General features: G+C 37.5%; 1 protein-coding gene across 1 annotated transcript; it reads right to left on the reverse strand.

Moving 5' to 3' along the window:
* Positions 1–20,105: 20,105 nt before the first annotated feature.
* LOC118803900 (post-GPI attachment to proteins factor 6-like) lies at positions 20,106–56,506 on the reverse strand (the record flags this gene model as incomplete). Its single annotated transcript, XM_036564434.1, has 4 exons — positions 56,406–56,506; positions 47,445–47,652; positions 31,659–31,792; positions 20,106–20,374 (listed from the first exon to the last, which is right to left on the reverse strand). Coding segments are annotated over exons 1-4 (712 nt in total), but the record flags the coding sequence as incomplete, so codon positions are not given.
* Between the last annotated feature and the right edge of the window lie 87,673 nt (positions 56,507–144,179).

Below are 144,179 nucleotides of genomic sequence, written 5' to 3' on the forward strand. Positions count from 1 at the left end.
TTGGTTTTTAAAATAAAGCCAATCTTGATTACTTGAAAATTACCTTTACTTTATCTTTTGTGTGTTTTAACATGCTCTTAACTGTTATTTGTGTTTTTTTAATGGCTGGTGTGGAACGGAACTGACATTGACATTTACATTATTTTGTGTTCTTTCATTGTGTTAACATGTTTTCCTTGAAAAGTAATATGAAATAGTTTGTTTGTGTAGTAAAAGATATTTCAATTTCATTCCAAATATTTAAATGAAGAAAACCTGTTTCTTAATGAATGCTATCTAATTCATTTTTTGCATTGTTGAACAATGTTGCCTCAAGGTAACATACCTCAAAAGGATCCCCCATATATATATATATATATATATATATATATATATTATATATATATATATATATATATATATATGTTTTATGCAAGAATGGTGAATAAATATTGATGTGATAATGCATGCAGTACAGGATGGTTTTGAGTTCTTTTGGTTCTTTTTCAACCTGTTGGTTGAAAAAAGTGATTCTCTATGTGTATTCAACCTCTCCAAACATGTTCTGTTACACAAAGAGCCTGGGGAAAGGCTCCCTAAAGCATTATAGTACAAAGGTGGAGCATCACTTTGAACAGTGACTAGTACCTCTAATCTCAGTATTAAAATGCTCTTTAGAGACTGGGCCCTATATAGTATGTTACAGATCTTTGCTGATGTTCAAGAGTTGCATTAGTCTTAATGAAGCTCCTCTTCCACATCTTTTCACAGAAATGTGAAGAGGCTACCATCTTTCATAGGTCTAATTAGAGTAATTTATATATATATATATAGCAAAAGAAAGATAATAATTGCAGTGGAACTCATTCTTGCACTCATGCTCTTTGAAACTAAAGCAAGTCCAACAAACAGGCAAAATAATGCCAGCATATGCAAGGTATAGCGAAATCCTTCTTCTCAGGGCTGATGTTTCAATTACAGGCATGTGACAAAGTGCGCTCGTTATGTGGCTGAAAGCCGCGGCTCATTGTCTTGGAAACGGCTTTTGATATCCCAGGACTGCCAGCTTCAATTTGCTGTTCTGAATGTCATTCACACAAAGAGGAGAAACGAGAGTTCCCTCTCGAGCTAATGAGCGATGATCACAATTAAAGATACCATCAAGAGGGCCACTGCGAGGTTACTAATGGCAACCAGGAGAGGAAGAAGAAAACTGGGCCTGCACCTTAGAAGGTGTTTTGGTTTTAATGACATATTTCCTAAAACAAATAAGACTGTAGAATGTTACCTGAGATACAGTCCTGTTCAAAAGTCAGAGACCACTCTTCATTTTTTTTAAACACCAGTCAACAATAATTTATTTTCAGGACATATTTCAGAGAAGATTGGATATACGTTATTCCAATTGTATAAAGAAGAGAAAGTCAAGGGGTAAAATAAAAGCAGTTTCCAAAATTATAGTGCAAAATATAAAGATCTAGAGAAAATGGGACTCATAACAACCATGCAAGACCTGGTAGACCACCAAAAGTGTCACCATCAGACAAACAGTAAAGCTTTCATCTCTGAAAGAGAGGAGAAAATCAAGCTCCACTCTTGCTTTAGATCTGGAAAAAATCCACAGCTGTTTCTGTTCATGCTTCCACTGTGCGAAGATAAAGATCACCACTCAGCACTATGGCTCTGAAAGGACGTGTAGCTGTCAAGAAGCTGTTACTAAAAAAAGCTGACAACAAACAAAAAGAAAATTTGCAAATGAAACAAAGAAGCTGCAACAATGGGTTCTTGGAACAATGGACCGTCCACCCCAGAGCCCAGAACTCAACATCACTGAATGTGTTTGGGATTACTTGAATCATGAGAAGCAGAAAATGCAACTAACTTCTAAGACTGAACTTTAGAAGTGTTGAAAAATAGATTTCTTTGAAAAACTAAAAGCAACAGGAATTATGAAAGTAAATACTAAAGCTGTTGATATTTTATTTATAGTTGAGGCTTCTGTGTCATTTTCTGTTAAATATATGTTTTCTTCTTTTTTCCTGACCAAGAAAAAATGAATAATTTTTATATTTTGCCTTTTTTAGCTGGAAAATACTTTTTGCAGAGTACTGCATGTAATCCTGTTAAAGGAGTACTCCAGTTGTATCAGCATAAACTTTATCTAACACTTTCATTTTGCATGGTTAGTTACCACAGACAATATTTCCTTGTGTATAGTAAAGGAACAGATAATCTGACAACTGGAGACACATTAATAGAAGCCAGGTTGTGGGAAGGTTATGAAGCAGCTGCCCGCTGGCTTCTATTATAAGTGTGCTTTGAGTCAATATGTATTCTGTTCTTTTATTGGATAGAGTGAACTATGTTGAAATTATCCATGGTAACTGGCAGTACAATACAGATACAGCAGACAGCAATTAGGTGGAATATTCCTTTACAATGCTTTTCTATACTGTGTTATATAGCTGTGTTATATGTTACAGGTTAAAACACTGTGAAACACCGACATAACAGGACTAAATTAGTCTTAATGAAGTAATTAATAAGTGCATTTATTCAGCCAACAAGTTTTCTGTTCCTTTCTGTTCTTTTCAAAATTATTGTCTGTGCTAAAGTGACAGATGCAGCAGACAAAATGCTGGCATATTTCTTTAATCATATATCTGCAGTAATTGTTTTATTTTCATGGTTTTAATGGTTATTAATGATAATAGCTGTTATTGTAGATGGGTGACAAAGTTTGTTTTTCTCTCTGGGGATAAGAAAGCGAGACAGAAAATAAGTAGCACTGCAGTGAGCAGTAGCAGTTGGAGCCATTTCTATGATTCATTGAAAGAACCAAGTTGTAAAACTTTTACCTGCAAATACAGGGAGCTTCGTTTTATCATTATATACAGTGATGTAAGTGGAGATAAAAAACCACATGGCAGATCTGAGTGTGCTGTAGAGAATGAGACATACACTGATGTTGGCAATTCCAAAAGGAGTTGTTTGTTAACCCCACTGACCATAAAGTAACATCAGCTTTTTATGCTTTTTCAGCTTCTAAGACTGAGAATGCTGATCTGAGACCAGTTTCCTCCCTTTCACATTTCAGTGAATACAAAGATGAGGGCAGCAACACTGCAAAAAGATTTTGGCACATAAAAGCATCTTAAATATGATCAATATATCTAAAAATAAATCTTCTTATGAGCAGTTGTAAGAGTACTGTAAGATTATCCAATTTACACATTCTTACTTGTTTTAAGTAATCTTAAGTAATCTTATTCTATTGGCAAATCATGTTTCAAGAAAAAATGCTTGAAAGGAGTAAAATTACCTTTCAGTGCAGAGAGACAATTTTGCTTCATAATATCACCTTATGAAACTAAAAATGTCTAGAAACATTAGAACAATCTTAAAGTTTTCCACCAAAATAAAACTGACAAATATTTGATGTTTAGAACAGATAAATCACTTCAGTTCAGTACTTTTTCTTGAAACACGTGAAAACCCTGTGGCTATGAATGTTCTTTTCATCCACAAGGACAAATCCAGGGCAGAAGGTTGAACTACAGATGTGCAGAAAAAGTCAGAATTATCCATCAGATGAACAGTTCACCTCTGTGACATCTTTGAAGCATGAGGATATGCATATTGTATAATATTTTGCATTTGAGACCTAAACATTGAGCCAGGCCTTCTTTTTGAGCCTGTACATGTGACGTTAATACATAAAGATGTATGATGTGGCCTAAAAAAATCCTCCTGAAAACTAGCCCGACGCCTCTGACGAGACTTTACAGAGTGACTCAGTAGCACACAGGAACCATATTTTTGCTTTTTTTTTGTCCTGACTACTTCTTTCAATTTTACCCAACAAAGTCTTACACTTCAAACAAAATGAAGTGCTCTTGTAAATGTTGCCTTACTTTCCCATGAAAACGAAAAACCAGACCACTTTGCTTAAGGTTTTGTAAATCATACACATCTCTGTCAAAATATATTCCATCAATGTTATTCAGAGTTCGACTGAGGGGCCTCCTCGAAAACAGGCAGAAATTATATTTAATGGCTACTGTAAAAAGGGGTCCACTGAAAAGTTCTTTAGGGAACCCAAAGTGGTAATTCTTCAGCATAGCATTTTGGCACCTTCATTTTTAAGACTGTACTGTAAGCATTCCGAACATTGCCATTGAGCGCAATCTAACAAAGGATCGAATTCGATAATAAGCCAGCGGTTCAGTTCATCGGAGCAACACATTGAATTTTAATTAAATGTCGTCTTATTTTTCTGCCAGGCTGGCATTTGTTTTAATACAGATAAAACATCATTTAAAATGCACACTAAAAAAAAAGCGAGTCAGGAAATAGCAACTTGCACACAAACTCATATTCACACACACACACAGGCACAGACACTCACAAAAAGTCCAAGAAGCTTTTGCTTGAACTCGCTGACGATCTTTCCTCTCCACTGACCCTGAGTATATTACTAATTAAGGAGTGTGAGCGGTGTGGGAAGGAGGGCAGGAACATGAAGAGTCGGCCTGGTGGGTGGCCAGCTTTAGGAGAGCCGAGAAACCTGGCAGAGTGCCAGCGTCTGCTGTTAGCTGAAATTGGTCTGTGAAGGGGGAGCAGGATGGTGCGTAATAGAATTAAGTTTGACAAAAGCGCTGACCAAAAAGTTCAATCCGAGGAACAGTGGTGCTACAAGGTCATGTGATATGGAGGACAGATTCGAAGAGCGGGTGAGAATGAAGTGGCACGCAAAACTTTTGGGACAATAAAGGCCTTCAGTATATGGCATTGATGATCAAGTGTTTTATTGGCTATTGAAGCAGTTATATATAATCATGTATCAGAATAAAACCAATTTGGACCAAGTAAAAATAATTAAACATGGTTCTTAATTGAACCAAATAATTTTTTAATAATGTTTTACACCAAAAACTAAATTTCCTGCCATTATTATAAGTCATAGAAACTTTTTTTTACATAGACCTGTTTTTGCTACAAGTGTACTGCAGAACTGAGGAGAGATGACAAAAAAAGAACATACATCCATAATTAATTCTAAGTGGTTTAATTTGCTTTGTAAAGTCAGTTCCTGCTGCTTTTGGTGAATATAATGTTGCTGTCATAACAAAACCTCATCCAATTATATACGACCAGCTCTAACCTTTTGGGGTCCTAAGCAGGTTTTTGAGGGCCTCCCTGTCTTGCTAGCTGATGTACTGTAAAGCTAGAGCCTAATTAATAACAATCACTATAACAAGCTGTCTAACTTATATAGATTTATAACTGGCTAATTGTGTATTGCTGATGATTGGATGCTCGTTTGTGGTTGTAATAGGTCACAATTTAAATTACAGATATTCTCAGCATTCTGGATCTAGGGGTCTGTCTCACAATGCAGTCTTTCTTGCTTACCCAGATAACTTTAAGCTTCGTTGGATTTAACACCAGTGACAGAGGTGATAGCATTACTTGTTTGCGTTATAAATGCTTTTTAATCACAGCCCGAGTATCTAAATCCAGATTAATCTCAGTCTGTGTATCTAAACCTGGATTATTCACAGCCTGAGTATCTAAACCTATATTAGTCACATCCTGGGTATCTAAGACTGAATTAATCACAGCCTAGGTATCTAAGACTGGATTAATCAGATTTAGTATCTAAAACGGGATTAACAGATAAAGTTATTAACCATTTATAAAATGAGTTAACTACAAACCAAAACAAATGGCATTACATTAACACTACAAAAAAACATAGCTTTAAGCTTTTTCTCCTCTTTTTTCTCTATTTCTTTTCCTTTTTTCCATCTCCAGATGCGTGTTCCTTTTTGAGACGTGATTAACCAGTTGCTTTTTCCTGTTCACCCCAGCATCTCAGACAACATAATGGTACAGTAAAAAAAGTTTTGAAGGTGGCCCTGGTGGCTGCAGGGCCCTAAGCAGCTGCTTATGTTGCTTATTATGTACAGCCGGCACTGTAATTATAGAGAAGGAAATTTTCTTAAGGTAACACCTGATAATATAGCCAAAGGGCTTATGACATTTAATTCTAGACTACTTCTATTGGTCCATTTTATGTTCACAAAATGCAAAGGGCAACTGGTGTTTTCAAAAAAAAAGTTTTTTTTTATTAAATAATATTAACTACTGGGAGAAACCGAATTTAAAATAACTGATATGATTCTAATTTTAGGCCACTTTTCAGCAAATCTACTGCATGCTTTACTGAAGACATACATACGAGACTAAATTACTGAGTGAAATACTTTCCATTTTAAAGTTGTGTTGGACGTGTATTCTGTGTCTGGCTTGCAGCATAGTAAAGATTAGTTCATTGAGAAATGTATTATCAAAAAATAGAAAATACGTCTAAAGTCTTTGTACTGTGACAAATTTTAGAACTAACTTTATAAGATCAATTATTGCAAAAATGAGAATGCCTGCTAAACCATGGCACTACCTCCACCATGTCTCACTGATCAGAGGGTAAGTTTGGAATCTGTCTAAAGTTCTGTTTGTTTTCTGAACTTTGTAGAATTATATTTGATGGTAATTATCATATTGATGACTGTCACAGGATCCCTTCCTGGGGATCACTCTTTAAAACATTCCTGGCCCTGCCCTCTCATAATCCCCAACACCTGTGACTTGTTATTTGCTTGTTTTGTGCTTTTCTCTTTGCAAAGTATTATATATACAAGTCTTGATATTGCAGATATCATGGATACTGTGGATTGTGGAATTTTCTATGATACATTCCTTTTTTCCTCAGAACCCAGGTTGCTTGCTTTTCTTTTACAACTAGCATGCCTTCACATTGGTTTCAATATTACAACTTCAGATGTAAATGCCAATGCACAAGCTAGAGGACTCTGTGGGTTTCAGGGTCAGTGTTATTTTTTATTGTGAGTAAAGGACATAAAACCAATACTAACTATAGCCAGGCACAGAAATGTGGATTGAATAAGTGCCAAACTTACTACGCTTGAGAAATAATTGCTACCTTCAAAAATGACTACACTGTCCAGGTTAAAAGCCCTTTTTGTAAAGAGACAAATCAATAAGTTTGAAGCCTCATTTGTCCCCTAATGTTCACCTGTTTAAATACTTATAATCAACCCTTTCAAATGATGGTTCTTTAAAGAATTTAGTTGAAACCACTCAGTAACCAATAGTGGTAAACATTAGTGGTATTGCTCCAAAGAACCCTTCCTGGCACCTCTATTTTTAGGAGTGTAAATGCACAATAATAATTAAAAATAAAATGAAACATTCCTGCCTCATATTTGTTTAGAATCAAATATGTTTTAGTTCACTGCAAAGAATTTTGCCTTTGCTGTCTTTATACTTTTAAATGGAACTTTAGGTTCATTTTCAAGCGCATTAAGTTTCAAGCACACAATGTAACTCTCGAAGTTACCATGACTACACTTCCTATCATGGCTGCTATCTGATTATTTGCATCATAAACTCAACAGCACTTGTTGAGAAAGATGAGAATCAGTTTCTTTAAAGATTGAACTACTCTTACATCTCCATGTCTCCCTCTTCCGCACTCAAACAGAACCAGACACAGCTAATGAGGCCTTATGAAATAATAAATTAGTCAGCCTCCTTTTTGCTAATAAAGTCCATCTTTATGTGTATGCTATAAAAGGCAGCTGCAATCCCACCGTCATATGAAATATAATCTCACTGCCTTAAATCTACATACAAACCTCAACTCCAAAAAAGTCCGTTCTCCAGAAAAATTGACATTTTGGAGATACAAGGTGTTGCAGAAATATGCTCATGCTAACCAGATGGATCTCTCCATAAATGTGCAGTACCATCACCTAGTATAATTTGGATGCCATGCTGGCAATAAAACACCCAGCCACCAATTTAGATGTGCCAAATGATCTATTAATGTACTAAAAAAAAATCATATCATAGCTCACATTTTGGAACTGCACTAGATGAAGCAGAATGGACACTCGGCCTGGAGAGCAATAAACCGCACCGCAGTAACTCCATGCTCGATTTATTAATGGCTCGATACACAATGCAATTTGAGAGGTAGACAGTTTTTCGGCGCCGCTTTCTCCTCGCTCAGAGCAATAATACGCTCCATAGGTAGACCAGCCTATCATAGCCAATTGTTTCCCTTGTGTGTGCTTTGTCTAAGCTCGTCTAAGACCTTTTCAGCCTCACTGAACATCAATGGTTCTCCCCTGATCCCCACTTACCTTCCATCAGCAGTGATGGCACTGAGCATGGCAAGAACAAAGGCAAGGATTCTGCAGCACCTTGGAAAATACACCCTGAGTGGCCAGTTTATTAGAAACACCTACACTGTACACTTACTGACCATTTTATCGAGTATACTTACCACAAAAGTGCACTCTGCAGGAGTGCAATGACTGACTACAGACCATCTGTTGCTGCAGTTTTTTCCCTCCCCTTCTATCTTGTGCATCAATGGGAAGGTCACCAGCACCAACACTGAGCAGGTATTCTTTGGGTGCTGGACCATTCACAACATAACAGCGAATGTTGCTGGAATTTTTACAGTCCACCAACCAAAACCTTCTAGCCAAACATGGTCCTGTGGTCTGAAGCTGACCATCGATGAAGAACAATCAACAAGGTCAGTACCATTAAGTACCAACAAGGTCACTGTTTCTAAAATAGTGGCCAGGGGGCCTGATGTATTGTCTTTTGTGGTTCGAATCAGCCACATTCTGCCCATGTTTTTTGCCCAAATTTCATGTACAAGCCTAAATGTGTGGTTTATCGGCCAAATGCATGATAAAATGCTAATTGTTCCTCTTTCACTTATGCATATGCATTTGAAGGAAAATTGCCCAAAACATGGAAGGATCTAGAAGTGTGTGGAGATTTTACACATGCAGGTGATTGCATATTCCACTCAACTAAAGTTTTGTTACTCCACCTTTTAAAACTGCTGTAAATTTGCATTAAGGTCTCAAAAGATGTGCTGTTAAGAGACTTCCTTTAGTCTGTGTTATTGTTTCACAAACTCTATCTTTTTAGATAAAATATCACCCTTGTGTTATCACCAAGTAAGTTTGAGGTAGGATCTACTAAGTACTATATAATTATTTTGGGTAAAATAATGATAAGTACCAAGACATTCTAACTAAATTGTATTGAAATGATTAACGAGTTCTAGCTATTATGCTAATAAAGGACATACTACAATAATTTTAGAATGTCCTTCTCATAATTATTTGGTGGTACTAACATACACTAAAGTTAATGTAATGTTACAGGTTTAAGCAGAAAAATGTTATTGGAAACACCTCCAAACACCTGGTAGTTAAATGGCATAAATGATGACACATAATACAAAGATTTTGTGAAGTAAATGCTAAAGACACAGAAAGAATGATTGCTTTCTTTTCAAGCCCAGATTTGGTTTCGTTTATTGGTAATAAACAGGTACATGCTACGTAACGCACTTGGTACTTTGTTCGTAAAATATTGTTATGCATAATAACTATATTGGGTACTTTTAACCCATCATAAAATTTGTCCTACAAAAGTCTAAATTAAGCATATTGCGGTTGTACATACATCTGGCCAAGTGTGTAAAAGCCCAGCAATGCAGCTGTGCCTAATTTACTCACTGTGCCACTACCATGTCAGTATCACAGCTGTGCCAAAAAGTAGTGGTCCTGTAGTGGCCCCTTTAAAAGGGAAGTGTACAGTGTAGATGTTTCTAATAACCTAGCAACTAACATCAAGCACAGAACTTGATGAGCTCTAATGAGTAGCTGTGCTTTGTGTGCTCTGATCACTTTGTTGCACTTGCTGATGAGTAATACAGAACTACAGATAATTTTGCAGCTGTATCCTGTGATATCCAATTATATAGATGAAAGATTATGAGTTTTACTTCTTAGTTGGTGCAAAGCCCAATGGTGTACAATCTGGACCGGGAGAAATTTAGCACTGCATTCCAGCATTTGCACTTCTAATTAAACCAGCAAGGTAAATTGCACTTCTCATGTATTGTGTTCTCTAGGAAAATATTTAATTAGCTCGCTTTTTGCAGCTACTTTCATGGTCAGCACAGCTGTTCCCGATGTGGATTTTCTTCTACCTTAGAATGATTCCCAGACAGATTATGCACATGTTGCTGCTACAAGATACATGTTGACCTAACTTACTTCCACAGTATTATTAGAGTCTATTTACACTGTCATTTCATGCATTTCATATCTGGGGGCTGCCCAGAAAACATTAATCCACCTTTCATTTACTCCAGCCCTTATTAGATATGATTCTGTTGGAGAGATAGAAATCTGATTTGCAGCGGTGCTGCTTTTCTCGCATTACACGCAAATTCTCTTGTGAGATGATGCCAGTAATGCATTTTATAAGAACTACAGTTGTATGAGTATGTATTACATGCAGTTGTAAATATGGTTGGGCGCTCTTGGTCAAATAATAATTTTGCAGAGTACACATTCTTTACAGAGAACATACTTCTGCACATTTTAATACACAATTACTGTTTAAATATAAGAAAGAAAATACAACCCCAATTCCAAAAAATTGGGATGCTGTGTAAAATGTAAATAAATGTAAATGAAAACATAATGCAATGATTTGCAAATCTCATAGACCCATACTTTATTCACAATAGAACATAGAACACATATCAGATGTTGAAAGTGAGACATTTTACCATTCTTGTCTGACGTAGGATTCTAGCTGCTCAACAGTCCTGGGTCTTCTTCGCCGGATTTTTCGTTTCATGATGCGCCAAATGTTTTTTATTGGTGAAAGGTCTGGACTGCAGGCAGGCCAGCTTAGCACCCAGACTCTTCTTCTGCGAAGTCATGCTGTTGTGATGGACGCAGTATGTGGTTTAGCATTGTCTTGCTGAAATATGCAAGGCCTTCCCTGAAAGAGATGGTGTCTGGATGGGAGCATATGTTGTTCTAAAACCTCTATATACTGTTCAGCATTGACAGTGCCTTACCAGATGTGTAAGCTGCCCACTCCATAGGCACTAATGCAACCCCCTACCGTCAGAGATGCTGGCTTTTGAACTGTGCACTGATAACAAGATGGATGGTCCCTCTCCTCTTGAGTCCACAGGACTTGGCATGTGTGGTTTCCAAAAAGAATTTCACATTTTGATTCATCTGACCACAGAACAGTTTTCCATTTCGGCATATTCCATTTTAAATGAGCTTTGGCCCAGAGAAGATGGGAGCGTTTCTGCATCGTGTTGACATATGGCTTTTTCTTTGCATGATACTGCTTTAACTTGCATTTGTGGATTATACAGCGAATTGTGTACACAGACAATGATTTCTGGAAGTGTTCCTGAGCCCATGCAATGATTTCCAGCACAGAATCATTCCTTTTTTCAATGCAGTGCTGCCTGAGGGCCTGAAGATCACGAGCATCCAATACTGACTGTCTGCCTTGTCCCTTGCGTACTGGGATTTCTCCAGATTCTGAGAAGCTTTGCTGCCATCAAGTTCTAAATGAAATAATATTTTTCATTAAATGGTAAAATGTCTCACTTTCAACATCTAATATATGTTCTATTGTGAATAAAATATGGGTCTATGAGATTTGCATTGCATTCTCTTTTTATTTACATTTATTTACATTTTACACAGCGTCCCAACTTTTTTGGAATTGAGGTAGTAAATCATACAATGCTTTCTGGGCTAAATTTATGGCATATAACTAATTATACTTTATGTTTTTCCAATATATTAATCTCAGCAAATAAATAGAGATTGTGCACTAAGATTTGCAGAAAAATGTCCTATTTAAGTGTGTTCCCTGTAGAGGATGTGTTAAATTATTTTCACTTAGAAAATCACCAAAATGTGTAATTTGACCTGTGGTATTCTAACCTTGGCATATGTGGTTTGAAGGAGCAAATAAGTTTACACTCCACTTAGCTGCGTCTCCAGTGCATGGTTCTTGGCTTGGATGTATGGTTCTTTGAAAAAACATGAATTATTATAGAACCTTTACAGCATATTAAGGTTCTTTACACTCCCTGCTGTAATAATGTTCTTTATACTTGCACAGCTTCTTAACAAGCCATCCCATAGAAGGGTCTTAAGGTTTTTCTAAGGTACAACTCCAAAAAAACTCATTTGTCTCCCTGGTTTTGTCTGTTAGCTACATTTTGCCCAGTCATATAATGCTACCAAGGTGGGAGGCTAAAGGCTAGCATGAACTTCTTCCAAGTCATGTGAAACCATCACATTTTTCAAACTGCTACTACCGCAATGTTATTGGGCTGCACAACATGCTAACTTCCAGTTCTGTTACATTAGCTAACAGACAGAGCCAGACCAATTATGCTGTCTTGGTTTCCCACCATAAATGGCTGTGGACTTGCCAGGAATGAGTGTAAAACACACCCATGTATAAGTTTAAAAGTGTAGAGAGTTTTGGTGTGTACTTAGACCATCTGATTTTCATTTTCTTCTTCTTCCTTCCTTTTTTCTATTACTTTTCATGGACTCTGGGGGCATCGGGTCCTATTTTTTCTCTATGGATGCTCTTAGTGTTCTCACCAGCCAGTAGGTTTCATTTTGAGCCCATCCAACACCAGCCTTTGTTTATTAGTTTCAATATTCTGTATGTAACTGTTGACTCACTGGGATGTTTTTGTATTATTCACTCTGACTCTGGGCTATACAGATACAGTACTGCTCATGCAGGGTACGTGCTGTGATTGGAAACTCTGTACTGTTTATTAACTGTAAGTAAAAAAGTGTGCCTTGTAAAAAAGAAAATGTAACCTGGGGGTTTTCTCTGGGAATGTGCATGACCTTATGTAGCTTTAAAACATGCTCCACTCACATGTGTTGTTTTTTTTAGCAACTGTTATGAGGATGGAGTAGCTTTACTGTATGCTGGCCCAAATCTTATACAAGTTAGTGAGACACTGTAGCACAATTTATGTCAAAATACCTAAATTTAGAGTATGTTACCATTTTCAAATGATATTTATTTTGTATGCGAAGTCAAAGTAACATTGGCAAGGTGGCAAATTAATTGTTCTTGTTTCCAACCCGCATAGTTTTGATGAGCCACAACAACAGTCTAGCTTAGGAGTATAACATTTTAAGCTGGAAACTCAGCAAGTTTCTGCTTTCAGAACAAAACTTCATATCTTCAAAATGATAACTTTACAGGAGAAGAAAAAAATCATATTTTTAAAGTATTAAAGCATTTTAATGTAAGTCAACATAACCAGCCTTTTTCCAAGTAATTTTATGCCATTTCTTTTAGTCCATTCATCATGAAATTTAAACACCATGTAAAGGGCAACAGGCACTTTCAAAATATGTCAAAAACTGAAAAAAGACAAAAATGAAGATATAACAGCAAAGTCTACAACAACTATGGTTCAATTACTCATTAGATTGAATGGGATTTTTGCTCAAACTGGCAACAGTTGCTTCAAAATGATGTATTTGACAAAGCATAGGTAAGTAAATTCTGCTTACACCACAGCAAAAGCTATCTAGCATACAAGTTACCTGATCTGGATGGTATTTGAAAGGGTAAGGATGCTGTGGATGGCACTAAGAATGTTTGAACTGTGCACTTTATTTGGTTTTCTACAAGCCTAATTATTAACCAAAAAAGGGGTTACAATAATGCATGCAGGCTTAAAGGAAATACAGCAGCAATTTTCAACCTAACCTCGATTTGCTGCATCTGGATCATATTATTGATTACCATGTACAGTAATTTAAACACCTTTCCCCTGACCCTTTGACTCAAAACACACAGTAAAAGCCACTGGGCCGTTGCTGAAATCCACAAATAGGTATTTGAAATATGTCATTATAACTTGAATTTATTACAGTCTAACACTACAGGTTTTATGATGAGACAGATATGGGAGAATGTCTTATCTTACAAAGCTTTATTATTTAGGTAAGGGCCATGGATGTAAATTTATAGATTTAAAGATGTATATGCACTGTGTGTGTGTGTGTGTGTGTGTGTGTGTGTGTGTGTGTCTGTGTGTGTGATACTCACACTGTACTTGATTTTCTCTCCTAACTGTTGAATCAGGGCTAAAATCAGGGCAAAAGTTGTGTAGTGTAACCCCAGCTTAACACTTCTGAACCAAGCATTTCCCTGGCGATACATGGCCCCTTTAACTCATTTTAATCTTTTAAAACTGATTAAAGCCAGAGAAGTTAGCATATGTGTTCACACTGATCAGAGCAAAAGGAATCAGCATGTACAATTGGAGCTTTCTGTGTGCACAAGACTTCCTTTACTGTTGGTTGCACTGAGATTCTTCATGAACAAGTGTCCAAACTCAGAGCACAGTTTGGGTTGGTAAGAGCTTATTACTGTTTGGCTTAATCACAGTAACAAATAAATGTGACTTATGTGTAACTTGTATTTCTATTCATGTGATTTCTTGTTCCAAAATGTAGTTTTTAAATGAAATGTAAGTCTAGTTTATGCCTTTCATTCTTTTATACATCAAATAAACATAACAGCAAAACACAGCATTATTAGCAGAGGAGAGCAGATTAAACAGCAGAAACTGGCTTTTTTTGAAGACTTAAATAGATTTTAAATATATTTCACTACCAATTTCATTCTACAATGTAAATGTTTTCTCACAGAAAACAGATTCTGGACAGATTTTCTGTCCTTTTCTAAAGTACATGGAGACATAATGTCTGTGATAATCATAACCCACCACGCGCTACAGATGTGGCAGAAAGAAATTAGGTTGGAAAACACTGGTGTATTCCTTGAAGCATACTCTTGTCAAGATAAACAATATAACAAAAAAAATCTTGGCTTTTTTTCCTGAGGATGTCCTCATTTTTTCCTCTCGTACCTCTATTTCTAATGCGTTATTCTCATGAAACTGAACACAGACACTTCAGTACCTCTGGGTATTCTTTTACCTCCACCTGGGAAGGTTTCACATATATGGCATTAAAATTGGGTCACCAGTTAATAAGATGAGGAATGGCAATAGTTTTGACACCCAGTGAAGTCTTGAGAAATGACTCATTACTATTCTTTCCATATTCACAACCAATATTGGTAAATATTGAATTCACTGTGTAATTAAAATATAAATTATAAATTTAATATTACAATGAATACATGATTATTCAGCCATGTTTTTATGTTGATGCTATTTATAGTAGCTTTCTTTGGACAGCTTTAAAAGTTTTCATTCCTTATTGACTAATGTAGAATCGTGAGCATGTTCATATCCATCGCTCTAAATCACACACAGCTAAGGAACTAGGCACTTCGTCGTTGCCAATTTTTGAATCATATTAATGGGCTTTCGAGATGCAATCCGGATAAGTCTGCATGAATGATGGATCTCTGGAGAAAAACTGAGGCAGCATTAGTTAAGCGGCAACAGCATCAGGATATCCCTTTTCTTTCCTATAAATCTAAGCCCTCTTCTATTAAAACTGACACCACTGTAAATCACTACCTTAACACTGTGGTAGGTCCTCCAAAACAAGCATAACTCTACATACACTTCATCATCTCCCATATGGCACAACCCCTTAAATATCCAGGCTTATTACCTCTTACAACTTATTTTTCTGTAACAACATCGAAAACAATACAAACTGGCTGAGCATTTCTTAAGTTATTGGAGAGAAGAATGGAAGTTTGAACCAGATGGTGGCTCCAGACCATTTAAAGGGTTAATAATGTTTGGGCCAAACAATGGTGAATCTAGCACTGTCAGTCAACTGGTCAACAGGCAACATTTAGTTATTGGTTGGCACTCATTTTAACACTATTAATCTTTCCTTTAACTTTGAATAATGAGCAATTACAACAGTCCTCAGATGTACAGCACAAAATGATTCTTTCTGCACTTCTTCCTGAAGAACACTGGCTGTGTTTACATGCAAAGATTTTTGCCAATCCGATTAAATACATTCCGATTACAGATTAAGACTGAGGTGTTTATGCTCACTCTATTCAACAATCAGTTGGAAAATCTTCGTTTACATGCTCACTACAAGCAATCAGATCCAAAATGACACGCATGCGTGGAGTACCACTTAGAGTAAACGTTACCACAAATTGTATTCCAAATGGCCTCAATCAGACTAGTCTTTTCCGATTGAAGTGTATACACGGACGCATTCTATTCCGATTGAGCTATTAGTCAGATTATTAATGGATTATTAGGCTGCATGTAAACGTGGCTACTGTAAATAGTAGCTATAGTACTTCACTGTTGATAATTTTATATACAATACCTTATACAGTGTAGAAGTGAATATAATAAAGTAGGCATTAAAAAAATATCACATTCTACTTAAAACGTATGTGTTGACAATACATTTTGTTGTTTTCTAGCAACAAAAATGTATTGTCAACACATACATTTATATGAATAGCAATATACTGTAATTGTCTATTTCTAAATCAATTCATAAATGCTATCTGTCTTGGGAACACTATTTTTTTAAATAAGAGGTATTAGGGTTGCTAATTTTGTAACTGATATTAATTAATTGATCTTATTGATTAAGTTAACCATGCACAATTACCTTTCAGAGTAAAAAAAAAATACATTTACGTCACATTTACACTTTTTTCCAGAGTCAAGGCATGTGTGCTGTCCAAATTTTGCTTCTTTATTTTAGCACTGGAGCTACAAGGTTAACATTTTTACAAACACTAAAAGTCAATAGTCATGCAAATCTTTTCCGAGCAGCCTCTTTAGACAACAGGTGTTGTGCCAAATTTTGTTTGACTACTGACTTCTTGTGTTTGTTAGTAATGTTAGCCTTGCAACTTCAGCACTAAATTGAAGGAACAGTATATGAACACCAAATATTACTTGACTGGTCAACTATATCTGAGGTAAGTGGAAAATTATGTAGATTTGATTTTTTGCCCTAACCATTAATTTAATGCTTAGTTTATAATTTTAGCTTTCTCAGTCATTTTAGAATAATCTACACTTCTGTCCATTGTTCTGGGCATGTCTAAATTTTCTACATTTTCTTTTCTTTTTTCTTTCAGCTTTCTAGTATCCTACTAATTTCTTAAATCTTTGAGAGCGCACATGAAACATTCAAAAACAAGAACTGCTCAAACAAAGGTTTTATGCACCCAGTACCCTCATTTTATTTTTCTACATGCATTCAAAATTGCTCTGCTCTGTTTGGGACTAGAAAAACAAGTTTAAAATTGAAGCGTTTTGCTCTTAAATTCCATGAGGTACTGTGAGGGTCCGTGCTCTGTTGCAACTGTACATCACAGGTGATTGAATTGATTCTCCCATCTATTTCACAGTCTCCACACAAACCAATTGCTGTATTTATCATGTTCACTAAAGTCACCAAGAACTGAGGAATTCATCAACACTTCATTGTAACATCAGCGGAATAATAACGGCAACTCCATTCCATGACAGTGGCCTCATCTGAGCCAAGCGAAGCTCCAATTTGTCACCAAGATTCATGACAAAGCCTCTGTCTCTGAATATGCTTTCATTTCCCGCTCCACCTGGTCCAAGTGAGGAACAAAATGAAAAAAAGAAAAAAAATTGCTTATGGTGGCAAAATCCCAATGCATAGTATGTCCAAATGCTGTCATCGAAAAGCAGCCAGGCAATCAGGTGCTGACACCCAGCAACAAGTGGGAGCCATATGCCTTAATTCTTTGTAAATCCCAATAAAGAATGAATGGATCCATCATCAAGCTGTTTCCCATTAAAGGGCCCATATGACAGAAAACAAGGATGGAATTTTTTTTTTTTAGAGTCCAAAGACATGCAGTCAGGCTAACCTGAGATGCTAAATTGCCCCTAGGTGTGAATGCATATGTCTGTGTGTCTGCCCTGCGATGGACTAGCAACCTGTCCAGGGTGTTTCCTGCCTTCTGCCCAGTGAGTGCTGAGATACAGCACCCCAGCGACCCAGGTGGATAAGTGGCTTAGAAAATGTGTGTGTGTGCGTATAGTTGGTGTAGTATGCAAACATTGTTAACGTTTCAAATCTTACCCCTGAGTCCATACAGTGAAATGAAAACTAGGATGCTGTTTTGAAATCATTGTTTTTGTGATGTCACCAAAAACCAACAAACTTAAGCTTGCCTATTTGGCCTAGAGCAGTACAACTCTGCCCATTCATGCTGAACTTATAAGGACTGCTTTTTGAATGAGGCACAAATCAGAGCACAGATCTACATATATGCCTTTAAGGCATAGTAATAAAAACAGCTCATTTAACTGTAAGCGATAAAGAGAGGTTGGAAAATGGTCAGGTAAAAATGAAATATGACTGTTTTTGGTCCATAAACCCTCACAAATGTCATAAGCTGACTATGCACAAAGAATAATAAAGAAGAAGAAAAATGTGGGTCATGAGTCCTTTAATTTCAGCGGTGCCAGGCTCAAATGTAGCCACCGGCGCTAGCATGACAGGGCATCCAAAAGTTCCACTGGTAAGGGCCTGTCTACCATCGCATTAGAAGAGGTGCTGGTGTGAGAAGAAGTGCTCTCCAGCACTCAGTTCAGGCGAAATGGCAATGGGCAGACTCATTCACACGTAGCTATTTTCTGCCACGGTCTTCGGGCATCTGAAGGATTTCTTGCTGTAATAAGCCGCTCTCTCCACAACATGACAGCATGTCTACATCAAAGTGCTCCGCAGAGGCTGCTGTGCCACTACACTGAGTATCAAAAGGGCATTAAGAGGCCACTTGAAGAGGGATTGATGTTTCTGAGCCTTCACCACTGCAGACACTGCTAATTCATGCTAATATTCATGCTAATAAGTTAAGGACCACACCAGTTTTCACATAAGGGGCAAATATGCACTGTGAACCCTTTAGAATGTAATTTACTGCCAAAAAGCTAATGGACAGTAAGAAAGTAGTTGAAGACATGCTATTATGTAGGAAAATATGCTACCACGTACCCTTCATTGAATTTACTTGATTCAAACGTGCACCATTGTATAATTTCCTCAAGAAAAAAGTATATTAAATGTTATGAACTGTTAGAGGCTGTGCTGAACTGTTGATTGTCTGGATTACACAGGGACATAATTACACAACAATGTTTTCATTCATCAGTGTTCCCTCACTACAGTACCCAGCATATATTACACAAAAACATCATACATACAACCACTGAAAATCCCTGAGGTCCCAACCAATCATGACCACTAGCCTAGCCACTGATTTAGAGGCAAATAAATACAAGCTAGCACCAGTTAAGAGTTAAGCTAATGCTAGCTTGTATTTATTAGTCTCTAGATCAATGACGAGAGACTAATACATTCAAGCTAGTGTTTGTTCAATTCTTAACTCCTACAAAATCAAATAGATAATATAGATTTTCTCTTAATGCAGCACAAATTCGACATCAAAGACAAGTTATTTTACCCGTTCAGCCAAAGAAAAGAAGCCAAGCTAAGGTACAATATGTCTAACTTGGCTAAATTTAAGCTTTAGCTTGTTGTCCTTTCCATGTGACAAGTTATTTCTGTATTTTAGTAATCCATTCTCTCCACTTTAATGATGATCTGAAGACAGTTAATAAAGTTATAGTGCTGCAAGTAGATATTCAGCTTCCTAGCAGCAATGTTAGCTGCTTCCTTTCAAAAGTAAAACAGCCCAAACCCAAAAATCCAATTTACTCATCTTCAAATTGCAAAATCTTGCTCTAGAGACTTCTGTGGCACTGCTAAAGGTAGTGCTGGTCAAATTTCTCATTTTGCCTGGAGTGTCTTTTTACCTCAGATACAGTTTTGCATTAGACCTATATATATATATATATATATATATATATATATAGTGTAGCCTCAAACAGCACCATGTGGTTATTCATACAAATGGATAAAAGAGAGGCCAAAAACTAGGCTTTAAAATGGCTTTTAAGTGTTTTGTCCATTTTGTCCAACAAAAAATTAACTTTGATGATTAAGGCATGCAGTTTGTACAATACTAATTTGTGGCTATATGCTTCCATTACTCATTAGCAACATTAGCCTTGTAGCTCTAGAGCAAAACTAAAAAAAGGCTGTCTTGGCTGATGAGCTACATTCAGGGTGAATGAAAAATGCTTGACTTGTATTTCAAACACGTACCTTTCACCTGTACGCCAATGCGGAAGTACACGTCTGCAGTACTGAGGTAGCGCTCCACAAGGATGTAGTACCATTGCTCCCAGGACAGCAGTGGTAGCTCCAGCTCGCAAGGCATGTTCTCTCTGCAGTCCACTGCGCTGGAGTTGTGGACCGGTGGAGCCCTGGCCCGCATCTTCAGCAGCACCGGACAACTCTCACCACTCTTGTTCCTGGTGCCGCAGTCCACCAGCTGGACTTTCACCAGAGATATGTAGCTGGGAATGAACACTCTGTAGAGCAAAGAGGAAAGACATTTGAGTGAGGTCAGTTGTTGCACCCTAATCAAGATAAGTCATACGTTATTAACTCTATCAAACCAAACGTCTTGCTGGCGATGCATCCAGAGACTTTGTTGATGTCCTTTTCAACTCTGCTACCAGAGGTGTTATGGCATGTGCATATTCATATTTGCCATAGTAGACTAGATCAACATGTGAGGGTTTCTTTTTCTGTTCTGTGTTCTACTGTGATTTCCATGCATGAGGCTTCCTTTATTGTTGGATGCACTGCGATGTTTTTCCTGGGTGACAATGCAACCTAATTCCAAGTGCAGCTCAAATCAGCACTTATTATCGCTTTGTTTAACCAGAGTAACAATAAAACACAACTTTTGTGTAATTTTCCTGTTCTAGGAAGTGGTTTGTGACACAGTGGTCTGCCTTGTTAGAACAAGTTCTTTACATATTAACCTCTTTTTACAGTAGTCATATAATGTAATTTCCACCTGTTATGAAGGTCCATCAGTTGATGCTTTTTGTTCTTCAAACACATTAATGGACTATATTTGTATGATGGAAATGTGTATGATTCACAAAAACTGGAAGCAAACTGGATTTTTGTCTTTTTAGTAATGTTGACTGCTTGCTCAACTACGAAGTTTTTTATTGTATAAATGCTACTTTTTAGTTTAGCAGTGCACATTGTGTTTTTTATGTTAACAGAGCAGCAGTTGTGCTGTCTGTTCTACCTCGGTGTGGCTGTTTTTGTGGAGAGGTGTAAATTATTTTCACATTCCTTCCTCTCTCACCCCACATTGCTCACTAGCAGCTCAACATAATGTCATAACATTTAACACAAAGAGAACCAACAGTGTCCAAGTTAATCTACAACAGAATTACAGAGTTAATAACGAATTTAAGTGATCAAAATATCTTAGTCCAGTAGGGGGCCTGCAGAATAAGGCCACAGGTGAAAAAGAGTCAGCAATGTGCATGAAATTAATGTTTTGTTCTCTCAACTATTACAAAGCTAGAGTTGGGACAACTTAGGAATACATATTGTGCATTTACTTTTGACAATGTTGCTAAATGATCCGTCTTCTTACATTATGTGGTTTAAAGATGATATTTGAAGGCCCTCAGACATTTTGTCTCCAGACTCAAACCAACAATGTCTTCTTTATGTCTTTGAGTGCATTTCTCTTGTGTTTTATATTTTTCCCTGAGGGCCAGTTATGATATTTGTGTTTGTCACACTTCATCTTTACATGACCATTTTCAATCTCTCTTTGTCCCTTAGAATCAAATAAGCTGATTTTGCTACTGTGCCTTTAAGAGCGATGTATGTAAATGAGCTTTGCTCTGATTGACTGCCCTGTATTTAAAAAGCAGTCTGAGCTGAAACACTTCATATAACTTCATTGTGAAATTATATGGAGTTATATATTGGGTGGAGCTAAACTGCTTTTGATATCACAATAATAATGAATTCAAAACAAGCTGTCATTTCTTTTTATAGACTGTATGGATTTAAAAACTTTAACAATGTTTACATTCTACAGCAAACTATTCTATCTTTAAAAGGCAAGGAAATTAAGTTTCCTATGATATGGGCCCTTTAACCAGTGTGCCCCTGTGACACCCTTCCCAGCATTTCAGGGTTCTTTGATAGGACTTTTAACACAGCAATTGATTTGTGATATGGAGGAGGCTGTTTGGACACTGTCCAATGCAGTCCATTCTATCATATTCACTCTTATGTATGGAAGTACAGGCAAAAAACAGTGCGAATGAACTGTGTTTGGCACAGCAGAGTAAACCACTATCCTCAGGCATTCTAACATACTCATTTTACACATTCAGCACTATTATTATCCAAAACCAGCAATCTCTTATCTTAAAAATCTCACTAACCACACCGTACTGCATGCTGTGATCATTACAAATCAAACTGATATTCATGTTTTTCAAATGCAGACCAGGCCCTCTTTTGGATGTAGTACTGTTTTTATTTCAAAATAAATAGCAGTCTTTGTTCTTGTAAATGTGTCTTTATATCTGCAATCTTGTGGATTACACTTCACCTGTAGGTATAGGCTGGTCCACTGGGGACATAAGATGCCTTGTGTGAGGCTTTTAACGGATCACTCCAGAGCTTTTGTACCTAATCTCTGTCTGTCAGATCCGTAGCTTATCAAAACAGCCATTAAGTGCAAGTAATTCAATTCAGGGAAAAACAAAAACACAATTAACAGAAAATCACATAGCAGCTTCAATAACTATACATAAGATCATTTTTCTCAGTATTTAGTGTGTCCACTTTTTTACTTTATAACAGCTTCCATTCATTTCAGGAGATTTACTTCACGTTAAAGACATCTGAAGGGATATTTTTCCACACCTCCAAAGTTTTAGTCTTAGAAGTTGGTTGCATTTTCTGCTTTTTGTTTTACAAGTAATCCCAAACAAATTTAATGATGTTGAGGTGTGGACTCTGGGGTGGTCAGTCCATTGTTCCGAAACACCAGCAGCTTCTTTGTTTGATAAACACATTTTCTTTCCTTGTTTCCTTTTCTAAGTACCAGCTTCTTGACAGCGACGCATCCTTTCAGACTCATAGTATTGCGTTGTCATCTCACAGTGGAAGGACAGACAGAAACACTTGTGGATTTTGATGAAAAATGGAGCTTCATTTTCTACCATCTCTCAAAGATGAAAGCTTTAAGTAGTGCATTTACATTACATTTATTACATGTAATTTCCTCAGAAATGTTTACATTCCCTTTGCACAAGCCCTCAATCTATTTTTACAGAATTTGAAAATGTAAGCTTCCTTTACAATATGCTACTGTTATTTATTTAATGAATGCAGTAATGGAAATTATCCAATATTACTTGCTACATTGACTTTAATTTGAGGTTAAGGGGGATTTTTATGGCTTTACAGTTACCCATTTGGAGATACAAGGTTTTGTATACTTGTGTGTATACCAGCTATACATGGCAGATAGAGTGATAAATGCTGAAACATTAACTTAAGATCAGGTTTATATGAACGAAAGCCTAACCCTGTGAGCTCAAATCATCTCGCTCTTGTTTACACACTGTTGTTTATGTATCCTGGCTTTTTACAGTTTGTTTGTTTATGAGTGAAGTATCATAAGGACAATGGCCAGTAAACAAAGCACAGTATTGTAACACTAAAAACTGGCTTGGTCGATGTATTAGTCCATTGTAATAAAAATACCAAAGAGGGCATATAAACTGACTAACCAGTTAATTACAACCCCAGATCTTGTAATTACACTCCCTGTCCACTTTATGAGATCTGCCTTAGAGCTTTAACAGGGCCTGAAATTTGGTCCGAAACAGAATACAACTGAAGAGATTGTCTACATCCAACCTGACCTAACATAATTCTGTCTGAACTCAGAGCACATTATCATGTTTTAAGTCCAAAACTAACCCGAGTTCAACAATATTTTGTCTGAAAACGGACTCAATATTACTAGAAGTAGAATAGAGTGCTGAACAAAGCCTGACAGGACAGCACTGGTTACCATGCAGTGCCAATAATAGCATTATCATTAGAGCATGGATTAATAAATATACAACATTGGAAAATAATATACTATAATAAAATAATTAGCCATCCAAAGTGAGTTTAAATTCTGCTTTAGAAAATCATTTACAAAATGATGCTCTTGAATAGCATTTCAAAGATTTCAGTTTGGATGAATGTTCCATACTGCACTGCTCTCTCACTGTGCAATGCTGATATTGCGAGATGTTCACTTCCTGTTTAATCCTAAAACTCTAAATGAATTAAACATTCCTTTAACCGCACTAAAGTGTATTTTTCTGAATCGATTCACTGTTTATGTTATGTTTTCTTGCAAACGTGGGCGTCATGAACCTCAGAGCTCAGTGGGTGCCTCCAGCATGCCTGTTTCAAAGATTTCAGGTAGTGAAAGTAGAGAAGAATAAAGGAGAAAAACTAAAGCAGAGAGAAAAGGAGGCTAAAAGTGGGAGGTGGACTGTAGGAGCCCAACGGTGAAATTTTAACCCAAGCCAGACATGAATTTGAGAAATGTTGTCTGAACCCAACATAAGTAGTCAGACAAATAGTTTCCGTTTCAGGTGCAGTATACTGGTGTAAAATTACACTATTTGTCAGCCACTCTCTACTTTATCAATCATAGATCAGTTTTAGACCACAGGGCTGCTATTGACTAGATATCATTTGGCTGGTGGACCACCCGAAATATCCACTCAAGAAGGGCTCTGTGGTAAGAAACTGACCGCTGATGAAGAGCTAGAGGATGGCCAACACAAACTGTGCATCAAAAGATGGACTACAGTCTCAAAATGTACACAAGCAAAGTGGAGCTACAAGGTAAATGTTTCTAAGAAAGTGGCCAGTGAGCAAAGCCAGAGTGGGTAACCAGGAGAGTCAGGAGAGTTCCCAGTGGGCTGGTGGAGTTTTGGGTTGGTTACTGAGAGCTAATGTATGAACTAATGCATATATGCACAAGAACTCTGAGACAAACTATAAATGTGACGTCCAACGTTATAAATAAAGTAAGTATATATACAGCCCACCATCTCAAGTGAGAAGGCCCTGCTTGGCTGACTGTTACTGAATCTCATGCAATGGACAGAGATTAGATGAAGCTAAAGTTAGCATCTCATTCTCATTTCCCATTCCACCTTAAATGACTTAGCGGTTTCGTTCACAAGCACTAGTGTGTATCTGCTGCAATATTTAAGGTGGAACATAAATTTGAATAAGAAGCTAACATGAGCCTCATGTGATTAGTGAATCAAATTCAGTGTGACTGTGTGAATCTGGCCACAATATCATTCAATTTGATACTGGCTGATACAACAGGCAGAGCTCTACAGAGTTTAGCACATTTGTTTCAAACTTTCAGTTCATTATCATGCACCGGTTATTCAATTTGAAGCTTCAATTGCAGTTAAAAGATGTAACTGGGGATGTTTAAAAGTATTTCTGTCCATTAAAGCCAAAAAGGAATGTAAAAAAAAACTGTTGATTTTACTTTTTCTTAAGTTTTATCATTTTCTTTGCATATAATCTGTGCCTGTGGTGAGCAGACACATTATTTATAATGAAGGTGCTGCAATGTTGGAGTCCAGCTTTCTGGTTGATTGCTGTTGTTTTGTATCACCATAGAAGTGTTGGAATGTGTAGGACGATAACGTTAGCATGTTTTGAAATTGCATCTACGCAGTTTGCCTACCCACTTGGTGTGTATGTGTGTAGAGTTTGGGTGGGCTGGTCTGCATTATGTAACTACCAGTCTGAAAACAAATCCCACTCTGGCCGTGCCAGTGAACATATACTCATGCATTCTAATTTCTACTCATGATGTTAAAAATAATGATGTGAGATTGCACATATTTTTAAGCCCTATAAAGAAATGCAGTATGAGTGGCCAGGGATTTAATGCTATCCATAAACATGAACTAATTATAAAGCCTAATGTGAGTTTCCTCTCCACTGCTTCATCCATGACACAGTTTCGTTCTGTCTCCTCTTTTGTAGTTTGATAATTAAATAATGCGAAATACACATCAGGCACCTAATCAAACAGCACACAATTTGTTTACACGATCCAAGAAGAAGCTTCATAAACAGGTTATTTTGAATTTAAATGGTCTCTCTGGAATCCGCCCCAAAATAAGAAACTGTTCAGGCTTAATGATGTATTCTTATTTTCCAGTTTTCTGCACCATTATGTTTATTTCACAAGTGATTAAATAAGCTTAATTTCTGAGTAATGCTTATTCCAATAAAAATTTCATTTAATTGTCCGCTGAGCCTTGGCGCATATGAAAAGCCTGTAACGATAAGTAAGTGTAGGCAGGCTGCATGTGTGCAGTACTGTTATTACAGTTTTTTATGGAGCTTCCAGGAACATAAACGGGCAAATTCACAAAGCAAGAAGACAATAATACTGGTGAATTCACAAATAATCAACATTCAAGATCAGGAGTTAATAACTGTAGCAAAAATATAAGTTATTTGAAGCAAAGAAGAGTTACAAAAACTGGCTTGACTAGGGAAAGTCTACAAGCCAAAAGAATTAAACATAAGCATGTATTACTAAAATTCAAAAGTTGGTCAAGTTAGACGCGATTAGACAAGTTAAAGAAGAAAACATGCTTGACATAGTTAAAGATGAATTCCACTGATGTTTCGAAGTTGCAGCTTCAATTTAATTGTCAGAATGTAAACATATCCATATCCACACCACCTCGTGACACACATGGAAAAAATAGTATAATCATACTTAAAAGACATTTTCACAATATACAATGTGTATTAAAATATTCTGACACACAGACAAAATGCCCTTGTAGTGTCACATTTAAAAACTATGATTATAGTTATTATTGTTCCAGTAGTTCACATAATACACTGCACTATATCCAATTAAACAGGACTAGTTATGCTCTCTTTTTTACAAAACCTGTGGTTACTCAATGTTCTTTAATTACCGATGATATCCACAATATGCTCAGAAAAGTGTTATCATTATGATCCCAATAACGATAAAATATTTTCATATTGCCCACCCCTATATCAAAGTTAACATATGACTGTCGACCTCTGATAGTTCCACTGATAGTCATCTTGATAAGACCAAAGTTATTTCCAGCTACTGCAAGGGATTTGTTTGTCAGTAAACAACATAATTTACAAGCAAAACACAATGCTGATGCAGCAATATCAGTTATATCAGTAACATTAGAATCGGAGGAAGAACACAGTGAACACAGCCTTCACATGAAATTAATGTTTTTTTTGTCCACTCATATAGCTATAACAAAATGTACTGCTTAAAATACTTTTTCTATTTCTATTTTGGGGATTTGGAGCCCTCTCTTGCGGAAATTATAATTACACTCAATGCAGAACAACGTTGTGTAACATGAGCTGTGCTTCAGAGCCCTTCCCCGAGCAGAAGAATCATGAATGTAAGTGTACTGAAAGATCTACTATTGTCATCATATCTTCATCAGTATAATGTTGTTTTTGCATTTGAGACTTGAACATCAAGCTGGGCCTCCTTTTTTGAGCCTGTGCATGTGACATGTAAAAACATATGATGTGGTCCAAAGAACCCTCACCAAACCTGATGCCTCTGACTTATACGTTATTTCAGTATTTACAGAGAGACTCACAGCAGTGCGCACACACCTATTTTAGTGTGTTTTTTTCTGACTTAGTAATGCTGCTCTTGCAATTAAAAAAAATCGTACACAGTGAAGCTTTAACTATACAAAATAATATGACGAGTTGATTAGTTATGCTTAATTATTTTAATCGTTTGACAGACCTAAAAGAACTTAATTGTACTAAATGGCCATTTTAACTGGATGTTTTTATAAATGAAAGGTGGTCTCTGACTTTTGCCCAGCACCGTATTAACATGAAAATGCTACATTTGTAAGAAATAACACACTGTAATGAAATTATTTGACTCGTCAATGTTATCTGTTATCCACATAAAGTGTGAAGGCTTTTCTGATATAAAACACTACAGTGTAAACGTCTTTAGTTAAACTAGATACTGATAAACATGTTGGTTGTTGGCAAACTGGCTGTTGGTAAACTCAAACGTCAGAGCTTACTTGTATACATTTAGGCCTATAGTCTAGACAGAAATAGCATAAAGCACTATGGTAATTGTAGCACAACAATTCAGCATTTATTCAATTGAAGGTGCCAAAAAAGAGAATTTCACACCCGATTCCATTTCCAAGAATACTTGGAGTACTGTGCTCATTTCATGCCTATGCTGTTTCCAAGCCGTTTTTCTTTTTAGGATGCTTTGCTTGCTAGTTAACTGAGAAGTGAATTAATATTTCAACATCATAACAGTAGAGGCCCACGACAGAGCACAAAGAAAAAGGATGAGGTAAAGTGCCTCTGCGTCTGTCTGACAGTCTGAGGGCAAGAGACAGACTGCTGTTAGTATGCTGAGCAGTGCTGCAAATGGCACAAGCATCCTAATCAGCCTCATTGAAGTTGCTGCTCTTAAAATAGACATCAGAACGATGTTTGTAGAGCCTACCTGAGTTAAAAAAAAGAGCCTCTACACATCTTCAAGTCGGGGAGAAATCAATCCTTCCCAGCTGGGCTTCTGTCTGAGTATATTTGTGTACTTGTGTGTGCTTGTCTATGTGGATTTTTGTATAACTTGTCACTGTAGTAACAAAAAATTGCTATTTAATTTTTTTTTTTTGTGGTTGATATTTTTAGACCATTTGAAAACATCAGTGTGTGAACATTTAATCAAAAATGGACGAACAGGAAAGGTCTAACACTGCTTAGCATAAAATATTTTTACCTTAATTGACTATACTGTGCAAAGGTCAGAAACTGCTTGACATTTATTTAAGGTCCAGTCAAAACATTTTTCAGACACTCTTATCCAGAGAGCCTTATGCTATCCTGAGTAAGATCATGTCTAAGAGGTAGACTAACACTGTGTTGGGAGTCTTGCCCAAGGACTCTTATTAGTATAGTGTGCTTGGCCAGGCAGGGAATTGAACCCTAGTCTGCTACATGGAGAGCAGCAGTATTAGTTCTCTACACCAACATATTTCTGTAAATATTAGATATATGATAACCCACGTGCATAAGAATCAGAATCACTTTATTTCATCAAGTGTGTAACACATACAAAGAATTAGTCTGGGTGAGTGCACAGATGTATGACATAAAATACTGAACAGACCAGATATGGACACAGACTATACCAAATATTTAACTAAGGGACAAATAAAAGAAGAATATAATAAATAGAATAGAAAATAATAAAGAATAATGTAGAACCAATGTGAGAGGAGCATAAAGGGATGTGTGAATATCTGGACATATGTGGATGTAAATGTCTATTCAAATGCTGGTCTGAGGAGATGTATAAAACTGTCGCTGTCCAAAGACAAAACATGTATCTTTTCTGCATCATTTGAATACATCAGCTGTCTTTCACATTGTGTGAATATTATATGATAAATGGACCAATAGGAATGCTCCAAAAGTGCTTGGAATAAAATCTCTTTACATTAACTTACATTGGAAGTAAAGAGTGTTTTTTCCCGTCCTGCAAATTTTGGAACCATTTTAGAGATTCTTGTTTTCTTTGGACAGTGACAACATAATATAACTATTATATACAGAATATTACAGAATGAAAACTTGTAAAGAAAATAAAATACAACCTGCACAGCTGTGCAAATTAGCATTATGTTACAGAGGAGCTACTGTAATGCATTAAGGGAAGTTTGTTAGTTCCAGTTTAAAATTAAAGTGCGAGGTGTCCACTGTGGTTGATGAGCACTACAGCTCTGGGGGAAAAAGCTGTTAACATGTCTAGCTGTGCTGGCTTTGATGGCCCTTGATCTTCTACCAGAGAGAAGTGTCTAAAAGAGGTGATGTCCAGGATGAGAGGGATCAGCTGTAATTTTGCCAGCAACCTTCATCATCCTGCTGTTGTAGATGTCCTGAAGCGTTGGCAGACTACATTTCTCTGCTGTTCTGATTATGTGCTGGAGTGTGTCTTATTCTTATAAGGTGGAGGAACCAAACTAGGTGGTTATGGATAGTGTGAGGACGGACTGAGTGATTGCTGTGTAGAACTGGATCATCAGACTTTGTGGTAGGTTCAGTTTCTTCAGCTGTCTGAGGAAGAACATTCTCTGCTGTGCTTTCTTGGCTTTAGAGAGCATGTTCCTTTCTCACTTCAGGTGCTTGGATATGGTGGTGCCCAGGAACTTGAGCGACTCCACAGTGGAAACCACAGAGCCACTGATGTTCAAGGGGAGGTAGGGAGCGCCAGTTGCGCCTGAAGTCCACCACCATCTCTACACTCTTTTGTGTGTTAAGCAGCAGGTGGTTGCTGCTGCACGAGGACACCAGCTGCTTGACTTCCTTTCTGTGGGTGGACTCATCACCATTCGCTATGAGGCACACCACAGTAGTGTGGTCGGCAAACTACAGGATCTTCCCAGCTTTTTCCTTAGAGGTCTTTGGTGTAGAGACTAAAGAGAAGGGATGTGAGCATGCAACCCTGTGGTACTCTGGTACTAAGAGGCTAGGAGTGAAAGGGGAATGGAAGGGAAGGGGAAAGTAAAAGGAAAAGAAGCAAAAAAAAAAACCAACACTGGAGCTAAAAAAACAACCTAGTGGTTGGAGAGATGAGGCAGCAACAAGAAGGTTGTGGGTTCAAATGCCAGGACTGACTATGTACACCTGCTTGTGCCCATGGGCAAGACACTTAACCAACTGCCCCAGGTGGCACTGCTCTGCTGGCAACCCTGTGCTGCTCCCACACTGGGCATAGTTTTACAATTTGCTCTTGTAGAATCTATAAAAGTACATAAACGTTATAGAGAAAATGGGACTCCTAAAGCTGTGTAAGACCTGGTAGATCACCAAAATCAGGTAAACTGTACTTAAACTCTTAAAATCCCAGGCTTGTTACATACTAAGGCTTACTATTCAGTAACTACAGGGACTTCAGTGCATGCTGTCTAAGCTATTGTTAGAGTTTAGAAGTGTATAATGAAAACTGGCCATTTAAGAGGTTAAACCTTTCATGTTTGAGAGACAGGAGAAAATCAGGCTCAACTCTTGCTTCAGATCTGAACAAAATCCACAGGTGATCCTTCCACTGTGAGAAGAAAACTCACCATTCTGGGTGTAAAGGATGTGTAGCTGTCAAAAAGATGATACTGAGAAAAAAAAAAACATTTCATGGGTAAGAAGAAAATCTGCAAATTATACAAAGAGGCTGCTGGCATTGTCAGAACAATGGACTGGCCACTCCAAGGTACAGATTTCAACATCACTGAATGTGTTCAGGATCAGTTGGATTGTGAGAACCAGAAAATGCATCCAGCTTCTAAAACTGAACTATCCTTGCAGATTTCTTTGCAAAACTGAAAGCAAGTCTCTCAAAAGTAATGGACGCTGTAATAAATGTAACAGGTGGGCACACTAAATATTGAAAATTTGTTGTTAAGGCACTTTCTGTTAAATATTTGTTTGCTGTTTTTTTCTTGATGCTAAAAAATGAATAACTTGTACTTGTATGAAATAAATAAAGGCTGGTCTCTGATTTTTGCCTAGTGCTCTAAACTGAAGAGCTTTTTCTCTTTTTCTCTTTCCTTTACTAAAGAGCATTTTTCTCTTTCCTGTCTGAAAGTAAGTGTATGTGTATCTGCCTGTGGCTGTGTGCAATAGAAAAAGTCCACTCACTTGTAGAGAACAGATCTGTTGTGAACTGGAATCATCTGGTCTATGAAGTAGCCAGGATACAGCACTGAAATCCCAATGAGCCTCTGGACTATCAGCTGAGGTTGGAAGAGGTACTGACATTCTTCATGAAGACCCTAAAGAACAAGACAAAGAACAGAATCAAGCAGTCAGTCAATTTTAAGCACACCAAACAGAATCTGATCGGCAGTGTCGGGGCATACTTGGCTGCAAAATGAAATAAAATTGCAAAGAAAAGAACAGTGAGACCCAGAACCTGCCAAGAACCAGTTACTATGTTACTGTCTTAACTATAAAGAGTTATCACGAAAGCATTGCTTCCCATAACTGCCATCCATCACTCTGTTGTGTGACAGCACCTTTGCCTGACGCTGCTTGGCAGCTCACACCTCACACTGCAGAAAGAGATCAAACACAAGACTCGCAGCAAGTGACACGTATGATATTTATTGCACAATGACATGATCTTCAAAGGATATAGACCTGTGATGTTACACAACTGTATAATGAGAACAAAAAAATGGTAATAATTTGTTATTTTTAACTTGTTAACTCATTCTTTAAATAGAACCAGGTTGCAGGTTCTGTGTGCTCTCATTAAAAGGTTCACAGTTTTAAGTTTTTCATGTGATTACTGTAGAAAATAATGTGAATTTGTACTGCTTCTTCACTATCTTAGACATAGCCAGTACCCCTGCAATCATGCTTTTGAAGATGTCCTAGCATGGTGCCCTGTTGAACACCACTTTTTTCTCTTGGATTTAATCAAGCTTAGAGCACTCGGCTGTCTAGGCTTTTATTCATCTCTTAAAACGATCTCAAAAAGCCTTAAAGCCAGCTAGATGTACCATCCTTAAGTAATACTGTGATTTTGTAAAGTTTTCTTGTGAAAAATTTGCTTTAACCCAAGCATTCCCACTCTCAATCAATAACTACCCTAGATACTGTATGTCCACAGTTGTATAACTCTGTTCAGTACTTGTAAAACCAAACCACCAGTTTCCTTTCATGTTTCAAACATATACAGAAAAGGAAACAAGTGATCACACTGCCAAGAAACACTTTCAGTTCTTGCTCCAGGACTGCCTGTACCAGACCTGCGACTACAAGAAACAAGATCCACAGCTGATGCTAGCCTTTTGTGGGAGCCCATGGTGGAGGATCACAGTGGGCCCATGATGCCGGGAGATCTATATTAGTTTCGCAAGTGGTAAAAGGCACGTTCATTTCAGCAGGAGCCAGAGGTGTTGAGGGCCCCAATTAAAGAGCAGATGAGCTGTATAGATTTGCAAGGACATATTTTCACGGGGAGATTGCACAGCGGGATGAGGTGAGGGAGGAAGGGAAGGAGAAGAGGGAAGGAGGTTGGAGGCGAAGGGAAGGCGGGGGGTGCCTAGGAGCTTGTGTTATTTATTACGGTACACCCTGCCAAATTACAATGCAGCATTTCATCATTCACCCCCTGGCCTCTCTCTCGCAGGTACCCCTGCCCTCAAAGACATTCATCACTGTCGAGCAGCTAGCAACCACCTCCCCCCTTCCTCCTCGTTCCCCTCCTCCTCCTCTTCCTCCTCCCTCCATCCCGTTAGAGCTTCCTACAGTACCCAGTTTTGTTCCGAGAACGGAAATTCTCCCCACACATCTCCTGTACACAATTACCCAGAACCCACAGGTGCAAGCAATCCAGTGCCCTGGCAGAAAAAAGGAACACCTATCTATTTTTCCATTGACTTCCACTGTCACGGTTCAGAGGATGGTTCGATGTAGCAGAGGTTTTTTGTTGCAATGTGGCATACTGTACTTTTCACCTGCAATGATGGAAGAAAGTTGTTGACCAATTCTCATATGCTCTGTACCTTGCGGCGCTCCTGTCAAAGACCCTGCTGCAAATCACCCGCGGTTTCCCGTCTAGGTCACTCAGCCATGTTATTACTACATAAGGTAGCGAACGAGCGGCTGATTTATCGCCGGACCTGTCAACTCAGTACGCTAAAACAATAACGCAGAGAGTGGCAGTCCCTGGCAACTACTGCCAACTACTTTCACTGCTGAAACGCCAATCGACAAAGAAAGGAGAAGAAAGAACTAATTGGCTTGCGGTGGTGTGCAGTTAATTATACAACGCTTTTCACTGCCTCGGTGGTTATCTCATAATTAGATCTTCATTAATTCTTCAACACAAAAGCATGTCGAATGTATTTTTTTTAGGAAAAAAAAAAGCAAGAGATCAACAAAGACGATTGTGTTTGTACAGGAAGCTGGAACATGTCCCATTGTTGCCTGGTGTTGTGGAGAACATGCTTAACAATGGCCAAGTACCTGGTTCACAGTGATTAAACCCTGCTATTGGCATTGCATATTCATTAGGTTCTTCGTTAACTTCATGGTAACTTCAAGTGCCCTGAATGATTTATGTTTTAGATGATTTCAAAGACGTTCACCAATAACAGAAATGTAATTGCGGTAAACCACATCAAAAGGGAATATTACATCCAAAAAATGGTCTGAATAGTACAGATGCATTTATATCTGTATCTAGATGCTGTTAATCTACAGTAAATATTATTACCTCAGGTAATGATAGGAAACACTTCATTATTTCACTTTCAGGCGAAATGTGCTAAAACAGTCGGGCAACTGAAAAAAAAACGGCATCATCATGGCTTCATCCATATATTCCATTAAACTGTCCTATAGTTGCTCATCTTCCATTATATCGGAATCCAGCTTGCATAGGCTTTATGGACACTTCAACTAAGAATATTATAATGTCATGTTCATACACATAGGCCTATTGTAAGAACACCTTAGCATATAAGCTCCTTTAACTCTTAGCTCCTTCAGTTGCCTTGGCATGCTGGAGGGCATCCACGCTAATGGTGATGAAACACATTCTCATTTCATTACGACCTATTTCGAGGATCCGCTTCGCTGGGCAGGTGTCATTGCCCGGGCCGTTTGTGGAGTCATGCATTGCTCATTATCTCTCATGTATTATCAAGGTCTAATTCACTATCGGCTTGATTAGCGGGCTCATTCATTTTGCTACTGGCCGTCCAGCAATCACTTATCCTGCCAGCCACCAGCGCTAAAATAGTCTCACCATGTGGTATCTGTCTATTGTGTAATGACTGAGACCTTGTGTCTGGACATGCAGAGGACAATTTATTGTCAGCATGACGGGGAGCTTCCCGTTGGCACTTTTTTCATTTCCGTATTGTTGCGATGCTAATTGGCATGGCATTGCCAGTAACAAAGGCATGGTGTAATTCAATATTGAAACAAGTGGAGAAATTTTGTCAAAAGTGAAGATCTTTCAGTTGTTTAAGATATTTCAGTTAATACCACATTTGTGTTTGCAATTACAAGATCCGCTATATGCCGAAAGGTTTCTGGACACCCCTTCTAATTATTGAGTTCAGATGTTTCAGCCACACCCATTGCTAACAGATGTATAAAATCAAGCACATAGCCATGCAATCTCCATTGACAAACTCTGGCAGTAGAATAGGTTGTACTAAAGAGCTCAGTAACTTTAAGCATGGCTCTGTCAAAGGATGCCACCTTATAAGTCAGTTCATTAAATATCTACCCTGCCAGGTCAACCCTAGTTAACTGTAAGTGCTATTATATTGAAACAGGAGCATCTAAGAATGACAACAGCTCAGCTAAGAAGTGGAAGACCACAAAAACTCCCAAAGTGGGGCCAAGCACTGAAGTGCATAGCACATGCAAATCATCTATCCTCTGTTGTACCACCCACTACAGAGTTCCAATCTGCCTCTGGAAGCAACATCAGCACAAGAACTGTGTATCAGGAGCTTCATGAAGTGGCTTTCCATAGACAAGTAGCATACAAACCTAAGATTACTATGCAATGCCAAGCATCAGCTGGAGTCTAAAGACTCTAGAGCAGTGAAAAACGTTCTCTGAAGTGATGAATCATGATCTGGCAGCCTGATGGTCGAATCTGGGTGTGGTGGATGCCAAGAGAACGCTACCAACTGGAATGCATCATGCCAAACACTAATGTTTGGTGGAGAAGGGATAATGGTCTGGGGCTGTTTTTCAGTGTTATGACCCCTTAGTTCCAGTAAAGGATGAAGTTAATGCTACATATCAGGCAATTTTATGATTCTAACTTTTGGGGAAAGCAAAAATGGCAATAGTGAGCTGTTGCTTGCCAAATAGTGAGCCCACATTTATCTGTGTTAAATCTTGCTGGTTACTTATCTTACTTTGTCCTCTTCACCAGTCAGCTTCGTCAGATACTCATATTCATCAGATAAAAAAAATAATTAATAAACCAACTTGAAAACCATTCATGAACCCTAGAAGTGCTAACTTGAACCTGACAATACAGTATGTGAAACAAGGCACTGTGTAACAATGTATTCAAATATGTACTCCTGCACTTAAACTAGATTCTCTAAGGGTTAAACATAGTAGGTTTGGGTGCTACAAAGCATATGTTAGATGATACAGTTCCCCGTCTGCCAATGCCCTCCTGGGTCTTTTTTCTCTATTACAGAGGTGGCTGATTCTTGATTTGCTCCCCGCTAAGCAAACAGAAAAAGGCATCCGTCCTAGAATCAAAATGGCGGAACAGCGCTGACGGCAGGATAATAAGGATGGAAAGGGAAGCTAAAACCACTGCCACCATTAAATAACAAACTGGAGAAGAAGCCCCATCTGTTGTTTGTGCATGGCTGCATGCATAAAGTACAGCCACAGCTGGTGCTGAAGGAGGCAGACGTAGCCTTGCCTTCAAACCTCCGTGCTCCCCTCCCCCAGCGGCCACTGTCCTCTCCCCGCCTCATGCTGGTATTGTCTCCAAGTTGTGAAATATGTCAGCTCGACCAGCACGGCGTTCTCCGAAAACCTCATTTGGATGCTCTGATTGGGCGGCTCAACTATGTCAGGAGGAAGATAAAGCTGACACAAGAGAGAGAGAGACAGAGTGAGGGATATAGAAGAAACTAATAACTGCCAGAATGAGAAGGAGCCCATATGCTGCCGCTTATGCCTCAGCGCTGCTTGTTTGCTCTTTTGCTGATGCTGCTTTTTGGAAAACAAAGTGGTACAAATGTCCACAACTATATGAGGAACCAAACTGTGGGCCTGAAAAAGCCATAGACAGTGCATGAACAGCAGCCATATGCAAGCGAGTACTGTTTCTTGTGAATCTTCAGTGGATTGCAAAAGTGCTTGCAATTTGGACTAAGTGCAGTTAAATTTATTGTGATTACAGTCTTAAAAGTAAAGGTTTTTATATGATCCTTGGCTCGCATATACGATTCTAAGAAAAACCCTAAAAGAAAAACCTTAAAAACATTGTTCACACTTGCATATCTTGCTTCTATAAAGAACCTTTCATGGAAATGTTCTTTGTGGAAGCAAATGTGGCTCTTCTATGGCATCCAAACAATGCTTTTTGCCACCTTCATTTTCAAGAGTGGGTTCAGGATGTATCTGAGCATAGCTCTGCAAGAAACCCATTATTACCTGGTCAAGCAAAGATTGTTCAGAAATTGAAATCAGAGCTGAAATGTTGGTCCAAACCTGAATACAGCCCAAAAACTCTTTCCAGTCCAATCCAAGTTATGAGTCCAAACCTATCCTAACCACATTTTGTCCAAATCTGACCAGACACAAATCACATTGTCAGGTTTTTAGCCCAAAACTGACCTGAGCCAGCTCATTATCACCTATGATGAGTGGTTTCAGCTCATCATTACCTCAAGCAGTTCTTTGAGCAATGCCATAGAGAAGTCACATTTGCGAATGAATTGTGTGAGTGTAAAGAACCCATAGGTATAAAGAAGCTACACAGTTCTTTACCAATTTATGATGTTCTTCCTAGAATCTATACATATTATGTGTATATTTTTGGACAAACACATATTAATGTCCAATTGGCTGCACTAAACTGTTCTCTCCTAAATCAATTCGCTCTTTATTTCCCACATATTTAGCCTCATGGACCTTCGTGCTAAATTTGATCTTAACATGAGTTCTTGATTCCAACATGCTAGATTAAAAACATATTTAAGGCAATGATAGTAGAGAAGAACAAATAAGGAGAAAAAGTAAAGCAGAGGAAATGCAGTATAAAATTTGTGAGAACCCTGGCCATGAGAACCCAAATGTTCAATCTGAAACCGATGCAGGGTCAAAATGTATTAGGCAAATGACATCTGAACCCGACAGAACCCACCATGAACAGATGGACAGATATTTCAAGATCTAATCCACATTGTAATTACCACAGCAACCAGCTCTATCCTGCCATGTATTGCATTTTCCCATCTCCGTCAGCATCACATCAATCCAGTAATGATATGGCTGATGACTCCAAGGTCTGCTGCATTTCCTTCTGCCAGATAGGGAAATCTGGGGATTCCCACTTTGCATGAGCTTGTTGGGGTGGAAAAAATGCACTGCCTAAAGAGCAGCTCCAGCTCAGATCATCCCCCCCTTTTTTTTTGAAGATCAGACTAAATTAGCCTAAGTGCCACCTTATTAAAGTTTATTGCCATGCAACCTGGGTCCCGTAACAGCAAAGCCTTGCCTGCTACCTCCTCTTGCAAACACTATTAGAGTATGCCATGAACCAGGCATGCCTCTTGGGACTTAGGGGCATAAGGAAGACCTCACACCCTGATCAAACTTTATCTCTGCTTCAACAAACCTCATCATAACCCATTCTAACTTATTATCAGTGATACATTCACAGACTTTGGTTTTGTCCCCTTTAACCCATTAACATGCTCACACTGGGTAGTCAAATAATAATAATCATATCACTGTTTCTGAGCCATTCAATGTAATTCACATCACTAATAATTCCTTTTCATCTGTTTGCTTGCTAAAAAGGGACACAAAAGAAATTTATAAATGTTTCGCAACTTTTTTAATTATATGTCAAAATAAAGCAAAAAAGCATTCCATCCAAATGATTTTGGTAAAACAAATTTACACATTTTCCCTCACGTGCCTGTTATAACAAATACAAACAAATACAAACAGCATGGCAGAGAGGTTTAGCTGGACTAAGGTGGAGAAAGAGTTTTTATAAGGAATGCTGACACTTTTCAGCACATACTAAGTAAGATTTCCAGATAAGCCTTCCTGAATAGAAAGTGCTCAAACAGTTCTACATGGTAGAGAAACACAATCTTTCGCTTAACAGTTCCGCTGTAAAAATAATAATAAAAACAAAAATAAAATAATTTCCTTATCAGTAAGTAATAGGGTCGTTTGAGAGGCCAAAGCTATGACAGATGAAATTAGAGATGGAATCATGTCTAACACAACTTTCTTTTATCCATAAACTAAAACAAACAGTTTTTGTAGGAAATGATGTCATTGTTTTAAAGTATGTTTATCAGCAAAAGTCAGTTTGGTGAAAACAAGCAGCAACAAATCACATTTTTTTACACATATTCATTTTATCATTTACAATTTGTGCAGAAAGCCAGTGGAAATTAAGCTACTTAGAAATTGTTTTTTAAAGGAGAAAAGTAGATGCATAGTCCCAAAACTATGAAGCAATGTATTAGTTAATGTTCAAAATTCAGATACTGCAATGAAAATAAATAAATAATAATAATAATAATAAAAAACTTTTAGGCTGGCATTTAATTAAGACAAAGTGTTATAAATTCCTGCATTTTATTCTATAATGGATTGTATTTTTATTTTATAATTATTGATTATTAAAATATTGTGTTAAATTATTATCTCAATTTCATATACATTATCTTCTGGGGGTTTTATTGTTGTTTATTTGCTTTTTTGTTATGTAAAGCTGCCTTGTGATTGTCACATTTTGCCTGTCCTGGCTCCACCCTCTCTGTGCTGCCTTCTTAGCATCACCTGTGTCTTTTGTTGCCCCTTCCTTCCAAGTGTTTCTAGTCTTGTTTTTAGCATATGTAGCCCTCATGTTTCGGTGTCTTTGTCTGCTTTGTTTTCCATATATTTTCTTTGTTTGTGTGTGGTTTTGTTTTATGAAAACAAATAAACTTACATCCTTCCTCAGTGTCTTCTGTTGCAGATGCTTTTGGCTTGTTGCCAGCAGCTAATTAAAAATGCAGTGGAGAAACAAATTGGTACTAAACTGACAGTTTTCTTTCTTTTGTGTGGCATCTGCCCAAAACGAACATTGGGTACTCGGGTAAATCACATCTCTAAACTGCTGACAGCTCCCAATTAGCCCACTGATTCAGACACTGAGTCTAGTTAGCAGGAGACAAACTGTCAGTCCACAGAGCTTCTGGTCACTGCTAAATTCCCATGGCAGCTCCAACCAGAAGAGACGGCTAGCTTATCCATGGTGCTATGATTTCCTCCATTTCAACCCCCACCATTCTCGCTCTCCCGCCTCCCCGTCCGCACCACAGCCATCTGCTTATGTGACTGCATGCCCGCCGAGCTGCCCCCTGATTAGCCACAGAGAGACTAGCATGGAGCTCATCAGCAGAAACTAGCATTCTCTAGCACTGCTGTAATGATTCACCTCTGTGCACTATTGTACCATGCATCAGTGGAGCTGCCACAGTGCAAGCTGTTGTTTGTCATGGAGTTACTCGAGCCATTCTGACTGTGGTTGAAAAAATGTATAATAATGCCAGATCCTTCCTTAAATATACACAATTATTCTATTAAACTGAAAGGGCCCATACATAGACCCACAATTTAATTACATAATGTATATGGATCATTCTACTGCATTAAAAAAAATTAAACATTATTTTGTTATTTTTTTTCTATGAAATATTCAGACCTTAGATATTTACAAGCATTATGTTGTGATTTATATTAAGCCCAAGGCATTAATTAAGATAGATGAGATGCTGTCCCATGTCTTCATGTCACTACCGAAACACACAGAGATTTAGTCCATGGGCAGAGCCTCATTTTAGCCACACCCCTGTAGTTTAGAACAGGAAGTGAGACTGCATCCCTGTGCCTATGGCCATATGGTGAGCAGTTAGATCCCATTGTTTTAAAGTAAATTTGCCTCAAAGTCTGAAAATCAGTCTGTAACATTAAGAATTATCACTACTGGAACACCTAATTTCTGCAGTTAAGTAAACTTTCTTGAGTTTTAATGAAAAATATTATGATTTTCTGCATGTACAACTGTTCAAAGCTGTGTTTGCTAATCATGTACTGGCTAGCCGTTTTCATTTATGCTCAAAATTAGCTAAAATTGTCATTACTGTAGCAGTGACTATTGAAACACTGTAAAATTTTGGTAGCGTTATGATGATGGACAAAATATACTGTTTCATCATTTATTTTAATAAAATGAACATAATTAAAGTATACTCAAAGAAAAAGGTCTAAAGTTCAATTCAGTTAAAAATATACTTTATTTAGACGGTCCACTGTGGATGCTTTGTAGATGCTCAGTATACCTTTACGTAACATTCAACTAAATATCTTTTAAATGCTATCTATCAAATCTATCAAATCTCTCGCTAACACTAAATCTAACCTTAACCCTAACCTGAAGGCCTGCACCTACTCCTACACCTAAGCCTAACCATAATGTTGTTGATAGTTGACTGAGTATCATCAGAAGTGTTGTCAAGGATTAAAGTATCTGTAGATCATCTATGGGGGACTATCCAAATAAAGTGTGACCAAAATATGAAATATGTTTTGAACTCTGAACCAACTGATCCATACATTATATGATTTCTGAATGTTGTTGCTGCATTTATTAGATATGTGAAAAATTAGATTTAACAAAATGAAAATTCACAGTTTTTAATTTAGTTTGTGTCACAAGCTGCAATCTTGAACAAGAAAAAGCATGAACATAAGTCACATCTCAGTCATGATTTTAATGTTACTTTTATTAAGCAAATCAATAACAAGTGTTTACCAATACTGAGCATGTGAGCTGTGATCTCATGCTTATGCTTAGAAACTATCCCTGTACATCCAACAGTAACAACAGCACTGTCCTTCTTTTATATAGTAATAGAAACACAGTATCACACAGAAAGCTCCATTTCCACAAGCTGATCTACTGTACATGTTTTTCTTAATAGGGTGAATCATACTTTTACATTATGTGGAGGTTCTTTAAACTTCTAAAAGTTCTTTGCTCACTCACATCTCATTTACAAACACAACTCTTCAAAGAACCATCTGTTGAAAGGATCTTTAGGGAACAAAAAGTAAAGTCTTCTAAGGCTTTGCTCCAATATTTTAAAGAGTATAATGCCTAAAAGACAGTTAAGAGTTTTGTAATATCGAACTTGTTTGGTCACATAGCTAACATGCTGACTCTCAAGCTGTCCATAACATTTCTGAGACATCTGTTGTGGTGCTTTTTAAGCTTAACAGCCTCGCCCAAGTACAGCCAAAGGATGGTTTGTCCTTACAGGAGAGGTTTGTGTTACTATTAAAACTCTAATGACTTGGCCCTCCATGGAAAATAGCTCTGGACCCTCCAAGTTTAAGTTGTTGCAGTGCAGTGCTTTATAAATAAAAGATTTGTTCTTCCAGCGAGGCTCCTCCTTGTATCCACACTTGCACTAATTATCCATTCCAGCTAGGGTCTGCTATGAGGCCATTGTCTGGTATGGTCTCTTCTCAGGTCTGGAGGAAATACCAGGGTGCCCTGCAGTCCCATCTAATTGGTCGCCGTAGGATGAACTCAGAGAAAAATAGCGTCCTTAAACGTAGAGCACACAGAGAATATTGTTCATAGTCCAGCAGTGTAGATGTCCCTGTGATTGCAACTCCTACAGTTAATTAAATGGAAAGTCTGAAGTGCAGGCTATGTGGTGAATGAGTCATGTAGAAGGACAATACTTGATAGTGTGACTTTGTAGAGCTGTGGCAGCATAATGGGCTGCCTCAAGGCCATACACTCAGAATCAAAGGTTCTTATTAGCATGTGAGACACTTCAGATATACAAAAAATGACACTAGTAGATACACAACTCACTCAGATCTTACTGAGATAAACTTACCTTAGTTATAATGCTGCCTACACAAAATGAAGTGCATTGAAAATGTAGAAAATATGTGACAGTAGAGAAGGCACCAACCAAGTGGCATAGTGCAAAATTCTGGGTCCCCCAGCAAAAGTAGGGGTCGAGCCCAGGAGGTTTGGAAGGGTGGGTGTTTGTCTACAGGTGTGATGGGGATAAACTAAACTGACACTGACTTGGCTGTAGTAACAAGGGAAAATCTCAAAGGAGTCTCTGCACTCTAACTTCATGGCTGCTAGTTCCTCTTCTAAAAAGCTAATTAATTCAGCCATAATGTTTTGGTTGATGTTTAGGTCTCAAAATCAAAGTAATACTGATGAATATATGACGACATTAGAAGGTAATTCACTTACATCCTCTGGGGACATGTCCTTCACTGAGCTCTAATTGAAAACACTTTTAATATGCTCACAATCATCAGTTTCATCTGCTTGGGGAAGGGGTCACACAACCAACCAACATTACAAAATGTAGTTCCACATGTCAAGTGCAGTTACACGTTTCCACCAGAGAGGTTTACATCTCCCAAAAACATATACGGGCTGCATTCAAAACCTTCTATGACCTAAGAATATCTCAGCCTGTTTGCATTGAAGTCCCTGTAGTTACTAAGCAATAAGCCTTAGTGTGTACTAAGCCTGGGATTTTAAGGGGGTTGGGTATTATAGCCCTCTACTGGGATGGCATGGTCATGTGAGTGTTTTTAAGGTTGTTGTTGGATTGTTTTAGCAGGCCAACAGGGCCAAAAAAAAAATTGCCAAAATGAATTAAACTCATGCCAAAATGATACCAGTTATATTAAGTATTTGATTATTAAAGTGGGCTAATTAAAGCACCCAAAAACTAAGACATTAATTGTAATGCAAGAGATACTGGGTTCAATTCCCGGCCGGGTGACCAGGGTCATTTCTGTGTGGAGTTTTCCTGTTCTCCCCGTGTCTGCGTGGGTTTCCTCCGGGTACTCCGGTTTCCTCCCACAGTCCAAAAACATGCAGTCAGGCCGATTGGACATGCTAGATTGCCCCTAGGTGTGTGTGTGTGTGAATGTGTATGTCTGTCTGTGTGCCCTGTGATGGACTGGCGACCTGTCCAGGGTGTATCCTGCCTTCCGCCCAATGACAGCTGGGATAGGCTCCAGCACCCCACCGCGACCCAGAAGGATAAGCGGTTTAGATGATGGATGGTTTCTCTTGTTTGCTCGTCACCAAAAAATAAAGACATCATTGTCTATTACTAGGCTAATTAGTACCATAAAGTTGATTCAAACAGGACTACTATTACCAAAGAAGCTCTGAGTTTGGTTAATTAAAGAAAGTAATTTGCTCTTGAATTATTAGTTAGCAGACTTATGAAAACAGTATAGATTCATACTGGATTGAAATCACAAATTTTGCCAAATTACAGCATTTTCGCTGGTAAAACTAATCCAGATCAAATAGTGCTTAAGCTAAAGGTTTTAGCATCAGTATCAGTACCAAAAAAGAAAATGTAGCCTCTAACACTGTACTGCAATATACTCCAGTTTCATATGGAAGCTCAGAAATCTGAGTTATATGCACAATGAGTGTGTTCCTTTAAATTTCCAGGCTAAACACTCATCATTCAAACACAGCTGCACAATCAATCCAGATGTGACTGTGAACAGCTGAGAGAAAACATGCCATATGTAGAGTACATGCAGAGGCATGCCAACTATAAGTAGCCAATTATAAATGTATAAAGGTTAGGAGAAGGAGCCGAGTCTTTGCATATTAATATAGACATAAAGCATGTTCCTTTGAGGAAATGAGATTGATGTAGGCACGTACAATATGCACATATAAGAACTATTGTTTCACCGAGAAAAGAGCTCACACTTCATTCGTTTGATCACAAGCCATTTAGCACAAACCATCCATCCATTATGTCTGGGTAATTGCCTATACTGTGTGCATAGCCAAAAGTAGGATTTTGGATGAAAGTGAAAGGTTGGAAGACTCTTAGGAAAGTCTTAAAGGGATACTCCAGCATTTTGTCAACCTAATCTCTATTTGCTGTATCTGTAGCATATGGTCAACTAAATTTTCCCATACTTAGGCCCTGTCCACACATATCCAGATATTTTTAATAATGTAGTTTTCAAAGGCCTTCGTCCATACCAAAACAGTGTTTTTGGTCACTGAAAAATGAGGTTTTTTAAAACACTCTTCATTAACCAAAGTTATATTTGAAAAAAGTCATAATTTCATTAACCAAACAGAATGAAAAGCTAGAAAACTGGACATTGGGTGTTTCAAAAGCAGTGGCGTAGTAACGTAAATAACCCCATGATAGCAAGCAGTAGGCTTTCTTTCACTTTTTCAGCTTTTATTTTCTGGCAGAAATCAAATGTAGGATCTATGTGTCGATTACAGAGCCTGCAATTCAAAGGTTATTGTGTTTGTAACATGCCGCCATCACTGTATTACAAAATGTCTGCTTCAGTGTCACAGTGCACTCCATATTTTGTGCAATGCTCACAGTGTTCATATGGCATTGAATATTATGAGGTTTTATCACCCTCTACTGAGATCATTTCTGAGTTGTAATTGTGCATTCTTAGAAATTTTTGAAAATGCGGTTGGTGTGGACAAGGCCTTAGAAAAGATCGGACATTTGGCTAATCAAAGCTTCAGTAAGTCAAATCATGTTAATGTTTATCATCTGTTCTAATGACATATAGCATGTTTAATAGCAAGCACGCAACTATTCCCAAGATAAATGTTTTAAACAATATAGGTGCCCAAGACTTTTGCACAATACTGTACATTGTACTTACAGTGCATGCTATCAGCAGATTGCTGTCAGTCCATTATGCCTGTGTCTAGTCATTTAACTCACATATCTCACACCCTTTTGCGGCACAGCAAGGAAATCTGTTGACTCAACAAACAATGAAAAGTGCATTTGGTTTAAATTGTTTATGTGCAGCAGCAAAATTAGTTCTATACCTATTAGAGGGGGATAATGGTGGTCCTAAGTGCAAATCACTTGCTAATTTACGCACGATTATACAGAATATTAGCGTATGAATCCTGGTCTGAGTCTCAAGAACACGACTCTTTTAAACGCTTTCCATTTGCTGCTTCTCTTTTTTTTTCATTTCAATTCCCCCCGAGGGGAACAATATGAACAGTACAGGCTGCTGTACATTTGTGTTGACTCGCAGAAAGCCATTATGAGTCCCTAATTTAGCAACTGCTGACACGTTATAATTTAAGCATATCCCATGATGCATGATTGACCCTGACTATAACCCCAATAATTGTGTTCTTTCAAGAAGTAAATGCATTTTATTGGCTGTTGTTCTCCAGAGGAAAAAAGGGGGACTGCTATAATTCTGGTACATGGACGAATTAATCTGAAGTTTGTTGGCAATAAAAGGCTGGTGGGTGTTTTAAATGACTTTTTTCACATTATCAGATGCTTCAGTTTTGCCATGCATAGTCACACAATACTCATTTAATTAAGTTATAGACACACAAAATTGAAAATTTCTGCATAATTCAATCATAATTTCATCACTGAGGTGTAAACAAAGTCCTTCAGAGTGGTTAGTTGTAGAGAAACTTACCAACTTGGTCAGTTGTGATAGGAACCAAAGATTGTGATGTCTGCAGTGGCCATTTCATTTATGCGTAATGTTGATGATGGTGAAATAATGGTAAATCCTAAAAAAAGGCCTTTTCTTTGAGGACTACTTGCCTTACAACACCCTGCATGTACCTTTCCATCATGAAAACCATATTTTACACCAAAAGCTTTTTCTACAACTATTGTAAAACAATGTCTCAGGCATCAGATGACACATTCATAACCATTTTAACCATAACTATGTAAAAACATTCTGTAAGGAAGCTTTTAGAGGCATTAAATTCTTCAGGTGTCTGAGTCATATCGCCACCAGTGTGAACAACTGTACCTCTAAATAACTCCACCAAATTAGTGAATCATGGAGATTTTAAAAAATACAGCTTGAGCTATAAAAAAGCAATTCCCTTTTTAAAAAGTATACATATTTGACATGTTGAAAGTAGTTGAAAGTTCATTAAACTTTAGAAGTTTAGCATTCTAACTGTAGTTTGCAATATTTAAAAGTAATCATGCAATATATAAGTAATAGATATATAAATTACTTTTAAGTCATTAAATAACTATTAATGATTAGTTACATTGTTATTACATACATACATTGCGATGTAACTAATTAGTAATAAGTGATTCAATCTTACATCATTCAATTTAATGTCTAAAAAATACAAAAATGTAAAATATGTTTGTTCTTTTTTGTAAAACAAGACTGTACACATAGTAATAACTTCAAATTCAAATCATAATATATCTCTTCTACTTACAAACACAAATTTAGAATTTGCATTTGCATCTGCTTGAATTTCTCTACTTGTTTCAATAAGATACCAGTGAGGAATAATGAATATTAAATTCTGCCATGCTTTTGTTATCAGTGATGATAACTATGACTTTTGAGGATTAAAAATGATTTGTTGTTGATTTGTAATCACCACCTAAGAAGATGACATCTAGTATACAAGGTAGAAAAGGTCTAGGTCTACTAACAGTGAGTGAACTGAAAGATAACATTTTGTGGATATAATAAGTGTAATATATGATGTATATATTTGGTTTATGTGGAAATGATGTACACATTTGAATCAAATAGATTCCCCTTTTTTACAGTACTTCAGTGGATTTGACATTGGTATGCCGGTCTGACCTTGACAGAGATTTTTCCTTCGTCCTTTGGTAGATGTGCAGCCAGGAACCAGTCTCCAGGGAGCGGGCTGGTGACATTGAACACCCCTGTGGTACGGTTGGGCAGCGTCCATGTCAGAGTGACTGCGAAAGACCCTGGGATGATGGTGTCCCGTGGGAAACGAGTGTTGAGGGGGTTGATCACTGGTGGGGCTCCTGACCTGAAATATCTGCCAAACAGAGAGACAGATGATATTGTGACACCATGGACACATCTGTTACACCATGGACGCATCTGTTACACTGCAGACAAATTAGCACCTGACATCTGCCAAACACCAGTAAATTTATATATTTTTCTGGCAGATTTGCTTCACCCACCAGACGCTGCAGCAGCCTAACTACATTAATGGACAATTTAGCTGGCTGGTTTTGCAGCTTATCAGCAAAGTTAATGTAATTAGCTACATAGTTTGCTAGTTACCTAACATTAGTTAGAATGCTCAGTATTTAGCACTTCAGAAAATGGCTCCCTACTCTGTTTCATAGTGAACCTTGGGCTGTAGTTATCCATCTCAGTGGTACAGCTCTATCATGGGTAGAGCATGATTGATTGCCATCACTGAGCTCAACAGGGAGCTGAACTGTCTGATTGATATCATGTAGTTGAATAGGAGAGCACATGGATTTCAAAGAGGATTATAAATTTTTATCTTTTTAAAATGATTTTTAAATGAGCTATAGTTTTTGCTGTACTGTTCAACCCCTTAAGCTGTAGGCTTACCATTCAGTTATTAATATCAAGGCATATAGCATATAATAGCTACTATAAATTATTCAGTAACAACTATGAATGTGTTATGTTTTGAAGTTATGAGAGTGAGAATGGGGGCTTTTAGATTTTAAGTTGTTAAATAAATGCACTACAGGTAACTTTAAAGGGTAATATCCTATGTTTATGTGGATTTATATATGAAAAACAACCATAATTTAGTTTTATATATAGTTTTATATATATAGTTGGTTAATGTGTTTTCAAACATCACCCAAAAATGAATCAATAAAATACCTAAATAAGAAAATAATAATAATAATAAAAGCCTGTTTATTTAGCTTTGTAGCCACATATAAACTGTAATAGTGAACATTGTATTTAAATATTTATAGTGTTTACTACACTACCAAAGCTTGGACCCAACTAGAAGAAATGTATTTTTATAATGCTAGACATTTTGATAAATACTAATGTTTAAATGCAAATGAAATTGGCTTCTTTAGCCATATTCAAGCTGGATTAGTTTTACCTGGGATGGTACTACAATTGTAGTGATTAAAAACAAGATCTGTGATTTTTTAATTCTGTATGAATTTACAAGATCTGTAGTTTTTACAAGTCTGCTAAGTAATAATCTCCATGATTAACCCAGGTTTATATATTCAGTTTGTGATTAATCCAGGTTTAGATACTCAGGCAAATATTCATCCAGATTTAGATGCTTAAACTGTGATTAATCACAGTTAGGTTTAAATAGACTGTGGCTTAGACTGTGGTTTAGATACTCAGGCAGTAATTAATCCAGGTTTAGATACTCAGGCTATTATTCATCTAAGTATAGTTGCTTAGACTGTGATTCATCCAAGTTTAGATACTCAGGCTGGGATTAATCCAGAGTTAGATATTCAGGCTAAGATTGATCCAGGTTTAGTTACTCAGGCTGTGATTAATCCAGGTGTAGATATTCAGGCTGTGATTAATCCAGGGTTTTTAAAGTAATTTATGTTGTTTCTAAAGTACTAAACCTAATTACATAAACATGACGCAACAGTGTGTTACATAAAAAACAAACAAACATGACATCACCTTAGTCTCATTAGATTTAGATAAGATTTTTGGGGGTTATATTGGGGTGAGGTCAGTGTGTTAGTGGGCTGGTCTAGTCAAAAGTATAGGGTTAGTTACCAGGCTGAAGTTACGGCAGTGCTTTTCTCATCACTGTTTTGACAAATCAAATAAGCAATAAACATCATACAATGATCGAGTGAGCAACAGTGTCATAATGCGTCTATGAGAGAGAGAAAAAGAGAGAGAGAGAGAGAGAGAGAGGGAGAAGGGGCCTCTATGGGGGAGTCACCCTTAAATCAATTAGAATTCAGAAGATGCTCCAATTTCTCTTTCCTTTACAGAAAATGAAATGGAGAATTGTGACTAATGCTAAATTATGCATGAACTGAGTCGTAAACAAATATTCTGACGTTACACTCTACTGTTAACGTCTCCAGCGTTGCTCCATCTGGGCTGTAATCTCGGCTAAATTTGAAAAAGAGAGAACGAAGCACAATTCAGCGAGTCAAATCAGACTTATTACCCTATTCTTTTGTTGTTTATTTTTGATATGGGATAGAGGCCTAATAGTTGTGCTGTGCTTAAAGACGCAGCCTGCCATTCAGGATTAAAAAGCAGCCTGACGCCATGAATCTGCTGCGCATCATACAATATGAAAGTCTCTTGAAAAAAGGCTTCACATTGCGTGATTATTTCTGAGGAACTGAAACTGCTGTAGTTTGTCAATTGTAACCCTGACAGGCTTTGGATACAGAAGCCCCTCGTGAATAGGCATCACAACAAAGGCTGACAATTACACTTTCTACATACTCTTCTCTTTTTTCTGTTCATGTTGGCGACTGTTTGCGAATGGGGTGAAAATGACAAAATGCTGAATAATAATGGGGTACACTTTGGATAATGGGTCGCTGAAAGGTTTCAAAGGTGCCACATGATAGAAGAATAGGGTAGACGGATCATATTTGTCTGCGTATTGTCATCAGCCATTATTATCAAAACTAGCTTCTCAGTTACATGAATATTTAACCACACAAATGCCTCTGCAAATACAACAGCAGCTAGTGTATCCTTGAAGGACCCATATCCTACATTTTCTTGCATTTATTACTTTTATTCCACTTGACGTTTATTTTGTTTCATGTGCCTAAAACATATCAAGTCATAATTCATTTTTCCGTAACCTCTCTTTATCCCTTCAAATTAAATAGGGTGTTTTTGTTACTGAGCATTGAAAACAGATGAATGCAAATGACTGCCTGCACCTCTTTTAAAAAGCAGACTGGAACACTTCTTGTAACTTTAACATAAATGGGCAGGGCTAAACTGGTGCAGGCTGAATAGGCAGATATATGTAAATGCACTGGTTTTTGTGACATCACAAAAACAGCTCATTCAAAAAGGGCTGTTGTTGCAGCTTATGGAGGCCCAGAGAGTGAATATTACATTTTAAAACTTTATTTCTTGTAATATTCTTGTAATTTCATGTATTGTTATTACAAGCATATCAAAACTCTATTTTTTTCCATGATTTGAACCTTTTGTTTATATTTAATGTTGATAATGGTAAAATTGTGATAAATCTGAAAAAAAAAATAGCTTTGGAAACTGTTTTGTACCATGCATGTATCTTGTGTTTTAAAAAATAGGTTTTTAGACCAAAATCTTATCTGAAAACTATCATAAATTAAGGCATAAGGCAGCAAATTTAGGTATTTAAGTCAGCAGATGTCTGGTTCCTATCATCATTGTAAACAGTTCTGACTTGGGAGATTCACAACAAACCACTCTGAATGATTTTGTTTACATCTTAACCATTTAATTATATAGAACATGTGAAAAATCAAGACAATTCCCTTTTAATGTTAAGAACATTTGGTAACACTTCTGTCAGGTGCTGTTCATAAGGCTACATGACACCTACATGACCTTATTATGACAACGGACATAGCCACATATAAATGTTTAGAAACGCTTACGTCATCTGTTATAAACACTACTTCAGCTAACTGATCAATATTGGCGAGTGTAACCTTTACAGCGAATGACACCTACTGGAATAATTTATGTAGGGTTATATCAATTGTCATGACAAGCTTATGCAGGTGTCATGTAGCCTTATGAACAGTACCCTACAGTAAAGTGTTACTGAACATTTATTTTACCTTCTCTTGTATTGTCACTATGTTGGAGATGAAGGTTTTCTCACGACAGTGACAATATCATCCTCACCCAATCTTCAAGAGGACCACTGCGGATAGTGTTTTTTCTCTCCTCCCTCAGACAGCCAAGCAATCCCAGAGGAGTGCAGCTCTAACCTGGAGGGGGCTAGGGGTCTTTGACAGGTAATAACTCAAACCGCAACTGCTGATGCACTGTAGGGTTATTAGGAAAGTCACGGCACCCTCCCCTCTCACTTCGAACCTCAAGGAGCTTGTATGTCTAGAGCATGTCACTATGGCCAGGCTGTTTTCTTTCCTTTTTCTCCTTGCAGTAAAGAGCTTCATTCTCATCCCTGGGCAAATCAGCTATGACTGGGGAGTGCTAAATTAGGGCTGTGCTCATTTACTCATTTACTCGAGTTATCTAAAAGCTAGCAAATTGGGTCTGATTCATGCTTGGTTTAGGATGCTTAGAAGCATCCTTGCCTGAGAAAACTAGACAGTTTGAAAAGAACAGGGGTAGTGAAATTCAGCCAATTTTTGCACTTTTTTTTGTAGTGGCGCAGAGTGACTACCGTATGATAATGCATCAAAATCGTTGGAGCTCGATTATAAATGCGAGTCAGGTTTTTGTCGCATTTTTTGAACCTCAAACTACCCTGTGTACGCTGATGAGAAAATGGAAAAAGAGCATAATTTTGGGCTCACTACATGCATTATCTGTCATGTTGCCCATCGGGATAATTTTCTACTTTGAAAACGGTCATTTTGTCCATTTCAGTTGGAACAGATTTGCGTTTCAAATCCATTATGAGATTGCAGTGTCATTTCTCAAAGGTGGGCAAAGAGTGGTTCTCAAAACTTCTTAACAAAAAAACTTCTGCATCATGAAAGTGATGATGGATAATGATTACACAGTCACTGTTTGCCAGTATAAAGTTAGCCTGAAATCCTTTTAAAAAATTAGATGCTTTATTGTAGTTCTGTCTAGAAGCTTGGCTGGTGATAGGCAGAGCTCTGAAAGTGGCGGGATCTTGAAAGAAGCTGTCAATGCTGACATTGTAATGACGGACATTGTCTCAAACTAAGTCAAATAATCTGCACTCATTGTTGCGGGAAAGTCGTTCGGAAACTAGCATTAGCATCACTGGCTTGATAAAACTTGCATATTTTTTTCTTTTATTTCCATTTAAATATGTGAATAAAGTGTAAATATAGAGAACTGAGTTTGCTCATTTTCTTTATATGCTAAATTAACTATTGACAGTGAAGCATTTAGTAGGTTTTTTAGTGTGTAATTGAAAAAAACAAAAACAAACAATACAAAATGGGCCATAACTTTTGCACAGGCCACATTTTGTGTTTTATTTTTTCCTCAATATGTTAAATTCATCAAATAAACAGTAGTTGTGCATTAAAATGTGCAGAAGTGTGTTCTCTGTAGAGGATGTGTTAACTTAGTTTCAACAAAATGTAATTTGAATGGGGCACCTAAACCTTTGCATTCTGTTTGTAGCTCAATGTTTTTGTGATGTCACAAAAACCAACACATTTACATACATATGCCTATTTTCCCTACAGCAGTTTAGCTCCACCTATTTGCACTGACGTTATAAGGAGTGTTTCAGCTCTGAGTGCTTTTTGAATGAGGAACAATACAGGAAAGCCTGTCAAAGCAGAGCTTATTTAAATAAATCAGTCTTAAAGGCACAGAATAAAAACAGCCTGAGGTTAGAAAATGGAAATGTAAGAATGAGTTATGACTGTTTTTGGTACATTACTCCACAAAAATGTCATAAGCAGCCCTCGAGGTAAAAAAATAAATCAATAAAATTTAAGAAAAATGCAGCACATGGGCCTTTCAACTGCTCAGTCTGGTTGTGTAGTGTTACATTTTTTAATGATTTTTATAGCTCATGCCTGCAAACTTCATTTGAAAGAAAGAAGCATTATAGTGTCAAACTAGTGGGAACTACTTAGCATATCATTTGCCTAATGCTACTCTTTGCTCTGTTTGTAGCTTTCATCCATTATTAGCAATATCTGCATATTGCAGCCTTTGATATCAGGATTGTAAAGATCATTAACAATTAACAAACAATGTATTGTGTGGCTCTAATAGCTGGTCTGCATATGTTTTTAGGTGATGCCCTTCTTTTGAGTAAGACTTAAAAATAGACCAGCGCACATGAAACTGCTGCCCTCTGGTTTCTTTTATCAGCATGTTTTGAGGCTCCGTTCTGCATTGAAATTATTGTCCATAGTAGAAAAGACAAGAAAGAAGAGCAGCACCTTAGTTTTTAATTAGCCCCTGGACACTGCATGGGGTCAAATCTGGTGTCAGTCTCAGGGTGCTTTGGTTGATGTAGATAATGTGGCACAGCACAGGCACATAGTTTAATATATGAACATAAGGATGGGTAGCAGGAGTGGGACAGCCCGGGGGGCCCATGGGGGGAAGAGCTAAGCAGTCTTAATATGGAGCAGGGCTCAGCAGCATAAATAAACACTTCATCATCAGAATGCATGGACACAGCTGGTGTCAGCTCTACCAGGGTCCAGACACACTTAGGGAAGGAGTGAACTAGCAAACTGCAAACCAGTGGAGAAAGTATGCACGGGTTTATTTTTAAAGGGACTTATTTAAAGGAGCGCTTCACCTGATGTTGCTAGTGTTGTATAAAAGCTAGAAAGCTTGAGCTAGAGGAAAGTTTTTATTTTTAAGGATTCTCACTTCACTCTCATTGTTTGCCACATTATGTTTTTAAGTCACGAATTGCTCACAAATTATGCGCTTTGTTCAATTTAGCTTTGTTGATTGTCTAAGTGAAATAAAGTACACATCTTCTACAGGGAACAAACTTATTTTGCAAATTTTATTGCACAATTTCTATTTATTTGCTTAAGTTTAACATATTGGACAAAAACATAGAATATAAAACATGCCATAACATGTGCACAGGCCATTCTATGTTTTATTTTTTCCAATATGTTAAATTCATTCAATTAAACAGTAATTGTGCATTAAATTGTGCAGAAGTGTGTTCATTGTAGAGGATGTGTTACTTATTTTCACTTAGAAAATCAATAAAATTTCATTTCACCCAGGGAGCCCAAACTTGTGCATGTGACTATATTTTAGTTTTCATTTATGAGAGAATAAAAATATGAGATAATAAAAATGTGAAATGTGTTATTCAATCATTGTGGTGGCACAGTATCAAGTTTTCAAAGTTGTGTGTTGAAAATAAAATTAACACATTCATGTTGTTATATTGTTAACAACAAAACTGAAAAATCATTAAAATAAAAATTCAGAAAGAATAATCAAACAAAGTTTTTTGGATTGGTTAAAATGCTCACAGCATGCAGTAAGAACTATGTGATTGGTTACAGAGATCATTTGTATATTGAAGCCTTCTGAGAGAGCAATACTACAATATGGACCCCAAGTGATATTTTTGTCTTTTGTCCAAAAAACATTGATCTTTGCTACATTAAAACAGCATGTATTCAAATCTGCCATTAACTCGCATAGAAGCCCAGCTTCAATAAAGTTCTATGTGACATACTTTCTGCATTCATGCCGACTACACCAGGGATGTGGGAAGTCGGGGATGCTGAAGGGGCTGCAGCATCCCCTGATTTGAGGACTGCAGCTGCTAAAAACAACAATAATAATAATAATAATAATAATAATAATAATACAGAGAGCTGAACTTTTTAATATTTTGAGAGTAGTAAAGACTCATGTGTGCTTGATTTAGAGTGGAATAAGTATTTTCATTACAGCAAGCCAAATCGCTTCCCTTGACAACTGCTGGCCACTTTGGGGGTACGTCGCTAAGGTGCAATGAGTGAAAGTATGTGTAGAGATAGAGGCCAGTTCTGAATCCCAAAGCAGCCTAATACTGTTTTTAAACTATTAAAAAATAATCTTATGTAATAACATCATATTATCAACTGTTGTATTTCCCACTGGGTGTGCTTTTCAGTGTTAAATCTAAGTGCATGACTGTGGGCATGACATGATCAGTTACCGCGCCACATATCAACAATCTGATTGGTCGGCACTCGGGTTAATTCACATAAAGCTTGGCCAGAATGAGAGAGCAGAGAGAGGATGTGCATCAGCAGTTTGACAAGGCAGTAACATGTATATATTGTCGTGTCTTGCCTCATTATAGTGCAGTATGATGCATAGAATTTTGCATGATCTCATCATTCATATCACGCATACGCTGCTTAAAATTTCAGCACTCCCAACATAAAACGCCTTCCTGCATTCCCAGACTATACTGTCTACCAGATACAGCTCAAATTATATAAACAAACAGCGGCAGAGTGCAGTCACACAGGCCATATTGAAATGTGTTCTCTGTAGAGGATGTTTTAACTAATTTTCACTCAGAAAATCAACATGTAAGTTGACTAGGGGTGTACAAACATTTGGAATGTATGGACTTAATAGCAATATATCTCTAAACGTCTATTTCAAGCTCATTTATTTAACAAGAAAAAAAGTGTGGAAAATTCAGTCATTAATGATATTGGCCCTTGAAACATTGCTTGAACACTGTGTTTCGAGCCACTAAGTACATCAGTTCATGGTAATTGTTGGCAGTTGGTCTATAGTAAAAGTCAAGATGTGTAAGATAGGGATTAGTTTAAAAAAGACTGGAATATATTTACCAAAAAAGGTTGTGGTTGGGGGGGTGCATTTATTTCACGCTTCTCAGATCAGGGCCATTCAACAAGTGCAACAGCCGGCACATTACACTAAGCTTCCAGATCACATGCGGCATGCGGTGGCTGGCTAGCTTGTTTTTTTTTTTCCCCCATGGACAAACTTCTTCCGTGCTTCCGTGCCTCATGCACTGCTGGTTGGCGAGATGCGCTCCAAAGCCCTGGCTTCATTATCCATGGCAGAGCAGGCAACAGTCTGTTATGACCCAATTAGTGCTGCCTCTGTACATGTTACGGTGCATTAATGCGACGCTCGTCAGCGGCGGATATGTCTGACCCTGGATCTGCCGCTGGGGTGTTTGTTGAAGTGCTTGGCCCCCTGTGAATGACGCCCATGATCAAATCAACAAGGCCAGCAGCTGACGCACTGTCTTACACTTTAAAAGGTCAAACTCCTCTAAACCCTCCAATGTCAATTAAAGCGGTGAGTGGGTTTAGTGTGAAACTAAGGCTTTTTGTTCATTAGTGTGTGGAGAGGCACGATTGCTGGAAAATTAGCTCTTTGTTTTCACATGCTGTGCTGCCACTAATACAACAGTTCTAACCACACAATCTGATTGGCTGAAAAATGTTTTTCCCATGTGATTATTAAAGTGCCTACATCATGGAAAACTTTTTTTTGAACTAAGAGAGTTTGATGTAATATGTTAACACCATTACAGTTTCAAAATGTACCATTCACCTCTCAGTCCATACAGACCATATGCAGAAACTAATCCAGAAAAATAGCCCAATTTTAATTCACTGTTTCTGTGATGTCATGAAAGTCAACTCATTAACATATATACAACCACCCAGCCTACAGCAGTTTAGCTCTGCCTATTCGTGCTGTAGTGTTTTTCAGCACTGACTGCTTTTTGAATGAGTATCCAATCAGAACAGAGGTTATTTGCATACATCAGTCTTATAGGATCAGCAACAAAAACAGCATATTTCTTTGAATATATTTATTCACTGCTCGGCTTCCACCCTGAGAAAGCACACAAACAGTTAGCTGACTGAACTAAACAGGTACTATGTTGTTCTTATGTTGTTGAGTCCCAAATTCTGGTGCATGTATACCTAGTGGTGCACCAATAAATTCATAAAAATTACATAACATTTTCTGATGTTTGACATTTAGACTTAATTTAATCATTCATTTCAAAGCAATGTCAGTTTTCTGGGTAGCATTGCAGTCTGGCATATATGCATGATTAATGAGTATATGGGATATTAATAACATCCAGCACATGACAAACCTGTGCTGTAGTAAGTATTTTGCTATTATTTGAATAAAAGCCTGCATTGGATGATTGCATTTCACTCCAGTTCCTTTTGCATGTTGTGCATTTTGGAGCTACTGACTTAATAAACAGTTCATTCCGTAGTTTATCTGCTCTGTTATTGGCATGAATGAAGTGAGTATCATTTACTACCTATTGTTAATGCTTGTATACTCCTTGTTAATAGTGTACTTAAGCTAGTTTCACTTTCACAGACGCCATTCACTTTGTGGATGTAGTGAGGTATTAGTTTGTAGATGCTGTCATTAGCACTTTAGCACATTTTGGTTGCATGTTTCTAGAGCTGGTTGGAGCTGGAGGGCTGTCAAAACTAAACAAATTATGTTACTGTGCTGAATGTGATCTGTGGCATGTTGGTAAACATTTTGTTATTCACTGTTTATTTTACAGCCGCAGACTCTCTCACACATACATAATGTGCCCTCATATAGGCCACTGTGAATTTGCAAATAGCATGATTTATTCGGTATATCTGGTGTGAAGTGTCATCGCATCATAAACATGTTTGATCTTTTAAGAGGGACTGATTTTATAAGGCTTAATAATGTCTTCCATATGAATAATGGCAATATGTGCATGTATAAGAAGTGAGAAGGGATACGCAGCAGGAGATTTCATGTCTGAAGGGGTCCCTGACAGTAAAATGTTTGGGGACCACTGTTTTAGAATGACGGGTATAATAGATATTCCTTAAATAAAAGCTGTGGTGTGTGTTTTATTGTGAGTGCTTGTCAGCTAAGTAATTTAGCTAACAGGCTGTAGGAGTGTCACTACAATTCTATTTTTAATTGAGTAATCTACCTATTATCAAGTGATCTGATATTTTCAAAGGCCAAACCAGAAAACTGATGTCATGGATTCCAAGTTACATTGAAACAGATATACTAGAAAGTGTCATTACATAACAGTCCAATCATGAAATGCATACAGTTTAATGCACCTTACACAGTATGCAAAAAGATATGTAAATCATGAGCACTAGAAGAGCATACTGTGATCAGTCTCAGGACAGAATTGGTCAATTTTTCATGTTTGCTGTCAGGTCATTTCCAATCATATAGCCAAACCAACCTTGTAGCCAATATTTTCACATTTGTCTGCAGAAATATTAAAAAAAGTAATAGAATAGTTTTTTTTCTGATGGACAACTTACTCTTACTTTATTGTTACTTTTACTTATTCTCAAGTAAATTACCACTACAATAGCAGTATTCTCACTTTAGTAGGACTTTTCAGTGCTATTTTCACCCCGATGTTCAGGACCATGGTCAGCAGACCGATCTGCCATTTGCTTGAGGGCAGATTTAAAAAGTTCAGGTAAGTACATTACATGTGGTGGGCACAGTACTTTTAATACCAAACCTACATCAGTCTACCTCCTTATCCCTAGAAACCTTAATAGAACCCACTACTAGATAAGAGGCTGGAGCACTTTAATAACACTGTGGCTGTACAACAGCAATGAGTTTCAACAGATTTGCATCCACATCCACCTGCAGCTCCAGCGACGAGCTGCAGAACCATGTATCTATAGGAAGTCAGTGGAGCAAGTTGCATCGAACAACAGAAAACTGCATCCCAAAAAACAACCACAGAAGTCTTCATGTTCACGTCTCTCATCTCCCAATTTATGACTTGATTAGCTTTGTTGATGTGCTCATCCCTTGGATCTGATATTATGCAAATGAATGGCATAAATCTAGCTGTTCTCGTGCTTGTCTAAACAAACAGGCATGGAATACAGATTGGGCTGGAGCCTTTAATTGAGGCAAGGGTTTTCTATCACTGTTTCCATTACAGAGATTCACAGACAGAGCGACTGGTCCCTCAGTGAGCATATGATAGGCATTAGAACCCCAAGATATCTTCATTTTGATGAGGATGGGAGGAAAAAACATAATCAAAGCTGTAAAAAGAACATGTTCTGTATTTTTTCTGTAAAAATAAAGTGCTACATTTCCAATTGAAGCTGAAAGTCTGTCTTTTCACACATGTGAGTTATGATATTACCTCTCTACATTATTGTCTTCTTATTTGTAGAACACATAACAGCACTAATCTCCATAACACGACTAATCTCTGCATAATCAATCTGAGTGATAGTTAAGCCAAAAATCAACAATTACTCAATTTTCTCCTCAGCCGGTGGTGCAAAAGTGGGGATGACAAACAATAATTATAACAGGAATAATATGCGTTTTCTGATATATATTCAGTATATTAGTTTCTTGCCATTTATAGTGGCAGGTTTGGTTACTAAAATATATTGAGAAACATTGAACTCTTTGTCTGGTCGGCATGTTGAGATTAATATTTTGTTTAAAAAAAACTGATAATGATAAATGTGACGAGGAACAACAAAGGGCTTTCATGATGATAAATGATAATGGCATACAGATATCCAAAAGTTTGGACACCCTTGGACATGTTGTTAATGTTAATAATAATAATAATAATAATAATAATAAATGACATTTGTATAGCATTTTTCTAGGACCCAAAGACGCTTACAGATTACAATTAGTGGCACAACAAACAAATACTTAACAACATACAAACGGATGAAACAGCAGAGACAGAGATACATATTCACAGCACAGAGACAAACTACCATTAGCTATAATAGTTTAGGATAAGGTAAGATTGTATGCAAGACAGAACAGATGTGTTTTAAGATTGGATTTATATGAGGACAGAGAATTAGACTGCTGAATATGAGAAGGGAGAGAGTTCCAGAGGCACAGAGCTACTCTGGAAAATGCACAATCACCAAAGCTGTGGAGTTTAGAGGAGGGAATAGTGAGCAGACCAGCAGTAGAAGAACAGAGAGTGCGTAAAGGCTTGCAGGGTTGGAGAAGATCAGAGCGATAGAAAGGAGCAATATTGTTGAGAGCTTTGGAGGTGAGAAGAAGGATCTTAAACTGAGTATGATAGTTGATGGAAAGCCAAAGGAGTTTTTGGAGGAAAGGTGTAATGTGGTGATGAGACCGGGAGTAAGTGAGGAGACAAACAGCAGAGTTTTGAACTGTCTGGAGTTTACGAAGTGATGAGGAGCTGATGCCTGCAAGAAGAGAATTGCAATAATCTAAACGGCTAGAAATGAAAGCATGACTGAGAGTTTTAGCAGCTGACTGAGAGAGAGATGGTTGGATTTTTGCTATATTGCGTAAGTGAAAGAAAGAGGTTTTAACAAGGGAGCTGACATGACAGTCGAGTTTACGTGAGGCGTCGAGGATGACACCCAGATTACGGACCTCAGAGGAGGGACACAAAACAACATCATCATTTGAGAGAGGGAGGGGGCCAGTTTTATTGAGTGCAGATTTAGAACCAGTGAGAATGAGTCCAGTCTTATCACTGTTCAGCATTAGACAGTTATGTTTCATCCAGTTCCTGATTTCTGAGAGGCACAATTCCAAATTGCCAAGAGGGGGGTTAATGGGCGAATTTGTCCAAAGATAAATCTGAGTGTCAGCTGCATAGCAATGAAAGTCAAGGTTAAAATGTCGAATAATCTTGCCCAGAGGGAGCATGTAAATAATGAATAATAATGGGCCAAGTACAGAACCTTGTGGGACCCCTTGGGTGACAGTGGAAGTGGCGAAATGATGCCCAGAGAGAGTAACAAACTGTTTACGATCTGTTAGATAGGAAGTGAACCATTCAAGAGCATGTTTTGACATGTTTTGATGATTTTCTAGGTGAAAATAAGTTTACATGTCCTCTATAGAGAACATAGCTCTGCACATTTTAATGCACAATTACTGTTTATTAGTACAGTCAATAAGTGTTGTAAGATTTGTTCCAAAATGCATGAAAGACCTCTTTCACAAATTATCTCTTTTTTTCATTATGTACATAGTTGGCAGTGGACTTTACACATACAAGAAATATAAATTCTATATTATGATTAAAATTAACTTTAATAGAGAAACAAAAATGTGTTTTGCATGATATGTTAGTTGTTATTATTACATATTATTAAAATGCTTAATATATCCAAAATGATTAATTATGGATAGACAGTATTTTGGAATGAACCATTTATAAAGGCAGAGTAAGTCAGCGCTTCATTTCTGGATTTTGTTGCATGTAATGCACATAAAAATATTTAGCACAAACTTTAGTGTGGTTCAGAAAACAGGAGCCTCAGTAGCCAGTTAGACTCATGCGGTTCCTGGCATGTAGGACTCCTCGATTCACTCATAAATCCTCCGTAACATAAGCTAAAAGGTAATATGCAGAAATACATTCTCATATGTGGTGACTGATATATGTGTAGACAAACAGTTATCATGCTGATAGAAGTTAAAGGTTAAGTTAGCTGCCAAGTGCTGCTGCTCACAGTCAGAAAGCCAGTTCCCACACATCAGTGTGTGCACAGCACATCTTTATTCACATATGCACATATTTATGCACTACTCAATGCTATTAGCACAGGAGACATTACAGAGTCACTCTCAAAAATATGTGATTAGTAATAGAGGCTATGTACTTGCTGTAACATTCATCATGATATCCCTTAAATGTATCCCTATGTAGTATGCTATGTACAGAAGGTAATAAAATAACACCTTCTACATCCAAATAGTGCATTCCATGTCTAACAGAAGACCATTTCCATTTGGCAAAAGCATTTATCATTTAGTGCTCTGTTTGAATGTAGAAGCCATAGTTTAATGACCTATGCAGTGCACTATATTGGGAATAAGGGGTCACTTGAGATTCAGGCATAATTTTATAGATAACATTGTGTCATACATTGTCAGAAACCGCATAAAATAGACCACATAGCAAAGTCTATTTGATATTGCTTAAGGAGACATTTCAATGATTTTTTTTTCAAAACTTCTCCTTAATTAAATTATAAAGATGCCAACAAAGTCATTCAGATAGGTTTGATGTGAAACTCCATTTTAGAGAAACTTACAGAGTCAGAATTGTCCACAGTGGTGGTGATGGGGATGTCTGAAGAGTTTAATAACTGTAAAAGCTCCCTCATAGAAAGTTATCACATGGTCTGGTGACAAATATGCTAGCAGATGTCTGATACACAGTTTTATGATGCTCTTGAGATAGCATTTTGGTCTAAAAAGTATGTTTTTTAAATGCATTCATGTTGCAGAGATACATGCAGGGCACTGTGAGGCAAAACAGTCCACATGGAAAACGTATGTTTTCAGATTTACCCCTATTTACCATTATCAACATTAAATATAAGACACGTGTAGGTTCATTGGTTGTTTTGGATAGTAAACAAAATGGCTGTACTTATGTTGTAGACATCACAACAACTGTAAAGTAATCTGAGTTGGCAAGTTTCTCTAAACTGGAGCATTCCTCAAATTATGCAAAAATTATGCACAAATTTAGAAAAATCAGTGGAATTCGTCCCTAACGATTCGACCCTGTATGAGGGAAGCATGTGATGATTTTGACAGTTTAAATAATGCTTAACTTCTGGCTGTAGACTTCGTTTGGAGTGGCTAGTGGCCTAGCAGTAGGAGAGGTGAGCTAGTACCCAGAAGGTTGTGGGTTCAAACCACAGGAATGATTGGGTATGCCTGCTTGCTCCCTTGGTCAAGGCACCTTTTTTGGCTGAACTATTGCTGCAATACCAGGAGTCCTTTGTGTCTGTTCTATGAAAGTACATAAAGATTACAGTGAAAAAGCTTTGCTCGTCCTCACAGGCTTACAGGAGAGCAGGCGCGACCCCTGACAGAAAGTTCTGGTAAGACCTTTGGAGTTCCGCTACACTCCAACTCCCTGGTTTGTACTGGGCCTAATTAGAGTTGTCATGGCTGGTCCGGCGCAAAGATATTGATCGTGAAGCAGCAGCGTGTGGCTGCTTCCCCACTTGCCCCCAGTTCATCCTGCTGCCTTCCTCCCTCCCCACGGCCTTATCTTCCCCGCTTTATCTCTCCCCAGCACCCAACGGCAGCCTCGTTTAATTACCATCTCGTTATGGCGCCCCCTGCCTGCTTTCTGACAGCTGAATCGACAGAACGGGCGGCCAGCCCCATTCGTTATCGCAGCGGTGAAGGGGCCTGACGGTGGTGGTTGGAGGAGGGGGAGGTTAGGGATGAGCATAGGGAGGAAAACCAGGCAGAAGATGACAGAAAGGTCTGAGAGGGCCTCGTGAGGTCCTTTAATTAGTGGCTTAGCGTTCCGCTTGGTTCCGCTGCAGTTGTTGTGGAGCCGGTGAAGCACCATGTTTAGCTTTGTCACAAAATGAACTTATGTTTTGGATAGTACACTGAATTTCGATGCTTTTTAGTGACTATTGGATATTTAGAATTTTAAAGCAAAGAAGATTTGGAGCACAGAAGAACTACTTTTGGTTCCTTAAAGAACCTCTCAAAAGATTGCCATTTAAAGAAGCATATCTATAAATAAGAAGAACCTTTCTGAAGAACCTCTACATGATTTAAAGGCTCTAATTCAATTCAAGATTTTTCCCAGAACTGTACACCCAAGCCAAGACACAATTTTACATCTATACACTTATGCCTCGACAGACTATAGCCTTTTTCAGCACTTAATTGCATACGCCTGTTCCACATCAACAAAAATGTTATATCTTACACTATGTGGGCACAAACACTGACTGTGAGGCAATAAAAGCAATATCTAAGTAAGTAATTGTATTAGGCGAGTCATTAGAGCAATGTCTCTCCCACTGTTTCTCTTGAGGTGAGCAACAAAGCTGTCAAACAATATTCTATCCATAGGCAGGCCATCCATATTGCTTCACACAAGCCCCAAAGACATCATTTTCATTAGCACTCAAGCTGCGACACAGCTGTGCACATTGTAATTATTACAATATATTCCCCTAGAGTTATGTCTGACATTATGAGTAAAAAAGTTTCTAGCAAACTTAAGACAGAGATCAATCTTAATACCATACTTCCAAATATTTGTTTCCCTTTAGGCAGTGGCCCACAAGTACATGCACCCAGACATTTTGATGCCTTACATGCCTGCCATGCTCATGTAATCTAGAATAAATAAATGTATTTATGTATTAAATGTATATATTAATTGTTATGAACTTTTTATAAATAATGAGGAAATATTCAGTTATGGTTTTAAATAAAAACAAATTATAGGGGCCAAAAACTTTGCTCTGACAAGGTAATGGGCCCTAAAAGTATATGAAGCTTAGAGGCTGAATAATTAGTTTTGCAAAAAAAAAAAAAAGTTAGTTATAATAGCTCTAACTAAGCAACAGGCTACAACACAGTAGGGCTGCAACTAATGACTATTATGACTCAAAATATGAACTAATATTTTCAAATAATCAACTTATCTAATGATCATATTTCTGTTTCCGTAACAAATACTTTTAAATAATGATACAACAACTTGAATTTGACAAATCATAATTCCAAATATTATATTTCTTTTGTATGCACAATACTACATTTATTTCTCTGTGGAAATTCTTATACTATCATATCATTTCATTACAAATATGACAAATGCCAGATAGAAATAGGCTGATTCAAAAGTGTCATTCAATACAAGAAATTACAGAGTAAAAAAGGTTTTACTTCAAATGAAAAACTGTTCTTCATTTATTACTTACTGGCTAATGTTATGTTTAAACGTAGCATATTTCCCATTTTCCAAATTCTAGCACGTCTACTTACTTTTTTACTACTTACTCCAGTTGCTATTTTTTGTCACAGTTTAAATGATTCTGAGTGGAGCATGTCTGCCTAAGCCACATCTGATAAGTCATTGGCCAAATGTTTCTACACTAAACATTACTATGTTTATGGCTGGCATGAACAGCTGGCATGTTTGTGATTTTATGACTGTATATTTTACAGATTTTAAACGTGAATGCATGCAGCTTTGTCTAGAAAACGGTTTGATCTGACATTGTCCTGTTTGCTATTTTTATCTTTCCTGAGATGACTGGATGGCATTATTCTGGAATCTTACCTTTGCAAAAATGAACTGCTCCCTCAGTGTGGCATTAGCTTTACTACACTGTGCTTAACATCTCTGAAATGTTTTCACAAGATGTTCTGGTTTCCAACATGTAGCCCAATGTTACTTTTACTGGGCTGGCTGTGAATTTTGTGGGTCTTGCTTTCTTGAGCTTGTCTACTTCTGCTGCCACCAATCATTCAAAGTTCTGTCTGTACAGCAAATGATTTCTTCTTGTGATGGAACAAAACTACAGTAGCCATATTGCCCCATATGTACTGAAACCTGTTGGAATTAAAGCACATATGACCATTATAATGCCCTTTTTAAGTAAATTACATCACAAAAAATTAATGTAAACATCTCTTTTAAATCAATGTAGATGACTTTGTAAAATACAGTCATTGTAGCCCTAAAATCCAGTAACGTTTTTTGTGGTATCGAATGAAACTCATTAGCAATGTAGACTTATAACAGAATACTTTTGGCAGCTACAAACATTCAAATTACTATGTTAGATGACACTAATAATTTATAAGTTAAAGAAAAAAGCCCTTCGCTAATCAGATGATGTCCAAAGTGTCTCTTGACTCCATGTGGTAACCCAGTTTATTAAAAATATTGTGTAGAACAATTTGAAAATTCTTGCATTCATGCTATTCTGAAGCATTTTTTTTTATAACATTGACAAGAAAGAGACCATGGCATGTGTGGCAGCAGTGTTTTCTAAAGCATCTTAACCTTTTTATTCATGGTGTTTTCATTTTAAGGTCACAGAAGTGCACAAATATAACAGCAGATGGACCATAACACAGAGTCCCTTATCTTTATATGTCAAAGGCATAACTAACTACACGGCGAGAAAGGATTTGCTGTCGCTAGCAGCCATAGCTCCAAGGACATGCTCTTTCTCACTCTATAATGCCATACATTTAGCACGAGCATGAGTTATTTCAATGCATTTAACAGAAAGCAAAGTAAGGTCAGCCTTTCTGATAGAAGTTTAATGACAGCTAGTGGGTTAAGAGTTGAAGACTACTGTAGGTGCGCTGCTAACACTACCCTCTATTGCCATTAGCTCAGGGCATAGCTAACTTAAACACCTGTTCTCTGGCCCACAAGGGCAAAGAAGGATGAAAGGAATCATTCTAAGATTATGTGAAAGAAATGAACAGAGTTAAAAGAACACTTTGTAGAGAATGGAACATTCAGGAAACCCAATGTCATACTGTAGAATTGACATTTTTATATTGGTATTTTGCATTTCAGAACCTTCTTTTCTTTAAAGTTTGTCTTTATTTGTGCCTGTCCTGTATTCCTAAGTAATTGAGGAGTCTTTATCAGACTTCTCCTCTCTTTGTAAAATCCCCTCTTTTAAATTCAATCCAGGTTTTTAACCTTTACAGACTCTCTCTGAGAAGCTTGCTGAGAAGTAAAGAATTTTGATGTTGATAGTACTGTATAATATACTGTCTAGGGAATCCTCTCCACTGGTGTGGAGACGAAAACCTCGTATCTCCAAAACTTTGCAGGAGAAGGAAAAAACTTTACTTTTAATGTAAGTCAATTTACATACAATGTAAAGGGCAACAGGCATTTTCAGATTTTGTCAAAAACTGAAAAACAAAGGTGAAAAAATGGAGGTTTTCTTCCGACAGCATCGGCCCAAAATGACTTCTCCTCCTGTAAAGTTATCATTTTGGAGATATTTTGGAGAGAGGTTTTGTTCTGACAGCAGCGATATACATATATATGTATATACACATGTAATGACGTATATATTGGCAGCTTAGTTTCCAAAAATGGACTATGTGGACAGAGTGAACAATGCGTTTCAAAGTGTTAATAATGTTGATATACTACACCAAAGTCTTTTATTTAAAAAACGCAACAAAAGCAAGCTTTTGGGTATGCTTTCATTTCTCACAAATCTCTAGAACCAGAAGGGTTGAGGTGGCACTGCGTTCTCGCTGAAAATCCAATTGAAAATCAGCAAGTATGAAACTCAATCTAATCACAGTGTCATCTCACATGTAAAATTTATGAATCTCCGGTGTACACTACACTGACTTTCCGGGACTTGGCACCCCTGCTGAGTTAATAAATGCCTTTTTATGGAGAGAGCAGCAAACGACCAGAGTCAGGGAAATAATTTTCTGGTACATTTCAGTACACATTGTCTCAGAGTAGCAAGTCAGCACAGTCGTATTATCAGCATCAGCATTAGGCCTTGGAAAACCTTGTTGTTGTTGAAAGCAGAGATGCATTCTGCTCAACCGAGAAGCTTTGAAGGCCTCTCATAGAATGGAGATGGAAGTCGTGGCCTACTCACACTGTCACATTGCGGTCAGGACAGCTGTCTCCGAAGGTACCCCCTTGCTCCTTGAATGTAATGAGGTTCCAGACGGCCACCACGGTGTCATCAGGCACGTTGAAGTGGAACAGCTCCACGCTGGCGAAGGAACGAAAGGCATTTAGCTTGCGAGGCGTCCGGGTGAAATAATCCGTCACAAACAAGCAATCTGAGAAATGGGAAAGAGAACAGAAAGTTAGATCAGTCAGGCATGTAGGCATTTTCTGTCTATGAGTGCCCATGGGTCTCATCATAAACATTGAATCTAGTCAAAAAATAATTTATTAATATTCATTAAAATATATTTATTATAAGATCAACAAAGATTCAGTTAAAATTTAAAAATATAAAAAATGCTGAAACCCAAACTGAATTAGAGTTTTTCATGTCAAGCCTCAACGTTTCAGAAAATTTCTCATGGTTGAAGCTTTACCATGCTAGACACTTTCTTGGTCTAGTTCATTATAGTAGCCCTAACCAACAGTTAGTCTTTAAAAATGCCACAGCTGTAGCTTTAGCACAGCTAAAAAGCAGTCACTAAGTTAGCTTTGTTAGTTGTAGTAGCCCTAACAAACAGTTGATTATGCTAATTGCTAACATTAGCAAGTTAGTCTCTTAAAAATGCCACAGCTAAAGCTTTGGCGAAGCAAAGGTATCTTAGGTCGTTATAGTACTCTTAACCAACATTTGATTGTGCTAAATGCTAACATTAGCAAGTTAGGCTCTTAAAATGCTATGGCTTAACGTTTAGCATGGCTAAAAAGCAATAACTAATTTAGCCTAGTTACAGTAGCCTTAACTAATAGCTGATTGTGCTAAGTGCTAACATTAGCAAGTTAGGTTCTTAAAATGCTATGTTTGAAGCTTTAGTATAGCTAGACAGCAGTCCCTGTGTTAGCGGAGTTCATTATAGTAGCTTTAACCAACATTTAATAGTGCTAAGTGCTAACAATACCAGGTTAGGCTCTTAAAAACACTATGGCTGAAGCTTTCACATAGCTGTAAAGCAGTCACAAGCCTAGTTAGTTAAAATGACCTTAACAAATAGTTAATTGTGCTAATTGTTAACATCAGCAAGGCTCTCAAAAATGCTGTACAAGAAATTGACAGAAACCACTTTAAACACTCTAAATGTGATATTAGATAAAACTAATAGCTAATAAGCTATTAAAGACAGTGTCAATTAATGACAAGCTCTATGCTCAGCAGATAAACATGATGTTAAGGTCGTGTTTGTCGTCAGAGTATCATTCAGACCACTGAGTTAGATGAAAAATGACTTTTATATCTTCACTAGCTGTGTGAGAGAGGGTGTTATATGTGAGGGCCGAGGGAATCGCTTCTAATGCGGTTTGGTTGAACTTCCCTTCAGAAGCCTTACTGGTGATTTAATCAAAGCTGACCCAAGTTTGCATTTGGCTCGCCTTCAGAAGAATACGGGCTCTATGCAAAATTAATTTCACTCCTATCCCCCTCAGCACAGGGCCAGAGAGGAGACACTGGGATGACATTTGCAATCTGCCTTAATGAGCCGTGCCTTCCTATGGCACCATCGTCATCAGCAGACCTAATGGCTTGCAATCTTCTCATGATTTGCAGAGGGGACACATTTATACCCTGCCGCACAGCCGCTTTCTACAGTATTCATGGAGTCCCCGTGTGCTCAACACAATTTATTGCTATTTGTCTCCTAAGGGTGAAGGGAAGTGGTCTTAATGGCAGTTCCTGTTCAGGGTCCTGACTACTCCTCCTTCACAGCTATGGCACGGGAGTGATACAGTTTGGAAATGTATTTGGGCCCTTCCTTCTTCAATGCAGTGCAATTTGACCTATTCCACAGAGATACCTAAGGGCTGCATCAGGCCCGGTACCTGAACTAAATCATGAATGAAATGTCATGAGATCACATGTGGCAGGAGCACATGATAAAAAAGCAAAACCTACAGTGTATCTGCACAGTAGTGCAGTGAAGTCATGCATACAAACAAGAACTGATAATGACTAGATTGCTCTGGTTTAGAGGTTGAAATTTCAAGTACTTTCTGATTTTCATCATGATGATGGTGCTTGGGGCTAGTTACCTTACTCGGTCTGATTGGGTAGCAGAACTGAGACTACTGCCACTTATAGTACCTGAATAAACCAGAGCAGTTGTACAAATAGCTGCCAAAAGCGTTCATCTAAAGTTGTTCATAAGGAACATTTGAGTTGTCATAATTATTAGGCCTATCAAACAATTAAAATAGTTAATTGTGATTAATTACTAACACTACTGCATTTGTCTTATTTGCTTTAGTTTGGCCCTAAATAAGATTCTTTTTTCCATCTGAAAAGCCTTTACATGTTATACTACATGAGTGTACAAAATATATATCATCAGAGCATCAAAATGTATATATTGCTTTTAATTATTCAATAACATTATTTTTGGTGGGATCACACAAAATTCACGTGAACCTGACCATGAAAATCATGTGATTTCCATAGAGTGAAAACAGTGTCCAATTTTTATCATTGAGTGAAAGCATCAGTGACTGTGATTCCATTTCCTTCAGGGGTCTGTGATTCCAATTCCTTCATAACCGTAGGCTTTCAATTCTGTTGTTGTTCATACAGTTCATGTATTCTTGTTAGAGTGAAGGCTCTAGTTTATCACTTATTGGTTTATTCATAAGTGTCCCACAACCATTGTTCAGTGTAGTCAGCCAGATGTGTTGCAAAAGGTAAAGGTACAGCTTTATAAACAGTTAGGGCTACTATCACAGATTCTATCATCTTAACATAAAGCTGGACTTCAGCCTGGACCTACAATGGATGGTTTGTCAAAGAATTAACTATAATATTTTATTATAGCCTTATGATGCATTATTAGAGTTTATATATTTGCTTATAAAGTATTGTTACCAGGTTACAAAGGGTTATAAGCGCATTTATAACTATTTATGAATACAGCCTTCAAAGAAAGTGTTACCAAAAAATGCATTATAAAATCAAATAAATGTGTGATCATATATTGCATTAGCACACTATTAAAGGGTTAACTTTGCTACCACTAATAATGATATTTATATTATTTTATATCATGTTATCTGAAGCACATATTTCAAAATGTGAATTGATACCACATTTGTATTCATTAATAGAAGAGGATATATTTTATTACTGACTATGTAATGAATCATGCAATTAGCAACATTTTTGACCTCTAAGGGTTAATTTTGTATTTAATAATTATAATTTGGATAATAATAACACTGAATATATATAATAAGCATTAATTAATGATGGAGTTTACATTGTCCCACTAAAAAGAGCTTTACGCCAGGCCTGGGCCGCATTTTCATATATTGAGAGTTTTTGGCAAGAATGGTGGTGTTTTACTTACTTATTAAACTAGTCCAGTGTTGTATCCCAAGATAACTGAAGAGTCTTTATCACCCCTCTCTAGCACCACATAATTCTCCCTTTTAAATTCAGGCCAGGTTTTTAACCTTTTCCACCGTACTCCACTGAGACTGGCCACCAAAAAGCATAGGCTTAAGCTGCTACTATCAATGAATGGAGCTTAATTGGCCAGAATAGCATTTATCCAGCAAAGCTAGCCTCAGGGCCTGGAGGAATATGAGGATGCTAAAAGCTTTAGCCGAAAGGCAAAACAACCGCTCAGCCCTGCCGCTTTCACAGCCTGCTTTTGTGCTCAAAGGCTGTTCTGTGAGGCACTCACGCAGCCATTCCACATATAGGACATTGTCAACATGCATATGCGGCAATTATAGCGCATGCAAACATGGTAGTGCAGGGCAGAGGGGCGGCAGAAGGAAAGTGTGCCCACAGACCACAACCACAAGACCTCGGTCAGGGGAAGTGACTAAAGGGTGACATCAGTCACAGCCATCACCATACAGTAATGGCTGAGAACTGATCTGAGAGGCAGCTCTGCAGTAGAAGAGTCACAGAGACAAGACTGAATGTGTGTCAACAGTGTAGCTACAGATGGGCCTGGGGGGGCCCAGGCCTTCACACTTTGAAGCCAGCCCTCCCTCAATGTTTCTGACTACTGAAAAAAAAAAAATAGATCCCCTAATGCCAAAGCAGAATTTTTCTTGTGCTTTCATATTACAGGATGAATCCAAAAGCTCTGAGTTTGTGCATCCTCATGCCTTTTTTCCACCTTGAATAAGACGGCCATAGCTGTCCTTTTGTTAAACACCAATTTCTACCAGCTTCCATCACCATGGCAACATTTACATGACTGCATGTCGACATTGGTCATGTATTGTCATTGTTTTTTCCAACACCATTATGTGAACACTGAATTACTCTGCTTGAATGTTTCTATAGATTGTGGGAATTTAACTGAGCTGTTCTCATGCCAAGCATAGGCTAAAAGGACTTAACTGAACATGGTAAAGAAAGAGAGAAAACAAAGAGACAGACAGACAAAAAACTTGCAACCATTTGCTTCAGACATCTACTCTTAGCAGAGATGGTGACTTAAATAATGGTGACTGACTCAAGACTCGAGTTAGACTTGCTCTTAAGTGACTCAATACTTAGAGCAAACTTGAGACTTCAAAATGCAAATTTTAGCCTGGTAAAAAAACAAAAAAAAACAAAAAACAAATACAACTGTTTAAATGAAGACCACTGACCTTAATGCAAGAAAAGAGTAAATTAATACATACAACAGTGGCGTGAGGTTCGATACAGCTTCATATAATGAGTCTTACATTATAGAAAAACCTTCAGTCTGATGGACAGAGTGAAACACTACATTCATATAAACACAATGTTGATAGAGGCTAGCTTGAATGTAGTTTAGATAGCAAGTATGCTAGCTAGGACCACAGCTAATTAAGCTGAAGTTGCCAGCTAAGCCAGCTGAAGTTTTAGTAAATTACAGATCAAAATTAAAACTCACTTAAATTTCATCTGGATTAGTTATTGTACAAGCTAGCATACATTCTATATAAACTACAAACTAATCGATCATTGTTGCTTTGCCTCTTTCTGTTAAACACCACATTTACCATGTGTTGTGCTTCACGTCTGCCCTTCAGGTTTTTCTATAATGAAAGGGTTAACTGTTGTATAATGCAGTGTCTACAGCTGATAATGAGACTAAACTTAAATTTTCTACTGAAGACTTGAGACTCAACTCAGACTTGTGATTTTGTGTTTAAAATGTTTTTTTTTCACTGTCTGGCTATGTTAGTTACAATGAAGTAGGTAAGCTGGCTAGTTGATGGTCAACCTACTTTGGAAAATGTTGATGGTGTGAGGATAACTGGCTGGTCCCCATTTTTTTCTTTTTAATTATTATTTAATATAATTTATAAGTTAAAATGCTTAAAAACTTCCACAGGATGAAGGATAACGTCTTGACGTTGTGGAGACATTTGGCTGGACCTCATGAGTTTTTTGTTTGTTTGTTTGTTTGTTTGTTTAACAAAATTCAAACACTTTGGAGTTTAGGTGCAAGTATGACATTATTTATCTACACTAATACAGTCCCACAAAGACTGAAATCAGCATTTTCTTTTGGTTTCTGAAGTTGAGGAGAGGGTAACATTATGTGTGGGTAAAGCAGCATTTACACTTTTAAAACTACAGTCACTAACAAAAGGTCCTTCAGAGCGAGGCTATAGGTAAGGCAAGTTCATTTATAGAGCATCTTTCATACACTGAGGGCATTCAAAGTGCTTTACAAATGAGAAAATACAAAGTTATTTAAATTAAAGATGTAGGAGAATAGAAACTAAAACATGATTAAAACAATATTTAAAAGAGAAGAAATGAAACATTAAATAAAAAATCAAATTAAAAATTTAATTAGATGATAAAGTGCCTTTACAGGACAGAGAGAATGAGAGAGAAAGAGAGAGAGAGAGGACACAGAATAGAATCATCACTTTTGGTTCCCTAAAAAAAAAACAATGGATGGTTTTTTAAAACAATCTTTTTCATAAAATGATCTGCGTGAATGTGAAAAACGCTTTGAATGTTTAAAGAAACCTCACGTAAAATAAAGCTTCTACATCAATTGGAGATCTGTCCTAGAACCAAATGTGCATGCTGAGAACTATTTAAGGACCTTTATAGTCATATGCAAAAGTTTGGGTGCCCTAGTCAAATTAGTCGACGCCTTGTTGATTTTCTAAGAGAAAATAAGCACGGATTTGTGCTTATTTTCTCCACAGAGGACACAAATCTGCACATTTTAGTGCTTAGATACTGTTTATTTACAGAATTTCACATTTTGAAACAAAATGAAAAACAAAAACAAAATAACAAAACATAAAATGTGGCCTGTCCTAGTTTTGGCAAATTTTTATGTTTATTTTTTATGTTAAACTGAATAAGTAAACATAAATTATGCCTTAAAATTTACAGAAAAAATCCGTATTTAAATATGTTCGCTGTAAAGAATGTGTTAACTGATTTTCACTTCAAAAATCAAGAAAATGTCATTTGATTGGGGTGCTCAAACTTTTTCACATAACTGTAAGAGTGTAACTGCAGTAATTCAGACATCTTTAAAAATACAACAAAAATGTACGGAGTGTGTTTGAGGGATCAGTGAAAAGGAACAAAGGCAGCTATGTTCTAGCTCCATCCCAAACCACACAACCACCTCTCTCTCTCTCGCTCTCCCCTGTCGGCCCCCTTGCCTCTGTTATTTACAGACATAACAAATCAGCCGCCCTGACACTTTTATTAAGCTGATGGACTCTCGGAGGTATGACGCCAGGGTGGTTTCTTCATCTGTTAGATCCGACAGCCTCGGCATGTCCCACTGATGAGCTCCTCGTGCGAAAGCCTCAAAATGTGAACAAAATTACAGTGTGAACAATCATGCCAACAGGCAGACCATTTGGTCCTGTGCTTGCTGCAGTGCTGCTACTTCAAAGTAGCAGCAAATTAGCATATATGCTAATGGGCGGTTGAAATACTTGATATCAGGTGGACAATGCGTAAAAGCAGCTAGCTCACACATTGGGACAATATTACTAAATGTATGCTCACCATATGGCTACTACTTCTAGGGACAGTTGCACATTTTAGCTTCATCTTAGGTGTTTTTCGTCCTCATCTTCAGGTGTTTAGGACTTTTTCATCAAAAATAGTTCCTGCAGTTCAATTAAGTTTGTTCACTGCTGAAACATTGCACAGAATATTGTGTATAATATGCAAATATTTATATGTAATATCTGATATCAGAAATTGTGTGGAGTAAAAGCTGAAACTGCTTGCTTCATGCTTGGTTAGCATTTTTAAGCAATCGTAGGCCAATGTCAAAAAGGTGTTTGTGTTTGCTTAGAAAAAGTATGAGTTTTTGAGAAATAAATCTTTTCTGACTAATTAACGTAGCCTCACATGCTAGTCATTGCTTTCTAGAGATACATTTTTTAATAAAAAGGTTCCTAAAAGGTTATTGTCTTGGACATATGCTTCTAAGACAACCATTATTGGTATAGAACCTTTACATTATGTGAAACTTCTTCAAACTTCTTCACACTCACTCATTATACTCATTTTTAAATCATCCATTGAAAAGTACTAGGAAACCAACAGTGGTTCCTCTAAAAGAACCCCTTTCCACCTCTATTTATAAGAGGGCATGGCAGAGCACTAGCATGCTGTTGAGGTCAAAGGTGGCCTTGGTTAAAAAGAGTGGTTGAATCCTACTTTACAGTGTCTCTAATAGCTGTATAATTACACATTAACAATATATGCAATAACAATGTATCTACTTGCGATTGTTCATTGTTACAGATGGATTGCAGTAGTACAGCTTATGTAATTACACATCTATTAATTTTCATTTTCATTCATGTAAGTACACTTTTATAACTCAATCAGCAAATGTTCTCTTATGTATTTACACATGTGTATTATAAGGAGGTTACTTGCATTTGTTTGAACTACTGTTTTTCAATGATGGTATTTGTACAGCAACAGCATATACAATTTAAAGTAACATATTAAATGATTAAAATATATGTTTTGTATCATATTGCCCTAAATGCAATATCTGGATTACCAATCTGCAGTTTCATTGTAACGCCATAAAGCTAATTATGTAAACACCACCACATCACAGAACTTTGGTTAGGTTACCACTTCACACCACAAGCATACTACTACAGCTAGCTAAATGTTGGGAAAGTTATTATATGTGTATATATTATATAATGTGTAATTATACAAGAGAAAATATGCTTTTATAACTATAAAGATACACATGTATGTACATAAACTGTACTTCTGGAGTCCACCTGTAAGAGTGAACACATCACCAGAAGTTACATTGTGTAACTACACAGTTATTACAGATACTACTTAATATAAAGTGAGACTGAATGGTTCTTTATACTGCCTGCACTAAAAAGGTGTTCAATGAAAATAATGTAGTCTAATTAATATAGTAATATTTGTATGAAATTTCCTCCCAACCTCTTTTCTCATATTGTACCATGAAATATGTGCACACCCTAAGGTGTCTATTAGAGGTGAAACTTGTGGTCTGCCACTGCCACACTCTCTGTCAAGCTGATTTGCCCTCCTGCCAATCAAGAAACAAGGCGATGTCAGGCATTTTGACTGTTACATGTGTTGATGTGACTCACACTCAGCTCAAGTGTCAAATTAGGTGACCCCTTAGGCTTGTCCACTCTGCCAGGCAGGCAGTTCTGCCTAATGTTTTAAGCTTTAAAGCTACCGAACATTTTGGGGCCTCCTAACATAAAAATATTGTCGCTTTTGTGCAAAAAAAATGTTTATCTCCATTTTTGTATGCCTAATATAAAAACATTATAAAAGCTTTGTGTTAACAAGATGAACAGGCTAAAGAAATGGTCCAGAAAAATCTTTATGGAAAATCTTCTTCCTTTGACTTCCATTATAAGTTAAGCATTTTTTTCCCTCTGCTGTAAAATGACCATTTTGGAGACAAGAAGTTTTGTTCAAAAAGCGACAATATGATCAGTGGTGGCTATGTGGAATGTCGTCTTTCTGCAGTGATGAAGTTTACTGTGTGAAGCGCAATAGTCAAAATGACCAGTAGAGGCAGACTGGTGATACCTCATGGTGCCATTTGGGGACATCAAGTCATAAGATACATGGTGGCCAAGAGGGTGCTTTAGGGGTCCCAGTCCTCCCTTAAGAGTGAAGGAATCTCTCATAAGAGAGAGAAAATTCAGGGTGGTCCTGTCCTAGTTCCTTGAATAAAATTAGAATTTTTAGACAAACTGAATGTTGTCACAATGAGTGCATCTCAAAGTGCTGAGAACTCTGGATACTTTTGACTTAAAGTCAGCGAAAAACATGAACACCAAGAACAGAAATGCTGTTAGCTGCCATTCTATAAGCCAACAAATATGTTTTCATTTCCGGCTGTTCAAGAACATGTGATTCATATTTACAAGTGTTTCAGCACAACAACCAATATATGACCAGAATTTTACCATCTGTCCAGCAAACAGAATTGTAATTTGGTTTTACTTCTTATGGGACCCACCCAACCTGCATGCTGACAACTAAATCATTTTTTTACTCCCTCATTTTTTTTTCACTACCTAATTATTGAACTGAGAAAAAGTGTGCTATTAGACCTGCTCACCATGTCTTTTTATGAGTTTCTATGTGTAAAATGAATTTGTATTGATACAGATATGAAGCTAAATGACTCCTACCACTGTAAAAAGAAAACGTCTAGCAGCAGGGATGCTGGATAAAAGCTGTTAATCAACAGTAAAAATGTTTTCCCAAAGATAGCAAAAATCTGCTTAATGTAGTTAAAATACAGTATATGTACTGTTTATTTACATTTATTTAAAGAAATGGGTATTGACCATTCAATATTACAGAACTGTGACAGTGAAAATATTTTATGTATATTGTAATAACACTTGTTAAAAGACAGGTGTAAACCTCACAAAACATATAGTATGAAAACAAGATGTATAAATGTATAACTGTCATACTGTCCACCAGGAGACCAGCCCCAAGACTTCACAGTATGGACCTTGTACACATATGTACCATAAGATGACATTAAACCATTCTTTTATTTAATTACAAAATAATTAAATGAGATAATTTACAGTCATTTTGCTCATTTAGAAAAAAAATGCACTAGTGCAAATATACTATCATAAAGAAACATAAAGAAACTCTTCTGTAAACAAGAGTTTGTTAATCCTTAGATTCAGCTAAAGGGGAATAGACTCTAAACTTTCATTTGATACTACATTTGTGTTTGTAGAAGTAGAAGTGGACATACTTTATGATTTGAATTTTAATGAAAAGGTTTTGGGTTTTGTTTTTTTTCCTGTATGTACATTTATGTTTTGCAGAAAAGAAAAACAGCCTTTACATTTTTCCCATGTAGTTGTCTTGCTTTACATCAAAACATGGGTAAAAAGCATGACGACTCTGAATCTGTTGATCCAGAATGCAAACTGAATGCACAAATACACAACTTAATTAGTGACACTATATCATGACAATGTAATAATTATGTAATTGCATCTGTATATATATATATGTAGCAAACAAAATTATTAAAACTTGACTCCAAAAGGATAAAATATACCATATTTCCTGATGTTCTAAAATATCTAAACAGAGTCTAGCCCTAGATATTGCATTAAAGTTAACATTACACCATCCCGGACCTACTCAGACTACTGAACAGTGGAATCATATAAAATGTCTCCGGTGGTAATAATTGTTTTCTTCAGGCTTATCTAACCTGTAGGAAGTACTAATACATTCACACATCAATCTGGCCACATAGTATTCATCCCTGCTTCCTGGTTAGCTCTTCCTCTACGGCACTGTAATTATAGACATCTCAGCGTTTTTAATCAGCAGCTCACTAACTGCAGGGAAACTTTGAAATTCGACAGTGAAAAAGGGGGTATTAATTAAATGGAAATGAAGGAGGGATACGAGGCTCCTGAGGAGAGTGTGAAGGCTATTCATGTCTTTATTTTCCCTCCACAAGCTTCTTGAGGCTGCTACACAGTGATCTCAATGGAGCAGACCAGCGATAAATCACGACCTCCTTTTTATTACATTTCATGTCAATATCTCGCACACAACAAAGTTTACCGCCGCTCAATACAGGTGCCCTTCTTTTCAATTTCAGCCTGGGATTGAAGAGCATTAAAATTAATATCACCCCTTTCCCCCCGCCTCCCCGGCCCACCGCAACCCCCTCGCAGCCACGTTCTGTCTTCAGCATTGATGGCAGATCAATAATTGATGATGTCTCTCTCTTTCTCCCTTTCTCTCTGGTGTACAGGCACATTTTCTAGCACTTTTGAGGCTTCTGCACATGGAAAGATCCTCGCATTCAGGTCACATTCTCGTGTCATATCCGTTCACTTTCTTCAGAGCGCACACTGGTGTTTATGTGCGTCTGAGTGAGTGCACATTCCTGCCTGTACATTCAGCTTAGCCAAATGGAAAAGGAGGGGTATTCAATATGGAGAGCTTTCAAAGAAAGATGGATATTTTCAAAAGAACAAACAAGACTCACTGTTCGTTTCTTTGCCATTTCTGATCCTTTACATGTCTGTAGCTTCTTAACCCTTAAAAGTCTACAGTTGTTATTGTTGTTTTGCAATACATTTGATATACATTACATAATCATTTCATATGTTATTTTCCTACTTATATAAGTACTGTGGAAATGTCAGAGACTACCATTCATTTCATTAATTTCCTGTCGAAATGGCCATCAAGTACAAGTTATTCATTTTTCACCATGAAGAAATAAAGCAGAAAACAAACGTTTAACAGAAAATTGCACAGAAATTAAGTATAGTATATATCTTAAATATAATATAAATATCTTTTCAGTATTTAGTCCACCTTTGCCTCTATTACAGCTTTCATTCTTTTCAGGAGACTTGCTTTCAGTTTTTCAAAGAAATCAACAAAATTGCCTTATTTTTGAAAGAAAGTCATTTAATTTTGTGGCAAATACTTCTCATAATTCAATTAAGTTCAGCCAAAGAAAGAGCAGTTCTTTGAGAATCCCTTAGTTCCACTATTAAATGTCTCTAATAACAGTGTAGTTACACAATATATGTGACTACAATGTAGCTACTGGTGACGTATTGACTGTTAAAAAATGCATTCTAGAAATACAGATTATGTAAATTCACGTGTGTCAACTTCAGTTTTTACTCATGTTGATATTCATCTTGATAGTGAACAGCATATTTTCTCTCATGTAATTAAGAAATTAAATATAGGTGTTGAGGTCTGGACTCTGGGCTGGTCAGTCCATTGTTCTGAGAACACCAGCAGCTTCTTTGTTTGATTTGCAAATTTTCTCTTTTTTGTTCAGTTTTCTTTCTTGTTTCATTTTTTTTCTTTGTACAGCTTCTTTATAGCTTCTCATCTTTTCAGACTCCAATAACGTTGACTTGTCTTCTCAGAGTGGAAGGATGGACAGAAACCCCTGTAGATCTGAATCAAGAGTGGAGCTTGATTTTCTCCTCTCTCTCTCTCAAAGATGAAAGCTTTAAGTATTGTTAAGTACAGTTTATCTGCAGGTGAGAGTTTTGGTGGTCTATTGGGTCTTACATGGTTGTAGGAGTCTCATTGTCTCTGTATCTTTTATTATTTTTTTAACTTTTGTTTAGGAAACTCCTGTTTTTTCACTTTTTCCTTTGGCTTTTTCCTTCCTTATGCAAGTGGATTGTCTTATCTAACCTCCTAAGAAATATCTCCTGAATAATGAATACCTTTTTCTTAATTGCCATTTTGCTTGTAAATTAAATAAATGAAGGGTGGTCTCTCGATTTTGACAGTGTCCGTACTTTCACTTAACTAAAGTTTCTGTGTTTTCTATCCACCATGTGCACATTAGATTTTTGAAAAAAAAAATCTTTATACAACCATCTAAAGAAAAGTGGTCCTTCTGTGTTCTCAAAAAAACACAACTGGCTCCTGTGCATGTTAAAAAAACAAATTAAGCTGATATTAATTGAATTGATCCATTTTTAAAATGTGCTTAAAGTGTTAGTGTTGAAAGAGCGTAATTATCCCAACTGTTTAATCAGCCAAAGTCTCAAGACAAATAAAAGAGAATGAACTGCGTTTTTCAGCCTCTTCCACCTGCTATCATGAGAGATATACTCAAATAAATGAAGTCTCTTGTGTTTTAAATAGGATATAGCCCCCATTACTCAACTAATTTGAGTTATAGGAATGTTTTTGAATATATGTTTTTATTTAAGGATTGTGCTGGCTCTTGGCTCCATCTGTTTGCATACGGGGCATGACATTCTCCTTGTTTTACTGACCATCCCTGGCATGTGTTATTATTGGCATTACCACATTCTATATTGCTGAGTTCGGTTCAAACTGACTGGGCACTACAGTGTCCACATTTAAACCAAGTGATTAAGTTCAATTAGCTTTAATGAGATGAGTCGGAAATGAAGTTTAGTTCATTTAAGTAAATTACATTGGTTCAACAAAATTGCCTTATTTTGACAGAAAGTCATTTAATTATGTGGAAATACGTTAAGAAAGACTTTTTTTGAGAATCCTTTAGTTCCACTATTAAATGTCTCTAATAACAGTGTAGTTACAATATATGCGACAACAATGTAGCTACTGGTGATGTATTAACTGTTACAAAACAATATATATATATATATATATATATATATATATATATATATATCTACAGCTAGCTAAATGTTTGGAAATCTGGCATTTCATGTGTAGATGCAAAGTAAGTCTTCTCATAATTTGGGTAATTATACACCTTTGGTTACAATCAGATATTATACACATGTAATATGCTGTCACAACTGTGAAGATACACTTGTGTAATTTGCATGAGTAAAAACTGAAATTGGTACATTTGTATTTACAGAATCTGTACTACTATAATCCACTTGTAACAGTGACTACATCCACCAGTAGTTGCATAGGTGTTTCATGCATTGTTAATGTGTAACTATGCAGTTATGAGATACATTTAACAGGACCAATATTTTTGGCACTTTTATTTATACAAACATACAAGTGATAACTAAAGAAAATGTACAAAGATGTGTTTGATGTGTTTATGCTTTGGGGTTAATGTTTACTTACAAGGTGACTGAATTTAGCAAACAACTTCTATAATGACAGGGCCAGATGTTGAAGGCCATTACTGCTAATGACAAATGCAGTAGTTGTTGAGGTAACACCCTAAACATTAGGACAGATTAGAACATCAGAACAAACGACGAGTCTGGCTAGGCACTGTGTGTTCATGGAAAGCTCCTGCTGTGGCTGGAAAGATGCCTGGAAATCCTCAAACTCCGGCTTGTGACACCTCACTGGGAAAGCATCCAAAATAGAAGGCCAACAGCGCATTGTGTACCAGTGCTTTGTGCATCCAGAACCACATTCTCACATACACAGACACTTTCACAATCCTGTTCTGAAGGCCCAGATAACGTCCAAGAACAACTGCATAGAATTTGAGACCTGAACTTGAACTAGTCTCGCAGGCCATTATGTAATCTCATATTGAGAATACATGTCTGAGGACATATACGTTTTTACAGTTTTTCTTTTTTTTCCAAATATCCATTTGAACAGATGTTTCTGAAAAACCCTCATCCAAACATTTGTTTCAAAGTATTTTTCAGTACATAACGATAAAATCCAAAGTGTTATAACAAAGAAAAATGAGTAAAAGTTCACTTAAAGCAAAGCCCTCTGAATGTGACATTGACAACATTTACACAGGACACAACTCACAATTGGACCTCATTCACCAACCATTCTTAGGAAGAAATTTCTTTTGAAAACACAGTTATGCAGATTTCACAAAGATTTTAACATTCACCATTGTTTTCTTACTTGGGGTTTGTTGTTAGGTAAGAACAGAATCTACACACACTTAAGAGCACAAAGGTGTGAACAATTCTACAGTTTAAGAACGCACCATGAATCTGATGTAGACTGCTTCTTAGAACCTTTCTCAAGAACAAATTTAAGAAGACACTTGGGAGGATATTGGTGAATAAGGCCCAATGTTCTGGTGGTTTAGCCTTGGTTCTCACCATCTCTGGAGTTAATGAAGGGTAGAAATGGCTAGAAAAGGCTGAGCTGTGGCACATTCATTATAGAATTACTGCAGGATCACTTCTCAGGAGAAAAGGTGATCCAAACCAATGACTCAGTAATCAAATAATAATTCTCCTGAAATGCTCAAAAAGGAATGTAGATGGATGTAAGAATGCATGTTCACTCCTAAACATAAAAGGATTCTTTGGAACAATGGGCCTAGTTTACCAGTAACTTCCTAAGTTTTTTCCTAAAATTTGTTCTCGAAAGATCCTAAGAAAAAGTCTACATCAGACTCATGATGTGTTCTTAAATCACAGAATTGTTCACACCTTTGTGCTCTTGAGTGTGCATAGTTTCTGTTCTTACCGAAGAACAAATCCCAAATAAGAAAACGTTGTTGAATGTCAGAACAATGTTGTGAAGTGAGTGAATTTTGAGAAGAAATTTCCTCTTAAGAGCAGTTGGTGAATAAGGCCCAATGTAATAGAATCGCCACTTTTGGTTCCCTAAAGCACCTTTCAATGAATGATTGGTTCTTTAAAGAACATTTTTGTAAATTAAATCTATGACCTTTACATTTTCTAAACAGTTTAACCAAGAATCATACATCCAAGAAGCAAAGAACACTTTAGCAACCTTTATTCTTTAGGCTGACTTTACAAGATGAAACCTTCATGCAACGTTGGTTGCTGGAAACCAAGCACTTGAGTGCACTTAATTTGCATAATGTAAACCCTTCTGCAACAATCTTGAATCTCTATCGAACACATTCCATGAAACAGCCAATCAAAGTGGCAGTAACACATCATGTGATCACATTGACCAATTTACTTCCAAATGGCTGATTTCACCAGATCAGTGAACAAGAAAATGAAACAGAGAATGGTTTATTGGGTGGTTGAAAAGGAAACACTCCCTGACCGACTTAAGATTTTCATTGTGTCAGTTTACTGAGCCACGACAACAAAGATGAGTTTGTAGAAATGTTTCTGTAATTAGCTGTGTTAACTAGCCAGCTAGTGCTAACAGCTGTTAAAACAGCTGCTTGTATCACTCGTATTCTTCTTTGATAGTCTGCTGTTCTTGTGATTTACATAATTTGGTAAGATTCATTTTCTCCTTGCTTGATGCCCTGTTATTTCACACAGAGCTCAGAGGCATTTGGAATCCAATGGATGAAAATGATTACAGAATGGGAGAACTTGTGCTTGTAGAACACAAAGACCAAGACATCAAACAGGCTGTAGACACAACAGTTTAAAAAGACTCAAATATAGAGTAAAGAATGCTAGATAGATAGATAGATAGGTAAATGACAGATGTACAGATATAGGAAAAGGTACAGATATAGGAAAAAAAATAAAGTCAACAGCTTTAAAAAATATATCAAGATGATAGAAAATGCTGCAAACATAAGGATAACACTACATGTACTTATGTACAGTGAGAAAGAGATTGTGTACCAAAAATGCAAGCTGCTAATTGGGCTAACTATTAGATAATAAGTTTCTATGACAGACAGCATAGAACAGCAGATAAAGGCTAACCAGAGTCCTACTTTTTACAATACTAGCTGTGGTGGCAACTGTGGTTTTCTTTGATTGTGACTTTGACTGAGCAGTGCAGGGTGAGCGCGGTAAGCACTAACAATCCGTCAAAGCCATGCTAATATGAAACTGATGGATAAAGATTCCTGTGCTGAAGGAGAGAGGAGGCCTCAACCTCACCTAAACAGGTCCAAATTGATTTTCATTCAGCACTGTAAGTTTAACATTTTATTCAGAAAGACTTTATTTCAAGGCAGCTGGCTTTTGGAACAGTTCTACTGGCTAATTTGTGGGATTTAAAATAATATTAGTCCTTCATCATTGTAATCAGCATAATTGGCTGTGTCTTGTTAAAAGGCAAGAACAGTGAGGGGCCTTTTAAATGATGTTTACTATGATTGGATATTTTTTTCCAAAGAGATTACTGGAAATGACCATTAGGTTTTCCTTTGTGCTTTCCAGTTGGTAGAGCTTTGTGTGGGTTTTAGGGAGTAACTTAGAAGTAAAGTAATGAGTAGTGAGAATATTTTTTCCTAGAAGTTATAAGCAAAGTAATCCCATTACAGTTTAACAGAAGCAATTACTATTAATAATGGCCAGAGGTGGGTAGAGCAGCCTAAATAAATACTCAAGTAAAAGTATTGACAATTTGGTAAAATAATGACACAAGTAAAATAGAAGTACAAAAATATTGGGTCAAAAATTTGCTTAATACAAAATAAAATGATAAAGCTCTGAGATGTCCGAGATGTCTGAGATGTGACAGATCTCGGAGCAGCATAGATGCTGTCACCTATAAAACATAATGAAATTACATACAAAAAAGCAATTAGTAACTAAATATGAATAGCAAAAAAGTTATTAGATGTTAACTTGAGTAAAAGTAACTAGTCATCACCCATTTCTGGCAATGGGCTACTTTTTTGAGTACCTATTCCAACACTAGTAGAGCAAAGGTGTGTGTATTTGTGAGTGATATGTGCATATTCGTGTGTCTACATGCATATATAGGTGACCAGCTGAACAGTAATAGCACAATATCAAAAGCAACACATCAACTTTACCCTTTTAAGCCACATTTACATTGGCAATGAGCAGGATAATGGCCAGCATTACGGAAAAATGGATCAACTCTACTACATGTGCATTTGAATGTGCACTAGGAAAAGCACTGTCTACTGGTGACCTCTAGAACACTTTGCTAAGACATAAAACTGCTGTGCTGTTAAAATCCAGAATAATGATTTTGAACTACATCATAATCATTCATTTATTCCATAACCTCAACAGTATACACTCTTTGTATCCTGGAAGACCATAATCTCATTCAGTGAAGTGCATATGGTCACTGCTTGAGGCATTTTCTGCATTATACAAATAAAACATCCTTTTCTCAAGTAACAAAAAGGTGTTTCAGTTCTTCTTCTTCTTCTTCTTATTATTATTATTATTATTATTGTTATAGTACAGAGATCTTATATCTCTTTTAACTTTACAAAATAACATTAATAACCTGCAAAACTTTCATCATGAAATGTTTAATGTATGTAGCAAGTAATGTTTCCAAATGGTATAACAGAAAAAAAAAATCTGAGGTTTTTCTTACGATAGCTATGAGAAAATATCCATTTGCACAACCTCTTGACCTTATTCTCTTATAGGTCATTAAATGAGTCACTAAATAAATTGCATTCACTGAGCTCCTATCCAGATCTTTCCCCTACATCAGATGCGATATGATTATACACTTCCAGGCTGCCCTCTGGATGCAGGTCAGCATGTTGGAGGTTCTGCCCAGAGTTCAATTTGCCTTCTCCCCACTCATCCAACCCACCTCCTCTCTCATCCTAGCCCCAAATCCCTGGATTACATCCTTCAAAGAGATGCTCACAGAGCCTCTTCTAGCAGAGCCCAGTGTAATCTGCTCTTCTGCCATCATTACCTGGACCTCTATCGTCTTAACGTGTGCAAAGAAGGTGTGGAGAATGAGAAATTACTCCAGCTTCACACCAAGCCTTTCCTTAAACCTTTGGGGAGGTTTTACTAGCCTCTATTCCATTACTGAGAGCTCAATTTACAAACACCATTAACTTTTCAAATGGCTGCTTGTGAAACCTTGTTAAATGCTAAAATCTTAAATTTGCTAATAATAAATGAAAGTTGCTAGTCAGGATTATGCACACATGTTCATGCCAACTGGTCCCTGCTAGCTTTCTCTCATTGTTAGCTTTTTGGTGTAGCATATTGCTCCTTTTAAATAGGAGATGTTCATTTTGATCTTATGACTACCAGATTTGGACTATGCATGCGCTAAGATGTACATCAACCAACCTGATTTGGATTACAAATGTTCAGGAACGTCATAAAATTATGTGCATGTGTTCTCCTACTTGGGTTTCCAGTACAAATCGGGTAGTGACAGATCTCAAAAAACACAAAGACAACAATCCATTCCTAAAACTTTCAAGAGGAAGCTATTAGGCATTGACTAGCTTCTAGTGCTAGTGTTCCATTCCACTCCTCCATGAACTCCTCATATTGCTGATGGTGAAGGCTTTTTAAACTTTTATTACCTGAATTTGCTAACATTGAATGAATGCTAGACGTTGCTAGCCAGTAGTATGCACATATGCTCATGCTAACTAGTCCCTGCTAATTTTCTTTCATTGTTAGCTTTATTTTTGGGGTTGAGTGGTGTATTATTTCAAAGACAGGTTTCAAATGAGATGTTTCATTTTGATTAAATCTGCTTTAACAAGATTTTATTACCTAATGAAATGCTAAACTTGCTAATAGTGAACGAAAGCTAATAGAGGCTAGTTTTGCAATATTATTATTCATTGTCAGGTGAAGTAGCCTATAGCTTTAAAGATGTATTTCAAAAAGAGGTGTTTCATTTTGATGAAATCCAAAAGCAGCACCTACACAACAACATGGCAACGACAGCATAATAAGGTCTCAGCAACTGGATGTAGGTCAAGAATGTAAGAGCTCACCATTAACTGTATGCTCTTGTCCAGCCAGATAGGACACAAGAGACGAGGACATCATTAGTGGGCCTGTCTCCAGTCAGATTAATTGACCACAACCAATCTCTGGAGAAAAAGAGTGACACTGTTTTCATATGGAAAGTTGAACAGTTGCCATGGGCCTACTTCCAGTTCCCCTCTTGCCACCTAAACAGGTGGCACATGTCCTGTGCAAAGGTTGCATGCGTCATTAGAACTGGGCCTCCAAATGTCAAGATGGGTTGGTGCTCTTTTTGGGCTATGTGGCCAATTTTAAAACCAACTATGTCCCCCTGTGTGAATGGCTGTGCTCTTAAAAATGAAGCTACCACAGAGTTCTTTTGCATAGATGCAACAGAAGAACTACATTATCCAGTGGTGAAAAGGTAGGCCTTTAGTTTGGGTCATAAATGGAAAAAACACCTCTGTAATGGTGCTAATTTCTGCTAGCACTCCTATGGGATTCTAGTAGTGTATGCTAGATTAAACACAGACATTTGAAGCATGTACAAGATATTTTCATATTTTTAAAGCTTGTAAAAGGTATATTTACATGTATTTTACCTTGTATGTAGCAGCTTTACAGTGGCTTCTTCAGTAAAGATCCCTAGCATGAACTGCCACTGCTTTTTTCTAACATCTGACTGACACACATTGTTTAGGCTAATGTTCACTTTCACAGTCAGTTACGTATTTAGGTCTTCTAGAAGGCCTAAAGTGATGTTTTCTCCTCACAAAATTGTTTTCTGTCCACTGGAAATCATATTTTGATTGGGTGATTCTTCAGTTACTTCCTTATCATATTAGTAGTTTCCTAGAAAGCAAATGAGTTATGGACCATTTTTGATCCACACTTACTACTTTCACCAGAAATGGTGGTGATGACTTTGTCTAAATCTGAGTGCTGGAATGTTAACTTCCTATTCGGTGTTTAATGAACACAAATTTTTAAGTCAGCTATGAGTCATTTTAAACCAAATTTGAATTAAGATGCAAACTAGGATATTTAGTAGTGTTCAACACCAAAAAATATTTTGCAGGCCAACCTATAGCCATATTTTGCCAAATGTGGCCTAGGTCTGTTTTGGGATATGTGGGCCAAACAAGCTTGTTTTAATGTGGGCCACTTGTTTGAATGTGGCTTACATGCAATTTGCCAGTGCCAACAGTGGGCCAGCAGTGCCATATGTTTACCAGAAGTGGCCTGCATCCACATGCTGATGTATTAGGCCTTCACCTTCTGAAGTCCTAATCAATAGGGGGAGCTTGTCTGGCTATATCTGCCCAGACACTGTGGAGAGAAAAAAATCCTGATGAAATGTATTTTTATTTCGCAGAAATCATTAGACCTTCTCTGAAGGTGTACAAGGCCCTGAGGGTTCTCCTCTGGCATTTGGTTCCCTAAAGAACCTTTCAGTGGCAGATTCTTTAAAGAAGATTTTTGTAAATAAGAGTTGTGAGTGTGAAGAACCTGTCCAACAGTTCAAAAAACCTTCACATAGTACAAAGGTTCTGTGCAAATTAATCCCTTAAATGGCCATAGTTTTACTACACACCTCCACAACCTAAGAACAACTCTGCTAGTTTGTAATACAATCCCTGTAGTTACTGAATAATAAGCCTTAGTATGTTATAAGCCTGGGATTTTAAGGGGTTTATGTTTTTACTACAAGCACACATCCAAGCCAGGAGGTATTCAGGAGACTTTATTTTAAGAGTATAAATTAACACCACAAGTAGCTTCTAACAATGGACCACCAAGGTGCGCCAGAATAAAGCAGCCATGTTATCTCAAGTATTAATGACTTTGCCCCTTGTACAGCCCCAGTAAGCTACCTTGAAGTGTCACAGCTTGACAATCCTTTTCCTCCCCCCTGTTTCTAGTTAATGTTGACAGAAAGTGCTTTCTTTTATTAAAGTCTGGGTCTTGTCAGTTGAGCACAGGGTTTCTGTACTGTCCTGACTCTGACAGCTCTTTCTCTCTGCATAAAACACACTCTGTCTCGACTCTCCACCACTGGCTGCTCCATAATTAATAGCAGCGAGTGGAGGGAAGTGCTCTTCTGCCTCCCTAACTTGTGTTTCTGCATCTCTATCCTTGCTAAAAGCATGGGCTCCTGGCCTCCAAATCTGTGTAGCACATCTCTGTCATTTGCCCTGTACATTCGGCCTAACACAAACGTATTTAGCCGAGACTCAGTGCCTCACAGCAAGTGATAGAGGCTGGCATGATAAGGTACGCTGTAGGCCACGTTTATGAGATGCGGCATGCGGCTCAAACAATAGAGCCTCACCAAGGTAGGAGTCTGTGGCATCAAGCATGAGGAGAAAAGGTAGGTTTAGAAAGGGAGCAGTATGAGGTAATGGCTGCCCCCAGGTTTAATTGAGCGCTTTGCAACATCTGAGTAGCCCAAACCTTGTAAGCCTTCACATACGCGAGCTAAGCTCACTCACACACTAAGCAAATTGTTGATTCAGTCGCGCACGGCTGCAATTATGCAAAGTTATGGCTTTGGGTGTTCCAGACAGAGGTGGTTGTTCAAAGAGGTGGTTCAGTTTGTTAGCCCACTCATTCCTCACTATCAGCTTTCAGGCTTGCTGTAATTTGAAGTGCTTTTGAAATGGTCTGATTTCATGCTGTAACGTTTAATCTTGCAATGTAGGCGAAACAGAGAGCCAGGAGAATACTTCCTTTTTGCTCAGGGAGCCATTTTGATAGAGTGCTTATACACAGTTTGCTAACAGTCCTTATGTGCTCTCTGATAAAGGGAAATAGTGTGCAGTAAACACTATACTTGATGTATCTGTGGCGTACGGTTCATTTCAACTTTGGTGGTGGGCGTTGATGCACTGCTCATACCATCTGACCCATTGTATGATAGGGTTTTCTACTAATTACAAATATTAAGCACTTAGCACTTAGAAAAGTGCTAGAAAGTGATTATTCACTATGTGATTATTTCCTTAAGCACTTTAAATTGCTATAATTATATATAAACACATATGTTGAACTATCAATCTCAATCAATACCCCCTATCATAGTGCAGCAGTGTTGCAACTGGCTTCTTTATTAACTTAATTAGCACTGGTTTTTGTAAATAGACTTCATAAAACTGATCAATTCTTGGGCATCATTACATTCTCTTCAATATCATTGTATATAAAAATAATACGCCTCTAACCAACAAGCTTTTTCCCCTCATGAGAGACTTATTAAACAATTGAAACACATACACAGGGGCAGCTCTAGCCTTTTGGGGGCTCTAAGCAGGTTTATTTGGGGACCCCCATCTTGCTAGCTGATATACTGTATAATTAGAGGCTAAATAATAAATACTGACTCAAGCTCATCTCAAGCTGTCTAAATTATATAGATTTATAACTGTAATTGTGTATTATTGTGTATTGTGTATTGTTGTTGTATAATTGTGTATTGTTGATGACTAGATGCTCATTTGGGGTTCTAATGAGTTACATTTAAAATTACAGATAGTCTTCTCAGCATTCTGGATCCTGGGGTCTGTCACATGACACATGATACCAAGCTAATTTTAAGCTTAGTTTGATTTAACCCTGGTGGCATTTTTTACCACTACAAATGCTTTATAAAAGACTTTTTTACTATTATAAATGCTTTACTTTCTACATGTTTAGGTAGCATGACTTCTTTTCCTTATTTGGCGACTCCTGCTATGGATTAGGCATTTCAGAAAGTCGAAAGCAATCTTCAAAAAGCTATGTGCCATGATCAACCCATCAGTAAGGCCAATCGTTTCTTACTTATGACTTGATATGTCATCGTTTATTCAAAAAACCCTTTTCTATCACCCTTTTTCACAGTTAAACTTTAGCGATATTCTACATTTTCCACCTCACCCTAGCATAAAAACTCTTTTTACGACAACTGGGTGTTTAATTTCCATTTCCATTTCCATTGTGAATGGAACCCCCCCCCCCTTAGTCAGAAAGCCTGTCTAAGTTCCTATGTTCAAAACATTGCTTATTTAGCCAGATCCACTACTTCATCCACTACTAGCCAAGACAAATGGCATTACATTACCACCACAATAAAACAAAACATACCTTTATCTTTTAAGCTTTATCTTTATATTCAATCAGACATTTTAACATACTTTCACAGCGGTACCAATTGTGCATAAGACAAAGCTCAAAACCAAAAATGGTGATCTAAAACACCTGGCAATCCTAGTTAGACAAACGTCTAATTTTTCTAGTTTAACAAAGTAAATAAATGTAGTGGTTGGTATAGTGTAGTGGGTAACACCTGTGCCTTCTACGCTTTAGACTGGGGTTCAATCCCCTGAGTAAGCACCCTACACTATACAACTAAGTCCAACAAATCCTTGGGCAAGACTTCAAACATTACCTTCACCTACCTGTGTAAAATAATCAAACTGTAAGTCACTCTGGATAAGAGCAAATGATGTAAATGTAAAAAAATAAATGTGCTATACCTACTGAACTAGCTATTTAGCTATCGCTAACATGCTAGGCTACAGCATTAGTGTACAGCATTAGTGTACAGCATTAGATGAAGAGCTACAGCCTTGCTTAGTTTGCCTCACTGTGAAACATCCTTGACAGTCTTGAACTTTAGAAAAGAGGAGCAGCTTAGTCTGCTACAGTACAGGAGCATGAAAGATGCTGACTGCATTTCCCATGAGTCTTGTGTGCGGGGACTGCTTTGTTCAAAGATTCATCCATGTGTTGATGATTCACTGAAATTATTTGTTCCTTCTGAATCATTCAACAGTTTGAGCATCAATGACTACCACAACAGATTAATTAAACACTTCTTCATATAGAAATTGTAGCTATGAAACCACTAATTAGGTTACATATCAAATTCATCCAAAAGCATTTTGCCAAATTAGCCTAAATTAAATGTATGACAACTCATAAATACATTCTTCCTCTCTTTGGCAGTAGTATGTCAGATTTTGGCTCATGTTTGACTATATTTTTGATAAAATAATGACCAATTTTGACGTAGTGTCTCAAAATAATTACTCATTTTCTCAAAGTAATGACTTGTTTTGAAATAATTCTATTATTATAAAGAGCAATAACTTAATATTTCAACATTCTAAGTCAAAATCTCAAGAAAATCTCATTATTTTGACAAATATTTTTTGGCTTACTAAGTCAAAATATTGAGAAAACAAGTCAATAATTTGATATGTAAAGTCAAACTTTTGACTTTATCTAGTTACACTAAGTGAAAACAGTATTAACCACCCAGACTAGCTAATTGCACTAACTCTGCTTGATAAAGCATGTAAAAAAAACACAATAACAATTGCTGAAGATTAAACTTTGTACAACAGAATGATGCTGGTTAGTATAGTAGTGGAAGATGCCACTGCCCTCATATGTAATTGAGGAGAAAATTGGGAGAAAAAAAATTGAGAGTACTTGTCATGTTTCTTAAATTATTATTATTATTATTATTATTATTACAAATATTTAATGAATTATACACATTTTGATTTATTAAAAATGCATATATGCAGATATATGCAAGTGCAGAAAGCAATAGCAGTACCAAATCAGACATAGATAGTAACCCCCAATAAGTGGAACCTCAAGTGTAGAAGAAAAGCAGAATAATTTTATTGTTGAAATGTAGGCTTCAACTGCTGAATCAGAATCAATAATAGTATAAATAGCATGTAATTATGTAAGTGTAAATAGCTTGATGTTACTGTGAACACTAAGTGTAAATAGTACAATCAAGCTCTTTACACTATGTGTACATATCAACATCATTCCAATTGCACTTAATGTAAACAGCATCTGCCAAAATAAAAAATATGGACATATTGCTGCCAGAAACAGAGGGAGAAAACAATTATTAACTACTATTTACTTTTTTCTACAATATAACAGACACAGGCTTCTATGCATACTTATAATGATGGTTCTTGAAACGTTCTTTAGTAAAGACAATGGTTCTATACAGAAACATGAACAGTCAAAGAACCATTGGCATGCTTAAAAGGTTCTTTGCATGGTGAAATAGTTCTTAAGATTGATGAAGAATGTGTTGTATATAGAACCTTTTTGAAACGGTTCTATATACAAAAGGGTTTTTCTACTGTTACAATCTTGACATCATAACAACAGAAGAACCCTTTTTGGTGCTATACAGAACTTTATACAACACATTCTCCATTAATCTGAAGAAAATTTCACCATCCATAAAACAATTTGAGCATGCAAACGGTTCTTAGAGTGTTCAATAAAGAACCCTTGAAGAACTATCTTTTTAAAGAGTGTATGAATGGGCCTTTAATATAAAGGACATGAGCAAACCAGGGATTAAAATTGCATGGAAGTTCTTAGTAGACGATCTGCTAATCCAGCCACCCTCACCAGGACAATATGCCTTCACGTTCATAAATAATGCCTCTTATAGTAAATCTGTTCTTTATTCTGGCAGCTACGTTAGCCTAGCATTCTAGCAAATAGTCTATACACATGGTAGTATGACTCATGTCATATTTACATATCTGTTTTTCAGACATGAAAAATAATGCTAAAGCCAACTCACAACCAGTGTTTTAGTCACATATGTCAATAAATGTCCCACTGAACCACCCACCCACTTTAGTCCCCTACTGCACTCCTTAATACAATCTATTTTTGTGGTAGACCAAACTAGTGGCGAACAAGCTGTAACAACATTCAAGTATATGTATATTTATTTTTATTAGTATTTTAAAACCTTTTTTTTTTTTACTTTTTTAACCAACATAGCAGCAAATCTTTACTGTACATGTCACTTTATTGGCTATAGATAAGCAAGTTAGCTGAGCAGAGGTGAAAGATCTGGTCCAAGAATGTGAATCATTCATGCCATATCCAGAGTTTACCAGAGATTTAGAGCTATCTAAACCTATGGCATGCAATCTAATCCAGTTCAAAAGATGGACAAGCATGCTTGAGAAGTTTCTTGGAATGAGAAGTCGCTTGTAATTCTTTGATTACTAGTGAAGGAGGTAGAACAATATGTCATTGTCATCATCATCAACAACGACAGCCACATTTCTATTACCAAGGTCAAGGCACTCATCCGCTGAATCACCCAATGCCACTTGAGAGCAGCTCTTCATTGTCACTGGGGAGAAATTTCAGCCAATCATAATGGAGAAGTTGTAAAGGGTGGTCTGGATGAGAAAAACAGGACTAGAATATTAGCAAATGTCTTGGAGGGCAATGTAGAAGGAAAAAAAATACCCGCAAACACTTGTGCATATCATACCCTAATTCACCGACAAATGATTTAAATTCTCCTCTCAGCGGGGTCTAATTCCTCTGCGTTTGACCCCGCTTGTGTTTACATCCATCAGCACGGCAGTCCTGTCCTCGGCGGGTCCGGCCTAGAAGTGGATAAATGCAATCAGGAGTAATGAGGCTCATATCGCTCATCTATCCAGTGCTGGGGAGTGGATCAGTAGAGGTTGTAAACACCAGCCCTGGCTTCAGCAAGAACAAATAAACAGGTCTGCCAAATCACTCTCCCTTTCTCTCCACTCAAACTCGAATGAACGCACATCAATCTGAAAGCTCTCCACAAAGAATAGAAAAAGGGCTGCTATTAATGCCAGACATATAAGCGAAAGAAATAAAATAAAAGTCTGCATGTGTCTTAGGACTTTGTTACTGTTGCTGTCGATGTAGCCGCTCTTAAAACCTGTGTCCTTTGTCATCAAAAATTTATGTAGCAGTGGACAGACAGATAAACAGCAACACACATCGATACACACACAGAAATCTGTTTGTTCTAACCTTGTGTAACGCTAACCGCTAGCCCCCACTGTCAAAGCCCTTCTTCCCCCCGGAGGACCCTAAGCTTTATTTGTAAACCTTCATTATAAGGTCACTCTCACAAAACAAAAGGGAATCCTAATTGCTTTCCTTTGGTCTCCCAATTAATTAGTCATGTAAAATTAGCTGTCTGGGCTAAATTGCTATGCAACAGTGGGGGCGACATTGCTAACCTCTTGCAATAATTCTTAAGGACACTTTATATGACTCTCATTCATTTCCCACATTAACTATGCCAGGTCTCGTCCAAGCGCTCATCAGTAAAAAACAAAATGCACAGGTATCACACATTAGAACTTATTACATTCATATTACTATACTATTAAAATCTTGTTATGTAACTACATATTAATTATGTAGTAAGTTATGAAGTGAACATTTATATTTTATTTACATTCTGTATCAACAGCTTTGAGTTTGATTCCAATGTTTTTGATGCAGGATAATAATAATAATGAACATAAACTGATAAATAATGATAAACACAATATTACAAAATATTTTCTTATCTACTTGCAAACACAAATTCAGTATCAACTGAACATTTTAAATCTACACTTTTGACAGAATTTCTTTGTTTGTGACTGTGAGGGTTACTAGTTCAGGACTTCAATAGAGGCTTTGTTTATTTTAACTCTCAGAAACCCAAGCATTGATTTTGTTGATGTATTTATAATGTATATACAATGTTTTGTCCCTTTTAAACTGTGTCTAGGGAGCTGCTGACCATAAAAGGTGTGATATTTATGTGTTATTGCTGTTGGGACAAAACCTCATTTCTTCATTTCTGTCAATTTTTTTTTTTTACATAATTTAAAATCACCAGCTCTTTACAGTGTTAAAATTCATGATGAATAGACCAACAGAAATGAATCAAATTACTAGGAATAGATAATTTCTCCATTAACTGCTAACCATTAAAATCCTTTTGCTTCTCCTGTGAAGTTGCCTTTTTGGAGAAACAAGGTTTTGTTTTGAAAGCAACAATATTTTGCTTTGGAGTGAGTTTATGTGTGTATATGAATAGTGTGTAAATTTAACAGTTTAAATTGTTGTATGATGTAGTTTGATGTACATTTTTTCAAAATAATGAGGAGGTCTGCACAAAGCCAACAAGTCTCAGGTGTTCCCTGCCAAAAAACACCTGAGCCAACTCATAAAGGGCTTGACAATGACCTGCTGAGCTGGATCAGGTGTGTTGGAGTGGAAACAGTTGGAAAAGTGTGGGGCAGGGGCTCTGCAGGCCTGGAGTTTAACCCTTTTTTCATAATGGAGTAAACGGGGCTACAAATAAAGTGAAAACCAAAGTTGCCTCAAATTTGTATATATATATATATATATATATATACAAAGTGAACACCCTCAGTTGTTAACACATCCTCACTGGGTTGTTAACCTCTCTCTCTCTCTCTCTCTCTCTCTCTCTATATATATATATATATATATATATATAGAGAGAGAGAGAGAGAGAGAGAGAGAGGTTAACAACCCAGTGAGGATGTGTTAACAACTGAGGGTGTCCACTTTTACATATGGCTGTTTCAGTGATATTTAGTCAGAACGCTTTATAAATATACACACACACACATTTTCTAAGCTGCTTATCCTTCTGGGTCATGGGTAGACATAAACAGAGCACTTTAAACAATTATTGTTATTGTGCAAGGGTCTCTGAGGGTTAACCTTAATGCATTAGATTCAACAAATCCCAATTACTCTATAACAAGCTGTACTCAGCAAAACAATCTCACAAAGGTACTCAATGAAGTGGAGGGAAAAACTTGTGCTGTGCAAAGTTGTGATCCACTTCACCATTCTTTACCACTCAGTTAGTGCTGGTCCACTCTCAACAGCCCTTGTTTGTCAAAACTTCTGTAGAAGTGGAGAATTTACAGAGAAGAACAAAACATGAATTTAAATACTCTCAAGGGTGCTTGATTTGAATAAAACTGTCCAAAAAAAAGTAAAAAAAATCTCAGGCTTAGTAATTAAGGTTCATTTCATGGTCAGCAAAGCAGCAAGGAGTGGAGAGAGAATGTCATGCGTGAATAACAAGCTCTTTTAATTGCTAAATACTATAAATACTGTAAAGGTTAATGCAATTAACGTGTCTTTTCAAAGACACTTTTCAAAGACGCTTAGCTAAACCCTGAACACGGGTCCTCGGGAGTCTTGAATAAAACAATAGCAAGCTTTTTTTGTGAGTTCTTGGAGTTGTTTGATGTCTTGCGCTTTCACTCATGTTCTCCCTCTCTCCCTCTTTTCTTGCTTCTCCACTGACTGAATTTCCATGGCTAGTCATCAAAGCGGTGAGTGAAGAGTGTGACACGGGCACTTGTTCTGGCAGACATGACGAGCGGGCAGGACCCTCCTCAAACGCTTCCCCGCGAGTTTTGGAGAGGGTGCTGCTCATCATGTGAATGTGAGTACAATAGAGACCTGCCAGACGTCTGGACTGTCTTTGAACACAGTGGAACAGGGAATGAGGTGGTGGTGGATGAATACAGCCCAGAAGGGATTGGTGGCCATCGCAGAAGGGAAGAATGGTGGCAATATATTAAATATTCATTAATAAATATTTTTGTGTGTTTAACATGAAATATTTACAATGTAAAGAACAGCCAGTATATGTGTGTGTATATATATATATATATATATATATATATATATATATAATATATATATATATATATATATAGAGAGAGAGAGAGAGAGAGAGAGAGAGAGAGAGAAAGAGCATGTATAGCTATTTTGGGGGCAGTAAACATGGTAACCATGTGTTCAAAAACTACTACAATTAGAACATGTAGAACATATATTAGAACTGTATAGGATAAGGGGAAAAATTAATATTGTTAAGGTAAGGTTATGTAACAAGATTTAGTTCTTTTTTAGTAATTTTGGTCAATTCAACATTGGAATAAATGTAGAATATAGAATATATTGAAATAAATGTAGAACATGTAGTAATAAATTTCAGTTTTATAGGGGAAAGCTCTGAGATTGGGGGTATTGATGGCACAGAGCCAGAGGGCAACACAATATGACAATATGAGTGATGAATGATTCACAAACACACACACACACACGTACACACACTTGCACACACACAGCATCTTTTAACAGGACTAGGCAAATGTAATGTACAGTAGCTGAAACCTGTACATTTAAAGGGGAATTCCGCCAATTTTGCAAAATTACTTAATCATTCAAAGGTTTAGATGTAAACAAAATCTTTCAGAGTGGTTTGGTGTGAAACATGCCTTTCTAGAGAAATTTACTAGCTTATGTGGGTAACTTATTCATCAGAGGATCTGTGATAGATCACAGTTGCATATTCAGAGTGGTGGTGAACTGCGATGTGCCAAGATGCATGAATAAATGGAGAAAATACAGTACGGTGTGTTTTTTTTTCAGTTTCTGTTACAAATACCAGAAATCCTGAAGTTGTGGCTAATTGTTTTGAAGCTTTACACAAATACCAAAGTTGAACAACTTCACACATGAAGACTAACTTACTCAAAACCAGTGAAAAAATGCAAAGTGGATTTCTTCAAATGCCGACTTCTAAAGAAAACTGCTGTTCCCTCTGTTGTATTTTTTTCCACGTCAGAAACTGGAATCAAGGTAAGAAACATTTGTGAGTGAAATAAATTAGTCATTGTTAGCCACCGTACATACATGAGTGTTAGCCATTAGCTTACAACAGATTGTCTAAAGTAGGCCAAGCAATAAAATAACTAACTGCCTCGCTATCCTTCCTCATAAACTGGTAAGCAGAGTAGCAAGTCGTTTGTTGTTGACACCACCAATTTCCTTTCGCCCTGGGCTGTTCTGCTTCAGCATCGGCAGGTTCAGTCTCTCTTTGTCTCTCCCTTTCGGCTTTATAACTTTACAACAAAACTATCACAAAACCCCCACGCCCCAGTATTAAGCAACACATTCATAACCACTATGTGTAATAGCTTAACGGAATGTAGCTTTTAGAGCTATTAAGTCCTTCGGACATCTGGTTCCCAGTACTATAAAGGTGAACAGTTTTGACTTGGTTAATTTCTCTAAAAAGACACAATTCACACTGCACCACTGAATGATTAAGTAATGTTGCAACATTGGTGGAGTTCCCTTTTAGGAAGGCAAGATTTTTTAAAAGTTTTTTTTAAGTAACAAAATAAATAAGTCTTTAAAGATTAAAAGCTACAATATGTACTTCATCTGATTGATACTACCTTTTTACATTTTGCATGCTCACATATCTTTTGCTTGTAATAATATTTTGGGTGTTTTGTTACATATTGCATTGTAATATATTGTATATACCCACACAAGTAACTTTGATATTGCATATCGCTGTTGTCGGAAGAAAACCTTGTATCTCCAAAATGGTAACTTTACAGGAAAAGAAAAAAACATACTTTGCTTTTAATGTAAGTCAATGGAACCAGACTTTTTCTAAGTCATCTTGGGTCATTTCTTCTTGTCCAGTAATCATGAAATTTATATACAATATAAAGAGCAAAAGGATTTTTCAAATTATGTCAAAAACTCAAAAACGTCAAAAATGGAGATAAAAATGAAGAGAGGTTTTCTTCCGACAACAGCGATATGTTGCTTTAGATTTTTGTGTTGAGTTGAACCAGTGCATCAGTCAGGATGTTTTGACTCCTTTTTGGGGGCTGATTCCTCTTTGGGGGCTTTTTAAGAATATGCATGACCTTGCTCATGTTTCTGCATAAATAATAGAATCTTTGATTTATGTAGGTTGTCAGGGTTCTTTCAAACAGATTTCATTAATTCAGTCTTAGACGTTCCAAGTGATCATTATGGCAAAGTTAAACTTTATCAGTCCATAAACCTTAATCCACATCTCAGAGGTCCAGTTTCAATGTTCTCATGCAAATGTTCTTCTTTTTTCCCTACTGTCTTTTGTCAGTAACACCTTCTTTACAGCCACACATCCTTTCATGCTCATAGTGTTGAGTTGTTACCTCCTGAAAAATAAACAACTTGTACTTAATTGCCATTTTGACTGAATGAAATAAATGGAGAATGGTCTCTAACATTTGCATAGTACTGTATCCAATAAACGTACTGAACATTACCCTATCCACAACATAAAATTTATAGCCATATATGTTAATTGCAGCAGACCTATATCATAAGTAGTGGCATGCTTCCCTGCATGTGATCACCACTGCGGTCCTATTCATTTCCTGGTATTGATTGACACAGCCATACATTTTTAAAAGGCACCCTATTGATCTGTGGAGGAGAGTGTGTATACCTGCAATTAATTTTTGTGGATGAGGGTGGATTTGCCTGAGCGGATTTGAGATTGATTGCTAAGAATTTAAAAGCTTATCATTAATAATGTTTCTCTTTTTTTGCTTGCTTCTTTGATTTTACTGTTTGTTTGTTATTTGATTTTTTTTTTCATAGCAGTTGTTTTGGAGTTCTGTAGATATGAATCATGGTGACTGAAAACGTATAGAACAGTATTTGCCTTGTTTCTGCAAACAAATTCAGCTTTCTATTTCTCCAGCTGAAAAAATCACAGACTTAAATGAACCAGCAGGTAAACAAAATGCCACTGAAACGTGGACGGAGAATGGAAAACAAAAAAAGCTGGTATTGAAAAGCTTCACCTGAATATTTCGCTAGACTTCTATCTCCGTCACTTCTCCCAAAACACAAATGCATTTACTCTGTGGAAGAGGCACAAAATGGACTATCCCTCTATATGTGGTTACCCAGTTCGAAAATACTCAGTCAATTTGGTGAGGAAATAGTCCATGGCCATTCAATTATCAACAAATATCCTGAAATAGAGGTGGAATTGACTTCTTGAAAGCAATTGATTTTTGGTGTAGAGGTGTGGGGTGGGCTTTGCCACACACCCAGACTGGAAAACTTCAGGATGGATCAGATGGGCTCAAATAAAGTCCACTAAATCAACTAGAGACCTATAACAGGTACCCAAACTGAGTGTTACACGATATGATGAGAAGCTATACATCCACATATAATTTTGCAAGTTTAAACCATGCTTTTAACATATGATTGAATATAATAAGACACTGTATGACTGTAACAGGAAAGAACTCTAAGGACTTGATCTGGAGTTCTGCTTGAGCTAGAAGGCCAGACACCCACTTGATAAAGAGAGACCAGGCTGACAGAGAATGGAGGAACAGGGAGGAGATGGAGTGGTGGTGGGGTTCACAAACTTCATCACGGAAAACGCAAAGTAGATATGGAAATTTATAGGATGTTAGATTGGAAGGAGGAGGAACTTCAGGCATGGTCCTCCTCCCAAACATCAGGTTTCATAACTCCATTTAGGACAGAATCACATATAACATTGGGTAACACTTTATTCGGGTAGTCCACTTTAGATGCTTTGTAGATACTTAATTTACTTTCACATTACATTTATCTAAATATCTACTAAATTGATGATAATTTTCTTTAACTCTAAACCTGGCTCTAATCCTAACCCTAACCTTAACCTCAAACCAAAACCTAAACCCAAATCTCACCCGGTCCTAGTCCTAACAATGGTCCAAGTCCTAACCCTAACCCTAACCCCACCACTGTTTAGAATCAACTGAGTTTCAACAGATAGTTTGTTAACAATTTGAACATCTGTAGATAATAAGCATTAGTGTTCGGTACGGATGTTGGCTGCTTAGTTGTGGATCACAAATGTCATTCCAACTCATCCCAAAGATATGGGATGGAGCTTGGTCATTCCAGAGGACGCAGTTCCACTGCTCCACAGCCCAGTGCTGGTGAGCTTTATATCACTTTAGCTGAAGCCAGGCACTGGGCCTGGTGACCTCATGTGTGGCTGCTCCAGAACATGTTCTATTGTTTATTCTTTTCTATGGAGATTATACAAGCTGTGTGAACAACTGAGCACCTGTTTCAGCAATGGGGGCACCTTAAAGCAGCTGAATTCACAAAAGGCAAATAATCCCCTTAATGTGGCAGATATAGAGTTAAAACATCGGACGTAGGGTTGAAACAATTATTTGTATGCAAAAATTATGTTCTGTTTATATTCTGTGTAAAAACATGCACATCCTCTGCAGATAACGCTCTTCTACATATTTTAATGCACAATTTACAGAATTTAACACACTGAGAACATATAGGAAATAAACAAAACATGTGGCTGGCATATTTTGTATTCATATTTTATGGTTTACTTATTTCCAATATGTTAAATCTAGCAAATAAATAGCACTTGTGCACTAATATTTGCTGGGAAATGCCATATTGTAGTTCCCTGTAGAGGATGTATTAACTTATTAAGAAAAATCAATATGTACTTTCCAGATGTAATCTGACTGGGCACATTCAAACTTTTGCACAATCGTATGCTAAATATGTGGTATGCTTGGTCAATTTCCAGTTGTAGACATGTGCATTGATTCAGGCTTCCACTGCTGTTATGGCTGAAGAGTGTTAAATATGGCAGTGAGGGGCTGATGGGAGCTAGAGGTCAGCTGTCACTGAGTGGAAGGAAGGGAGAGCAGCTCTCTCTTTATGAGGATGGGCAAGGTAATAAACAGCGCATGATATGAAGAGGGCGTTTGATAAACTGGTCCATCCGTGTTATTGCACAGCTTGCAGAGCCTGGCCGAGGGCTCTGTCGCTGGCTCCGCCAATCGCTTTCACTTCCCCCAGCCCTGCGAATCAATACACGCCTTCACTGGGAAATATGACCATAGGAGTGGCTGGCTAGAAGGACCGTACACTAGTGTACACTCTGGTATCATGCTGTGCACAGCTTATTGTTGCATCACGTTTAATTTACATTACATAACTAGTTATATGAAATTATGTACTGTAATTACCTAGATAATACAAACTAGTGCAGTGAATTGCATGTACTTTCAATTTACATACATGGATAGGTTTATGTTTAATAAAAAGATCTTATCTTCTATGTACAACACACAAATGTGGTGTTGATCTAAAGTATGGAATCTGCACTTTCGTCAGAGCCTCAGCTTGTTACAATGAGTGAGAGATAATTAACAAAATATAAGAAGAGGGTTATTAGAATGTGGACCCACCAGGCACTCTAGTGGCAAATATTTGAATGATGCATGACATTTAAATTCAAATTCACGTTCATACCAAGAACCAGATACGTTTTGAAGATCTACTAGTTGTGCATGTCGTTACATACCAATGTTTGGAACACAAATCTTATAACTTGCAATCTTGTAATTTGCAGTGCTGTTAGCGAGTGTTGTGCAAGCTAGTGGTGTTTTTATTTTTGTATTTGATACCAATTCTAGCTTAAACACAGACATATGAAGTCGGAGTTGCATGACTATTCATTTTTCTAGTCTACTAGGCTTACAAAAAAGTAGTCAACTAGTCATCATTAAAAAAACAGGAGTGTTCCAGAGGTCTGTAAAAAAGTATTTTGTTAGTAGTTTGCCAATAGGGGGCTGTAGATTCTGTGGTTTGAGGTGTGAGATGTATACTACAGAAGAGTTTTGTTGTGTTTCAGTATATTTCAGTCTTATACACTTTGCAGAAAGAAGCACACAGACTGTCTGATGTAAACTGCTAAAATCACCACAACTCTGAGAGCGCATTTCTGTGACCTGGCTTTATAAAAAAAATGGTTGTTTACCAAGGAAAATACTAGTAGCAAGGGGTTCATGCTTCCATGCTTTGTTTGAAACCGTAGGTTGTAAGTTCTCCAAGCATCTGCCACCCACCACTCTACTTTACTTTAACAGCAGTTAGTTTGTATCATGGGCTGGCCCAGATCATCAAATTATCAAGTGTTGGGCACAAATATGTAGTTGATCCCTTCCTTGCTATCCTTTTTGGGTGGTCAGTGATTTTTTAAGATATCACAGCACGTTACATGAGGCCTACTCAGCACCACAATGGCAGCATACTTACCACAGTGTTGGGCACAAGTATTAGTATTTGCTGTCTACTGAGGACAAAATTTGGTCTAGTTATAAAGAATATAAAGCAAAAAACAGCAAAACAGAGCCTACTAACAGCAAAGAATTGTGTCCAACTGGATGTTCTTTAATTGGTTGCAAGGATTTTAGTAATAACAACTTGCTTTTTCACACAGTGAAATGTGGTGCCACTGGAGGATTATTTTAGGTGGCATCTACTATACTTTGGGTGAAACAAAAGGACTGTATGCAGCGTGACATAAGCTCAAGAGATAATGTTTTACAGCAGAAATAGTCAAATGTACACGTTGCAACCAAATTTATTAATAACTGCATGCATTTTAGTATTCAGAGTCTTATGGAATTTTTTTTTAAATTGGTATTTCATTTACAACAATGCCACTATACCTGACATTGAAGTTTTTTTTTAAGCTACTGCATGTCCCTAAAATACAATGTGCCAAAATAAGAAAAATGAATACATTCATTCATGGAGATATTGCTACAAAATCTCAAAAATATGATGGCAACTTTTTGCCCACATTTCCAGCTGTTACAGAGAAGAGGAAGTTGGTAATCATCTCATTAGACACATCCAATGCTGGTCTCTCTCAACATGACAGCGATTCAGCGAGTCTCTGGAATAATGAACCACTCAGCTCTCAAACTGAAAACCAACTGGAGGATTTGCTCCAAGAAAAAAGCATTGAACATATCCATCAGCATATTATTTCACCAATACCATGACTGGTGGTCCGGCTCAAAATATCTGACACTTGAATTATTGAGGAAAGGTAGAAAGTCTGCTTCCTTTCTAATTGGGACTCGAGAGTTGTTGCTAAGCTGCTTGGAACAGCTGCTCCACCAAGATAGCAATGCCAGGTTGTACAAATTACAATTTCCCAAAGTTTTAAGGGAGAACTGTGACCTCAAATAGGATTTGCACCCGTAGTGAATTTTGATGCATTGTGCCAGGTGTGAAGTGCAGAGAGGTGTCTTACCTGTTTTTTTAACAATAGGACTTGAACATGTGTCAGATTGAAAGCTTTTAAAGAATGCATTATCTATCCTCTCAGAGCTGAGATCATTTTCTTGCCGCTTGAAACAAAAGATTTTTTGCAAGTAAACAGTCGTCGAACAAGGAGAGCTCGCACAGTGAGAAAGCCCGGAGAGCCGAGAGTTTCAAACTAGGTCAGAGTGCACGCTAGGATAGAGAAAAGCGCAAAAGTCTGGAAGAACGATGAGGAGGGGAAAGAAAAGTACTGAGCATGGTTACGTGGTTAAGGCACGGTCTTGTGGGGAAGTTGCTGTGACTCCGCTAAGGCTCTGCTTTGGAGGGGGACCATAAAGCCGAGGGCGGTGGTAATGGAGCAAAGCCAAAATAACTCCCACCCAGCTCTCTCTTGAGCATCAGCAACCCCTATCCCCCCTCCCGGTTCTTGTCTTCTACCCTGCCATTACCCTGCCTCCCATGCTGGGCCTGCTCCTGCATCCTCCCTGAGAGAGAGTGACCTTGCCTCTGCATGAAGAACAAAAGCCCTTCATCCTTCAGCTGCTAAGCCCTGCATATCTCCCTCCCTTCCCCCAGAAAATCCCACAGCTCTCAGGGAGATACACTCCCTTGGTCTTCCTGGCCTTCAGTTGGGAAAGCCCAATGCAGCCACCTGGCTCTCAGGCATCCTTTAAGACAACTCTGCAAGGCAAGCAAGTTTAGGCATAGATGCACAGGGAACATAAATCAATGCACCTACCATCTCCTTCCATATGTTTAAATTAGACTGAGTTTTCTACGCTTCTAAGGTAAAGGAGCTCATATTAAAACAAAAACAGTGACAGATTTTCATCAAATAATAAGGAAAGAACCCCCCCTCTTTGAAACTGATGCTTGCAGTCATCGGTTCTGCATGCAAATGCTCTGTGCACTAAAGAGCAGTAGGATATGAGAGGTAATTATTAATAATGGCTATGATGAATATTCTGGAGTGGTAAGCAGAGAGTGACAAGTGAAATTGCAAAGAAGTAGAGGATAACAGCTTTTCCACAAGTCTGAATTCTTTATCGCTTCTCTGGCACAGCTTGTTGGAGAGTTTACACAGTTCTGTGGAAACATAGGCTTACCACAGGAGCAAAAATTGACTTGAAGGAGATTACTTGACTTGGAGGTTTTTGGAAATATATTTGCCAAGATTTTCTCAAGGTCTGACAAAGTTCTATACAAATTCTAATTATCACAAACAAGTCTTAAACTTATGGTACTAATCTGTGTGGCAGCCATCTATTCTATCTACAATTCAACATGCTCTTATATACAGTACTGTGCAGAGGTCAGAGAGCATTCTTCAATTATTTAATATCTAGTTTGCAGTTTGTCAGGATGTATTTCTAAGAAGATTAGATATAAGATAATTCACTTGCATAAGGAAGAGAAAGGTCAAAGTTTCCAAACCTGGAGCTCAAAAAAATTATCCAAAGATATAGAGAAAAATGAGACTCCTAACAATCGTGCAAGACCTGGAAGACCAACAAACTTTTACCAACAGATAAACAGTACTTGACCATCTTGATCTGAAAATCGAGCTCCACTATTGCTTCAGATCTGATAAAATCCATAGGCATTTCTCTCCATTCTTAACTGTGAGAAGACAACTCAACAGTGTGAGTTTGAAAAGATGTGTAGCTGTCAAGAAGCTGTTAGTGAGGAAATCTGCAAATCAGACAAGACAGACCACCCCAGAATGCAGACATCAACAACACTGAATGTGGATTGCAAAAAGCAGAAAAACCAACCAACTTCTAAGACCGATCTTTGACGGTGTGGAAATATATCCCTGTAGATTGAGCAAGGCCCAATCCCATTTCGCCCCTTGCCCCTACCACTTAGCCCTTAGCCCATTTTGTGCGTTCACACCTAGGGTGTCCTGATCTTTGTTGAGGTAGAGAGGTAGGATGAAGTGTTAGGGCTACATGGCCCTCCAATTGCGAGCGACCAAAGAAACCCACAAACGTGAGTATTTTCTCTGTAACCACTGTATTGTCTTAGTTTAATGTTGTTTCAATGTATTATCATCCTTTTCTTCATAACAAGCTTAATTACCCATTCCACCATAAAAAGTCCAGCAGTACTTGAGCTGAGCAGTACTGACGCCTGAAGCACCAGAATGTAGCTGCTGCTCCATTGAAGGTGGAACAGGAAAATTTGAAACAAGAAGCTGGCGAGTAACTGACTTCAGCTTCATATTACGAAAGTATTAGGGGTGGGCGATAATTAATAACTGTCACATCCCCAACTCTTTGAAAGCATAGGATGCCTTAAATTTAACTAAACACCAGCAGTGAGGTTGTTGAAATTCCTCTGCTGTCACTGATGACCGGCACGGACATCTAGAGCACCGCTAGTAGTGTCCCATTTCATAGGGGAAAATTTCAACCATTACCCCTTGTAACTCAATTCCAAGGGGCAAGGTGACACTCAAAAACAAGAGGTAGGGGTAAAAATAAGAAAGGGGACTGGGCTCCCAAAAAAGTCTACCAAAAAGAATGGAAGCTGTAATGAAGCTAAAGGGTGGACACATTAAATACTAAAAGATTTGATATTATGTTTAGCTGTTGAGGCTTCTGTGTAATTTCTGTTAAATATATATTTCTACTTTTTTCAAACACTCATAACCAAATAACTTGTACTTAATGACTGTATTAAAAAATAAAATAAATGAAGGGTGGTCTCTGACTTTTACCCTGTATTATACATTCAGACTTCCATAAATCTCCTTACATGTGTACATGCTGGCCCATGCCTTAAGCATCCATACCAGGAAGACTGAGAGATTCAAAAAGTACCCTCATGACCATAGATTTTGTAATCAGTATTCATTTTCCAGGCCTTGGAGAGAGCAGACCACACGCTGGAATGCATAATGGCTTGTTGCTCATTGGCCCCTTTTTCAATCTGCAAAACTGCGCTGCATCGCCCACATCCCTCGCGGCTTCACATAAGCAGGCAACTTCCTTGGCTTTGTGCTGCATGGCAACCTGCTCGGAATTGATGCAGCAGGTTAGCAGCCAAGTAGAGAGAGTAGAGCAAGAGATAGAATAGAAATAGAAACAAAGCGGCAAGGAGCTGACGACGATGAGTGCTTTCTCTCTGCGACAAATCAAATCTGAGACAGCATCTCCAGGGAGGCCAGGCAAGGCGTCAGGGCTCTGAACAGAGGCCAGACTTTTGCTTCTGTGTTTTGACGCAACTGTGTCTCCTTTTCTTTTGCCCCCTCCCGCAATGTTTTGACAGGGGTAATTGTGTCAGGACAAAAGGGCTACGCTGCTTTGAGCACTGTAGCACTTTGAAAGGAGCTCAGTGCTGGGACTCGACGAAGGACACTGACTTCTGAATTCAGAGGATTTATTTTTCTTCAGAAACAATACAGGACATTTTATGTACACTATAAAATGCAGCTGTTAACTTTCATTTATTTGCTTGTTGACTACACTAACATCCAATAGAAAAACATATTGCTAAATGGAGGAAGTGAACTTTGCTTGTGCAATAATTGTGAGATAATCAAGCACAGGATGCAGCGCACATCTGTAGATAGAAAATCAGCCAGGCTCAACTGACAGGCCATAATGTAAATGCAGTCTACACTTTTTAGTCAACATTAAAGCATGATTTACATTACAATTATTCCTCTTGCCTAAGAGCCTAAGGTTTATAGCATCGCTGACCAAAGAAAAAAATGTATTTCTATTTTTTCCAGTTTTTATTTTTCTACATCATTTGAGCATGCCGGCTGCCTTTTGCATTATGTGAAAATTTGAAGATGATTGGACAGGAATGGTCCAAAATGGCTTGGAATTAAAGTAGAGTTTTTACCTTCTCCTATAAATTGCCATCCTTGTTTTTCTTTGGGCAGCGACAATATGCCAATGAATTTCTATTAGCCATCCTTTAGACCAGGAGTGTCCAAACGTTTTGTCTTGGGGGGCCAAAGTGTGTTGTTTGTAGTGGGTCAATAGCCAACAAGACAGGAAAATGTGCAAAAATAAAGCTTGGTTAGCTTTAGGTAGTTTTTAAAATGTATTGAATAACATTATATAATATTTTTTGCAATTAAAATACTTTATAAGTATATAATAAGGATTCAATGAGTTATATATAGTATGAAAATATGTTCTCTCATTGGGTGAGGGAGGTGGGGTTAGGGTAACTCGTAGGCCAAATCATACACCCTGGGCCACACTTTGGGTGGCCCTGCTCTAGACCTTTTCAGTGGTCAGTTTCTGACCACAGAACTGCTCTTGCCTGGATATTTTTGGGTAGTGGTCCACTCTCAACCTAGCAGTTACACTGATGTGTATAAAAACCCCAGGTGTACAGATGTGCCAAATACACTCACACCAGCACCACACACACACTCAACCACACAAACACACTTCTAGGTCCCTTTGATGCTGTGTTGAGAACATAAAATCTAATGAGCTGTGGTTACAAACTGACCAATGCTGAATGAGGTAGGAGGAGGCTAACAGATGGTGCATGACAACAAAGGAGCTATAGTTGGGCATCCCTGCTCAAATTTCATGTTTTGTTGACTTCTAAGTGAAAATAAGTTAATGCATGCTCTACAAAGCACACACTTCTACACATTATATATATTTTTTGTGTTTTGTGTTCAATATTAAAAAAGGAAGCAACTTCTACTATAAAATTATAAAATTAAAATGTACATTGAGATAAAACATTTACAGGATTCATTCTAAACATGCACCATACAAAGTAAATTATAAAAAAATTTCATGTCTTACAAGCACCAAATATTGTAAGTATTAAAACTAGTGTAAGAAAACGAATGTATCTGAACATCGCTGCTAACATAACACTGCAATCCCTTCCCATAGATGCTAGTGGAAATTAGTTTAGTTGTAATGATGATAAACAAAGGTTACTTACAAAATAAATATTTGTATAATATGTGTTTGTTTTTACATTTTCTGTCTGAAATGTATTGCTTTTTTTTCTTTACATGTAACAAAATGCACCTTTTTTGTAACCTGATCATGTAATGTTACATATATTATTATTAATCAAGTCTGGTAATTGTACTTTTACATAGTAGTGAAGTTATAAGTTCTTTCATAAATTCAACATTCTATATAAAGTGACCAGTGAGTGCAAATATAGGTAGGTGTATCCAAAAAAGTGGACAGTAAGTATAGTATCATACACTTGGCTCTGTTAAGGTGGAAAGTTTGCAAAATAATTCACTCTTACATTTTCCAGTTTAACTTGCTCTACAAGGTTGTTAAAGCAGATTGAAATATGGAAAACAGTACATAATACATTGTCATTTCTCATTAAGTTGCATCTTAAAGACTAATCACATTGATCTGTGGCAAGCAGCAACAGGACATAAGCTGCATGCTTTAGTTGTCTTCTACGCTGTAGCAAACCTTTTTCTCCAGCTTATAAATTACCCTTAGCTTCAACAGCATGTAACTACAATTTCAAACCTGCTACCATTAAGTAAAGTTCATATTTCTTAAGACTTCATGTTTCAGAAAGGCTGGCTGCAGTTCCTTTTACAGGGAAAAAAGGGTATAATCTTTCCTCTGCGGTGGATTATTACTGCATAAAAAGACAATGCTGAATATTACTCAAATATCCTGCAGGAATAAGTCCGCTTATAATAATTGACAATATAACTGGGGGTGAAAAACAAAGATCCAGTGCACTGGTTTCGCCTGACGACAGGACTATTTTTAAGAGCCCAAATGCTAAAATCAGCACAGTCATATTTCAAGTTTAACGGCAGAGCAATTCATCAGGGCTCACACCTTTGCAAAGGGGGAAGGCAGAGAGCGCGCCACGTTAAGTGCTCTCCAAGCCGGCGTAAAAACCAAGGGGAAATTTGATTTGCCGTTTATGACAGATATTAACCGAGTGCTCTGTAAATAAAGTTTATGGCTTGATGGGCTTTAATGCTGTATGTCCGAAAAGGATATCTTCAATCATCGGCCTGCTCTGAGAGAGGAAACTTTGACTTTCCAAACTTCAAGGTCACTTTCCACGCCCAGTAGTCTGTTCCCCATCTGGGGCTGAGGCTTTGAGTAGCAGCTGTTCGAGCCAATCATGTCTACCCAATTTCCCCTCACCATCAGCGTCCAAATGGCAGAGCAAAGTGCACTTTCTGACAACAGCACCTGTGATGTGCTGACTCCTCTGTTTCTCCCTAGTCAAGAGGAGTTATGCAGATAAAACTGCCACCAATATGAAGATGCACTGCACCCTCAGAGACTGTGTGTTTGTTTGAAGAACGCTTTAAGCCTATTATTTGTGACTAGTGCTCACAAAATGTCACTGAAATTACATTTCCCAACACAGTATCACAGTATTGCTTGTGGTGAAAAGTTTTTTTTCAAAGAAGGGTATTTATCCACACCTCCAAAGTTCAGTCCTAGAAGTTGGTTACATTTGCAATCCAATTAATCCCCAACACATTCAGGTATGTTATGGTCCAGACACTGGAGTGGCCAGCCTATTGTTCAAAGAACACCAGCAGTGTCTTTGTTTGATAGTCAAGAGTCACCAACAAAGTATTCTAGAGCAAAACTGCCAGCAAGTCAGACACACACACACACCCCAAACACATACACAACAAAAGCAGACGATCATTTCCACTCAAACACAGGTCCGCACAATGCTATACCAGAACTCAAAAAATGCCATCAACGAGCCAAAAGTGTTCTAAAAGTGTATTAAGCAGGCTAGATGAATAGCTACGTAGACCTACAGTGTCGCCACTGGTTTGTGCTAGTGATGAGGAGTGGATACCAAAAGAATTGTTCCTTCGACTCCAGCATGTTTGAGAATCGGGATCAACTCTTGGCCAATGAGTCTAAGAGCCCAAAGGCTTGGAGTAGACTCTTCAACTCTGTCGACTCTGACGGAGGCGAGTATAAAGCAGGAAAGAATCTGAAGAGTGAGTTTGTTTAATTAGCAGCATCTATAAATCCTGCACTGCAACTCTTCATTTTTGCCATGATTTGGGATGCAGTAAACAATTATTATTAAGGAACAAAGACCAGACAAAAAGGAACAAAGACCAGACAATGGTTTTTACTGAACGTCGTGGATGAAGCTGAGATTTGCTCCTTTTTTGCCAGCTTCCTTGTTCCACCTTAAATGGTGCTGCAGTTACATTCAGTTACAGCCTTGTGAAAAAAGGAACATGACATAATATCCAACTTTTTCAAAAGAACTGAAAAATAGTGTGAAAATGGTTCCTCTTTAAAGAATTCTGGATACAGTAATGATTTTCTCAGTGCACTCGGAGTTGCCCCTCATCCCTCATTATAAGATCACTGTAATCTGTAGCTACTGAAAAGTGGATAAACTACATTTAAGATGGTTTAATCTCTGTTGTATCCCTTCATCATTGGCTTTAGATTGGCTTCCAGAAAATCCAAAGTCATCCATCACTTCCTTGCAACAGCAGCGTTAGTTCATAGAGGCAGACAAGATGTTAAACTAACATCAATGTTAAGAAATGGTATCGTCCACGTTTTGGGTGACAGGAATTGTATTACAAGATTATTCCAGGCATGAATTTGAGAAATTTATTGTGATATTCACAATTACAGTTAAGAAGGATATATAAATGTTTGCCTCCCTCCCTGAATTGTTGTTTTTACTTCTTTTGGGGAGATCCAAGTCTTAATCAGGGGAGTCAGACCCATAGAATTCTGTCCATGATTTTGACTGGAAATTAATGTATATATAACGTGTGTTATAGACTCACTAACATCAAATTAAAACTGTTAAAAATCACAACGAGACAATTCTATATCCTTTAAAATTCATGGTTGCAGTTTTGTAACTTTGCCTCAGAATCCCTCCCAAAGAAAAATACATAAAAATATCATACCTCTTCATGGTCTATGGCTTCCAAAAGAACAGTTTAAAAGGGAAAAATTGAAAAACATCAACAAAATTGATGGATCGCTGAGGGTTAATGCTGTCGTATCATGGAGAACTGGGGTTTGATGTGTATAAAAATACTACCCATGCAATCCAAATATGTTTTGAATCCATTATGTCTGTGATGTCACAACCACGAATACATTTACATATGAACATTTATTCGGTCTACAGCAGTTTAGCCCACCCATTCATACTAATGAGGTACGTTGTTACTGCAGACAGTCTGTAGCACTGGAGTTTTTGGAGTGGAAGATGTGGAGGAAACGATTAAAATGTGTTATTTGTGGCTGTGGGGAAGCAAATGAGTCACTGAAGCCTTCCAAAGGATCCAGACACCTGAAAAAGAGTGGCTGGTGTTGAAGCTGATTTTTTCTGACATCCCTGAGGATTTCAGTCTGAACTTAGCAGCTTTGTTCCACATTTAGAGGTCATTTATATACTAGCACTTAAAAGCAGAATAACAAAAACATCTTATTTACTTCTTAAAGCTACACTATGTAATATTTTTGGTCAACATTGAAAGAATTAGCATGACCGTGTCAGGAAAAATAACAACAGGCATGTATGCACTGCTGCAAAATATTCTTCGTCATGTGGCGTGCAATTAGACATTTCCACCAGAAAGGTCTCCAAATCGGCAAATCTTACATAGTGTAGTTTTAAGGGATACAAAGAGGTTGGGAAATGGTCAAGTAAAAATTAATGAAGGCATGTTTTTCTACTTTAGATGTAGATTTAAGGGGGGAAATGTGGAACAGGGCCCCTTTAAATTCAAACAAGCGAGAGAGAGAGAGAGAGAGAGAGAGAGAGAGAGCGCAAGTAATTCTCATTTCAAATGACCTGTGCAAGGCACCGGAGTCTCAGATCAGATGAGAGATAATCAAGGACGATTCCGAAGAGGAAAAAAAAGCGGAAAGCTGAGGAAGGGGGAGAAAAATGTAATCCAATTAAGAGTCTCCCCAGAGAGCAGGCGGCCAAAGATTTTATGAGGCTGCGGAGCAGGTCGTTAAGCATTAATGACGTTTCCGAAATACTATTAGATGACCGAGAGGACGCTGCTTTTAGGGATCTTCGGCTGCCTTTCAGTTGCACAACTTCAAGCAGCTACTGGTCTCTCAGGAGAAGATCTGTCAGAGGTTTTATGATAGCGCTTCTATTATGTTCTGGAGCTGCAGGGTATAGAGGGGACACCTCCAGAAATGCTATCAAAGACCAGTAATCTGCTGACCGTTCAAGCGCACAGAGGTCATACTGATCTCATATAGATGGTGCAGCTCTTGGCATTGTTATAGGGCTGTCTTTGTTGTTGAGGAGCTTTTGTTAGCTGAAGTCACAATGGTAAAGGTACGTTTCTGATCTCATATAGATGGAAGCACTTTTTTGCCACTGTTTAAAGGCTTTTTTATTTATAGAAGAGGTGGTGAAATTTCATTTTTTTAGGAGATCACAAAGAGAATGGAGATGGTAGCGGGAATCGTTGCCATTGGGGTCATGGCCAGATTGATCAAAAAGACAGTTGGAGTCTATGACAGATGTAGATGAGACTGCTCATGTTTAATTCAGCTTCAGTAGTTTAACTCATAAATCCAAGCAGGACTTCTAACAAGTATTTTTCTCCCCAATCTTCAAATATACTATGCCATTTCCACACTTTCACCTTTTCAAGTATTTGGTAGATCTTTATGGACATATTAATTAGAAAATTAACATACAAAGTACAACACAGGAATATAAAGCTTTAACTCTCAGGCCAAATTTACATGGTAATTGTATGCAAACGGGATGTTGAGAAAAGCTAATGAGATGTGGATAAGACAAATGAGAGATCTGAGCAGAGAACCTCTTTATATGTAACCTTGATAACTGGCTAGAAAATGTTGTTACTGCAAAAGATGATTTTGGTTTTGATTTTGGACTACAAGAACACAAACAACAGTCCCCATTTGCCCCTGGTCACTTCATGCATCTTGAGTATCAGGATTATATCTGGACAAGGCCAAGCATAAAAATGCATAAACACACCCAAAGCACATTTAAAACAGGCTCAAATTACTTCAGGAGGTGGTCTGAGATGCATTTCAGCCACGTTATTGCAGTGTAAACGCATCCGTCTCTCCAAGACACATTCAACAACCAAAACCACTCCCGGTACAACTGGAAAGCTCTTTAAACTTTAAAATGGTTCTTCACACTAAAACACCTCATGTAAATTATCCTTTAAACCTATCCAAAGAAAGATTCAATAGAGATTCGATTAACTCTGTATGATGTCTTCATTTTAACAGTGTAAAGTAAATTACATTGTGGTGAAGGACCAAACAGGCCATTGTATATTCAAATATAAGCCATATATTAAATAGAAGCCAAAGATGAAATCCATATAGTGCTGTAGTATCGTTCCATATGCCTCAAGCCTATAAAAGCCCAGGCTGGTCAGGCCAAGCTAATTAATTCATGTCAGAAACAAAGTCTCATCTGTGGCGTTTGGCATATTGCACCTGACAGGACCTTGGGTGAACTGTTAGAGCCGGTTTGAGCTGCCCGACTGTGACGCAGTCCTGGGCGGGAGAAAGGTTGGTTATTTTTAAACGTTAACATTAACACAAGTGAAAATTGAGGCGGGGAATGAGGTGTGAATGATTGAGGGATGCAGTCAGAGATGCCAGCTGAGCCAGGATGTCCTACAGTTATGACAGCCAGGGCTCTGTATTTGATTCAATGTGACGTTTGTAAGCATGATAATGGGTGACACTTGTCAGCTGAAAAGAATGACTGTGCAATCCTACTCACACAGCAAAATCCTCAGTGTTAAAACTTAACTTTTACAGCATTCATTTCTGCCCAACTAGGTTCAACCTTTACCCTGTGTTCACAGAATGACAGGCAGCCTGTCATTTCCTATGGAGGTAGGCGACTTGTAGCCACAATTTAGTGTTAACAAGTGACAAATCGAGTTGAGATTTTCTCAATTTTGTCTGAATAAATTACAACATGGTGAAGCACCAATCTGAATGATTGGGTTCAACAAATTCCTCACACTAGACGTGGGTTAGCCGAGGTCCCCTGCCTGTACTTTCTCTGTTGGAATTTTGCATCTGTTCCCAGCAGTGTTGAACAGAACATGGAAGAGAAACTTATAAACTGTATAAACTTGTAAACTTGTAAATGTAAACTGCAGTTCAGGTTTTAAACAAAATGGAAATATATGTAGTTTTATGCAAATGTTTGAACATCTCTGCTCATAATACACATTTTGTCTATTTTTCTAAGCATTTTCCTGCTAATTTTAGTGCACAGTTTCTATTTATTTTTTGAGTTTAACATATTTGAAAAAAAAAGTGAACATAATTTGACCAGGGACACACAAACTTTTGCACACGACTATATATAGATATTTTTACATTCTCTTATGGCTGCATTTTCATTACAGCTGAATTACTACTCTCAACTGCTAGATGCTAGAGGTGTGTCACTTAAACGAACAGATTTAGGTGGGGATGCAGAGTTTATATCAGAGCCCCGAAGCAGCCAGTATTGTTTCATAAACATGAAAAAAAAATCATCTAATATCAAAATGTTTCATGTTTTCAGTAGTTTTTCCCAGCCATTATATAGATTGTTCCACCAAACTAGTTCAAAGTCAGAGCTGGTGGAACGACACCAAAGACACATTTTGTCTTTTTAACTGACTTTGACTTGGCTTTCAGTGACTCTATACCTTAATTACATTTATTTTCTAACAACAAATCATTGAACATTCCATTCTGACTGTACCAAAACAATATTAACAATACTAAAACATTCTTACATGTTTCAGTAGTGACTGTTTCAGTTCAAAATTTTAGCTAATTTCGAGCAGAATTCAAAAATGCTAGCCGGTACATGACTAGCAAACACAGCTTTGAACAGTTGTACACAGAAAAAGTGGTAATAATTTTCATTAAAACACAAAAAAAGATTTACTCAATTAGAGAAAATGTATGTTCAGTAGTGACTTTGGACCACAATTACTTCAAAACAGTGGGATGTAACTGCTCACCATGTGACCATGAGGGACACAGTATCACTTCCTGCTCTAAAATGGAGGGCTATGTCTGAAATAAGGCTCTGCCTATGGACTAAAACTGTGTTTCAGTAGTGACTTAAAAGCATGAGATAGCATTTTTATTTGAATTTATAGAAAATTAAACACATGATAAATCAAAATCTTCTAATCTAAGTTCTTTTTTTTTTAAAAAATAAAATTTGAAATGTAAAGGGTAGAGTTTGGGATAGACACCTCCCAATAGAAAGTAGCCTATAAATCTCAATTAATGCACTGACTTTAAATAGATCATAACATAATCTGAATATTTAATTTTTCAGTATTTTGGTAGAATGGTCCATATCTCATGCTCAGTATCAAGTATTGAATGTTCAATGTGTTGAAGAATCTTCATCAGTTTCACCTTCACGTGTTATGTGTGGACTACTGCCTTTTGTCACATTATAGCATGTTATGATACATTCCTATTAGAAGTAAATTATCTAAAAAATGTCAATAAACAAGCATCTCATTTTGCATGGCATGTGTTTCATGTATATATATGCCTCCCAACTGAAAACACTCCCTGAAAAGCACTGTGTGATTCAATGTTAATTCATTTTCATTCACAGATCATTTAAACAAGCAGTTTTGTCTTTGTAAGTAGAAGATGAAATATTTTAATATGATTGAAGGTTTTTGCTGTGCATGCATTCTTCTTTTGTAGAAAGAAAAAGCATCCTTTACATTTTTCCTACATTTCTTTCCTTGAAATTGAAATAAATGGAAGAATGTTGGAAATGTCAAGTTGGACTTGAAGCTATAGATATAGAATGAGAATTCATTGAAAATGCCATGTGGGGAATGAATGAGTCATATTATAGTGTTCAGAGAGGTTAGTGTTACATCTAAACACAAATGTTGGCATGTCTTGTGTACTGTTCCCTCCTCAGGTGTACCTATTTACCACTATGCGAAGCCCACTGACCAATCACAGTCCTGGCTGGTGTCTTTGTGGGAGGAGCCAAAGTCTTAACAGGAAGCAGTCAAGATGGCTGAGAGACAGAGGGAAACATTGCCACCACACACTACATAGTCTATGTGCTGTTATTGAGCATTCTAACTGCTTAGCTTTGGCCACTTTGGTTCTTTTGTGTAAGGTGCATGCTTTTCTTTGGCTATTACATTGTCCCCACTATTTATGCTCATGCCGAATCATTTGAACTGTTGATTTTGAAACTTAAGGTTTCACAGGTTACTTGAAGTCACATAGGCTGATGGTATCAAGAATGTTTGCATATTAGCTGTGAACTGAACACTCAGTTGAAAGCAAAATATGTTCAGTTCCACTCCTCACTTTAGATGCTTATATCTGTGCATAGAATAGTACACTTCATATGTGGGTTGTGTGAGTTTGTGAAATGTGAATGTTGGATGACCAAAAAACAGCCAAATGCCAAAAAATTCAAACATGATCCCTCCCCTCTCTCTCTCTCTCTCTCTCTCTCTCTCTCTCTCTCTCTCTCTCTCTCTCTCTTTTTTCTCTCTCTCAGAATATTGCTAAAATTTAAAAACTTTAAATTCTGACTCTTAATCCTGTCAAACTGAGTGTCTCAACAGGTCAACTCATTTAAGTCGGCCCCCAGAGAACTTACGGCATGTATATGCCCCCGCTGACCAGAGTGAACTGTATCAGAATGTAGAATATGAGCTCTCAAGATGCCACCATGTCTTCAATCACTGTAAAAAAAGACGCATGAAGCTTTGTTTAATCAGAGTGACAACAAAGCACGACTGAGGTGGGACTTGCGTTGCTATTTATGTATTTTCTTGTAGTAGGTAGTTTTTGAAACAAACTAAATAAAAATTAAGAATTTTTAGGTTTAATCACATTCTTTACACATCCAATAAATACAACAACCTGAATAATACAAAGCTAATTAAATGGCTGAATTGACCAATCTTAGTGATAATACAACACAGAAATATGGTTCCTACTGTTTCTGAATCTGTAGAATCACCCTTTCCATTCCATTTTATGGCAAGATCGTGTGTGACTTACATCCAGTTATGAGCCAATGAAGACTAGTTGAGATACATGTCACCATGTGTAATTGGTGGATTTGTGTGTCTATCATCTGTCTCTCGCCTGTAATTTGTGGATTCGTGTCTGTCTATATTTTGCATGAAGTTTACCAATAGACACTCAGAAAATCACTAAGGACTTCAAGCCTATCATGTTGGAAACCCATTATTTTTCTTTCAGTCATCTCAGACACAGAGCTGAAATGGTGTGTAAATATTTTACAGCAGCTGAAGTTACTGCAGCATTTTTGGAAGGTAATGATGTACACAACATTTATCTACTCCTTTATTCATACATTCCACTACTTTTGTGAACCTAAGAAGTTTCAAGCGCCAAAACAATTCATCCACATGAGTAAAGCTGTGTTTTCACAAGAGAAATTAAGAATTTCTAAAACCAGACTTCAATTTTTTAAGCTTTAGGGCCTCATTATAGAGAAAGCTGAGATTGTTCTGAACATTTTGATATATAACATGTGGGTATGATGTCGTATGCAAGTGCCTTTAATGGCACATTTAAGAATATGTGCAAAAATCAAAAAAAGTTTTTAGACCACAGAGGATTAAGTCTGTTACACTTAACATATGATATATCCTACATTACTAACTATTTTGAGGTGAACATTTTTGATGATTTCAAATGGGATCTTTTGAGTTGAATCAATGCATTGAAACGTAGTTTAGTCTGTTGACACAAGCAGTTGGAAAGCTGGCATAATGGGTGTGTCTTTCCCTTTGTTTTACTTACCATCTATGTTGGTTTCCCACCTATGTTATCTTCCCTTGGATGGATGCTTGGATTCTATATTTTGGCTAATCACCTAGCCTTGTTACTCTTGGCTTTATGAGCGTGTTATCATATTTTCTTTTGGTAAGTGTGGTTCTAAATTGACTGGACGCTACATTGACGACTTGTACATGAACTCCAGTATGATAAGTTGGACCAACATAAGTAAAATCAGCACTAGCATATTTAGCTCACTGAACTTTATTAAGGTAAGTTAGAAACGTGATTGCAAAGTAAGTTTAGACATTTTTAGTCAGTGATGTTTGATCAACAAAACTACCCTATTTAAAGAAAGCCATTTAATTGTGTGGAAATCTTTTCCATAATTTAATTATGTTCGGGTAAGGAATGATTTTTTTAATGTGATAAAAATAATTCTAAAGCTTCATTGATGAGTGTCATCAGTTCACCATTGAGGATTTTGCTGGCTGTTAATGCACTTAATGCTGCAGACTGTATAACCATACAGTGATGCTGTGCTGTGCTTTTCAGTTCAGCTCAGACTCCAACTGTATCTATTCTTTAATAGCATTCTCTCACTGACATATGATATTCGAGGAGTGGTGACTGCAGGCCATGCAGACACTCATTCCTCAATGTGAAACACTGTCTTTTAAAATGAATGCTTTTGTATGTGTTATTGCTTTTGGGCACTTCTTATCAAACGCTATGAAATTATTTTCTCTCAGTTCTTCTGCAGATCAGTGGGCTTGTTATGTGGTGACCTACATAAAGGTATACCTCTGACCTACTCTCAGCTATAGCAGAAGCTTTGAAATCTGTGCTTGCATGTTATAAGCATTATAAATAACGATAAAATTGCAGATTTATAAAAATGGTCTGATTTTTGCACAGTACTGAATATTGAAATTTATGTTCACCATACTATGTTTTTATAGATGTCAGACCCAATTAAATATCTTCCTTATGTTGGTATTTGCTCTTCTTTTGTATAAAGAATTATGTAAAACACGGCAAAGGTTGGTTTTAAAAACACACCCAAAGACTTTAACTTCTAGGGTGAGAACACTGTAGCCATTGCCTTTCCCCACCCCCTTTTATGAGGCAGGTGAGCCTCTGTTGGAATTTCTCAAGGTGCTTTCTGTGGCTTACCCATGAGCCATGAATCATTCAAAGCATCGTTTGGTGGATACAGATCCATGGCAGCTCTGCAACACAATCACAGCGCTCAGCCTCATAGGGGCTGAAGTACTGCGTCTGAGTGTGCATGAAAGTGCACGCTCTAAATAAACAGCTAGTGGTAGATTAAATGTTGAACTGTGTGAAAAGGCATAGTGAATGTGAATTAGAAAGTTTTCGAAGTCTCACACATGGGATTGTTGCTAGGGAGCTGGAGGAAATAAACTTCCACATTTAATTCAAGTGTTGTGGAATTATTCAAAAGGAATAAGTAATAATAGTACAGGCACTGTGTGGAAACATTCTCAGTTTAAGTCTCATAAAGTACCAATATAAGGCTCAGACCAATGAGAAGATCGTTTGGTATCATTGTCTTAACAGGTTCCTATGGAAATGCCCCATCATACAATGACAGCATTGATAATGATCAGGGGCATTTTGTCCTATTTTTCCACTAAATACTTTTTGGTGTTTTAGATTTTGTTAGCAGTGCAGAGAAATATAGGCTCAGTGCACTGAAGAAAGCATCTTAAACTATCAAAAGTTTCCATTACCAGGTTTAATAAACATGGCCAACATAATACAGCCTGCTAATACACTTGAGACACTAATTTTAAATCCATTTGAGAGAACTTAAATGTTAACTTTAAAAAGCCAGTTTTGCTGAGTGTCCCTAAAGGGGTTTTATAAATGTATGCTATATTATTTTCAGATGACCTGTCTGTTACTCAAAAGCATCTTCATATTAAAAATCATTTTAATATGTGTATGTGTGTGTGTGTGTGTGTGTGTGTGTGTGTGTGTAAAAAATTCATGACAAATGATGTAGAATAAAATGTTGCAATACAAATTTCCATTAAAACTTCAGAACTGTTTTGTAGTCCCAACAGCTACTACTAAACTAAAAAAATGAACTTTGATGAGAAAGGCTATTATACGTAGTGTATATACTATATATCGATGCTGTCCGAAAAAAACCTCGTATCCCTATTTTTGTCGTTTTTCAGTTTTTGGCATAATTTGAAAGGACCCCTTGTCCTTAACGTTGCGTGTAAATTTCATGATGAACGGGCCAACAGAAATTACCCAAAATGACTTGGGGGGAAAAAAAGTCTGGTTCCATTGACTTACATTGAAAATAGAGTATGTTTTTTCCTTCTCCTGTAAAGTTTGCATTTTGGAGATATGAGGTTTTGTTCCGACAACATGTGTGTGCGTGTGTGTGTGTGTGTAATAAATTAAAAAAAAATAATAATATATATATATATATATATATATATATATATATATATATATATATATATATATACACTAATTCTACATGCTCAAACAACCATATGACATATAAAATCAGTTTTTTTTACTCAGTAAAAATTAAAGAAAAAGTGAAATATCAGAAGACATGAGAAAATATCAGAAATATCAGAACACTTGTGCACAATTAGAGTGTTTTGAAAAGGAAACTCTAGGCCTGTAGTGTAGATGGGGCTGCTAATAAAGATTAACAATTAGAGGCAGGATGGACAGCGCTGTTGACATGCTAGCAAACCCAGCAGAAAAAGTTTTGCCTCGCTCTGACTCTGCCTGTGCTTCTGTCTGTCAAAAGCCCCAGTCGTACTCGCAGCCTCCTCAACCCACCAGCCGTTCTGCATGGCTGCGGGCAAAGCAGCTGTCAGCCTCTCTCTCTCGCCCTGTCTCTCTCTCTCTATCTCTCTGCTCCGCTCTCCCCATCCACACTCTTTTCTTCTCTAATCCTCCGTCTCTCCTTTTTTTTTCCCCGAGAACAAATATTGTCCGTGGAAGTTCAAATGAGAGAGCAGAGGCTTACACTGCTTCTTTATTGACGCCCGCGCACACACACACAATCTGTTTTTCGGCAGCAACCCTAACAGCCTTTCTCTTACTCTCCCACACAAATGCTTTCAATATGCCAGGCAAAAAATAAATAAATAAATAAATCAAACAAAGCGACTGCAATACTCCTACTCCGCATGGGGGGTACTGATGTGGTCCCAGTGGCAGCTTTTGTTTGGCTTGTGCCAGATTTGGTCGGGATTAGTACTTCTAATGGCACTGATCTCTCCTAATTCTCATCAATCCTCTCATTTGAAGCAGAGGGTGGGTTACCAAAGAGAGAGAACATCAGAACTTTCCGAAGAGCGTTCGTCTGTAATGCAGGGGTGGCCAAGTGGCAATTTAGCTCAATCTCATCTTAAACCGTCAGGTACTCCACTGCTATTACTCTCCACACATCCAGCAATCAAGAAGGCACTCGTTTCAGACTCCAAAAGTGAAGTTTCACCTTTGAGCGCTTGCACTAATTAATGTTTGACAGAGGATGAGGGAAACAGCGCAGCAACCTTTGCCGAAGCCATGTGAAGCACAGGACAGAGTTAAAAGAAAGAGAATGAGAGATAGAGAGAAGAAAGGGGTCCTGACAGAGGATGAAGAGTACTTTCCCCCTGGTGGCAGCTGGTGAGTCAGCGAGGGAGCGGATGTACCGGGGTGAGTGCAATTAGCAAAGCGGCGCTAATGCCAGGGCCACACAGTGAGTGGAGCAGAGGCTGACAGACTGGCCCTCTGGAACACGGCCTTCACTCGAAAACGCAAGTGTCTGCCTCGCATAATGTGGCCAAGCATGTTTAGTACAAAAGCGAGCGTAACCCTCTCACATTGGAAACTGGAGTTCTCTGCCGTCAGTTACATTCACACTGAGCTGCCAGTTTGTATCTGCCCGCATTGGCCATTTTATCAGAAACACCTACCAGGGACTTGTTGTCAGACTGGTAGTTACATGATCTTCCAATAAAATAAATAAAAGATAAGCAAATCCCAGCAAATCACTTTCATTCATTTATGAAAATTGCTAATTGGTAACTTTTGGGTAACAGGTTAGCAAACCGGTTTTTAAAAAAATTGAACATCATCTTCATTTCCTACTCTTATTAATGAGAAGGTGATCAGCAAGTGATAAAATCTAAAAATCTTGTACATTAAATGAGACAATCCCTCTTTTACCCTGTTCTTCAGTGGTCAGGACCCCCATGGACCCTTGTAGAGCAGGAACTATTTGGGTGGTGGATCATTCTCAGCACTGCAGTAACACTGATGTGGTGGTGGTGTGTTAGTGTGTGTTGTGCTGGTCTGAGTGTATCAGACACAGCAGTGCTGCTGGAGTTTTTAAACACTGTGTCCACTCACTGTCCACTCTATTAGAGACTCCTACCTTGTCAGTCCACCTTGTAGATGTAAAGTCAGAGACAAAGCTAATCTTGAGACTTATTAATTGCCCAAATATAATCAGCAAACCAAAAGGGACCACTAATTTAGTCCTTAAATTACTACAAAAATAATATAAAAATGTTCTTGTGGTTATATAGGTGGGCTTATGTGTTAGCCCACAGTGAGCAGCCCACCAGAAATTCTCCCAATTATCCACTCTGACATTGCTCTACTCCATCCATCAAAAAGAGACCACCACAGGACCACAACAGGTTATATTATTTCAGTGGTGTAATATTCTCAGCAAGGTGTGAATTACAGGGGCCTTGGCGCTTCTGGGACCCTCTAATTAATCTCTTCGTCCTCCTAAATGTTTCAAAATCAAAATTCTGAGTTGTCGCTAATAAATAAAATTAAGGTTATCCTGTTTGTTAGGGGGAAAATAGAAATACAAATACTAATACAAATTCAGGGAAAGGTCATTGTTCATCCAAAGTTTCAGTAGGTGACCTTCTGTCTTTGGTATTCGTAACTAACTATCCAGCAGTGGTCTGCCTCAGGGTGGCGGTGTAGCAAATTAGTTCACCCTGTTGGTCCTTCATAGCCTAGCAACTGTAACTATGTGTGGAATACCTTAGAAAAACTTTACAATATTCCATAGTATATTTGTAAATCTAAAAACTTGCCCAATTTCACAAGCGACTGGGAGAAAAAGTGAATTATTAGTCATTTGTCAAACCAAAGACACTTGAGACACCTCAATTAATGTGAAGAAGACCACATTACAAAACTAGAAAAGAGCCTTTTCCAAAGAAGAATTGTTGAACCAAACATTTTGGAGCCACTGAAACTAGCAACAGTGCCACTAAGACAAATAAGTTAGCAGTTAGCCAAAGCAATGTAGTCAGCCAACATGGGACCCCTCAGAAACCAATGAGCATGATTTGCTCATCTTCTTAGCCATTGAACTCTCTACGAAATAACAATAATTCTAAATATAGCCATCAACATACCGCCCTGGTTTACATTCTGGTGCATGTATTCATAGTGTAATAGGGCTTGGCAACCTCATCTTCATCTGGAAGAATAAATAATTCACTAAACTGTTGTTGGCTTCAGTTGCACGTGTTAACAAAAACAGAGTGTAGCTCAGTGGGATTGATAACACTTACAGCAGCTACTTCTGAAAGCTGGAAAACGTGAAAAACACAACAAGATTTTTTTTCCATTAGTGCTGTTAAAAACACAGACTTTTACTGTTATTGCCAATGTTTTGTCTGTTCTGTTTGAATTCATTGTAAATTGTGCTGTAAATTATTAAGCTGCTTCCATGCTGACTGAATGCAAGTTATCCACCCAGAAGTAAAGCAAACCATTATTTTTCCAAACATTCTGATTTGGTCTATTGAAGTGTGAACCCACATATACGCAGTTGATCCCTGTAATGACTAGCAACAGTCACCAAACAGCAAACAGGACACAAGATGCCAATGTAATATAGCTCGAGCTGTACTGCTGTCTTTTTGACAAATACCCTAACACCAGACATGTCCACAGCATCAATTACCTTCTTCCTTCCTGTCCCTGGCCGGCTACTTGAGGAGTAACACTGCACTACAGAATCTTTTTATGGCTCCTTTGCTGCTGTAGCTTTCTAAATAGACTAAATAAACATGATCTGGTAAATGGCTCTGAATTCCTTCGCAGGTTTGCACTACAAAATCTTGTTTATCTGCAGGCTCCTTGTGCCTTGTATACCTTGTAGATAAGCCTTGACCTGGTGTCATTTTAATTTTCTTGTTTTTTTATCATGGATGGCAGCTCATGGTTGTGCGAGCTACTGCCAGTTTAATAATGTTGAACCCTGAGATGACAAGGGCGTTGATTAATATGGCAGGTCTTGCTATTGCTGTGTTCCTTTGAGAAGATAATTTCCCCTACTAGGTAATAGGCTACCGCTGCGACAGAAGGCTAAATCCATCAGTGTCTCTGTTGGATAGCTGTCATTAAAACGCCTTTTTGCATTCTGATACTTGGGAAAACTTCTCAAACAAACAACCAAATATATGAATACTATACACTAGAGGTTCTGCATGGGCATGAAATTGAAAACATTACCTAAGCTGTACTCATGAGTTTGAGACCTGACCCGACCAGGCCTGACTGGTGCTGCTTAACTTGAAACCCGAAACTCACCCAAACCCACTCACGCACTAAAAATATCAATTATTGCTTCTTGGAAACAATAAGAAGCTGTTAATTTTTTTTTTGTTACATTATCTGCTTTGAGGTTTGATCACTTTTCAAGGCATTCTCAATGTTAATTCATTTAGTTTCATTCTCATTGGGCCTCATTCATCAATATCTTCTTAAGTTTTTTTTTTTTTTAATTCGTCTGTGTCAGATTCATGACATGTTCTTAAACCGCAGAATTTTTCATACATTTGTGCTCTTGAGTGCATAGATTCTGTTCTTACCTAAGAACAAATCCACAATAAGAAAACATTGGTAAATGACAGAATCTTCTTGACAACTGCATAAGTGGGTTTTAAGAAGAATTTTTTTTCTTAAAAACAGTTGGTGAATGAGACTAAATGTTATACCTTGTTCTTACAATTTGTTTGAAATTCATAAACTCTTAAACATAAAGGTGCCAAAAAAGGGCTCTTTGTAGCGATCACATAGAAAAACCACTTTTGGTTCCCTAAACAAACGTTTAATGGATAGTTCTTTATAGAAACATTTTTGTAAATGAGGTGTGAGAGTGTGAGGTATCTTGTTAAAGTTTAAGGAACCTCCACATATCAATAAATCAATCAATCAAAAATTTTCCTGTACATTCAAGCTAAGAACTATTTAGGCACCTTTATTTTAAGAGTGAGTAATCATATTAAAACCATTTTTACATGTTATTAAAAAAAGTTTCATCTTGCAAACAATGGTCCTCATTCACCAATATCCTCCTAAATTTGTTCTTGAGAAAGGTCCATCAGATTCATGATGTGTTCTTAAACCACAGAATTGTTCACACCTTTTGTGTTTTTGAGTGTGTGTAGATTCTGTTCTTACTGAAGAACAAATCCCCAGTAAGAAAACACTGGTGAATATCTTTGTCAAAACTGTGTAAGTGGGTTTTAAGAAGAAATTTCTTCTTAAGAATGATTGGTGAATGAGGCCCAATGATTCCATCCTTTTATATGGTAATCCCAACTTTTTGTACAGTGTACACTACTATGCAAAAGTCAGATTTCCACTCAAAATGATCATTAAGTACAGGTATAAACTTTCAGGAGATGTTTCTCAGGAGATTAGTTATAAGACAATTCAGTTGCATAAGGAAATACACAAGTTTCCAAAACTGGAGAATTAATAAGATATAGAGAAAATTTGACTCCAAACAAAGAAGCTGAAGGTGTCCTCAGAACAACAGACTTCTGGCCACTCCAGAGTCCAGACCTCAACATCACTGAATATGTTTGGGATCACTAGGATTATGAGAAGTAGAAAATGCAACCAACTTCTGAGACTGAACTTCAGGAGTGTGGAAAAATCAGAATAAAATCAGAATCTCGATCAGAATAAAAGCTGTGAAGGCAAAAAGTGTACACTCTAATACCGAAAACAACTTATATTTAGTTTTTGAGAATTCAGTGTAATTTTCTATTAAATGTTTTCAGTTTTTTTCCTGATAATAATTTGTACTTAACTGCTGTTTCGACTGGAAATGAAATGAATGAAGGGTGGTCTCTGACATGTGCACAGGCCTACTTCCAGGTGTTTATTTGGAACCAGCTGTACTTGCAAGCAAGGTAGTTTATGCACTACAGCCTTTCGAACTTTGATTCATGGCTATAGTGGCTCCTGAGTAATGAGTCGTGCATCCTGATTAATGGTGGGGTTAGGGATCCTGTGTCCTACGCTCTATCACTGTCCCTCTGGCTGCAGGACACTGCCCGTGTCTCGTTTTTGCACTCAATTTCTACATATTATAGCACGTTCCATCCTGGTCATGGCGTCTGATGCATGGAGACACAGACAGAAGTCCAGTGGGGCGGACGAATCCACGTTATGACTCAATATGAGTCGCGTGAACCGACAGATTGCCAGGCAGTCTGTTCTGTGCTTATGAACATTCCGTAAACACAGGAGGGGAGCCTCTCTGCATCAGCTGCTTTCTGAAAGAAAATTATGGCACGTTTCTCCTGTGAATCATTGAGCGAGGTCAAAGGCAGGAATGGCAGTTTAGAGTAATGTTTGATACTTCAGTCTAGCACTGACCACTTTATTAAATGACAGCCTCTTCTGTGGACTGTCAACACTGACCACTCAATGTCTTCATTACATTAACAGTGTAATATATTAATCTGCTGATACCTGAAATGGTGTACCCATCACTTGCACTGTACTATTCTGAGGTTTATAGAAATTAGCACCATTTTATTCAAATTCCTTTACATTACATTATATTCTCATTGCTGTCTTAACAAAACTTCATATCTTAAACATGATAACAACAGATATGTATTTTAGATGTATATTAATGTAATGAAATTGCATGCTAAGTAATTCTGAGTCAATTCTATTTGTTCATTCATCTTGAAATTTTCAAACAATGTAAAGGCCAACTGGGATTTTCCAATTAGCTTTGGATTGGATATGATCTGTCATATCTGTCATTGTGATGAGGCACAGTCTGCACTTCTCATGGAGTCGATACTGTCATCTCCTTGTTAATGTCCACACCAACAGCCATGTCCCTCCCTCATTGACAAAGCGTCTTTTAAAGTGACTGATTCTGGTAGTTTTATTGGTTTGAATATAGAAGTCATTTTGTTTCCTAATTTGATGTATTAAATAATGAGAAATATGCATGTTGGTTGTTGCTTATATATGCACACTAGTGGCTCAACATTAGTCTAACTGAGATTACTAGTCTTGCTAAGCTATTGTCATGTAAACAGCACAGTTCAGTTGTCATGGTCCAGCTAACTCTTAGTTGATCTAAGCTTAGCCTGATTAATCCAGAACAATATAAACCAGACTATTCAGGATTTAGACATGTAAATGCTTTTATCTTTACTAAGAGCTTTCAAGTGGGTTCAGACTCCTGAAATATCTTATCTTCTGTTTGGGTCTTTAAGCTTCTTAATGGTTTGTTCAAGAGATCTCTGATTATGTCCATCCACCTTGTTGCTGGTTGTTACCTTCAGCTGTTCCAAGAGCAATTGTCTTTTCCAGGTTCAGTTTGGTCATCTGGGCTTCAAGTGAGAGGTGAGGCTTGTTTTGGTCAAGGATCCATTTGTTTGTTGTTTTTGCTGTCCAAGGAAAGTGTTCTCTATGCTGCTTTTGTACTGTCCAGCATTCATGCTCATAAAGGACCACATAAAGAACCATAGCCTGGACAATTCTATTATTTGTTTGTAAACACAAGTCAATACATTTGAAAATGTTTTGCGAGCTCCACTTAAATCACTACAACAGATACGTTCCCTACCATTCAAGCAATTTGCAAGTGATAAAATGAAAAAGCGTTTTTTTTTCCAGCTTGTTTCCGTCAATCTGCCTTTTCACCATTAAAGTCTTAAAATCACAGGCTTATTACATACTAAGGCTTATTATTCAGTAACTACAAGCACTTCAATGCAAACTGGCTGAGCTATTCTTAGGTTATAGAAGTGTGTAATAAAACTTTGGGCCTGCTGGTGGGCCCTGGCCATTGAAGGGGTTAAAATGTGGTGCATAAGAATGTAATTTCCTGCAAAAAAAAAACAAAAACAACAAAACACCAATGCCACAATAGCTTTGGTTTATCTATTTAAAAAGTTGTGTCTGACTTTATGTATAACTCCTTTTTTTTCCTGAATTGCACATAAACTACTGATTTTTGTTGACATTTTGTTACTTTGTAGTTCCACATGCAGTGACAGCCTTATGAGACCAAAACAAACATGAGTTCCAAAAGGGGAAGGGGCTGTGCTTTTGCAGAGAGGAAGAGACGTCCCTCATGTTAAACGTTCTGTCAGTAATAGACATCATTAGATATTTAAATGGAATGAGAAAAAAGGAACGCAGATTGCGTAAACTTGGAGTCACACTGTACAGTCAGACTATGGTGGCGTACATAGAGGACTATAAATGGACTAGTCTTTATACAGCTCTTGTAAACATCTTGGCTCTGTCCAGTTAGTAGGGCTGTTGTGTGCATGCAAACATAGTTATTGATGCTGTGAATCGTTGTAATGCCTGATGGGCTAATGGGCATCTGGTGTTCTACCCCATTTGCAGGGGGGAGCAAGGCTATTTAAGAGAACAGAAAATGTGTTTGCAGAGCTTTTCTTACCCATATAACTCTATTCCTGATGCAATGTAAGTTTTGTTATGTTAAGTTATGTTTCTTTGGTTGGCTTAAGCCTTGGTTACAGAAACAGCATATGTTTAGTAGTTTGGGTTTTTATTCTTTCTGTAAGTAATTTTTGTTCCTGTTGCATCATTTTTGTAGTAGTCCTCAAAATCTTTTGTCACTGCTCCAATTCCCTGTGATGATTTATGACCTAGGTCCAGTCTGACTCAGTCATATCTTCCTTGTCTTATCATTTAGGGCATTTTCAACTGCATAAAGTAACAGAACCTTTGGCACCAGAAAACTGGAACCATGCTTCTGCCATTGGCCATCAGTCCAGCACTGAAGGTTCAAGCTTTATGGTTTTTTTAAAGCAGGTAAAGATTGGTACTAACAGGACCTAAGGGAACTCAGTGGTGCTCTCCTCTGTGCTGCATAACACTTGTAGCTGAAGCAAACAACAAATTAGTGAATGTATTCTTCAAAGTAAGGATGAAGTCACCAAACATTGTTATATCACCAATAAGTGCACAAAAATGTAAACTAGAATGGTATGTGGATATATTGTTTGCTGTTTTTACAATAATTACTTTTTAAAGAGTTCACTAAGGAGCTAATACATACACTATTAGTATTTATGTTAGCCCCCACAGAATGAGTGTTTTTGCTCATATTTTCAAAATATAAGCTTTGTTTGATTCTGCACATGATTCCTAAAAGTGCTGAAGACATACCCTTAAGGCTACCACCCCGGTGATATGAGGGGTACCACCCCAGTGACAGTCTGGTGCCTTTTTTTCTGAGAGTGTATGAGCCAATAACAATAACTAGCAAGCAAGGTATGTAATTAGTCAAATTATACACTTTTGAATGGCACACAATGAACAAAAAGACAGTAAAATTATTAATCACAGCTATTATGATGGTTAAAGCTTTTAGCTTTTAGCTTTTTTTAGCATTTTTTAAAGTCTTTCAAGTAGGCAAAAAATGAACTAGGACTAGAACCACAAGTTCCATTGGCTTTGATTTGGGTCAGTGCTTGTTTTTGAATGTGTATTGGTGTCTTGTACTGCACTTGTTTAATTGCACTATACGTTGATTTATTCCATTGTCTTTTTGCTTAAAGATGGGATGACAGTAAAGCTCTCAGTAACTCGACTTCATTAATGCATGAAAGTCCCTGCACTTCTAATCTGTCACATCTTTATTACAGTGGAATCAAATCCAGATCTCGGGCCCACTCTGCACTGCATATTTTTGTGCTTTTCCTGCTCTTACACATCTGATTCAACTCACAAAGGGCTTGGTAATTAGCTGATTAGCTGAATCAGGACTGTTAGAACAGGGAAAACACTCAAGTGTGCAGAGCAGTGGGAGCCCCAGGACTGGGATTGAATTCCACTGCTTTATACATAGTACACTACAGCTTTTTAGCCTGTCAGCCTGCTGATGATATTTTTCTTGCTTTTATTGAAAAGTTTGATTTATTATTATTATTTTTTTTTGATCACCAAATCGACTTCAAGGAATTGTCAAATCAAAGGCAAGTGGCCTCAGGACATTTTTGATTGTTTTATTTCTCAGTAAAAGCAGAAAGCCAGGAGCCTGCCCTTTACACGCTCTGCTGGATGTGTCAGAAATTTAGGTTATTTTGGGTTAATTTTGTATATTCAAGTGCTGACAAAGGCCTGTTCACAAGGCAGAGAATGTTTTCAACATCATTATGAAGCCAGTAGTTCCAGTTGTAAATTCTGATTGGCTGAGCCACTTGTATAGCCCCTGTAAAATACCTGATATACACACAAGACCACACACATCAACTGAATTCTGCAAGTTACTAATGTCATTTTGCTGCTCATTAAATAAGCTTTGATCATTATGTTGTCTACTACCTACTGTTAGCAAAATAAGTTGCTTTGCAGACTAATTGTTTATAGTATTGTTGTTAATAATGTACAAAATGCTGTAATATTACAGTATAGTAAGTATAATACAATTTACAAAAACATACTGTTTTCTGAAATTACAGTATGCTAACTGTAACAGTAACACCCCTGGTCAAATGATATGTTTTATTGAACACACTTAAATATGCCTTTTTTCTGCAAATTTCTAACATACTTGTTTTGTTTTGTTTAACATATTGGTAAAAATAGAATATAACATATAGAATAGAACAGAATATAACGTCATATCTTTTTCCACATTAGTATGCATAAATCAGGCAACATTCTTTACATTGTTTTATTATTTATTTTTTCGTTTCCAATATGTTAAATGCAGCAAATAAACAGTAACTGTGCCTTAAAACATGCAGAGAGTCCACAAAACATGTAACTTGAGCAGGGGTGCCTAAACATGCCTGTATATGTAAAGTTTAAGTGCATTAGTCATGACAGAAAAGATACTAACTATGAAGTGGTAGTACAGTTGGAGCATTTGCATCAGGGCTCAGTAAACCCAAGCAACACTGACACTGACTAGTGGGAGAAACACTCTACAGACAATGGCTTTGGTAGCGGACACTGGTAGACGCTAGTAGTATGGCTTTGATGTGTATTTATATAAGAGGTGGAGTCAGCAGGTTGTTATTGTGGGTAGAGTTATAGGTACAGTGTTTGTACAGTGTATCCCCCCACTAGTTGGTGTCAGGGTTTGCTTGGGCTTACTGATGCAAGTGCTCCAGTTGGACTATGACTACTCATACCAGTGAGTAAACACCTCTAGTTTTGTGCAGTAATGTGCCATCAACTAAACTGACCTCTAGTTATCATTTGTTGTCAATTGTATGTTTAGCTTACTACAGTCTTACACTAATTTAACAACATTTTTACAGAGTCATTATTGAAAAATGGTATATTTTATCATATTGTGTTTTTGACGTTTGTACTTAACTGGGGTGAAATCACTGTAGCGCATGGCATAGTTTACCTGTGTAAGTGCACTGAGAACATATCTTACTAGCACACATTTTGCAGAGAGGACTGCAGAGGGCTGTACAGCTGGAGCAATTTAAAGTTAAGTGGATTGCATGGAGGTGCAACTGCAGTGCCTCAATACAAGAGGACTTGCTGGCCTTCAGCCCTCCAGTATAAGGACCATCTCCAATGAAACATATCTTTGGTCGAACTGGTCACTAGTCAGTGGACCTGAAGACTGAGCTAGCTACCTCTAGCAATCTCTGTGTGTATGTGTATTCTGTGTATCCTAATATATGGTGCGCAAATATTACAAAACAAAACATCAATGTATCTGGAGCAGAGCAATAGACATGATCATATGAAAAACAAATAAAGCAAAGTAAAAAAAAATTCTAGTAAGAAATATCAGGACTAAATATCTTAAATAAAGACAAACTAATTCAATTAGTTAAGCAATATTCAATAAACATAAGTATTCAATAAATCAAATAATATTGTAAACATGTGTACACTACCATTCAAAAGTTTGGTATTGCCATTATTTACCTAAGTACATAATTTTGTTGCAGAAAGATGGTAGAAAATGAATGTAATATGAATGAACTTACAATACAATTAATACAGAACATATTCAAAAGCAGTGGCCACATATCTGATCAAATAGCTATTAACAGTCATTTACTTCACATAATTACTATAAATAGGCAGTAATTATTTATTATTTGATAGCACTTACTATTTCTTGCCATGCATCTTTACCAAAATGAGTTCTATGTATTATTAAAAAATGACCTGTAACAATAATGGGACCCCTTTTGGTGCAATATAGAACAAAAAAAATATTTTTTAAAGGTTCTTTAAAGAACCATTTGTAACAGGTAGAGGAATCATTTAACCACGCATAGAACTACACATTCAAATGGTTCTTTGAGTGTTCACAGTTACCATTGCCTTTATTAAAGAACCATTGCCTTTACTATATATATATACATTAAAAACTTGCTAGTGACTTTTTAATAGGCATCACTTTTTAAATCAATGAGTCAGGTTCCTCTTTACTGATACATTTGGTTCATGACACTAGTCTCTTGATTCTGAAGTGCAAAGCAATCACCATGCATATATTCTCTCATTAAAATGCAGAATGTGCTTCTGTGAATCTGGTATTGATGACAGCTCTGGGCTGTACTTCTGCCACCTTTTAATCGCCCCTGCTGAGAGTTGGTCGCGTTCTTGGCTCAGACATCTGAAAACCAATGCTGCTTCGCTGGATGCCTCCCACTGTCAGAGTTCCCGCAAACTGGGCGCGCACAGAGCCAGACTTCCATTAGTTCCTGGTGAATACAAGATTAGCAAGTTGGTGCGGCACAATATTGAATTATGTGCTGGCGTCGCATCAATCAGCGAGCTGCGACGGCTGATGTGCTGATCAAGGTTGCACAAAGCAAAGATGCCCTAAATCCCCCCCTGTGGGACTATAGTGGCGCCGTTCATCTCGCCGCAGTTTTAATTGGCCCTGGACAAATAAAGGTGATATGCGGCATAACAACTGCTCTTAGGACACCAAAGTCATCTGGGAATCAGGAAAGACTTTTATGTTTCTGTTCTCCATAGAAACGTTCTAGCTATGAACTGCGCTATACCAAGAAATATGGACATTGTTTAACATTACATGCTTTAAAAAGAGATTCTTCAGGGTTCTTTAAGGCTATGTTTATACATAGAACTGTGACAGCTCAAAGAGCCATTTGAGTGGTTCTATGCATGGTTAAATGGTTCTTTTCTATCATAGAAAATGTATACTTTAAAAGAAAAAGGTTCTAGCACCAAAAAGGCTTACAAGTCACAGAACCTTCATTTGGTACTACACAATCTTAAAAATAAAGGTACCAGATGGTGTAGAAGAACATCTTTTGGTTCTCTAAAGAAACTTTCAATGGAGGGTTCTTTAGAGAACCATTATTGAAAATGAGATGTGAGAGTATGAAGAATCTATTTGAACTTTAGAGTACTTCCACATAATGTAAATGTTCTCAGAAGAACCCTTCAATTGGTAGAGAATGATTAAATTATGGTACCATTAAAAGGTTCTTCACAGTCTTAAATCCCTTTTCCAGACATGGTTCTTTTATGGTTCTTCTATCACATCCCTGTATGTGGGACCTTTCTTTGAGAGCTCTTTGCTAAGAGTGAGTAGGGGTGGTAAGTTACTAATAAGATGTGCAGTCAAAAGGTTCCTAAACGTTCTTTTGTAAATGATTCTTGGCTTAGACGTACAGTTCTAGGGAAAACCTTTAGCTGGTATAGAACCTTTTCATTATGTGAAGGTTTTTTAAACTTCTCATTTGCACATCCCATTTACAAAAATGTTTTTATAAAGAACTTATCAGCAAGCATTAGAAAAGAATCATCATTTTCCATCAAAATGTCATCAATTAATATAATTTGGCATTAAAATATTAAACAAACATTGTTTAATAGTGGGAGGCATGTGAACACTCAATAACAGCTGACAGTGTTTGTTTTTCCCAGTGGTCAGCTCAAACATGCTAGTTTAATTGGTCCAGGAAACCAAAGTTGTCTAGGAAACCGATGACATGTAGCTTTGTAAACTGATCTGTCTGTTTAATGCAATTTTGTTCCAGCGTGTCAAGGGCCAAGCAATGACTGAGCACAGATACACTAGACAAACAACAATGTGTCACATCCTGAAATGAGCTGATTCATCAGCCATTCTAAACATAGTAAGATCTTCCGTTCTCCATACAAATGTCCTACTTATGCATATTTTGCTTTAAAGTACAAACTAGAATGGACATTTAATAGTTGTATGTATTGTACCCTGGTGATGAGACGCGGAAACTCAAAAGCAGCTGAAAAGCTTGAAAAAGTCTTTGGCTGTGACTGAAATGGATGCCTACTCCCTCAATAGCTTTGCACTATAGGGGTGAACTATTTAGTTTACTAAAAAGAAGTAAAAAAAAATGCATGAATTAATAAATGAAATCAAAAAGTTTATCACTAATCTGTGTCAGTATTCAGTACATTACACTTTAAATGAAAATAACAGCACAGTTACAAACTAGGCTATACAAATGTGCTTCTAATCTGGATTCAAAAGCTTTTGTCAAAGCATTCCTAATATTCTCTAGAATGAAACTGCGGAGTTTAGGTGATATATAAAAAAATGATCTTCCACCAACTGAACTGTAAGAGATCTTGAGGTTTTCAGCTAAGTGATTTCAAGATACACAAGCTCCATTCAGAGCTGTAGTTGATGCAGACCTTGTAGTCATTGCAAAACTTAACAGGAAGCCAGTGTAAACTGAATAAAACCAGAGTAATAGGCTCAAACTTTCTTTTCCTGGTAGGCAGGCTGCAGCATTCTAAACTAGTTGAAGCCTATTTAGTTAGACAGCCAGGCAACCAGCCAGTAACACATTATAGTAGTCTAATATATTAGCAGAACCTAATTTCTCAGCATCTAAGTTCCTCTGTCCATTGTATAGTAACAAGAGCTTCACAATACACGTTGGTATATATATATATATATATATATATATTCAATAGAAGTTGCATTTTTGGGGATTGTAGTGCCCACAGAATCACTGTGGAGTTCCATTTTATGAATCAAATACTAAGAGGAAAAATAGCTAATGTGGTCCGTAGTACTTTAAAACACAAATATGCATCCATTTTGGTCACAGCCAGAGTTTTTCCAGAGGTCAACTTAAACATGTTCGCTTTATTTGGTCCTGGTCTTTTCACTTGTCCAGGAAACCAAAGCTTTCTGTAAAATGAGTTATGTGTGGCATTGTAATTCAGTCTGACTATTGTTGCTGTCACGACAAACATCACATGTCCACAATCATTTTTTAAATGGACCATTTATACTATTGCATTCATCATGAAACATCATGAAATTCACACAATGTGGAGAGCAACTGGTTTTCAAATTATTATTGTCCTGTACACAAAAAGCTTCGGTAAAGCATCTATTCTTCATAGAAATGACCAACATTTGCATTAAATGATGAGAAAAGTTGGCACTGTTACAAAGGAGTAGGCATGTCATGTTAGTGACAAGGCGAGCTTTGAAAATGCCTTTTTTCTAGTAATGAATATTTCCAATTCCTAGGCAGTGAGCCAATTTGCAGCTGACTGAAAAATGTAAAAATGACTCTGCAGCCAGTGTTTACACATTTCCCCTAATCATCAGGCACTTTCAAAATCCTGCGATGCACATCATTTTCATGTTTCCATGAAATACCTAATTTCAGGAGAACAGCAAGTTCTCTTAAAAAGAGAAGGACTCAGTAACTGAAATGTCACCAGCCTTAAAAACATGGTGGAACATTGATTAGAACAGACGGAGGACCAGCAACAGTAGCAACATGTTCCTCGCTGTCTCCAGCTTAAGAAATCCAGCTTCCACACATCTTCTTTATAGCCAGTGTTAACAAAGCAGACGTGAGTGCTAAGTAATGTTCCTCTGCTTAATGCAAAGCACCTCTTCATGGGTCATTTCTTCGTATAATGGCTTTTCATGAGTGTGCTCCATTTGAGAAGAAAAGGTTTGCTCTCGTCCGCAGCTGGTGAGGTGTAAAAAAAGCAAGGACTTTGGAATCCATCAGCGAACTTCTCTGAGACATAATGCTTTCTCAGTGAAGTGGCTCCTTTAAAGTTCAGGCATTCTAGATAAACTCATATACACCTTTTTGCCTCCTTTTTCATTTTTACAGTCTGAGTATCAAGGCCAATATAACACAGCATTTAAATAATTCATACCCACAAAGCTACAAAATAATTTAATGCTACTTCAAAGAAATAAGATTAAATGTCAGAGATCTGCAAGTTGTACTGTCTGCTTTTCCACTGCACAACTGAATAAGGCATACCCTCAAGTTTTAATGATATGATGTTAAATTAAAGCCTGCTACAGCGTAGAGAACAATTTAGTGCCAGACGCATTCTTAAAAATAAGGTTGTCAAAAGGGGTTCTTTAAAGGAATGTCAAAGAAGAACCACTTGGTTCCCTCCTGATAAAGATGCTTTGAATAGAGTTTCTTAAGGCAGTACTTTTGTAAACGAGAGCAAGAGTGTAAACAAAGTTTTTAATGTTGAAAGAAGGTTGTATGCCAGTTGCAGTTTTCTCCTACAATGGTACAGCGCAGTCCGAAAGTCAGAGACCCCATTCATTTGCCAGTCTGAATGGCCAAATTATTCATTTTCAGGAGATATTTCTGAGGAGATTAGATATAAAATAATCCACTTGCATAATAAAAGAGAAAGTCAAAAACAGGAGTGTCTAAAACAAAAAAATACAGAGAGAAAATGGGACTCCTAACAACCACGCAAGACCTGGTAGACCACCAAAACTTTCCTGATCAGATAATCAGTTATGTCATCTTTTATAGATAGAAGAAAATCAAGCTCCACTGTTGCTTCAAATCTGGAAAAATTCACAGGTGTTTCTGGCCATCCTTCCACTGTGAGAAGACAACTCAACACTGTGAGTCTGAAAGGATGTGTAGCTGTCAAGATGCCCTTACTGAGAAAAGGAAATAGAGAAAAAAGCATTTGCACATCAAACAAAGAAGCTGCTGGTGTTCTCAGAACAATGGACTGACAACCCCAGAGTCCAGACCTTAATATCATTGAATGTGTTTGGGATTAATGGGATTGAGAAGCAGAAAATCCAGCTACTAAGACTGAACTTTGGACATGTGTTAAAATATCCCTGCAGATTTCTTTGGAAAACCTCAAAGCAAGTTTCACTGAAGAGAACTGAAGCATAAATAAAGGCAAAGAGGACAGACTAAATACTGAAAAAAACTATATATTATCAATGTGTGTGTGTGTGTGTGTATGTCTGTCAAAACAAAAGAAAATCACACAGAGGCCTCAATAACCATATATATGAGCCTCCTGTGTGATTTTCTGTCATTTTGACTGGAAATTAAATTAATTGAAGGGTGGTCTCTGACTTTTGCACAGTGTGTACAATCAAGCCGAGAATCACTCAGGAATATTTATTTTGTTGATCCACACTTTCTCTCTGATGTTTGTTTACAATAGCACCTATAATCTATAATCTATAAACTCTATCTTTTTTTCTTCTCCAGTTTTAAGAATGTCAGATCTCTCATTTGGAACTCAATCTTTGGGTGATCCGAGTAATCTCTGAATTTCAACTACATTCTGTCTAAAACCATATTAGCCATTTGAAAATAAAATTACACGAACAGTGTGACCGCTCTCTCTCTTGCTTTCCCCCTTTTCATCCCACACTCTCTCTGTACATGATCCTTCCAAATACGCTGCATGCATCAAAAGAGAAAGAAGAAAGAAGGACAGATCCAAGCTCGAACAACCTACAAGACAAAGAGAAAAAGGTACTGCTAACCGTAGCTCACCGATCTTTGTCTATGTCTGGCCCATTGCGGAAGCCTATCTCATTGAACCGTCTCCTTTGGTCTGCTGTGACTCATGCCCTCGTGAGACTACATGGCTTATCAGCCGAGCTCCTTTATGTGTGCCTCTGCAGATCACTATGCTCCTGCTACTCATCGATGTTGCAATCAATGTGAGCAATCGGCAGGACTCTGCCACTTGTTTCTGTACTCCTTCATTGTCATGTATCAGATTTTGCGCTGTATATCAATCCAACAATCTTTATGAATCGCCCTGCTATCTGTCTTGATACAAGTCTCCTTCAGCAGCACGCATGTTAATCATTTGCTAGAAGAGATGCTATCTTTCTGTGTTTTGTTTACCACAGAACTGATTACAGGCCCATTTCTACAGGGATAATTCATTCATTCTCCAAAAGAAAATGGGCGCAAAATACGTCTGACCAAACCCAGACAAGAATTGTAATCAGAACCAAACAGATGTAGTCTTATATTGAAAACTCATTCCCTACACTGTCATTTGCAATTGCCCTGACATCAATTTTAAGCCCAACATATTATAATATTGTTCAATGAGTAGGCCTAACATTTTGGTCTTATTTAACTATGCAAGGCTTCCCTTATAATAAACTTCATCTAAGATAACATTCTGTATAACTGGAGATTTTTAAGCCACACTTTATGAATTTTTTAGAAAACTATTTGGTGTAAAGAATTAAGTATAGATTTTTGGTTGAAGTTAAAATTTTCGGGTTAGATTTCAACATTAACCTTCAATTCAGCCAGTTTGCCCTGTTTTCCATGTAATTATAGAGTAATAATCCTTAGGATCTAATAACAATCTTAGAGTTTAAATTGCATTTAATAGACATATAATTAACAGTGCACTCTCAAAGTGTTAAAAAGGATTTCCACTGATTTTTCTGAATTCCCCTAGAATAATTTCAGTGAGGTGTAAACAAGTCATTCAGAGTGGTTTGTGTGAAATGATCAATTGTAGAGACACTTAACTCAGATTTCTTTACCGTGGTGGTGATAGGAACCAGTGATGTTGACAACACAAATATATCCATTTTATTAACTATCCTACATCACCAGTGAACCTGTCTGTAAAGTTGATGATAATAAATAAATGCTAATTGATAAAAATGTTTTCTTTTGAGGACCAGGGTGCCTTAAAATGCCTTCCAGGTACCTGAATGGCTTTAGAAAATATATGTTTGTGGCCAAAACCTTCTCAAAACTACCATAAAGCAATGCCTCATGTATCAGCCTGCATATTCATAACCACTGCATGTAATAACTTTCAGTAAGGGAAGTCTTAGAGGCATTAAATGCATCAGACGGTTGGTTATGGACCAGACTAAGTTTACACTGTAATGATAAAATAAAACAGTGAAATTCCTCTTTACTGCACTGACAAAATGATGCTGCTTTTTTCCCATTTAATTTGCATGACTGAAATTTGTCAAGTGCTTGCAGATGAACAAAATGTGTTATATGAACACAGTCATTACCAAAGCAAGTAAACTTAAGTAAAGCAACTGTGTTGATGTAACATTTTATTTGTGTGTAACCGCTTGTCAAAGTTAAACCATGAACCATTTCTTTCAGTGTAGAGGCTCCAGACGTTTGGACAGAAAGTTCAGTTGCGACTCTCTGACACTGAAAGTTCTCTTTTCTTTCACAAGTGCACAGCAGATCTTCAAAATGACAAATAACCAAAGCTAGAACTTCAGAAAGGGGAAAGAACTGCTCACAAAGAATTTGCTCACAGACTGTAAGCACAGTGAAAGCCAACGGTGTGCCTCATTCATCAACACTGCCTTTCTTGTCGTGCCAGCTTCTGTATCGATGCCATCTGCATCTCTCGACCTTGTAATCCACTCACAGGTGAAACCTAATGTGGCTTCACTGTAGACCCCATTAGACAAGTAAACTGTGCAGCAAACCTAAGAACAGTTCTCACAGCTGTGAGTCTGATCTGTTTGAATAAGGACACAAAGTGTTCCTGGCATTGTTCACATTACTTCACGCAAGACAGTCAACACAACCAAAGGAAACTTGGCTCTCAGAGCTACGCAAGCTGAAGGATGCAATAGACAGTTCTATATTAACGCTGCTGATCGATCTTACCAGTGCCTGCCGTGTTTACTTTTGCCCATGCTTTAGTCTGTGCACGGCTCGTGCCGTTTACATAGTAGTGCAAAAGTAGAAACTAGGGGTAGTGAAGTGCACGCGAATCGTAGCGCTGCCACTCATCGGGCTCTTGCTTAGCATCAACACCACAGTCCATCTATCTAAGTGGCGAATCGCCGATAAGCATCACTGATTCAAGTATCCGTTCATTATTCACAGCTGTTCCTGCTTATAGGGCAACAGCGAGAGCTCAGCGCGAGCAGACAGGCTGATAAAGACGCCGCGCGCTACGTGGCGAGCCGGAGCGTGCGCGGCGGCACCGCTGAAGCGATCGCGGAGGCTATACGGCTAAAAGTGTTTCAGCACCAGCGCAGATGGACAGCTCCACTGCATCAAGATAGGAATCTCCCTTCCACTCACTCACCTCCGGCGGAGCACAGGCAGGCGGAGAGGAGCAACAGGAGCTGCGCGCGGCCCATGTCCGAGCTGGAGCCTTCACAAGCCGCCGCGGATCGTGACCGGAAAACGCGGAGTGTTTACCTCCAGCGAGAGCGCGGCCCGTTCGGCTTTTTATATCGCCGTGCTCGTCCACATTTTCACGTCTCGCAGCGGACCAGCTGTTCGCGCATGACGTCATAGGGGGAGGGCGGGGCTGTTGCCTCCTCTTGCCGCGCCGCGATTGGTGGACCTGCGCCTCCACCGCGCGCTCATTGGTGGAGGGGGAGGTCGGTCAAACTGGGGACGTGGAGGTGGGCGAGCATCTCCCACAGTGCAAGGAAGCGAGTGTAGGTTTGCTGGTGCGGATAAATGAGCAGCGTATTCCAGTTCAGGTGTGAAGAAGAAACGAAGCGGTTTTTGTTTGTTTACTTGTTTGTTTTTGTTTTTGTTTTAAGTGAATATATTTAGATCTTTGGCTCAAGTGATAATGCAGTTAATGCAAAAGATAGCAAACACCTTTCTAGCAAGATTAAACATCTCCAAGTTGTTTATTTGTAATAGTTAAAGCCATTTCTTAGTCATATAAACTAGTCGGTGTGGGCATTATTAATAGTCCAAGATAGGAAAGATTGACTGTGTTCTTTGGGTAAAAGAGAGAAATGGTGCCCCCTACTGGCTGTCCACTAAGTCCACAGTTTTCTTTATCTGTGTCTGGGATCTCTGAATTAGTTGAGATGTTCAAACACAAACTCAACAATATCAGCGATAGCTGTTTATACATACAGTGCTGTGCAAAAGCATAGGCACCTAAGCAAATTGCTTAAAACCATTTATTCAGACATCAAGTGTGATTTTGCTTGTATAACATATAACATTAGAATGAACTTAAACATTGATGCAGTAAAAAGTAACAAGAATTTATTGTAGTTCATATCTATTGAGCTGGTTATTAGAGTGTAGGCTTCCAGATTTCTCCTTGATGCCCCCCAGCCATCACATACATTTGTTTAAGTTCATCACAAGCACACCTGATTTAACCCTTTAAATAACCAGTGGACCCAAAGTTTTATTACACACTTCAATAACGCAAAAATAGCTCAGTTTTTGTGGTTACTGAATAATAGGGCTTAATATGTAATAACCCTGTGATTTTAAGGCGTAACTTAATAAAAGCATTGATTTACCAAAACAGGTATTGTATGATAACTGTAAATAATACCAGGCTTCCTTGGAAAGCCTCAAAAATGGTTAAACAAAAAAATTGACATGGACAAAATCTCTTCTTGTTTAGTATTTTGTATTTTTTCAAATATCAGTGTTTTTTATGAGCAAATGAACATATTACCCAGAAAATATATATTTTGTATTTGAAACTTACAGTACTGCACAGTATTGTACACAGTTTATATTACTATACTACACCTATAACATAATTGCTGTCAATTGTTTTTCTACATCATTTTAGTAAAGCAGGTGTTCTTTACATTGTGTGAAACTTCCA

Source organism: Colossoma macropomum, unplaced genomic scaffold (genome assembly GCF_904425465.1).
Source record: "Colossoma macropomum unplaced genomic scaffold, Colossoma_macropomum, whole genome shotgun sequence".
NCBI classification, from domain to species: Eukaryota; Metazoa; Chordata; class Actinopteri; order Characiformes; family Serrasalmidae; genus Colossoma; species Colossoma macropomum.